This window comes from Malaya genurostris, unplaced genomic scaffold (assembly GCF_030247185.1).
Source record: "Malaya genurostris strain Urasoe2022 unplaced genomic scaffold, Malgen_1.1 HiC_scaffold_21, whole genome shotgun sequence".
NCBI classification, from domain to species: Eukaryota; Metazoa; Arthropoda; class Insecta; order Diptera; family Culicidae; genus Malaya; species Malaya genurostris.
Window position 1 is genome coordinate 1 of NW_026682651.1, and position 125,000 is coordinate 125,000.

The 125,000-nt window shown below is 37.9% G+C and overlaps 7 protein-coding genes across 13 annotated transcripts; 4 read left to right on the plus strand and 3 right to left on the minus strand.

The window, feature by feature from the left end:
- The first annotated feature begins 440 nt into the window (after positions 1-440).
- Positions 441-3,413, plus strand: LOC131439948 (ADAM 17-like protease). The gene is made up of 7 exons (XM_058611068.1): positions 441-634; positions 705-1,468; positions 1,528-1,722; positions 1,855-1,993; positions 2,092-2,997; positions 3,068-3,227; positions 3,286-3,413. The coding sequence occupies exons 1-7, from the start codon at positions 541-543 to the stop codon at positions 3,320-3,322; spliced, it is 2,295 nt and encodes a 764-aa protein (XP_058467051.1). The 5' UTR covers positions 441-540; the 3' UTR covers positions 3,323-3,413.
- A 10-nt stretch (positions 3,414-3,423) lies between these two features.
- Positions 3,424-5,151, minus strand: LOC131439949 (tRNA (guanine(10)-N2)-methyltransferase homolog). Its single transcript, XM_058611070.1, has 4 exons — positions 5,003-5,151; positions 4,086-4,947; positions 3,831-4,029; positions 3,424-3,769 (listed from the first exon to the last, which is right to left on the minus strand). Exons 1-4 carry the CDS (start codon positions 5,066-5,068, stop codon positions 3,424-3,426), a joined length of 1,473 nt encoding a protein of 490 aa, XP_058467053.1. The 5' UTR covers positions 5,069-5,151.
- A 19-nt stretch (positions 5,152-5,170) lies between these two features.
- On the minus strand, positions 5,171-5,936 carry LOC131439950 (trafficking protein particle complex subunit 6b-like). The gene is made up of 3 exons (XM_058611071.1): positions 5,708-5,936; positions 5,384-5,647; positions 5,171-5,325 (listed from the first exon to the last, which is right to left on the minus strand). Exons 1-3 carry the CDS (start codon positions 5,780-5,782, stop codon positions 5,200-5,202), a joined length of 465 nt encoding a protein of 154 aa, XP_058467054.1. The 5' UTR covers positions 5,783-5,936; the 3' UTR covers positions 5,171-5,199.
- Positions 5,937-9,719: 3,783 nt separating this feature from the next.
- On the minus strand, positions 9,720-13,147 carry LOC131439952 (uncharacterized). The gene is made up of 4 exons (XM_058611073.1): positions 10,765-13,147; positions 10,598-10,700; positions 10,261-10,526; positions 9,720-10,195 (listed from the first exon to the last, which is right to left on the minus strand). Exons 1-4 carry the CDS (start codon positions 13,050-13,052, stop codon positions 10,090-10,092), a joined length of 2,763 nt encoding a protein of 920 aa, XP_058467056.1. The 5' UTR covers positions 13,053-13,147; the 3' UTR covers positions 9,720-10,089.
- Positions 13,148-21,478: 8,331 nt separating this feature from the next.
- Positions 21,479-72,373, plus strand: LOC131439947 (sodium-independent sulfate anion transporter-like). Of its 7 annotated transcripts, XR_009231265.1 has the most exons (11): positions 21,479-21,601; positions 22,116-22,203; positions 66,587-66,780; positions 69,371-69,506; positions 69,643-69,751; positions 69,866-70,279; positions 70,331-70,685; positions 70,759-71,061; positions 71,128-71,273; positions 71,340-71,843; positions 71,900-72,373. XR_009231265.1 is itself a non-coding variant. In XM_058611062.1 (10 exons), the coding sequence occupies exons 3-10, from the start codon at positions 66,645-66,647 to the stop codon at positions 71,694-71,696; spliced, it is 1,956 nt and encodes a 651-aa protein (XP_058467045.1). In that variant the 5' UTR covers positions 21,479-21,601; positions 22,116-22,203; positions 66,587-66,644; the 3' UTR covers positions 71,697-72,373. The 7 variants fall into 7 exon arrangements, 6 of the variants coding, with proteins under 6 accessions (XP_058467045.1, XP_058467050.1, XP_058467047.1 ...); XM_058611062.1 differs by having other exon boundaries at positions 71,340-72,373; XM_058611064.1 differs by lacking the exon at positions 21,479-21,601 and adding an exon at positions 22,018-22,033 and having other exon boundaries at positions 71,340-72,373.
- Positions 72,374-77,106: 4,733 nt separating this feature from the next.
- On the plus strand, positions 77,107-77,919 carry LOC131439951 (60S ribosome subunit biogenesis protein NIP7 homolog). Its single transcript, XM_058611072.1, has 2 exons — positions 77,107-77,287; positions 77,369-77,919. The coding sequence occupies exons 1-2, from the start codon at positions 77,232-77,234 to the stop codon at positions 77,853-77,855; spliced, it is 543 nt and encodes a 180-aa protein (XP_058467055.1). The 5' UTR covers positions 77,107-77,231; the 3' UTR covers positions 77,856-77,919.
- A 415-nt stretch (positions 77,920-78,334) lies between these two features.
- On the plus strand, positions 78,335-94,282 carry LOC131439953 (peroxisomal carnitine O-octanoyltransferase-like). The gene is made up of 6 exons (XM_058611074.1): positions 78,335-78,517; positions 78,702-78,982; positions 91,924-92,217; positions 92,754-93,386; positions 93,444-93,871; positions 93,938-94,282. Exons 2-6 carry the CDS (start codon positions 78,731-78,733, stop codon positions 94,188-94,190), a joined length of 1,860 nt encoding a protein of 619 aa, XP_058467057.1. The 5' UTR covers positions 78,335-78,517; positions 78,702-78,730; the 3' UTR covers positions 94,191-94,282.
- Positions 94,283-125,000: the final 30,718 nt, after the last annotated feature.

Sequence of the window (125,000 nt, forward strand, 5' to 3'; positions counted from 1 at the left end):
TCCTTTGGTTAATCCAGAATCTATAGTAGATCGTATGCTGATTGGTGCAGGCAATGATTTACGAAACACTATAAAAAGTTTTGTATATGAAGCTGCTGAAATAGTCTTATGATAATGTCTGGTAGATAAAATACGGTAGGGGAATTCACGTTTTTGATTGGGTTGTGAAGTCCCCTACCAGACGTTATCAATCTATTGAAACGTCTGGTAGGGGAGTTCACACTTTAATTGCAATGCTTGCCGCATGTGGCGCTGCAAGCAGTTGGCTAAATAGTTCAGGTAGGTCGATTCTGAGGTAGGGCTTTTCACGCAAGTCACAAAACCGGCATGTAAAAATCAGCTGGTTTTGGCATTTGAAACAGCTGTTTCAATATTATAGTTACAGAGGCACCAGCGGTACGTATGTTTTTGCTCTTATTTTGACAGTTCTACAAATATTCATAGTCAGAAAAATTCGAGAAAAACAAAAATGGTGGCCGAGTGAAAAATATGGGTTTTCTCAGAAAAATATAGATTTTTGATAAGAAAAATTCACTAAAAATGAGTAAAATTAGTTTGAGTCGCTTTCCAACCGATCCTGTGGTCATAATTAGTATAATTTTGTCGGTTTTATGCTGGATACAGGCAACAAATGGTTAGTGAAAAAGTTTACCCCTATGTGTAGGCAAATCTAACCACGGTATCGATCTTTCCGAATATTTTAGCTCAGTTGCACAAAAATCTGCGGCACTACGAAACACTACATGTCGACGATCTGACACACCGGATCACGAAACGGGGAGCTAAACACAGCAGTCATCCATTCAATACCATCAAGGAAGTGGAGTTCCGAGCTCTAGGGCGTAATTTTCGATTGATTCTTCACCCGCACAAGGATGTGCTGCACAGCAATTTTCACGCATATTCGGTAGATGGCAGCGGTGCAGAGTCGGTGATACACCTGGATCGTGACAATTTTTTCAAGGGTCGAGTATTTGGAGAGACGAACTCACAGGTAAATGCTCACCTGGAGGACGGGCTACTGACGGCTTCAGTTGTACTGCCCGATGAAACGTACCACATTGAACCGTCGTGGAGACATTTGAACGATTTGAGTAACAGGCATATGATTGCCTACAAATCGTCCGACATCAAGTTCAGTTGGGACGATATAGATGCCGTTGATGGCGAAATGGGCGGGGTGCCGAAAACGTGCGGGTACGTGAAGGAAGGTCTAGAACTGGAGCAGGACGATGAAGATGGCGGCGGTACGGATGGGGATCGATCCGAGTCGGTGTTTGAAACACTGGTGCCATCAATGTGGACAGCAACCGAACCGACGAATGGAAAAGAGCTTCGACGGAAGCGTCAGGCCGATCAGTACGAGTATACGCCCACGAAAACACGATGCCCACTGCTGTTGGTAGCCGACTATAGGTTCTTTCAGGAAATGGGTGGCAGTAACACAAAAACCACTATAAATTATTTGGTAAGATGATTCTGAACATCTTTGGAATGCGTATTTGTTATGCTTCTAACTCACTTCAGATCAGTCTTATCGATCGAGTTCATAAGATATACAATGACACTATCTGGCAAGATCGTTCCGACCAGGAGGGCTTCAAAGGAATGGGATTTGTTATAAAGAAAATCGTGGTACATTCGGAACCCACCCGAGTGAGGGGAGGCGAAGCGCATTACAATATGGTTCGTGAAAAGTGGGATGTTCGCAATTTACTGGAGGTAAGATATTGCTTGTTGATCTATTCTATTTGATGCTCGATTCACGAAGAAAAATTTAAAACATAACTGTCCTTCGACACAAGTGAGCCTTCTAACGATAATTTCTCCCGCTCAAACATGCTGCCTGGAAAGGTATTCTCCCGAGAGTACAGTCACAAAGACTTTTGTCTCGCGCATCTTTTCACCGATCTTAAATTCGAGGGTGGTATTCTTGGGTTAGCCTATGTCGGGTCACCTCGACGCAACTCCGTCGGTGGTATCTGTACACCAGGTGCTTGTTTAATTTCTGCTGATTGAGGAAACGGAAACTCACTTGCCGAATAACACTTCATTTTTGTTTTGTTTCTTTCGTTGTTTTTTCCCCAACAGAGTACTTCAAAAACGGTTACACTCTATATTTGAACTCAGGATTGAGCAGTTCTCGGAACCACTACGGCCAACGAGTAATCACTCGTGAAGCGGATCTGGTGACGGCTCACGAGTTCGGCCATAACTGGGGATCCGAACATGATCCGGACATTCCCGAGTGTTCGCCGAGTGCCTCCCAAGGCGGTAGCTTCCTGATGTACACGTACTCCGTTAGTGGATATGATGTGAACAATAAAAAGTTTTCTCCATGTTCGCTGCGATCGATTCGCAAGGTTCTGCAGGCAAAATCGGGACGATGCTTTTCCGAACCGGAAGAATCTTTCTGCGGAAATCTGCGCGTTGAAGGTGACGAACAGTGCGATGCGGGTTTGCTGGGGACGGAAGATAATGACGCGTGCTGCGATAAAAACTGCAAACTTCGACGTAATCAAGGGGCGGTCTGCAGCGATAAGAATTCACCGTGCTGTCAGAATTGTCAGTATATGATGGCTGGAGTAAAGTGCCGAGAAGCTCAGTATGCCACGTGTGAGCAAGAGGCACGCTGCACCGGAAATCATGCGGATTGTCCCAAGAGCCCACCGATGGGTGACGGAACTATGTGCCAAGAGCGGGGACAATGTCGCAACGGGAAATGCGTTCCGTATTGTGAAACGCAAGGGCTGCAGAGCTGTATGTGTGACACCATGGCGGACGCTTGTAAGCGTTGCTGCCGGCAGAGTATCAACGAAACGTGCTTCCCGGTAGAACCTCCCGATGTGCTACCCGATGGAACGCCATGCATCCAAGGGTTTTGCAACAAGGGGATGTGCGAGAAAACAATTCAGGACGTGGTAGAACGTTTCTGGGATATAATAGAGGAAATCAATATCAACAAAGTGCTGCGGTTTCTACGAGATAACATAGTCAGTAAGTACTAATTGAGTCTAAAATCTAAACTTTGTTCAAGCAATGATGCTCAATTTAAAATCGTTTCCAGTGGCAGTCGTAATGCTGACAGCTTTGTTTTGGATTCCAGTAAGCTGTATAATATCTTATTTTGATCGCAAAAAACGAAAGGAAGATTGGAAAGAGTACGAATGGAGCCAAAAGCTAGATCTCATTCATCCTAGTGATCGTAGACGAGTGATTCATATAAGGTTCTGCTCATAAATGCTTCATAATTTGTGCCAAAATCAAGATTCGCTTTCTTTTCAGAGTTCCCCGACAAAAAATCACCGTTGCTCGAATGTAAACATTAAGTTGTTCCAATCGGAAATGATTCCATCACATACGCATCACTAATAAAAACGATCGAAACCAATTTTACTTCACGCAAAAAAAAACATGCGTAATTTATTTATCCGTATCTTCACCACTTCCCTGATTGATAAACTTCCACTTTCCGTCGACGTCAAGCGTCTTCCCTCGTTTGATAGCTTCCTCGCAACCCGCTTTCCGTAGTGCCAATCGACGTTCTTTTCGGGAGCCACTATTCTGTAAAACCATGCCCATGTACCGTTGCCGGAAGTTTTCCACCATGACCTGCGATAGCTCGTACGAAAGCATGTCTTCCTGGCGGTCGGAAATTTTCTCATACGTCAATAGCCGACGGGCACTGTAGACGGACAATGGTTGCTCCGAATTAGCTATCAGTTCCAAACATTTGTGTCGCGGTAGCATCTCCGGGGTGAAATCTTTTCTGGAATCGAAAATTAGAGCCATGTCTTTACAAATCATGATCAAATCGACTCGTTGCTTACCTCAATATCGGAAACCAGCATACCAATCGTCCTCCCATTTTAAGATATTGTGCAGAGAAATTAAGCAGATCCCTGTATAACTCGTCGAACTGATACGGGGACGTGGACGGATAGTGAACAACCCCTTCGTTCAAGCAGGTGGCTCGTCTCTGTGTTTTGAATTCGATGCGTTCAGTAGCTTCTCGAATGCCGTAAGGAGCTGAAAATTAAAAACAAAAAATTACACCAATCGCTGTTAGGCCTGCTAGTACTCACGATCCGTAATGATGCTATCAAACTTTAGCCGGTCGTTCCAAACACTCCTGGAGAAATCCGACACCAACACGTCAACATACAAACTCTCGCAACCATACTGCTTCAGATTGGCATAGATACTTTCGTCACTTGCCCGTACTTTTTGATTTGCCCGTGTTGGTTTCGACTTCCCGTGAACAGTCATATAGTCGATATCGGAACCTAAAACATAAGCTCCGAATTTTGCCGCTGCCACCAGTAACGAACCGGAACCGACAAACGGATCCAGTATCAAATCACCGGGTTTCACCAATCCTTGATTAGCCATCAGTAAGGACAACTGCGGATCCATTGATGTGTTCCCGATGAACTTACGTTTCTTCAACGAGATTTCATTTATAGTGTCCCGACTTCCATCTGCCACCCATTTGCCGAACAAAATATCGATCGGTTGGTCGGGTACACTCATCGGGTCAAGCCCCCAGAATTCAATGTACCAAAAGTGTACATCTGGTGTTCTAAGATTAACCGGTCCTTGCATCGGTAGGTAATGCATCGTTTCCATTTTAGCCACTTTTTCCGCTTGCGTAAAATGCTTATTGTAAGTCTCAACGGTTACCTTAAAACTACGATCTTTCTGAAACAGAGGTTTCAACGTCGTTCTGTTGTTTTCAATGTACATGTTTAGCTGATCGTGAAATGCGCTGAGAAGTGTGGAATGTGACCAGAGTTCGAATATGCACCGTAGCGACATTGAACGTGAAGCCAACTTTCTGGCAGTTTCATCATCAGGTAGTTCAACAATCCAAAACGGGTGATCACTTTTTTGTTCTGCGCCAGTTCGCATTTTCATGTTCCATAACCGCAACAAAGATGATATTTCCTGCATATAATTATGATTTACAAATAATTAATCCATGTTAATCAACAACACTTACAGCTTGCCGGAAATCTACATGCTCCTGAGCGAACCACAGGACATATTTCTTCCACTGAGAACACATTTTGCATAAAAATTAAATTAGACTAATTTTTGAGTGCACGCTCTGCGTTAGTTGTTTTGTTGTGACAGTTCTTTCTCAACAATGAAACGTCAAAATACACGGAGTCCAATATTGTATTTATTTTTCTTAATTCAAGCTCGATTAACTTGAATATGGAACTTACATGATGGCATGTTCTGCACTTCGGCCGTAACAGTGCTGTTGATCCCTAGATTTGCTAAGCCGCCTCGCACCAATCCGCAGGTGAATGCGACGAACTAGAAAACGTTTGTACCGTTACTCTTACAAGTTAGGGTAAAATCCAATCAAACTTACCTTCGGAGCATGTTCAAGATATTGTGAGTTAGCGGACAGCCGGGTCAGAAATCGAAAGGCATTGTCCTGTAGAACATACACTCCTTGATGATTGGTTCGCAGGTTATCAATTTGCTTCCGATAAATAGAGCTCCAAAAGTCGGTGCAAATGAATTTCATCGTATCTAGTTCGTCTTTGAATCGTGGCCATTCCCGGGTCAACCGTTCGATTATTCGATACCCAGTCGAATAGCCGATATATTCCAAAGCTGAAAGATCGTTTTCCTATGAATGCGAAAATATTCAGTTTAGAAAAAAAGCAACTGACATTTATTTTCAAAATACCTTATCATTTTCCTTCGTTAATGTATAATTCACAATTTCCGAATGTAAGTATTCGAATATAGCCTCCTCAGCCATTTTAACACTGATTAACTAGCAATTATTTGATTCACGGAAACTGTGCAGGACACGAATAAAATGTAAATTGTTTCGATTTTTAGCCAGAATTGTTTTAATCGTTGTATTTATCACATTCTTTTATTTCCTCCTTCGTATGACAGGGCAAAACCGCAAAACATATCGCCAGGGATGCCAAACACATTTGCAAAATATTATGAACGTATTCAAATGAAAAGGACTGAACAAAACCGATTTCAAATAGAGACCGAGAATTCCGAAGACGAAAATATAGAATCTGTTTGTTACAATTTGAGCTAATTTGGCAATTTGGTCTTCTTGCCACTATGCCTTGGGTCTCGATCTGTGAAACTTTAATGTCGTTTTTGTTTGATGCCAAACCTAACCCAGTTTCCACCTTAACTGCTGTCAAACCGTTTGTTTGAAGCTAGTTAGTTTCAATGATGTTGAACTAAAAATCGTGTCAGTTTCAAACCTGGTTTTCATATCAGGTTTGCTCAAATCCCAAAAAAACCAACACAGTTTCGTGAAAAGTGTTTGTTTGCTGAAACTATCCTGAGTCATTTTCAGTTTTCTCAAGTCAAGATTTTCCCTTAGGATGTTGATGTGGGAATCTATCATAATTCTTTTTTCTATTTTCTGTCCCCCTATGGTGATATTTCAATATATATTAAAATTCCACTAAGTGGACTAAGAAGGGTTTTTATAGACTAGCATCACTCTTCTCATACAAATAGGCAACGCAAATGTAAGCACTAGTTTGGAAAAATGATGCTGACTGTGTGACATAAACATATGGTCTCTGTCACCTGTCCATCAAAAAGTGACTGTTAAAGTCACTAACAGAAGAAGAAGAAGAAGTGTGACATAAACCATAAATCAAATAAACATAGATTTGCCACTGTACGGTGACACCGACGACACGACCTGCCACTCGTCTATCTAAACTGTATCGAAAATTTAACTACCCCTCAGTAACTGGTAATGTCAAAACGAAGTTGCTTGAAAATCTATTGAAACTGGCAACAAAAGTAGAAAACTGATGATTTTAGATAACAGTTACCATGGCTATGTAGGTTTTTTTTAATGGAACGGAATATATAAATAATCTCAAAACAAAAACAAATTGTTTCTGTGAACCAGAAGAAATGCGGCTTTCTGTGAATCAAAAAAAATAGGACCAGCTTAGCATTGAATTTCACCCAAAACACCCCGAAAAGGCTGACATATAGCAGCTATTTGACTAGATGTGCGTAGCGCATGGTGAACGGGCGGTAAAAAATATTACATTCGATCGGATTGCCATCGAGGCGCGGATTGATTAGAAAAAAGTTGCTAGCAGGGCATATTTGCTTGTACTAGCTATGAATCACCAATTTACCAAGGACATTAACTCTATTTTCCCTCCATTGCAGATCAAATACTTCGGTATAAATGAATCCGTTGGTCTTATTTCGCTTGCCGAGAAAAGCGAAGAAAATTCGTATGCGGAAAATCCCTATTCGAAACATCTGGTTATCGTGACTGATCGCGAATCACATCAGCTGATCATCGAGGCGCACGAGCTAATAAGTAGAGTTTGTGCGTTAACGTATTCAAACCGGGAACTCAAGCGGAGGTTCTGCTCCTGAAGGAAACACTTATTTAGGACTAAAAAGTCGAAATGATTGGACCTCCTATGTACGATGATACGGAACGTGATTTCGTGAATCATGCCGATCGATGCGTCAATCTCTTTTGAAGCTACTATCAAGCGTGTACCGGTCATAGTGGCCGTATTGTGGAGGATAGCGATTGTACACGTTCTACCTTGAATAACCGTCTAATCGGGACCTTCCCGAAATTGGAGCGCCATTCTACCGAACGAGAATGGGGGCACCTATGTTTGAATCAGGGCGCGGGTTGGCCTAGATACATTCTAGAATTCAATCCAGACCGTCGGGAACAAATTTATTTTTTATTTTTGTATCCGTATTCTACATCATTACCGTTAGAACATTAAAAAACGCTCGATCGATAAATTGTTTATATTTCTCGACCATGAATTTGATTTTTTAAGAAACCATTGCAGCTAGAACATGTTGACTTGTTAGCATTTCCATTGCGTACAATGGTAAGATGACCTTCTTTGGATTTCACAGTAGAAGTTACTGAAATATTCAACAAAATCTGTAAAAATGTGTACCATTCGCGTATCTTTTACGTTTTTTTTAAATTGTTTGTTTATTTACTTTGGAGCTCCTTGGTAACTAGTTCGTAGCAACCTAAACAGTGTTGCTCAAGAAGATTATTTTTATCATTATCAAGGGGTCGCTATATTTGCGGTAACTGGCGGTGAATCGTTAACAGACAATTTAATTGCCAATTTTTCTTCGGAGTGCCTGGTCGTGTCGTCGGTGACACTAACAGCACCTCTAGTGAGAAACGGGTGTACTTTTTTCCATTAGCTACTGTGGTTGTGTTAAATGCGCAGGCAACTTTATGCATGCATTTTAGGAGCATTTACGCACCCATTCTCCACCAGACGGCGCTTTTGGTGTCACGGGTTGCTCACCTACATTACTATTACACTGGGAAATCTATGTTTATTCGATTTATGCATAAACACTGAAGCATGCTTTTGTGAACTACTCGAATCAATCTGGATCAATTAGTGCCAAAATTAGTATCCGAAATTATTTAATAAAAGTATGAAATAATTCATGAGACTGTTATGAAAGAAGATGAAGGCATTATCACACCACTAAGTGAATTAAGAAGGGTTTTTATAAACTCTAGAAACTTATCAGTATGCTTCTTAGCAAAGCTAATTCGTTTAGCTTTATGTCGTTTTTGCTTGATGCCAAACCCAACCCAGTTTCCACCCTAACTGCTGTCAAACCGTTTGTTTGAAGCTAGTTTCGAACCTAGTTTTAACGTTGTTGAACTGAAAATCGAGTCAGTTGTTATATCAGGTTTGCTCTAACCCCCGTTGCTAAGTGCGAAATCAACACAGTTTCTTGAAAAGTGTTTGTTTGATGAAACTACATTGGGTCAGTTCCAGTTTTCTCAAGCGAAAACGACATTAGTATGTTACTGGCTTTCAGATACACAAAATAACTGCTTTCTAAATTACTGCGTTCTTCATTTCGATTCATTTCATTTCTTAATTTTTCATTTGCTTACTATTGGCCTTTCTGTTTCAACAGACTTCGCAGCCGATTCTTAGTGTACAAAATCATTGCATGGCTAGTACTATGGATCCTACTGACACTAAGAATCCTTCCAGGTCGGGGCTCTAACATACGACAACTGGCTTGTAAGACCAGCGTTCTATGCATTGACTCATCCAATTCAGTCGATAAAACAAAACCGCTTAGGTTCGGTTCGGCAGAAACCAAGAACAGTATTGTGTAGTGAACAATAGAACGATCTCGAAATAAGTGAAGCAAATGAACAAAAGCTGCATCTGTGATAGCCAACAATAAAACATCCTCAGCTGACAACATCAGCTTGCAACGCACCCATCGACTGGCATTTGCCGATGATAACGATGATTCCGCCAACAACACGTGACACCGAACCAATGGACGGAAGCGTGAATAGCGAACCACTGCACCTCCTTCTTTTCCAATGAAGAAGATGACAACTAGATCCAGCCATAAGAAAAACATTTTTTTCATTGTTAAACGGCCACGTAAAGCTTAAGCGCATATGAACCGAGATGAAAAATCTATGAATAAAAAAAATTCAAAACGGTACCAAGAACTTCGACAGAACCATTTCATATTTTCTTCCATTGAAATACGAGTGTCAGTCAGCAGGAATTTGGTTCACGGAAAATGCACTCAAAATTGTTCAACATGAAAGAAGTTCAGCAATTCGGTGAAGTGAATATGAAGCTTGAGGCACTTTCGGTATGATGTCTTGGAACAACATTTTAAAGGCATTTAAGGAATGAAGTAACGACAAACCAACTATCGCTATATTCGGCATTTATTATATTGTGTTCAATAGTGCACACAGCTGGCTGCAGGATTTAGTTTTTGACATTTGCTAATCAACGTTTAAAAGTCTAGAACTACAGTTATATAGGACCGTAAATGTACTCTGTTTGCTTCTTCAATACAGCTGAGTAGACCGAAGTGTCTACTCTTAACAAATGACGGACCTTGATCGATTTACTCGAAGATAAATGCTAACGCAAATTATCTCAGCTCAGCTAGTGATTTGCGACGAAAAACTACAAGCTAAATATAGGATAATAATCTCTACAGTCTACTACAAACTACTACTGCTAAGTGGAAAAGAAAGTCGTAGGCCATGCTTCAATTCCTACGGTGCCTTCGTCGGAAGTTGTTCTGCGTCTGCGGTTGCCCCTGTTGGTTCTGTCCACCGTAAATGTTGTTCAGAAAATCATCCAAGTTCGGTTCACTGCAATTATAATCATAATCGGTATGTTTTACCTTAACTCTCTAGCCAAAATAAACTCAACGCACCTTGAAGGAGGTTCCTTTCGAGCTCTTCCACCAGTGGTATCTCTGTCGCTCGTTTGCCCTTGTCCGCCGGGGGAAGGGCCCTGTTGCTGCTGTGAGTTTCCACCAAGCACTATTCGATACTGAACGATGTGTGAGTTGGGTTGCAGGTGAGACAATGCACCCTTCTGACAGTTGGCCCACTCCGTAATGTCGTACACGTTACCCTCCATCATGGCCAAGTATTTCCAGCGCATTCCGAACAGGCTTGTTTCGGCCCAGATATCACCCTAAGAGAACAGAAGATAACTTCAACTAACTCCGACATCCGGAGTGATATGGGTGAGATAACAAATCTTACCTCTCTGGCGGAATGACGAATTTTACAGGAGTTACATTCTCTGGCAGCATAGTGAGCTCGTCCGGTGGGTTTTCGAGGGTGTCTGAGGCAACAGCTGCTACATCTGTAATTGAAAAAATATCACGCCGATAAAAAAAACCAATGATCTATCGTAGCAAAACACGCACCTGATCGTGTTAGCAGCTTCTGAGATTTTTGTGTGCAGTTGAGTCAATAGATCATTTATTTCCGACCAGGCTTTTTCCGCGTTCAACGCTTCCGCCAGGCTTTGATCGTAGGCGTTACGATTCTCCGGTTCGCCAATCAGTTCAAACGATCTTTGCAACACCTTGAAAGCCTCTTCGGCACCCGGCTGTTTGTTCTTGTCCGGATGAACAAGCACGGCAATCTTTTTGTAATGCTTCCGTATCTGCTCCTGGGAACACTCGGGGCTCACACCGAGTATGCTGTATGCATCTTTACCTTTACAGTTCAATAAGGAAGACATGGCCTCATCCGCCGTCGATGGTAACCGTCCATTTTTGTAGTAATTTTGTCCACCTCCGGTCGTCGGATCGGTTGGAGTTGATCGTGCCTTACCACGCCAAAATGCCCAACTCGAATCCTTAGCGAACCGACTGTCGAATGATTTCCACACACCTTTAAACCACGCCCCTGGTCGATTTTGCTGCAACTCTTGTTTCACGCTAATGGCATAGTATTGGCAATGTTGATAACCGGCAACCAAATAATCCCAACAAAGTCTCAGACTTAGGTAAACCACGTCGCTTACCAAAGACCACAGCCAGAGCAAAGCTATTACGGTGTACTCAATCCAGGCATTGACAATCTTCTGAATAATCACGTACTTTTGATTTTTACGAGGTCGCTGTCCCCGCTTACTGTTCAGTGGTTGCTGATATACTTTGTCCTGTTTCGTACGAGTAGTACCAGAAGTTCGTCCAGTTCGCTTATGTGCACTGCGCGAACCGGAGATCTTTTCGATATGAGTATCCGCAGAATTGTTATTCTTTTTGACATTGTACATGTAAGTATGCTGAGCTTGCTGTTCCTGTTGGGCTCCGTCAGATTCATCGGAATCTTCTTCGTCGCCTTGGCCTTCGTTATCCTCATCTAGTTCAACTTGTTCTTCGTAATTTGATGTCTCCTTACAGGAAGTTACCTGCACATCCTGAATCGTATAGGAATCGTTGAAATTGCGCAAGCGATTCTTCTTCCCGGCAGAGTTGTTTCCTCCTTTTAGATTCTTACCGTTGGACTTATCCACTTTTTTACCTGCCTTATCGGAACCATTGGTTGTCACCGTTGGTTTCGAGCCACCGGAATTGTCCAAAGATTGTTGAACTCCCACGGATCCAACAGATTGTGTTCCTGATTTCTTTATTCCGGGGCCATTGTTTCGATCCATCTTCCGGTTGAATTTATCTTCTGGTGAATTGGCGGAAGACTGCGGTTTTTTGCCTGAACCCTTTTCCGATTTGTTCGCTTTGCCACCGGATGGGGTATGACCGTTATTTGCCGGAAATGTAGCGGCTTGTTTTGCATTGATACCACTATTGGTGGTACTGTTCGGTGACATAGCTGTCGTCGGCGAGGTTGACGGGGCCACGTTCTTGCTCAACACATCGGAATAAGACATTCGCATCGGTTTAACTTCAGCAACGATTCGTTGCTTTTTGTTGACATTCTGATTCAATTTAGCACTATTATCATCATTCAGCTGGTTATAATTAATGGCAGCATTAGTGGCAGCTACAGTAGCCGTAACTGGCTGCTGTTGTGGAAGATTCATAGAAGCATGCGTTACTTTCGGAGACACTTGCTGGTCCATAGAATGTGGTTGATTCACGGAAGATTGTTCGGCTTGCGGTACTGGAATTGGCTGTTGTTGGGCAGTGTATGGTGGAGTTTGAACATATGCTTCCGGAGATGATCTGGGTAAGCCATCGGTTAGGAGCGATGGTCCGTTTCCCCCAAAAGGTGAATATGTTCCCGAAATAGTTGGAGCCCAATTTCCGACCAGTTGATTGATAAGCATGCTAGTGTTGCTGACTGCGTTTTCGGGTGACCCACTAACAGCACTCGCTGTAGATGCTGCCACTTGTGATTGATGTTGTGGTGGTTGTTGCTGATGAAACAAGTACCCTAAACCAGGTGCAGAGCGCATGAAATTGTTATTGGAGAACAATTCGTATTCGTATTTTCCGGTAGGATTGTTCAAGTTGACATCTTCACTGGGTTGATGGTAAACCTTGATGAAGTTACCAAATCCATCGGCAAGCACAGTAAAATTATCCCCCGTAGGATGGTGGCTATAATTTGAACCTGCTTCGGTGGTCGGATGGAAATAGTTGGATGTGCCAGCAATTGAACTGTCCACTGTCGCATACTGTGGCTGTTGATTATGTCCCATTTCCCAAAATGCTTCATTCTGTTCGTTTCCAGTATTCTCCATTGTTTTTCGACTAGTGAAACTCGGGAAACTTTATTTTTTCAATTCCACAATCGAATTGATCTACACATCGCACACACCGTCAAATACCTTCTGACAGTAGAAGAGTTTTGATGTGGAACTTTTTCCAACTACGGTGAATTTGCCGACGAATGCTCTCGCCAACTAAAGCGCTCTCAGCAACCAAAAAGCTTTTCCGTAAAATTGAACTGCCACCTCAATATGCGACCAACCAACGACACACACATAGAAAAATTGTTGCTTGGAACTACAAAACCAAATATTTGATGAAATTCTTGATAAACAAATTCATAATAAATTCACCTGAAGAATCAATTTAAAATTATCTTAATATAAAGACAATACTTGTATGGTTCGATAAAACAAATCATAAGATATAAACTTACAGTGATTAATTACATAAACTTTCCCGTAGAAAAATAAACCATTGATTTTACAGTATAAACAATTTATTCACAATTTGATATATGGGTTATAATACATTTTATTGTATCTTGACAATAAATTTTTCATTTTCAACAATTCAATTTATTGTTTCTACAATTGCATTTATTGTTTCACAATTGAATTTATTGTACACGTGGTGTTTAAAACAATATGCAAACTATACATTTGATTGTTTTCCATGAGAACATGTATGCGAAAACTTTATGATTTCAATTGTTGCGATACTTAACAACCTATACATTCTATTGTAAAAAGCATGTTCACAGTTAATTGAATAGTGTACAATACATAAAAATATTTTTCAATGGTCAAAGCAAAATTGTGACAGGTTTTGTTACAGCAAATCGTACTGTTTTCTACAATATTTTTTATTCGGATTAGTTTTTGCCATATATTTTTGTTTGTTTTAAAGAATAAAACGATTACTTTCAAAACAAGAGTGGTTCCCATATTCTTCGATTCATATATTCATTAGCTGTCTACAGTTCTAGTTTTTAATCATCCAATCAACAGTATCCAATGATTCATGGTCCCAAGAGGCAAATCACTCAAAACTTCGTCTGAACGCATTCAAGACGGAATAGGGGTAGAGGTAGGAAAAGTTTAAAAGAAATTGTTTGAGATTAACAAGTGTAAGCAAGATTAGCTTACGATCGATTAGGCAGGAGTTCAGAAGTAAGTTTAGAAAAGTTGACAGATTAAAAAATTTCAAGACGGACAGGACTATTTCGGATTTTAAACTTTTCTGTATCTTTACACAAATAATATCAACAATAAAATGAGTCAAATTGTTTAATTATTCTGTTCGACTTCATTTGATATTCGGTAATCCTGCATGTTCATCCAAAAATAAAAACAAACCAAAAGCAAAACCTTCTGGCAGACACTGTCAGGCGTCTGAGGGGAAATCTGCCAGGCACATGCAAGCGGGTTAAGGTGGCAATCCAATTTTACGATAAAGCTTTTCGGTTAACATTAGTCGGTGAATTCACACGAGTTCGAATGTTTCAAGTTGTCAAAATAATCGATGAAGAAACAATAATTGAAGCTACCGAAAAGAGCAGGGTAAATTTAAAATCGATGAAAAAATGAAAGTTCTAAAGTACACAGTAAATGATCAGCCGTAATATTTTAGAACATCATTACTTGAGAGCAGAGATGCCAGATATTTTCATAGAAAATCTGTATTGCTTTGTATAAAAAATCTGTATTTATCTGTATTCACTAAAGGAAGGAGATTTCGGAAAAAAATGATGTTTAAAGATGTTATTCCATTAGATTATTGTTATAGAATGGTAGATGCAAGGAGCATTCTTTTATATCGTAAGTTCTTGTCGCACTGACAAGAACATTCAAGGACAAAATTTAATTGTTTTTGGTATCAACCACAATTGAATTGTAAATCCATATACTTTTTTCGTTTGAAAATGATGACTTGGAATTCAAACGCCTTATTACGCAACGTCAAATCAGATCATACAACCGACGACACGACCAGGCACTTCTAAGGACAATCAGAATAAAAAGTGATCGTGAGCGATATACCGTCAGTTACCAGAAATATTGCGACCCCTTGATAATGATAAAAATAATGTTCTTGAGCAACACTGTTTAAGTTGCTACAAACTAGTTACCTAGGAGTCCCACAATAAATAAACAAACCATTTGAAGAAGTTCTATAAATTTAAATTTTGTTTCATCAGCGCAAAATTTAATAAAAACTCATTAATTATTCTGAAGAAATACACAATTTAAGGACAATAAATCGACGAAGAATGCTATTGGCGGTATGAGAACAAATATTTCTACCGGAAAAGGAAATAGTATGAACGATTTGGAACAAATAAAGAAGTGGCGAATGAATAATGATTTGACGAACAATTGAAATCGTTTTACTTCAGTCATTAGTCATTAGAAAATAACAAATATAAATTTCGTATTTGTACCGATGACGTGCTTCTCTGGAAAGAATTAAAAAATAAAGCCAAACCTTGAAGTACTTTTGATTCGCTGTAAACGAATTTTCTTTGCATTTCGTAGAATAGTATTGATATACCGATTTTACGATACGCTTTATAATTTATGTGTACTAAATTTTGGTTATTGGACAGACGACTTCAAACTTCACCACATTTTAAGAACTTATTAACAAAGCAGATAGTCTTGATAAATCTAAGTCGTTAAAACGTGACCTGATACCGACAATACATTGAAACTATCCAATACAATAAATCTTGGCCACATACGGCAATCTGATTGCGCTGGGTTCAAAAGACATTTTTCGCATGTTCGAGCCCCAACCAGCGCTCAAGAAAGCCTTTATCTGATGAAACTGATCGATCTACGGCTCTAACAGGTGATGAAGCTGGAGAATTTGCAACTAATCCCTTCGAGGTAGTATTTGTTTACATTTCTCAAGTCTTCAATATGCAGTAACCAAGGTGATATAACTGTTATTCAAAATCAATAAATCATCATCTTGTGTTGCCAGTTTCAATAGTTTTCCCAACGTTTTCATTTTGACATTACCAGTTACTGAGGGGTAGTCAAATTTGCGATACAGTTTCGATAGACGAGTGGCAGGTCGTGTCGTCGATACAACTTTTCAGTCTGACAATAAAGTTTCATGACGCTGCACGAAAAAATTTTCATTTTAATATGGGAAATCAAACACGCTCAGACGGAAAAGTTTCATTATTTCTTTCTTACTTTTTGTGGTATCTGTATAAATCTGTATTTAATTTGAGAAATCTGTATAAAATCTGTACTCTGTATTAAATCTGTATGCGCATGTAAAAATCTGTATAATATAGATAAATCTGTATAAATGGCATCTCTGCTTGAGAGATCTCACCAAGTTTAATTCGAATTTATTTTTTTGCAAACCAGAATAATTTTGATGATTGAACTCTAGAGCTAAGGGAAAGAGAATTTCTAAACTATACGAAGATATTTTTCTGAAATCACAAGAAATGGGTTCAAGACCAAAAATTTCAACCTCAGAATTCATGAACAAAATTCGGGATATGAATTTTCGATCTGAATTCTGGAACTGAATATAAGATCTGAACTCAGAACCTGAAATTTTGAATTGACTTAGCTTTAGCCAGAAATCAATTTCATAAAATTTAGAATCAAATTCGAAACATGGATTCTAGAGTTAGATTTTGGAACTGAATTCAGTTCTTTTGCTACGGTTTGGAATTCAAGTAATACAGTTCTAGATGTAATACAGTTTTAGAACCAAATTCGCAACCTGTATCCTGAAACCGAGTTCAGTTCTATAATTCTAGAATTAAACTAATGACCTGATTTCATTATTTGGATTGCGAATCTGTCACAGAATTCGAATTTAGTTCTTAAGTCTAGTTACAGAATTAAAAAATCGAGTGAAATGATGGAAGAAAATGACTCAACAGTTGTGAATATTGAATAAATTCCACAAATCGGTTCTATTTAGAATCATTAAAATATTTCCAAAGGATTAGGCGAAGTTTACCTCTACTATCCAAATCTACAAAAAACTACTTGTTTCGTGTTATTAATTTGTATGATAGCATATACATACATCGTTACAATTCTGAAAGCGAAGAAATTAACGTTGCAAAATTCACACAATCTACTACCTAATACGAACGGTTATCTATATTTAAAAGTGTGTCAGCTTTATTCGTATTCACGTCCTCCTGCTATGTTTGTGACATTACCCACCCGCCTTTTTTAATGTTTCATTTTTTTAATGGCTAAACTCCTTGAAAATATTGCATTTCCATACTATAGAACCATTGAAAACGCATATGTTTTTATAAGAAAATTAAAATCCCTTTTTTCATTGAAACGAAAATATATTCAAAAGATTGCTGCTCTAAATATATGTTATGAACGGGTCTCTATCTATACAGAAAATTGAAATTATGAGTAATGAATCGGAAAAGAAAAACCCGATAACTAAATCGTTACATTTGTCACGTGAACAAAACTAAACTACCTTGCAAATTTTGTGTAATTGAAGAGAAGAGTACCAATTAGCAGTCGTATCGTTATCGTAAGAAGGCGGCAAGAAGAACAGAATGCTAATTCCTGTTTACATGGGGTAATAAAATTCACGGCAAACAGGTGAATCCGGTTCCGCTGCCTTTGGGTTATAAATTGTGATACGGAACGGTATTGCAATTTTAATCATTTTCGTCGTCGTTACCAGAAGTGTGAATGTAAATTGGAAATTATTAGATACGCTATTAAGCTGTCGCGTCCATTCGCTTCCGTTAAAGGTAATTGTTTCTAAAAATGTTCTAATTACTGTGCAATTTTCAGAATATGATGATTAGTATAGCTTCGAAGGCAATAGAATTATAGTGTGATATCGATCAAATCAGCTGTGCTGAATATTTTGTTCTATTCTTGAAACTAATCAATTCATACGTTTACGTGATAACGGTCAGCCATCTGTCAATATCCACATAGAGAAAAATTCCGGATTATTTTGAGTTCACTGAAAATTAATCGTAAAACGATTGATTATCGTTAAAATATTGACGCAAAAATATGAAGCAAAAAAATATAGTGGTGTGGATTGACTCATCCTCTAGTATTTGAATTTATCGTTTATCGATATGCCCAGAACGGTATTGTTTATTGCTCATGAAATAAATGTTTACGCTTACTAAAACTTCTTCTTTTACTAGTTCTGCATTTGAGTACTGAACTTCAAACAATGGATCTAAAATCTACTGCCACAATCACCGAAAGTTAAAGTAACTGGCGCAGAAACGTGAATTGGATTTGCGGTAATTTTGCTACACCAGTCAATGAAGCGTGAATAGAACAGCGAAAGAATGCACCATTCGAGCGTCGTCCGGCCGACTGTCTCAACAAACAGTGCGCGGATCGATTAGCTGCTATACACTCAAGCAAATTGAGTAGTAAAAATCATAAGGCAAATCTTATGATGCATCAAAAATCACCAAAATCATAATTTCATAAGATTAATATGAACAATATACCTCTGCAACATACATCTCATCTATCACTATAATAGTTTTCATACGAACAACATATGAACTCCACAATATATGAGAGAAGTTATGTTTGTTATAGAAATTTCGCACAATATTCCTAAAAAGTTCGTATGAATTTCATAAGGCGTTTTATTGGAATTCCAATTTTCGTGATTTCATAAGGCGGCCTTATGATTCGCTTACGATATTCTTGTGGCTAAAAACCATACGAAATCATTATGAAATTCCATATATTTTTTGCCTGAGTGTACGGAAACATTCTCCTGTAGCAGTAGTGTCGAACTACGTCAAAGACGGACATATAACAATGATTTTAAGCGGGTTATTTAGATTTATAGAAATGGAAAGGCGGTTAGACTATTGGCATTTCGTCTGTGTGACGCTTGAAGCGCGCAATAATTATGCTTATGGGGTGAGACCGACTAGTAAACGGACAAACAATAGTAAATTGCAATGGGATCGTTGTTCAATCAATCTGCTATCATCAGTGTATAATTACTTCTAAGAGTTTTTTTTTTTGCACTCGATTGATATATCATATTGAAAGACATAAGACCCTATTATAGATTATAGACACGGAAATGTGTTGTTCCTTTCCTTTGGGTATTTTAATGTTCTCAGCTGACTACACTGCAAACACACAGCAAAACCTTCATTTCTAGTGTTTCTGATCGAGAAATGCTCTATATGACACTGAGGATTTACGATTTGTGTTTAACTCCCTGTTTAGACGTAGAGTCTTCTTGAGCTAGTTTTAAATATGATCAGTATCTAACGGGGAAAGCTGGATTGGAAAGTTGACATGCAAAGCCCTCCAAGTCTATGACTCCAACGTGAGAAAAAAAAAATCAAAATGTGAAAATTATTTTATTTTGGTCCAATTTAGGTCCCACGTACAGTGTTGGTTAGGTCAATTTAACCGTGTCTCTTTTCGTATTCTGAAATAAATGATCCTTCAAATGCATATTTCATGTCGTATATAAAGAACGATATCTTCATTGTAGTTCCGGAACCGAAAGTAGTATCCACAACAAATTAAGAAATTCCGTATGAAACTGTAAGACTTTTCTTTTGAACCTATAAGTTTGTGAAAATCGATCCTTTTTTTGCAGTTTTCAATCACTATTTCCAATTCTTCCGAAACCGGATTCAGATAAACGGAATACCCGAAGTTGGTTCGCTTGCTACCAACAAATATGACCTACAAATTGGAACAGTTTTGAACGTAGTTAAACCTATACTTACTATCTCATGCTCTATTACGATTAAACCAATTAAACGAAATCTAACAAACGAAACGAACCTGCGTTTTTGTTATTTCTGCATATGTAAGTCAAGCTAAACAGCATAAAACAGGTAATAGGATTATTATTATTATTATTATTATTATTATTATTATTATTATTAAAATTATTATTATTATTATTGACATCACTACACAAAGTGTACGAAATAGAACAAAGCACGCCTTGTTCGTCTTATGTTTTCTTCTTCTTTCGGTGTTGTACATATTGTCACTCTATATGGCGATTTGAAAACTTTGACACTCATCGCCCTGTAACTGCGAAACCGGAAGTCGGATCCGGATGAAATTTCACAGTAGCTTTAAAGACAGTATAAACTTTAATTCAAATCAAGATTTGTGAAAATCGATTCAAGCATCGCAGAGAAATCGAAGTGAATTTAGTTTTAGGAGTTTTTCTTCTTCACTTTCGGTGCTCTCGAAACAGGGAAAGAGGGGACCAGTAGTGCCGAATTAAGTTTTCATGCCCACAAACTAACATGCTCTGCAAACTTGAAGAATGTATCAGACAGTTTTATGGGATTTGTACCAGTTTTTAACCATCGTTCGTGGAAAATACTAATAAAATTGGTACGACCTTTCATTTGAATCTTAGTTTGCGAGAATCGGTTGAGTTGTTCCAGAGATAATTGAGTGTAAACTTTTTCTCAAATTTTCACATATTACCATATAACTCCGGCACACACACACACACACACACACACACACACACACACACACACACACACACAAACACACACACGGACGGCCACACACACATACTTTTGCTCATTTGGTCGAGCTGAGTCGAATGGTATATGACACTCGGCCCTCCGGGCCTCGGTTAAAAAGTCGATTTTCACAGTGATTGCATAGCCTTTCTATATGAGAAAGACAAAAGGAGAAACTCTCATTTGCACTTAGGACCTTTGCTCGTGTTTGTTTTCAATTGTCTTGTCGAGTTTCGGCAAATGCTAACACATATTTAGAAATTTCGGCAAACGCATTTGCTGATTTCGGGATAATTGTTAATCACTGATGAGTTCAGCACAAAATGTTTGCAAAATTTCGACCAAAGATGCACTTTGCCGAAAAATCAGTAAATCTATTAATCTGAGAAAATATAATATTGATTACTGAGCAATCAGCAAAATTGTTCGTTATCGATCTGTCTCGGCATTTTACTATACCGAGTTAGAAAATTGTTTTTAGGTGTGTAGTTTCAGATCACATTCATACGCACAGCCAGTGCTCAATATTGTGAAACTTAGATTGGTAGAATTTTCAGAGATTGAGGGTTGTCTGTTTCGGAATGTTTTTTCGAATACAAAACTGAAGCACTAAATTAGCTATTAATCCAAATGAAAAATTAGTACTCTAATTTTCATTTACACAATCTTTGATATGTTCTAACAGTATCGGATCAATCGGCAGAGCCTCACTCGAAATGTTACGAATTGCAGTCGATCGTCGATAGGCCGGTGGAAAATTGATTACCGTCTGCATTGGTGCTACTGATGGCAGTGAGTGCCTAGAGAAGGGGAGGGGGGCCCAGGTGCGATGAAAATGGTTTGTTTACACACTTTGCTTTTACTGTTTCTAAGTGCCTGGACACGATCGTTAAGCTCGGCACGCGTTCAGCTGTTTTAGGTTTAGTTGTCTATGAGATCGCGATCGAGTTAGACGCATTTTAGCTGGTTCGTTATCCTAACTGTTAGGGTTTTGTTTATGAGCTACCCGTACCTGGAAGTGACGGTGGAACCTGTCGCCACCGTACAGTAACAGTAAGTGCTTGCTTTGCGTTCCATTGCAATCATTGCGAAACAAATTGCAGTTGAATTGGCGATTCAAAACGGAAGTGTAAACTCGCTGACTCAATTGGGAAAATCGAGGATTTCTGTGACTTGGACGGGTTTGTAGAGAACTAGCTGTGTCTAGTGTGTGTGTGTCTCTTTTCGCTCAGTGTGTCAACGGCTTTATTAATATATACCTGCTACGGGTTGTGATTCAAACGCGTCTCCGCAGACAGGACACATTGCGGTGAAACGATAATTGGATAATTAGTGAATTAGACATTACAGACATGTTTTAAATTTACTGAGTGGCAAATTTGCAATTTTATAGTGTAGCTTAGTAGCGTAATAGGATCTGCTAGGTTCGAAACAAAAAAATGGAATAGTTTATTCGTGTTCATCCTTTTCTTTTTGCTTCGCATTGTTAGTTTACGGTATTGTGCACCGAAAGATGTTGTGAATCATTGTTGTTTTTCTTCTTCTGTCTATTATTGCTGTAACTCAGGTGGCTGAGCCATTGTAAGGAAGCAGTGTCTGCTTTGACTGAAGTCGGCCTGTACGCATGCCATCAAGTCTAGACTAGCATCGAAGAGGTAAGTTTTCATTCGAATAATTTATTGAGGGAATTTAAAAGTAAAATGATAAATTTAATGATAATGCTTTTTTCGATTATTGCAAGGTGACATTGTATTAATTATTACACTTTTCTATCAATACTATTTGAAGAAAAACAGGAACTTCAAATCCGGTCAAACTATCTTGGAATAGGAGTATTTTTGAAAATGGAAATCCTTTTTTATCCATGTAGTGGTATAATGATGCCTTTCTCATATTACTTATATTTCCAAATATATCACTAGAAGATTCTGTCAAGAATTTTTTTTTCAATTTTGATATAAATAAGAAACTTAGTTTGGGTATGAACTAACTTAACCTTATCAATTTGTAAACAACTATGTGAGGTTGATAAAAAATGTTCTTTTTTAGGTGTCGTCGCACTAAATGACACTTTACCCTATAGATCTGGGACCGGAAGTCGGAACAGGATAAAAATAAACAGCAACATATGAGACTATAGCAACTTTTATTTGAGCCTAAATTTGTGAAAATCGATCAAATCATCTCTGAGAAAATTGAATGAGTCTCGTTTTAGAGTTTTTAATCACTATTTCCAGTACTTCTGGAACCTAGAACTGGAAACCAATATAGCCGAAATTGGTTAGTTTAGTAAGTAACTCATATTGCCTACTAATTGAATCAATTTTAAGCCAAACCTAGAAGAATTTTGTCGTGTTTTGTATCCTTGCTCTAAATGACGGTGTTCAATTTTAAACACACTTTACTCATGAAAGCACGATGAAATTCAATAGCAACCTATGGAACTATGAGATCTTTTATTTTATGAGTGACATTATTTGACACATACTCACATAGAGAAATTGATCAGCTCGATTAACTGTGTTGGATAGTAGGTACAAATTGAATAAAAGATTAAAGACAAATTTACATATTTTTCACCTGAAAACTATAGATTTAAATGTGGTAACACGCTATACGACAAAGCACGCTGCGAACGGAGCAAATACGGTGGTGTTGTCTTCTTCCGTGCCGCACGTACCGGCGCGTACCAGTTTTGCATCGTCATTTTGAATGACGATTTGAATATTTTGACACTCATCGCCCAATAGTTTCGGACCCGGAAGTCGGATCTGGATGAAATTGCACAGTATATTTTAACACAATGAGAGCTTTAATTTGAATCATGATTCGTGGAAACCATTGCTGAGAAATAGAAGTGAGTTCCATTTTTGGAGTCTTAGTTTGTGAAAACCAGCAAAGAAATATCCGAGAAAATTGTGTGCGCAGTTTTTCATAAATTTGCACATATTTCCTTGTAATTCCAGAACCAGAAGTCGGATCGAAATAAAAATAAGGAAAATTGTTTGGAGCCGTAAGACCTTTCATTTGAGTTTATGAAAATCGGTCGCGCCATCTATGAGAAACGTGTTTGTTTTCCTTTTTTGGTGCATATCACCTTGTAATTCCGGATCCGGAAGTCGGATCGGGATAAAATTTAATAGCAACCTGTGAAATATAATAGCAGTCTAAAACCTTTTATTTGAATCTGAGTTTGTGACAATTGGTTACGCCATCTCTGAGAAACGTGTGTGACTATTTTTTTCCCTTTTCTTGGTGCATATTACCCTGTAATTCCGTAACCGGAAGTCGGATCCAAATGAAACTCAGGAACTTTGTATAGGACTTTTCATTTGAAACATACACATACACACACAAACATTTTGTGATCTCGACGAACTGAGTCGATTGGTATATGACACTCGGTCCTCCGGGCCTCGGTTATAAAGTCGGTTTTCACAGAAATTGCATAGCTTTTCTATATGAAAAAGGCAAAATCTATCATCTGAAGAACATGTTGCAAACAATTTACACTGTAGGGGAAGGTGTTCGGTTACCGGCACCCCACCGTAACCTTTGACAGAAAGCAGATAGCGTCATTCCGACAAATGTCATGTATGTGTAATAGCAGCACGTTCTTTTTGTGCCGAATACCGAAGCAAACAGACGGTTGTATTTTTTTCTGCGTTCAAAACAAATTTTAATTGCATGAAAATCAACACAAAAGTTATTCTGACATTTATATATATATATATATATATATATATATATATATATATATATATATATATATATATATATATATATATATATATATATATATATATATATATATATATATATATATATAATATATATATAAAATGGATGGAAGTTTGTATGTTTGTGACGCCATAACATCGGAACTATTGAATGGTTTATCACCAAACTTGGCACAGATACTTAACGGATTGTACTTCTTGCTCTTCAGAGATGATTATAAGAATATTTTATGGGGGAGTGAGCATAGCAAGTGTCATCAACAGGGAAGGTTATTAAAAATTCATATAACTTCACTTTATACCATTCCTAAACATCTTTGTCGTGGTGACAAAATTCCACCTCAGGCCAGAACGGAGAGAGGGCTTCGTAGGAATAGAGACAATCGCTTCTTTGGGCACTATCCACGGTATATTTCCTTGTTTACCGTTCCAGAAGTAATGTCTTTCTCGTCCACAGCTGCATATTGCCTGCCAAACCAAAAATGTTTTTGGGAATCATGTCCTTTTTCTTCGTCCTGATATGCTCATCTACGCCGTTCCGTTGCATGACAGTGTAAAAAGACTTTCCGGAAAGCTGAATCGAGTATTCCAGCAAATATGTTCCATCGTTCATTATCATCTTCGTCGAATATTCGCAATAAAACATGCGAGCCCGGGTTCAAACTGTCACATTCTGTTCACCATTACGGTTCGGTACAATTATCGCCTTAAACGACTTCATACCTTGACGGTGCTTTGAAGTATGCAGAGAAGTTGAACACATTCTCATGTTTCTAGCCACAGTACGTATCTGATCTTTCTGATGATTTCTGAGATCTGTTTTTGATCCGCTCCCAGCATTAGGGACGTCGTCAAACGTGTATCGAAAGATTTAGGAACCAGAGATGCCAGATCTGCAGATATATAGACTGTCTGTCGGATATACAGACTTTTGCAATCCTGTCTGAAGATATTTGAAATTTTTACCTGGCATCTATGGTTAGGACAGTGCTTGCAGCAAAACTATTCTTTTTGGCCGGTTTTCTTTCTGACAGATCCGGATTTTCATTGCAACCGCACACAATTGCTCTTTTTTCGACGCTATTTTTGATCTAAAAGCTTGTAGTATCATCAAAAATTGATTTTACACAATGACCAGGCATACGTTCATCAGTCTTCGAAATTTTCCACGCGTTGATGAAGTATTTCTAGAGATATACGTATTTAGGGGTGTCCAGATTTCGCTTGCGATCCCGCTGCTGTGTTTCATCTGTTCATTTTATATTATTTCTCAAAGTTTCAAAGTCAATTTATTACGTATGAGAAGCTCTGTTTGCAGCAGGAATTGAAGGTTGCAAAAGGAAAGTTTTGGCGGGTCATTGCTAGTGGTATGGAACGGTTCGACAGCATTATGGGAATTGCAGGACCGGTAGACTGAGTGTGCAAGTGCAATCACGCAGAAGTGTGTGGAAACACCGCTCACTGGACCTGTTGGTGGCATGTCTTCGGGTAACCAGCTGATCAGGGCAGCCGATATCTTTCCTCGTTTATCATCGAGTTGCATAACGATGCCGATCGATTGCAGCTATCGTTAGTTACACACTAGCAGTTGAATTAAACGGATATCGTCATTTCAGCAGATGTGGTCATATATAATCATACGTTGAGAGCTACTAAACAGCATAGCTGAACAATTATTTTAAAGATGTATGTAAACTAATTAGAAATTTTCTTCGTTGTTATGCATTATAAATATCTTCATTCGTCAGAAGAATCTACACAATAAATCGAAATTATACACTTTTCCACAAATGTCAAAAATTGTTCTCCGTTCAACAGCAACGAAAATCGTATCTCCCAAAAAAACAACAAGCCCTCTGCTTTCAACGTCAGTGCGAAAGGCCTTAAACCAATTGTTATGTTTTTCAAATCTAAAAGTGTACACTTGACCTTGTCGGTACCGCATATGAACCTTGCGGTGTTAAAGAACTCTGAACTGCTTATACGAAGCCCGATAAACTTTCCTGCGGTAAATTGTCGAAACAAAAAACAGAGTTGCAGCGCGATTTTTTTTTGTTGCGACTTCTTCGGTCATCTCACGTGTAGAGATGTCGTAATATCGATCGATTAATCGAATAATCGAGTAAAGGCACAGTTAATCGAATGAAATTTAATCGACTGAATTCTTTCAGATAATCGCAGTAATCGATTAATTTCCTACGATTATTGGTTCGATTAGTATTGCGAATTTCAGCTTAGCATAGAATGCGACGGAATCGGAATCTTTTTTAGCGAACTATGCAGTTTTGCAGACTTTTTAGAGGTTTTCGAAGTTTTTTCAGACAGTATCTAATCTAGATCGATTAGAAAAAAATCGTCTGGTGAACCAAGGGCAATTACAGATTCAACATGAAATTTTCTTTTACGACAAGATATAATTATTTGTTCATTTGAAGCCTCAATGAGTATATGTATCTGTCAAAGATGACTTTAATTTTAAAGGAGATGATATACAATTTTTTATAGTAGTATATTTTTTTAGTTAAAATCGAAAGTGTTTCAAGTAAAGCAGTAGGTGAACACAAAGATTTCGATTAATACCAATTTAAAAATTATGCTTGTGACTTGGGGTCTCGAAGAGGATGAATTGATGCGAATGACAGGTTCGCTTCCTTTGCGGCATTCTGTCGCTTTTTGGCGCATCGCAGTCTTTGCTAACCGCCAGTGAAAATTACAATACAATAAAATGAAAGAAATGACTCCAGTTTCACTTATGTTCATTATAATCTTCTCAATTGTATTCCTCAAATTTGGTTTCGTTTCATTTTGTCAATGAGTTGAGAGGTTTTAATGGATGCCATGTGCACAGATTTTCATTGTACACAGTTATCAAAAACTGCACAAAATTCTGTTGATTTTGTCGTGAATACGACTTACTTTACTATGGGGTGCCTTTTCAAAATTTACCCTCTGAGAGAGTGATAAGTTTTTGATCGTGAATATCTCTTGTTGTATCTAATGAATCAACATAATTTTTGCTACATGCCATCGGAAATATGATCACAATTTTATGATAAAATTTTCAGTTGTGTGGCATAATCTCAAATAGTTCAAAATTCAACTTTTCTGAAATGTTTGGTATAAACGAGTATCAAAGAGGATAATTCATAAGGCGCGTTTCCTTTCTCGTATTTTTAAAGCTCATAGCTCAGTGATCTATGGAAGGATTTATATAATCTAACTACCAATAGAATCGAAATTTTTCAACTTAAACGTGTATAGCAGAAGTATTGAAGTATTTCAATAGTACACTGTTGAAAAACCCATGTCAACACCAGCCAATCAGAACGCGTTCTGAGGAAGAGAACAAAATATCTGCTGCTGTACAACAAATCGTTCAAGAAAAATGTTACGAAAAGTTGTGAATATCGTAGTGAGTTCCTCAATTTAGTCCTTCTGAATGCTAGAAACGAATCCCTACAGCATATTGATAGTTTCTTTCAATAAATTATGCAAATCCGAAATGAAATAATCGACATTAAAATTCTGTATGCGACTAATTTTATAGCCATTAGGACCGCCCATTAGTGAAAAAGCTACAAACGAAATCACATAAAAGGGAATCTCTTAACAAAATTTGAATCAGTTTGGATTCTATCGCCACTGCGAGCAGATGTATTTTGTGTCGTCTGCACAGCTAGTTTCGCTTTCGACAAGAGCGATTACGTCACAGCTGCCAGTCATTAGCATTGGAAAAAAAACAACGGTGGAGAGCATTACACAATATCAGCCGTTCTAATGACTCTAAAAGTTTTCTAAAGAACTATTAGGATTTGTTTTTCGCAAATCGAAGGTAATTATCCTCAGTTTAGTGCAAATCAAGAACAATTCGGTTAGATTTGTGCACTTTTCGCTGTGTGAAATTCACAGTATTCGAGATCAAGTGAAGCCTTCTTTGTTTTTGCGAAAAATGTGAAAAAGGGGAATATTTGCATAATTCATACAATTGATATTCGGAAGTGTTAAGGAACATGTCAGTTGTTTTCGTATTCACGACATCCAGTTATGTCGCTGACATTACCCACCCGCTTTTTTTTTTATTCTAATAGATAATCTCTGGTTCATCAAAAATATTTACACTGCTTTTCTATCAAAAATATTGACATTTCTTTATTTATATTACTAATCGCACAATATTTTTAATAAAATTTAACCAAAATTGTTTTGAATCTTTTACTTATAAATCGTCTGCTTAAAAATTTTAAACCTGAGATAATTCAAGTTTCCTGAATTGACATTCTGAAAGCTTTAGTTCCATGCTCTCAACTCTGTTTTTCTTAGTTTGTTCTTGTTTGAAAGAGCCATATTTTGATTAAAAGCTATTATATACATATTTACTAGTTTATATTACTAGTTTTTGAGTTTATATACCTCAAATTGATTTATTGATTTCTAGTAATCTTAGTGTGCGAGGACCGAGAGCTTAATTAAGTAATTTAAACTTCATTCAGAAAAAAACAGTATAATGAAAACGATGAAACGGTTAGTTGCTCATCAAACATCAAATCAATAGATTCAAACTCGAATGTTATTCCTTCAATCGAGGACATGGTGGCTCCAAACAAATTGTGATTATTACAAAAATATGTCGTGTTTGTTTTAAAGTCACTAAGCATCCTGCCACTTACTTGAAGATCTGTTATGTACTGGCTGAGTGTATATCATAACAGTAATCGAAGAAGAAATATTCTCCCTTTCGTTTGGTTGTTAAAAATATGCTCTATTTTGAATAATTCGCCTGCATTTCTTCAAAGAAAATTTTACCATGTGACTTAATGGTGTTTATAAAAACGAGACCAATATTTGATTCAAATTAGAATATCTATTCATTCTAATTACTAGGCATTTGTTTAATTTTTGTGCGTGAAATAAGTAAGTTGTTTCGAAAACAATCCGGCACCACTTGAAACAACAAATCGACTTAAACAAAATTGACAATCGAACGTAGAACTAATTTCACCAGACCCGCCATCTATGTTTCATTTTTTGAACCTTTCTTAAGATTGATTTTTTCTTATATAATTTCAATTATTTTGTAGAATTCTAGGACTTGTTATAAGAACTGTTTATTTTAAAATGTAAGAAAATTTATTTTCTTTCATTTCGTGTAATCATTTTTGTTTTTATAATATGATATGTTGATCAATATCGAGATCCGGAATTAGTTCTTAGTAAAATACTATTCCTCATCATAATATCGCATATTCGCTTAGGTTTGCGCATATGTGCGGTCTTTCAAGTAATATTTTATAATGTACGCAACGAATAAAATCATTCCAAGTTATCAACATAACCTTTTCTCGCATGCTAAGATCAGATCTGAAAATATGCCTGGTTTAAAACAGAATCTTGGGTGCTGCTACAATAACATAGGTAGAAATTGATTTTTCTCACACTAAAATTAACTTTTCGCTTGAAAAAATGACGTTGTATGTAAGTTATAAAGGATTTTACAAGTGAAAATTCGTTTTCCCTTGTATTTTGACAGCTAATATTGCAATCATCATCCTCGCACACGTACGCATCTAGCAGTGAAACACAACGTTAGATCGCCCATCAAATTTAGTCATGCTTAATCGCAAGCTAATCGATTAATCGAGTAATTCTGTACGATTAATCAAGCAAATCGATTAGTTTGAAAAGTTGTATTCGATTATTTACTAATCGAGTATTTCAAAAAAACGCGACATCCCTACTCACGTGAATGTGAATGGTTGCTTTGTTTTTTTCCCTGCTCCCAAAATCATTTTCGCATTCATGCATTCGTGGTCATTTTTTGTTGCACTAATTCCGTATCAGATTAGGTGGTTGTCGGCATAAAGTGACAGTTATTATAAATAAAAACAAATATTTTTTATCGCTGCTATAAAATAAATTCTGAACGTTCTATAAACCCGATTATTGAAACCGGTAAAATTAACAGCGAATTCAACGCAAGAAAACGAATGGAAACTGAACCATGTAAATAAAAGTTTCGCATCTCAGCTCAGCTTGCTAGGTGGTGCATAATCTGTGCGGCAATTTGACATTGACACTGTGCGCTGCATATGGATCTCGCTGTTCATTGTTATTGAATCATCATGAGGGTTAGCAGTTTTTGTTCAGGAAGAAATTTCACGGAAAAGTCTAGATAGTATCGTGAGGTTGTCTGATCGTACACTCAGGAAAAAAAGCTTCGCAAATTCAACCAACTTTTTCGGGTTCAAACTCAAAGAATATTTTTCGTTCAACAGTGGACAGATTTTGTTTTGATTCTACCACACACATATTCAGCACGGTGTTGTTGTTTTCAAATAAATTTGATTTTTCTGGGTGCATATACGGTATGGTTCCGAGTTGAATATCTACAAGTTAGGTACCGTAGATCGGTGAAGTTTTGGTTTAGTATTAAGACAACACGGAGAGTACAGCAGAAAGCCAGTGTACAACTCAGAGCCACCCCCATCGACGGTACCTTCGGAACCGAGCGCGGTTTGACGGTGTATCAATGTAAAGTAGCGTAAACACCGACAAAGGAGAAAAGTGTTAACGAAAGCAAAAACATCGCATTGAATATGTTCTTTCCAGCCGCTTTATTCGTGCAATTATACAATTTTATTGTTCGCTTCGATTGATGCTACTATACAACTAGCAAACCGACAGCCATAACAAGGTAAAAATTTAAAACAGAATATAATAACTACTCGTGATTGACTGTTTCTAATTAGTGAAGCTGGAAACAGTGATTTATTTTGATTCGCACTTGGTACAACTTGAAATAAATGGTTAAAAGTTCGAACTAACCAACAGTTCGGTTTTGGAAATGGTCATATAGCGTCCGCTCGCCATAACAAAAACCATTAGGAAATTGTTTAACAAACGACACACGTAGTAGATCAATTTCAGGTACAGTGAAGGTTACCCATTTGATTATTAGGAAAAAAAGGTCTACGAACCCTCTGCTGTTGAGCCACGTGCGCATTCAATTTAGGATTATTTTTTAAAGTTTGAAGCAGTATGGTATGTCCTCGTTAATTAATAGATCTACGTGACAAAGATAGTTTTTAGTTATCCACCGGATTGCTCGCAATCACATTCCTCGAATTAATATGCTTAGACTTTTCAGGACCATCAAATCAAACTAATGTTTGGGCCGTCCTACTGACAATTGTTTCCGATCACTGCTGGAAGCTTCGAGAAAATCAGTTGAAACATACACTAAATAGTGGGAACAAAGTTTCATGCAACCAGGGAGCTTTTGAACCAAAAATGGCCCATTTGTTTCAGTACGTTACGTCTTCAACTCGTTAGTTCATTAAGAATAAAGGCTTAGCGACTTGAAGCCCTACGTAAACGTAAAGAATCACTCTACTAGTGACATCCTACAACCAAATACCAGCAGAAAGTAAAATCGTAGATCTGGCAACGAGTTAAACAAAACCAAAATGCTGGCATCGCTTGCATTTGTATTTGTCGGCCACCTGTCACGACGCCATCTTGATGAGGTCTATATCAGAACTTCAAAATCAGTTGATTGAAACGTAGACATTTTTGGCTCGATTTTCTCACAAAAACTTGTCGGTTTAGCAGATAGTGTTTGTTTTTTTTTAATGTTATGGTTGTGTGATTTCCGTATCATGGATTTCCCGATCTGTAACTAGTTTTTTGAACTGTTTTGTTAAGTATGCATTTATAAAAAGCACGATCTCTAGATTACAGTATCACCATCCGTAAGTTGTTAATCATGTTCAATTGGACACTCATTATGCCTGTAGAGATATAAAACTAATGAATTGACTGGGCCATCAACGGTTTTATCTCGCCGTTGAGTTTAGCTAAGCTTTGATTTATGGATAATTGAAAGAAATAATTGAATGTATTGCTTCCACTCGGCGCACGATGTGTTGCCTTAATCGTTGTTTAAATAATAAATGATAATCATTCATTTTTATTCTTCTCCGTTTGATGGATACGTTATAGAATAACACACAGAGATACGGTACGTCACATGTGTGAACACTTACGTAGGTAGTTTGGGGATTTTTTCCTATGAAACATTATTCATGGGAAGCTAGAACCACCTACAAATAGACGCATTATTCAAATGTATTTTCATAATGAGACAGCGAGCAATTTATATTCGAAAATTGATAATAATGTAAGAAAGACAAATCTTTGTTTACAATTCACCCGTTTTTTGGATAACGGCTCATAAGCCATCTTCCAACATCCAATTTTGAAAGAAATTGCTCTATCGTTTACTGCTATGACTTACTCTCAGTTAAAACACGAGACTCAAATTCTTTGGTTCTCTTTGTTCAAACTCATTATTGAGAACAATGTACAAAACAAAAAGAATTGTTATTTCAGGTTATGTAACTTCCAAGCTTTGTGAAAAAATTATAGATGTGTTAAACGTGAAGTGCAATACTTTTCCACTTTTTACACAAATATCTTGTAATTTTACATGCATTTTCGTATACGGTATACAGTCTAGCTAATGTAATATACTTTATACTTTGTTTCGATGTAATATCGTGTGATTCATCAGCAATATTTCTCGAACACAAGGGAAAAGTCTAATTTTTTTACATCGATTAAAAATTACATCAAGGTTGCAACAATACTTTGTTGCTATGTAGTGATATTAGTTTAGTGCATGGAAATTATCAAACTTTGAACTGAATGTGAATGGTGTAAGAATAAATTCAGTGTTAAGTTTGTATATCTAACATAGTTCTATCACACCCGCAGAGCTGAGCTGAAGTAGATCGCCCATAATTGCACTTCGTGATTAACCGAATGAGTGGAAATGTACAATGAACCAAGAAAATGAAGCTTGGGAGAAGCAAATCATTTTCACTGTACATGCCCACTCACTCCTAACCTTTTATTACCAAAAGCTGTGCAACTAAGGGAAAGGAAGGAATGTTAGTCCGATACTCGTTGTTTCTAGAGACCGCGGGTACCACTGTATCTCCACGAGCATCATGGGATAGGAGATTTGTTAGTAGGGAGAGAAAGAGATCCGGATATGTTTTGGTAAACAATATGATCTCAACAAAACCTGATTTTCGATACTCCGGAGAAATATAATTAAAAGAAAAATATAAAAGGAACGATCATACCAGTATCCCTTTTCTCCTTTTCGCTCTGCTGTCAGCAACGCGAGATGAAACACGACCACCGAAAGAATAAAATAAAAACACTCGCTAATGGGTCCGCTGCAGACCAACCCTAGACCTTCAGTCTGAATGACACGATCGACTTGTAAACTTTCACACATTCCATAGAAATTCGACAACACCGACAATGACATGCAGACGGCGCTTCGATAGGTTAACAGGTTAACATCGTTAACCACAGGGCGGCAAATTCACAGTATCCGCTTATTGAGTATCTTTAGTTTCGCGAATCAATATTATTCAATAAATAGCACTCTCACTACTAAACATACACTTGCTACACCTACACTAATACTTTAAATAACTATTTCAACCTAATTTTTAACTATACGTATCAAACAACACATTAAAATTATACTTTTTTGAGAGCAGCACCAGGACACCGCTTCGCACTTCCAGTGATGCCAACTCTCATAACATAGTTCTATCATTCCTGCAGAGACTATTAACTATTTATTTTATTGAAAATTGGTTTAATATAGTAAATATTGTTGCTTGAAACTACAAAACATGATATTTGTTTTGCCTCAGTGAATTAGTTTGTTTCAATAAATATGTTGATAAAAATAACAAATATTTTACTTGTGCGTTCCTGTCAATTTCTTGACAACCAATTTCATAGTAAATTTAACTTGCAAAATTAATTTAAAATTAACAAACTTTGGATAAAGGTAATATTTCTAGTGCTTTGAACTTATAAACATTGACATTTGAAATAATAATTTATAATGATAAGTATTTATACTTACTCTGTTGTTCCTTCAAATCTAATATTTAATGTTTTTAAGAGTAAAATGTTTTTTTTTACAAAATAATTAAAAGGATTGTTTTTGATACATTTTTTCTTCGACGTAGAATGGTCGCATCAAGGAATCACAATCTTTTCAGCTTCAATGCTGCTCAATTCCAGGCATCGACCTTGTTATCATAAATTTACTAATCGGTTTACACACACTAAGTTCCAATTACGGAACTACGGTCCAAGAATTGATTTCATTATTTCTGTTCTCATATAAAACAAATAGATGGTTTTTTATATCATAGAAATAGTTATATTATCGAAATCGATAATACGTCATGATTAAATTCATGTGTCAAAACATTGACGTGAGCTACGTTTGCTTGTCTGTGCTGAAACTATGAACAAGTAATCGGTAACATATAGCGGAATACTGCAATCTGTAATTAGTAATGTATAATTATAAATGCGGTTCTATCGAACACTGCCACAGGGTTGTGCTTCGGTGCATTCGAAAGACATGTCAGTTAAAAGAAGCGTGTGGCACAACCTATCAGTTTTTGGTGTATACTTTTTGCACTGTGTTTGCAACGATGACAGTGTTATCGTAAAATTTACGTAACTAACTTCGAGACTAGCTAAAATAATATTCTGATATTTCGGTATAGCGCATTTTCGGCAAAATAGTTTGCTGAATTTGATGACAAATATGCCGAAATCGGCTAAAGCGTTTGCCATGATTTCGAACAAACGATTAGTGTCTACCGAAATTCGGTATGGTCATCTAACGTCACTGGTCGATTTTGTATCGCAACACGTCCTCAAACTTAACAAAAGTTCGGATAAAAGGGAATGATTTGGCTATCTGAAAGACAGGTTAAGAAAATTCAACATTCCATCGAACAAGTAAAATTGCAAACTGATTATATCTACATTCTAAAAAATTTTGATTTTTTCAGGTGACTTAATCCCGCATACGATGTAATTCATAAAGACCTAATTTGTCAAATGACGGAAAATTTTATTTGTAATGACTTAATGTTAGATGAGCTTGAATTTTACTGGTTTCGACTGTAACTTGCCTTCTGCTAGCAAACTGTGGCTCAGTCGATTAACAGACGTACTTGCGATCCAATGATTCTCGGTTCAAGTCGCGGTGGTTGCTATCAGTATTCTTTTTTTTTATTTCAATAAATTTCATGTCATGGAGTCTTAGACACAATATTAAATGGTTTTCGACGTAAATTTGCGTGAACTGCGACGCTCCATTTATGTGCTTCTAATAAGATGTAAAATCACAGGGTTTTTTAAAGTATGTACTTATTTCTAGACAGAGTCTCGAGAAACACTCGAACCAATTTTGATTTACAATGAGGGTTAATCAAACTTTCCCAATGAGCGTTAATCAAACGCTTCCCTTTCGAACTGTGTACGTAACTGAAGTGAGTTCCTTTCTGGAGTTTTTGACCAGTTAATAGTACTTCCAGACTCGGGAACTAGGAACCGGTATGACCAAGGTTTATTTTGTTTGATCAGCAACTAACATAATCAACAAATTCGAACAGTTGGCATTGGCTCAAATTTAAGCAGAATTTTTTGCTTTTGACATTGTCGCTCTAAATAACAGTTTGAAATTTCACTCCGTATTTCCGGAGCCGGATGAAATTCAATAGCAGTCTGTGGGATCGTAAGAATTTTGATTTGAACTTTAGCATGTGAAATCTCTGAGAAAATAAAATGAGTTCATTGTTGGAGTTTTTGACAACTACTTTCGGAACCGGGATCTTGAAGTTGATATATTCGAAATTGGCCATCAAGCGATAAGACGTACACATTGTTAAAATTATCGCCATGCGTAGAAATACCACAGACTAACAGACAGGACACTCAAATTAGATTCTTTTAACGGTAACGGTTAACGGTCATTTCGAATATTCCTTTATTTGGGACAGTACTCACATGTGTCATGATGGCGCCACGTTACCCTATCAAAAACATCCTGTCTCTCATCTAGACTGTGTTTATTTTTTTCATTTACCAACAGAGTTGCCATTCATACAGAATTACCTGTAATGTATTGATTTGTATACGTCCATGCGAATTTCATGCAGGATACAGATTTAATACATATTGCCAAAACTATATACATAATTGTGCCTACTTCTCATCCTCCAACGCAATATAAAATCGAACTCGTTTTGTTACAATATTTACTTGCTTCTGGTCTGCCGCCACTTAATTTTGGGTGAAAACTACCAACACAATAAAAAAAAGTCTAGATGAACAACGTTGAGTCAAATAAATGGTTACCTTACAACATCGCAAAAAAGTTAAATATATTATCAATGTAATCCAATAATTTATTGTGACGATTCATTTTCAAATATTTTGATGAAATCAGGCATCCCTGCAAGCAGCTGATCGGTGTTGACAAACGAGGGGAAACCAACTAGTAAAAAAAATTGTCCATAACACAAGGGGTGTACAGATAGCAAATAGTTCGCGCAGTACAATATAGGTGGAACTAGTGCATCACGAAAAATTATTTTTATAAGAATTTACTCATACTGTCATGTCTGTTAGTCTGTGGAAATACGCTCTTGAATTATTTTTTGTATATCACCCTTTCAGTCCAGAACCCTGTAGTTTCCGAATCAGTAGTCCTATTCGGAGAAAATTCAACAGCCTTCTACGGGTAAGCCTAAATTCATTTTCCTTCCATTTCATTTGAGCCCAAATTTTTGAAAATCGACTCATCCATCCCCAAAAAACTGAGTGACATTATTTGTCACATCACACACACACAAACAGAGAGGCTTTTTATGGTGTGACATACGTGGTTGAAAATACCGGTTTTTAATTCTTCCTAATTCTGAAGATCGCGTACATCCGAGAATTCTCTGGAAAAAAGTAATCAGTATATAAACGCGGGATGGCGGTTTAAGGCATACGGCGCTGGTCTTACAAGCCATTTGTCATATGTTCGAGCCCCAACCTGGAAGGATTCATAGTGTCAGTAGAAACAAGGTACTAGCCTGTTGAAACAGAAAGGCCAAATTCCACAAAAGGAATGTAACGCCAAGACTTTGCTATATGATCGCGGGACTGGTGACTTCTGTTTAACTTTTGAGTGCGATATGTACTATATTCAACAAATTGACATACTGTTGTAATACCTGTGGAAGTTCTTGTCCGTCCAAAACCTCCTTGGAATATAAGCCATGAGATCTACTCATGGTATCACAATTAGTTAATTGGATCGTTGTAATGAGTTATGAGGTAATGCTTGTTAATCAAAAAACTACTTGGAGTATAGGCCTTAATATCTACCAGCGTAACCAGGTGAACAATCAAGATCCTTGTACACGGTTCACGTTCGTGATACAACCAACAAATCATTCGCTTATTGTGAATATTCTAGGTCATCCAAAAACTACCTGGAGTTCAGGCCTTAAAATCTACCAGCGTAACAGACCGCAATAACGAACGTATTGATCACGATCTATACTCGTGATTTCACTTACAATTACGAGGTTTATTGTAGATGCTCTGGGTAACCCAAAAAATACCTGGAGCCCAGTCTTTAAGATATATCAGCACAAGGAACTGCGACTTTTTTAACTTTTTGTCCTCGGCACATACACGTGATACCACATGCAAGTAATGGGCCTATTGAGAATGAACTACGCCATCCAATAACTACCTGAAATTTAGACCGTAAGATCTACCAGAATAATTAGAAGCATTAGAAAACTTAATATTCACACTCCATACTCGTGGTTCACTGAAGTCCTTGGATGACTGAAAATATTCCTGAAACAGATCAGAATGGACAAGTAAGCAATATGTAGCTCCGTGACTATGAACAGCATTGAAAAGATATTAATAAACTGCTGATTAATCGTGAAGATCTTACGACCTGTTTTCATTTTTCTAAAAATATGAACAGCTAACAAAAAATAGACATTGCCCGTTGTAGTTCTTGCTGTGACACAGTGCAGTCTCTAAGGACAAAATTCCAAGTAGTTCTTGAATCTTGGAATATCTCTTACTGATTTCCTTAGTTGCAGAATATATTCAGATGGTTCTAGAAGCTTTTACTTATGACCGTAGTATGCGCTATTTATGCTAAAAACGAATGAAATTGAAAAAAACATTTTACGCGAAAAATTTGAAATAACATGATGTTGTATTAAATTTACGCGAAATCTAATTTACGCACCCTCGACTTTGGGCGTAAATTGAGGGTCCAATGTATCATACCTTTCTGGTAACAAGGAAAAACAAAAAAAAAATAAATAAAACATGCATCCTCGTGCGAGACGAACATTTTACTGACGTCATGTTTTCAGCAGATTATCACGTGCGTTTGAACTGGACCGGCAAGTATTTTCCGCCTCGTACCGGATAATTCTTCGGAGGACAGGTTAATAAAAGTAGGCGTGAGACAAAGCCCCATCACACACGATCGTCCAACCGGTCTCGATGATTGTAAACAAAAACCGCCGTTTCTTTTTGCCGTATTCGCGCAACTTCTCTGTCATCCGAAACTGGTTATGGTTCAATCTCTCATGCAGCTCCTTGAGACGTCTCGACGCGCGATGATGCCGCCGCATCAATGAATTAATCAGTGAGAGTAGCTCTCGCTTCGGTTCGTCACGTGACGGGGGCTTATTTTGTTTTTCTTCGATTCCGTTACGTTTCTGGTTCTTGCTCTCGGGGAGTCCTGTAATCCGGTTCAAGCAACCCTGTTTCGTTGTATCTACCCACGCAGGGTTGTAAAGTCCTTTTCGGTTTGGCTTACAAACGATTGAAATATGACATTCCATACAGAATGCCACTAATCACATTGCGAAAATGTCATTTCGATTCCAATTACCGAAGCTCTGCAATAAATTGAATTTGAAGTTAATAAATTTTCTGCTAGAGAAACATCCTTTCGGTTCTTTGTCACGTGTGCAATCTACGATCCGTTGTTTCGGCGAGACGAGCGGAAACCGTAAAGTTGTACTGGCTGAAGGTTCTTCCGGATGCTTTCGGCTATCTCATGACTGCGTCTGACTGATCGGTTTAGCCGTTAGCCGCCGGGCAGCGATAAACTTCCGATCCGATCGGTATACATTATATTTTAGCACATTTTACCCGATTTGCATGTCTTTACTGTTTTCAACATCGAAGCGGAACGTATAACGGTCGTGCGTTGTTACGGTGCTACCCAAAATGGTGACATCTGATATGGCCGCGCTATGATCGCGATAGTGAGCTAGTTACGGAGCAATAAAATGTGATAAATATTCTAGCATATCGACAATCCGAATCGGTAAAGCATTTGTCGGAGGGATGCTCGGAATGTTAATCAAGTTACGATTGAGTTGTTTGACCCCTGAGTGGTTTGAACCGAAGTACACTACGATGAACGGTGCCCGATGCCTTATCGACAATAGCGAACTTACTATTTTTGCGCAACTACCGTCTGACCTTTGATGTAACCGGTTGCACCGGTACGCGATGCGTTGCAGGCGTTGTTGATCAAAACACACGTGGATGGTGCGTTTGAAATAGGTTTATGTTTACAGTGCGTAGCAATAAATGTGCAGTAGAAAAACATACACGGCTGTCAGCCGCACGGAAGCGTTCGATGGGTATTACCGACTAAGTAGGCGCATATTTGTGTTCGGTTGATTGGTGATAGATACGATGAAGTGGTTGAAAAAATAACTGTTTATCTGGAGTGACTGTTAGGAGCCCTCAGCCTGCTGCTATGTCATTGAAAAGTCCAAATGAATTACATTGCATACGAACAATTTGAATACTTTTCCAGTGACGAATGGGCTATAAAAACGGAAACAATCGAGCTGATGGTAGCAGTGTTTGAAATATTCAACTAAGCAAAGAAGTAGGCTGTCGGAAGCTTCGTAGCGTTGTATAAAAAAAACAACATGTTACAAAAACATTGAGTGATAATCGCACTTTGCACTCCCAAGTGAGATTAGGGATGATGAGATTAAAACAAATAAAAAAATTTTACAAAAAAGCATCGACCGTCTCACTTGCCTCAAATGGGGGTTTGTACATTTCGTTTAATGTAACATCTATAGGGGCTGGGGTCCACTAGGACATTGATTGTACCTATTAGCTCTCTCCGGACAGTACCAGCCTAGATGCCGTGTGGAATCCGGCGGAAAAAAATGAACCAAGAATAGATCCACTGGGTTCCTGCTTCCATGTCGTAAAAGGCGACAATTGCAGGAGTTTCTTTTTCCTTTCAGTTATCAGATATTTTCAATGTTTCACTTCTGATTACTCTATTTTACTAAATTATCTCTTCATTCAACCTATCAATTTCCGTCTAGCTTCGAAGAAAAGTTTTATTTGGAATGTTTTCTTGATTGTCTTTCAGGATTATAAATTGAATGATAAAAATCAACTTTTGCCAACGCCGTTGATATTACAAAGTTAATAACATAGATAACATATATCGGTATATTGAATACATAATAAAAACACATGATATCAATATTTTTCTCGGTAGCCGGCTGCCCAGATCAACCAATATAACCAATTAATAATTTTAATAAATAATTGAAATAATAATGTGGAAATAATAAAGAATCTAGACGCGCGTGAAATCTGTTGACCTTTATTTGGTGATTTAAAATGATTTTATAACAACTGTTTAGAATATGTCAATGCAATGAATCAACTATTTTATCTAAATCCTATTCACTCGTTTATTTTGTATCACGTAATTTCATTTATAAAGAGCTGTGAAATTTCGAAATCGAGCTGTGAATCAAGACTTGCCGGGACTTCAATATAGGATGTTGCTGAAACGTTAACTCGGGAGGTCAGTGAGTTTAGTGGTGCATCCGAGCATCTTGAAACCGGAACATACTGAGTCGCGCGCAAATAGTGCCAATACTGAAATTTTTACTAACAAATATCCTTCTCCCGTGACACTTGTGGAGTGCGCAGTAGTATATACGGCCTCTAGTAACAACAAGTGTTGGACTAACATCCCTCTCCATTCCTTAGACGATCTACGTTCGGGCCTGGCCGGCGCCGGTACTGTTCAATGAATTCTGGGATTACCAGAAGATGTACATTGAAGGATGATTTACCAGTCCCAGGTCGGATCATCTAGAAATTTCCTGTACAATTTCAGCTAATCCCGATCAGTAACGGAGTAGCAACCAGGGGTGGTCGCTCAAGCTCAAGCTCAAGCTTCGTTTAATGTAGCATCTATATTTACAGATGTGCCCGGTGTCTATGTGTCTATTCGGTGATCGATTTTACGGGGCTTCGTTCAATACCCTAAATTTAGATAAAGTAAAGCCACCTAGTTTCCATTAGAACCTCGTGAAAATATACTGAAATGTGAGTTATATCTACACAACAGTTAGTTACATTTACTCAATTGTTGAGCTGTCATGACCAGTGTTGGGAAAATCATGATCAGATAAAGTTCATTTCACTATCACTCGTGAAAAACTCAGTTCAAAAGATTTTCTAAAAAAAACTCAATGACTGAAACAAATCAGTTACGATATTTTCATTCATGATAAAAGCATTCACAAAATTCGGAACCTCGAAGTTCACAAGTGATTTTTTGTGTTAACGAAACTTGAGGACGAATTTTCACCCAAAGAAATATCGCTAAAGAGATAATCGAAAAGAAGAAGAGTCTTCGATGATACTTCGATGAACAAACATATTTTTGCCACATTTCAAATAGTGATTATAGCGATGAAAGGCTGTTTCCATTCCAGCTAGCTGATTACACTGCACTATTTAGATTAAACCCAATAAAACGCTATTTAGTATGAATTTGATTCATAGAAGTAACAGGAGCGTAGCATTGTCAGCAGGTCTCAAAAACACAGTAGGCGCAGTATTTGAGTGGCGCGTTTGAATTGGCATAGCGGTAGTCTGCGCTCTTGTTACTTCTACGTACGTTATTCAAGCTAAATGGTTGCATAACATGCTGTGTGATTGTTTTATTAATGTTTTCATTATAATTACAACTATTGTTAATTACAGCACTTGCTGCTTTCATTAATGATGTAGTGCCGAATAAATTTCAAATACAAATATTAATTCACTTATTAACCACCCTACGCACACTGAACATTTTCAGAAAGGTTAAGTTTTTTTTCATCGACGAATTTATTTATAATGTATTCTGCAAATGGTAGAGATACAACGGCTATTGAAATTCATTTCCCAAAAACCCTCTGTTCGAGAATCATATCAGATATATTCAATGTACGAACTATTTTCTTGAATATCATCGAGGAATGCAAAATCAGATTCAGTGAGAATCGCGTTGTCAAAAAATCAGTACTGAATTTTTCTCCGTTCTTCGAATTTAATAAAAGATTCAATGCTAGCTTTCAAACGAGAACTGAAATTCATTGGGTTTCCAATTAATGTATTAAATGTAGAGTAAATTTATGCTGAATTTTTTGCTTCAAATATGTGCATGAGTTGTAATGTTGATGTAAGTTTAAAAAATACAACTACAATGAACATGTTTCTTTGAAATCAAGCGTTAAACCGATGTTTTGCAGACTAGAGGAGATATCAATTATGTGATAATTGATTCTTCAGGCATTTAAAATACCGAGCATTGAGGTCGTTTCCTTTGTATCCAGGGCCGGCTCAAGGTTCATTTTTGATGTATGAAAATATAGTTGTAAATCATCTGCAATCGAAACCTAATTGATCGTCGTTCAAAGAGTTTTATTTCATAAAAATGATCCTTTACGGTTTGAAATTGACGTTTACTTTCACGCGATAGAATTTTCGTTTGCCAAAATCGCACATTTAACTTTCCACAAGTTACGAATCATAAAGCCATGAAACACTTTCTCCTGGAAATCTACTACCACAAAAAGTTGGGTTGTCGTGATTATGCTGCATGATTCCACTATTTTCAGAAGTGTAACCGAAGTCATTGTGTTGTACGATTCATAAATCGTTGAAGCGGAACATGAACGGGTCCAAAGTTTTACTGGATTACTTACTGTGAATGATCGCTATCTACTACGAAAATATTTTAAACGATTGTCCTCCACGGAACGATTTGTTGAGTGTTTCATACAGTGTCAATAAATCTTGCAAAAGATACATATGGGATGAAAATATATGCACGATTTTGAAACCAGAAGTCGATCAAAAGTTTTGATGTATTAAATGTGTTAGTAACATAAAATTACAATCGGGGTTTTGCGGTGTCAGAAGGTAAACGAAAGTTTAGACTTAAGGAACTATGCGAACTGCTGAAATCCGGCATTGCGAGAGTTTCAATAAATGACATACGTGCCATGTGTAGCGCTGTAGATTGATTTATATTATTATGTTTGGTGCTAAATTTAGCATGTCCTGAAGTAATTATCATGTAAAATTAGAGTTATTTACATTGTTTACCGTCAATCGAAACTGTTCTTCTGCGCATTTAAACTGCTATTGAATCTATTTGTAGATATTATTCTCAAATTAGATCGGTGCAAATTTACATGCCACACAATTTTGTTTACTAATTTGGAAAATCATGCATCATTGGTTTATTTGAATTGTTTGTTTTGAAGTCTGAACGAGTTTGGGAAAAAACGTTGGTTGTCGTCCATTGAAGTTGAATTGTTTTGGAACAGTTAGACATCACGTAATAAATTAATATTTTTACGAATGATTTTGAAGGTGAGCATAGGGTTTATTTACCACTTGAGTTATATGCATTAACACGAGACAATGAGCTTACTGGTTTAGAGCTCCACCGGAAGTACAAATAAACTGTGTTTGAAAAGTTTAAAGTTGCGCAGCTGATGATTCCTTGTTCCAGTTCTCTCATAGGTCCGTTGATTTCTGTTCACATTAGATTTTTTATCGTTACGTCACAAATGAACAAACATTCATCCTTGACAGTTCAGCGATACTGTTCCCAAACAAGCTTAAACAAAAATCGAAGAACACGTCTTAAGCAATCATTTTTACACTTTTCAACTAGTCACTTTTATTTAATAAATCTCAAAAACAAACCGTATCAAATCGTAAACAAATGTTTTAAAACTCTATTTAGGCGATATGGACCGTAGATGGTCTCATCCAAATTGTTAACAGACAAACAAAAATATATCTGTTTACAAACAGTACCGCTGGACTGTCAAAATGTGTTCATTCGATTGAGGTTAGCAGTGACGGTAAAAAACCTAATATAGATCTATCCACATACGAAATTAAAATGTGTGCAAGCCGAAGTCAAAGTTTATTGGGGATTTAATCTTACACTGAGGTAAAAACATTGTTGACTCATTACCATACACTGCGGAAAAAGCATATAGAGTTTCGTAAACTATGAACTTATGAACCAAGTAGAAGACAGTTTCATTACGTGTTAAAGATTTTCACAAACGGTTTTATGCCTTTTTTAACTGTTCTCTAGGCATTGCAGTATATGTTTATGCATATATGTCTTCAATAATTGGTACGATGCGACTAGACAAAATTCACTGGGTATTTGCGACATACTCACTCTAGCACGCATCACATAACGGCTGAAAAGAGCCACACCAACACATTTACACGTGGATTGGACAATAGGGGTTCCTTGTAGATTTTGAGCTCTCGACAAACTCGCATCTTCAGTCTTTTCACCTGCTTTGGAACCGGACCGCTCCGGATTTTAATGATGATTGAGCACATGTTTTCTTCTTTCATGTTCCGATATTTTTGAACGCGCTCGACTACTATGATCAAACTTACACCGGTTGTTCTCTATGTAGAAATGCAAACAAATCACTGTCAAAAATTTTAAATTCCCTGCACTAGAGGCATCTGTGCAAAGGGCGCCTGGCAGAACTTCGGAATCTAACTTTGGAGCAAATTCTGCAGCTGCAAGATTCATATGGGTGATCTATAATATAACTGAAACTGAAACAAACGTATCCCCAGCAAGCTGTTTTAGTTTTATTTATTCGAACAGTTTGTTCTACTGTACAATTTAAAACTGGTATACGCTGCCGTTTTATTTTTTCTATATTTGAAACACTGATAAAACGTTGCTGGGGCTGCCAGTTTATTTTGTTATAATTTCTAGATTTAAATTTTGAAACTGAAATAAATTATGCATCTAGAACTATAACCACAGACTAACAGACATGACAGTATGAGTAAATTCTTATAAAAATAATTTTTCGTGATGAACTAGTTCCACCTATATTGTACTGCGCGAACTATTTACTATCGGTACACCCCTTGTGTAACGTAAAAGTTTTTTTTACTATATGGTTTCCCCTCGTTTGTCAACACCGATCAGCTGCTTGCAGGGATGCCTGATTTCATCAAAATATTTGATAATGAATCGTCACAATAAATTATTGGATTACGTTGATAATATATTTAACTATTCTAGCGATGTTGGAAGGTAAACATTTATTTTTCTCAACGTTGTTCATCTAGACTATTTTTTATTGTGTTGGTAATTTTCTCCCGAAATTAGATGGCGGCAGACCAGAAGTAAGTAAATATTGTAACAAAATGGGTTCGATTTTGTATTGCGTTGGAGGATTAGAAGTAGGCACAATTCTGTATATAGTTTTGGCAATATGTATTAAATCTGTATCTTGCATGATATTTGCATGGAGGTATACAAATCAATACATTACAGATAAATCTGTATGAATGGCAACTCGGTTGGTAAATGAAAAAAATAAACACAGTCTAGACGACAGACAGGATGTTTTTGATAGGGTAACGTGGCGCCATCATGACATATGCGAGTACTGTCCCAACTAAAGGAATATTCGAAATGACCGTTTATATGGTTAAAGAATCTAATTTGAGTGTCCTGTCTGTTAGTCTGTGCTATAACACTCCTGAACATGCCCTTACACATTTGAAGTGAGGTTACATGCTCATATATTTTCACTCAAATTTTTATCGTTTTAGACACTGATGCATTAGGTAGTGAATCAAAATGTCTGTGATATCTGATAAATGTAGAATTTCGCCTTGTTTTGTCAACACACCGGATGTTAAAACCATTATAGGTGCAATACGATCTACTAGGGAACAAAGTAGAACACACTTCTACAGTTCCCTTCTAGCAATTTAAGCACCTTTTTTCTATATCTTTGTTTACTATTTTAATAGCAGCTGTCAGTTTTGAATAGTCATAACTGTGTAGGCGTCTTCAGGTGTCATGCCTTCTATTATTCGAATATTTTGCCATTTATTAGGGTTATAAATCATTTGCGATCATGATGATGGAACTTCCGAGTAGTGCCAAGGTTGAGTGTCGGGAAACAATAGAACGAGTTTGATTACGTAGTAGTACTTTGGAGTAACTGAAGCGATCATTGACTGAGCCATGTGAGATCGACTGATTTCACTCTTAGCGGTAATTTACTTGATTCACGTTAGAAGGAAATGAGATTTAATCGGTGTTTGATTCTGAATAGTGTTTTGCTCACTATTACGACAACGACAGACTATTAATAGTAATCGAAAACTGAGATTAGAACTGATCTTGGTTGTCCGATTTGGCTTAATTTAGTTAATGAATTAAGTTCAGATTTGACTGCTATCAGTGGTTTGTTTGTATTAGACTGTTTATCGTCACTGCTAACCTCAATCGGATGAACACATTTTGACAGATCAGTAGTATTGTTTGTAAATAGAGTTTTTTTTGTTTGTCTGTTGACAGATGGATTAAAAACATTTGGTTAGCGATTCGATTCGGTTTGTTTTAAGATTTTTATTTAATAAAAGTGACTAGTCGCGAAGTGTAAAGATGATTGTTTAAGATGTGTTCCTCGAATTTTTTAAGCCTATTTGTAAACAGCACCGTTGGGCTGTCAGGGATGAATGCTTGTTCATTTGTGACGTCACGATAAAAAAAATCTTACGACGAGTTTTAACGCCACAAATGAGCTCGGGTTCATCCATTCTTGAAAGTTTAGTAGGACTGTTTACATGGATTTTGCTTTCGAATTAAGTTTTCTCACGAGGATATGAACAACCCATTGAACAGCTAAAAACATCAAAGTTGGCTGCGACGATAAAAAACCTAATTAATAAACACATGTATACAAACTACCAATAGTTGTCAAACGATCTCGTTGTTATCATACGTGTTTGTGTAAAACCAATTTGATGTCACTCACTGGTTTGGTCACAATTTCTATTTCAGATGTTTAAGTTGTAACATGAACAATGTAAAACTACTCACATTTTTTAAATGATTTTCAACCCACACTGAGAAAAAGTGAACATTATACTCGACATATTCAAATGATTGGTCGTTTACACTTTTTAAATTTAGTGAACTACGGAGTAGATATATGTCATTTTTCGTTAAGTTAAGGGTTTGAAAACACGTACAAATACATGATTTTTTCTAAGTGTAAATCAAATTACTTTCGTGGGTGAAAGCCTGTTAAAATTGCCGGCTTAACCGCCTTCAATGTCAATCTTTACACCACTGTACAGTTCACGTGAGTCGTTTGTATGATAATCGGCCAAGACAGACAGAGAGTGAGCCTTAATTGATACGTACAATACGCAAAGCACGTGATGATGGCTATCTCCATTAAACAAACATATTGAGTTTACGACGGAGGAAAGCAAAAGAGCCAAGTACACGAGCACCTACTGGAAGCCGGTTTTTTTTCTGCAACATGGGGAAATGGAAATTTAGCGGAACTGAATGGACAGCAGAGATGCCAGGTAAAAATTTCAAATGTCTGCAGACAGGGTCTGTAAATCTGAAAAAAAATCTGCAGTCAGCAAGTATGGCTTGCTGGCAGCAATTTCTCTATAAAGTATGACATGCAAAACTGACTTGGCGAGCAAAAAAAAAAAAAAGGTCGCGGAAATTTCAAATTTTTCTGTAAATATAGATGAAAGTCAGCGAGAATTTCAAAAGTCTGTAAAAATCTGCGAGAATTTCAAAAGTCTGCACAACAAAAAATGTCTGCAGCACTATACCCCAAATCTGCAGATTTACAGACAAATCTGCAGACCTGGCATCTCTGATGGACAGTTGGTATACAAGCTGACGATGAATCACGGTGGTGCCAGATCGTCGCAATGCCGGTTTTGTGCAGTTCAAGAGCTGTCAGATGCGCTCAGCTGCAGTATAAACGGAACGCAGGCAGCCTCTCGTCTAGATGAGCTGCGCAGTTTTGATAGAGATAATTGATAATTACATTGATTTTTTTAATTCATTATATTCAGGCAGTACACAATCAAATCGATTGTGGCTGGGATTTGCATTTTTTTCTGAATTGTTGTATTGTAATTTTTATAGATTTTATTTGAGGAATCAATTTGTAGCGAATTTGTTCGGTTAAAACATTTGGAATTGGTGGCAAAAATTGAAAACCAAACACTTTCAGTTGGTAATGTTATCCCTCTAAGTCGGATAGGGATAACATAATTCCATGGTTCGTAAGACTTCGTTACTCGATAATAGAAAAAATATGCATTGAGCACTTCATGTACCTAAGAATTTCTAGTTATATTTGTTTCAATTATAGAGGCTTTAACCTCAAGATCATTCGGTTCTCCGGGCCAGAAAAGCTTTCCGTTCCCGATTTTCTAGTTTTGTTCTACCGCCTTATGTTGATCATGTTTATTTAGCAAACTATTATATGTTCTAAGTTCTAGTGTAAGGTATACTTTGAATTTAAAGTTTTAAATGCTTCATAACCCAGTAATTTTGAACCTGTAGTTCAATCAAAACTTTAATGGTTTTGACCACTATTTTAGGTACTTTCGGAACTGGAATAGCAAGTTCATTTGGCAATTACTAACAAGAGCTACAAATTGGAATGGTTTTTCAAAGAATGAGAAATTACAGTTCAGTTTCTATGAACTTATTGCTTTTTACATCGTTGTTTTACACACGTTCATGAAACCGGAGTTCTTCCTACGACTCTAGAACCGGGAATCGCTCATAATAATCTAAGTGAGAGTTGGTCATTTCGACGGACCCCTTTAGCCGAAAGTCGTTTAGCCGAATGCCATTTCGTTGAATGGGTGATTTCACCGGATGAGTTATTCTACCGAAAGGATTTTTTTGTAAGTAGTCACAGAGACAGCAGTCCCTTACTACAGTTCTACACTGGACCCGTGATAAAATTTACTTCTATGGGATTCTATTTTAAATCAACACACAGACGTTCCTACGCTATGATGCCCACTTGGTCACTGTTTTAAGTTAAAATAATTCGAAAAAATGCTCCTAATTTCATCTTACTCTTGAAGTCAATCCATCGAACACAGACAACAGATTTCAATCTAACTAATGGTTTGCATATATGAGATGTTTAATGGAGGTGAGATAAACGGAGTACCGTCACCCTACTTTCGTTGATCGTTAGTCCTGAGCTGAAACGGTGGCCTTTATTACTGTTCTTGCATTTACTTCCTCTTACATTTCACACACACACACATCATATCACTCATCAGGTTCCAAACGACACATCCTCAAAAAATAAACTAGATGAACATCGTTTGACAGCTATCAGTGATTTGCTCACATATTCAGTCTATATTATTTTATCCTTTTTTACAATATTCCATCTCATTCCACAATATTCTATGGTACACAAACCATCAATACACGTCAAAGATGGACTTGATTTACCGTTCACCGCGTGAAAGCCAATTTCCACTTCATACTGGTAATAAGGGCCGGAAGTATGAATATGAAACATTAAACAGAGCTAAGTCCGTGTCCGAGTAGGTACGAGGAAAAAGTGTCGCAAAATTTTTCCTGGTCGATAGCAAATGCTTTCATGCTTAGTAGTTGAAGTTGACTAGTTATTTCCTGGAATTCCATTCTGAGTATTATGAATGAATCTGTAAAACATTTCAGATGAACGTTTTTAGGCCAACAAATTGAGCGTCCTTTTTATCATTTCAATTCCAATACGATATTAAGGGGCGGGTAGAGTCTAACACATTTGAAAAATAATTTATTTTTAATTTATATTTTCTTATAGTAAAACATTTCAAAAATATTCTGTGAAATTTTCAAGCCTTTCGGAACAAAACTCAACAAGTCATAAAGGCCCATAACTTTGCTTATCTCATACTGCGAAGAAGTAAGACCTCGGTGCACCGGTCCAAGATTTCTGCTTCGATTGACTTAACAACTTGACAAAACATTCTTGAAATGTTTCATTATAACAAATTATATTAGAGAAAATATGATTTTTTGAAAATGTTAGACCCTATGGGCTACCTTGAGTAACAAATTGTTTCCATTGATTTTATAGACAAAAAACTTTAAACGCGATTTTATCGTAAGCAGGTTTTGAATGTCCGTGTCCATCGTCATTCAAAAATTACTGCACCATTTTTTTTTTCAAATTTTCCTACATATATAAAACTAGACCCCAACGTTTCCCTTTTCGTTGTTTGTTACTTTGGGGAGGTTTAACAGCTACAAAATGGCGGATTTTTCTTGTGAAAAATCGTAATTTTCACTTTGAACAAGCACCCAAAGTTATAAAATTAAAATAAAATCAAACATAAACGTTGAGGTCTAGTCTACTCTAACTATGCTGCTTTGATTTGTTGCCTTCTGATTAGTCTGCGCTGAGATACAGTGGACACCGCAAATCATGATTTTCATAAAGCGTTCTTAAAAATACCTCTTCACCTACTTGTTTCTCAATATTTTTCCACGAAAAAATTACAAAATGTTGTTCGAATGATTGTTTATTTTGTTGAACGATAGTTCTGAAAAAAAAAATCGAAAATGGATTTTTTTTATCATTTATACCCTACCTCTCCTTAAGACACCTGTACGATTCGGCGAAATGACCGTTATCCATTTCGGAACCGGATGTCAGATCTAAATAAACTTCTAAAGCGTTGTATGGGATCAAGATCTGTCATAATAAACTAAGTTTGTGCAAATCGGTTCAGCTGTCTCCTTACACATCAAGTATACATTTTTACTATTTTTTCCTAAAATCAGTTTTCACAATAATTCCAAAGACAATTCAAAAATTCAACCCCGCCATGTACGGTAAAATCGGAAGTCTATCCGAGCCCGAAAGCAAATCAACAAAAAGCAGTAGAAACTAGAGGCCACATGTTTCATGAACAAGTAGTGGTCATTTGAATCTTGCTTTGTGAAAATCTGTTCAGCCATCTCTGTGAAAAGAGTACATTTGCTCAGTTCGTCGAGCTGAATCGAATAGTATATGACACTCGGCCCTCCGGACATCGGTCTCTATACGAAAAAGGTAAAAAGGTAAAAACGTGCAGAACAACTAAATTTTAAGGATTCAATAAGTTTCGATAAGTATCATAATTTGCAGTTTTTATCATTCGTTACAGTTTTACCGGTTTGAAATGAACTCATTCCAAAGCCGTCCGATTGTGACTAATCTCTATCTATCACAGATCAACCTCGTGGAACTCGGAAATTTATCCCAGGCAATCCTGTTTACCCAATGGTGGGAAAAATTACCTACATTATAGTTCACTGGGCGTGTCGCGTTAAATTCAATTAAATTGTGTGCATTGGAGCAAGCTGTAATCTCCTAGATTGCGCGCTTAAATTGAGCAAGATCCTGCTTGTCTGTCTATCTCAAATTGTTCGACCCTGTTCTGTAAGACCTACGGGTTCGCTATCAGCTATCCCGGGTCTACTATTTTTTTTATTGACTAATCCGTTTAGCCGCTGGTCAGTTACCAACACTTAGCGTGTTGGCAGGCAAGAATGATTATCATTTCGATTATTATTCTAAACTGATTCTGATTAATAGATCCAGTTTCAGGGTTGCGTTCGGGAGAGTCACGCTAGGGCGGTTTCACGCTCGGTTGTGAGCCCTATTTACAATAAAAGTACACTTGGAATTGTACCGAAAGGGATTCAGGAATAGTTAGAGTTATGATTCAGGAAGTAGGATTACTGCACCTATATCCATCTTATTAGCTAGATCCATAGAAACAAAATGAATAGTATTCGTACTTCGGAAAACCGATATAACTCTAGCTAACCATGCATAAAGAAGCTGAGACGAATATACGTTCGGTAACCTACATAATGATGGATCTTGCTTCGAAAACGACATAAATAATTACAACACTGATTTAATTACTCCATTGTTTTTGAAATTTGCTTATCAATAAAACAACAATCAACAAATTCCTACAATATATGAAAAATCTCTTTCGCTCGTGAACAAAACATTCAATAAATCTCTCACCTAATCACTGTAACACATTCAAGAAAAAAAACCATTTCTCATATATCTCAACCTAACACTGGCAAGTACTCTTGCATTAATCGATGACAAGTCACGATCACGTCCGGTTTGACAACTCGTCTCCGATTAGCATGAAATGTGTAGCAGTTATGCCGTTCTGTATGATCCGGCGAATGTATTTGAAACGGCACCGCTGTCGGTTGATAATTAATTGCGAGAACTGGATGCTGACAAAATAAACTTGTAACAGTATCAATCATAGGACATTAACCAGCAGTCGCTTGATTGACTCTGTTTGAATAAACGTGCGAAGCACTTAAGCGGTTTTACACGTGTCCGGAATAAAATTACTTGGCGTGACATAGCTTGAACGACTCGAAGAGGAAAAATCAGAAAGAAAAATGTTCTTTTTCAATGAGTAACGAAAACAGACAAATTCGAATCAACAGAAAACTGTATTTGTGTTCTTCGAAGGGCTTCAACAGTCTTTGGTGTGAAAACTGTGGCGAGACTTCGAACGGCCTACTCTTTTTTATTGAAAAATAAAATGTGTTCGCTTGAAGCCGACTCGGTTCCGACACTAATTGCTGTCAAATCCATACATTTGACAGCATTTAGAGTCGAAACTGGGTTCGGTTTAGCTTCAAGCGAAAACAACATTCGATTAGATAAATACGTGTTTTATCAGATTTATCAGATCCATGTAAACAACCATAATCGTGTTTTTCGTTACTCTGTTCCCGACATAATAATTTCATTGGTATATATATATATATATATATATATATAGAGAGAGAGAGAGAGAGAGAGAGAGAGAGTTTGTATAGTATAAAAGGAACCGGTATAAATAATGAAGTCTGGTTTTATCAATGTCATGTCACTAACCTGAAACCGAACGATATGTGGATAAAACTGCTTACTTCGGGATTGGTTTTCCATGACTAATATCAATACAAACATTCAGCTGACAATTATGCTGAATTCCTTCAATTGTCACTTGTTGCTTACCGTCATCGCCTGTATTTGAAGAATAATATGCGTACGGCTGTTGTGTATGCCTATTTGGTAGAAAATGTTTCAGTATAAAGCTTTATTTTCCCCGAAACTGGTTTGGATATTTCATAATATGGTAAACACTGAAGTTTATTTAGCAAAACCGAATACAATACTAGATAACTTCCATATTTCAAAACACATTTGAATGAAAACTGTCAAATTTGTGTAAACAAATCTGTTGACACGTCACGAAAGTAGTACGCGTATAGCAATTATTATCTGTTCTACTACAATATCAGATGGTCCCGTGTAGAAGCCCATGTTATTTGTTTTCAGTGAAAATCTCACTCAAACTGATCCAGATTGTACTACCGGTAATGTTATTGTTGTAGTTTGTAGAGCTGTGAGTTTTGGAAGCAGATTACGGTGTTAGTTGTTTGTTTTGTGACAATTGACGGGATTTATCTGATTGTATCGGTAGTTCACCTTCGGTTAGCTGTTGTTTACGCTTTCATTCAAGGTTGTATTTTTGCTGAATGCTTTGATCACTTGCTTTTCAATTGAGAATATTGACCCTAAATTCAATACTGTTTTGATAGATTTACAAATATGACATACTGAAGAATTCGTTTTCTTTCAATTTCATTGCGCTAATTCGTACAATATCATTATTTTTGCGTTATATTTTGGTTTGCCTTTGCCAAAATTTGGGGTTTCACGCGGTAGATGAATTGCCGAATTTTCGTCGCTTTGGAAAATAATCTGCATTAATACATAGCAACCGTTATTTAGGAAATAACTTTCTTTGACAATTTATCGATTATCTATATTGTTTAATAGTATGATTCAAGCGAACGTATATTTACCATTGTAAGAACACACTGACATTTGCTTACTCATTTTTCACCCTACGAAACTTTTAGTGTCACTGATTGGCACATTGTCGCAAAGCTGATTTACCGGTAGCGACATCTGCCAATGAAAAATGGAACCAAGAAAAGGAGGATTCTTTCGGAAATTTTCATATCGGCAGTAGTGATTTGTAGCATTTTTATTGTTTATTCAAGAGTACAAATAGATATCAGCAATAAAAGTACACTCGGAGTAGAAGAAAATCGATTTCAAAGTGATTACTACTACTTCTTTTAGTGTAAACTATGGTTAAACATGGAAAATCTTCAGAAATGTGAAATTGGCTAAGTTTAGGTTTTTTCGGATCAATATTTTTTTAAACAGAAACCAGTGTAATGTAGATTACTCGAGTATGTACTAGAATGTATAGCGATCGAGTACTATTTAGTTTGGATACTTTATTTGTTATTTCCAGGCTTTTGAAAAATGGTATCAAACCAAGTTTAATGCTCTATTCTGAATAAACGGTAGATTTCGCACAATGAACTGAGATCAACAGTATCACCTCAGAGTAAAAACTTTTTATTCAACGTCATTGGCACAATGACGCTAAAATTAAATGTAGCGGCGCTGTTTGGTTAGAGATGATGCTTTCAGTAAGAGCTATATGAATTCCGGCCAGAGTCTGGCAACAATGCAACAACCGCTTCCGGCAGAGAATATCGTCTAGCGGTTATAAACGGTTCTGTTTCTGCCGAATTCTCGCCATACAAGACTGACCGTTTTGAATCGGTTGTACATTTTTAACGCGTTGGTTTTACCCCAATAATAAGTTCATATCTGTATAAAATGTTCAAAGCGACTTATGTAACAATGAGAGATTCTGTTTGTTTACTTTCTCTTTTGATTATTACGGCACTCTTAGCAATTTTTCTCTTCAATTATTTACCGATAATAATAACTAAAGCTATCATCTTTTAATCTGTTCTGGAGAAATTACCGAAAAAAGCAGGAATATTTCGCAATAATCGAAAAAGAAAGTAAACAAAGAGAATCTCTCATTGTTACATACGTCGTTTTGAACATTTTATTCAGATATGAAGAGCAATAAGTTATAGTTAAGTTTCTTTTTATATGTACGTGCAGAATTGACGAATATCAAATGAATTCGAACAAAAAAGAAGAAGGAAAAGCTATATAAGCAAGATACGTACGGCGAGAGAATGACACAAATTCGCCTGGAACACTTTGACAGCAACCGGAATGCAGACAGGCAATCGGTTACCATAGTTCCTCACAAGCGGGCGCCTCACCTCACCTCATTTTCGCTATCCCACATTATCAGATCCGAATGAATTCTGCATCAATCCTGAATCGGCGAGAAATTTTCATTCGAAATTCCATGTGGAAATCATAATGAATTCCGACTCCAGTGCAACAACCGATTCCGCATGAATTTCGCCTCCAACCGGTTGGTTCGAAAATCTATCGGAATTGATTGAGAAGATGCGGAATGAAATGTCAATTCGTTTTCTTCTTATTCTTTCCCGATTTTTTTGGTTTTCGCTCTGATTTTCAGTTAATTTTTAAATAAAAAAATAAATATAACTGATATATTTAAATTTAAATCCTCAAGTTTTTCGGATATAAAGATCTAGTAAATAACCAGTTCTCTTAGAATTTTAGCATAAATTGTTGAAATTCGCTGGAAATGAACAAAAAGTCCTAGTTTGGTCAGCACCATCCATTCCTCTAGCTGGAGTGTAATAAAATTACGTAAGTCGCCTAACTTTTACACTAACACATTCATAAATTGAACTAAAACTCAACGACATTTATAATGTAACTGTCAATCGAGTTGATCGAGCATCCAACTCAGGCGAAATCTCTAGCACTGAATCGATCGCGTACTGGAAAATCGAGCAGTCGAGTAAGAATCCATTACTCATTCCATTATTTCGATCATGTGGGATGCTTCTGTTCAACACACTTAGAACAAATCAAGTAAATTTATGTCTTCAAAGACCGACATATTTGAGCGCAAAAAGAACTTATTTTTAAAGTTGGTTTAGCTTATGACTAAATTATTGTGATATTGTTTTGAGTGTTCAAACATGTAATTTTACTTGAATGCGCGAAAGACAAAGCCCGCTTGTGAGGACCGTCTTCTGGCAACCGTCAGAAGGCAGGCTGCATTCCGGCTGCTGTCAACATTGTCCAGGCGAAATTACGTCATTACCTCGCCGCACGTGTCTTGTTTATTTCTCTTTTATTTCTTTTTTCTTTTTTTATTCGACTTCATTTGATATTGTCTTTCATATGTACTTTTTATTGAAAAAAAAAACAAGACGCTAAAAATGTAGAACCGATTCAAAACGATTCTGCCAATCTTGTATGGCAAGAATCCGACAGAAACAGAACCGATAATAACCGTTAGGCGAAATTCTCTGCCGGAAACGGTTGTTGCATTGTTGCCAGACTTTTGCCGGAATTCTGGAAGAACTCCGGCGAAAACGGCTGGCAAACATACCCAGTCGTCTGGGGAGAAATCTGCCCGCCGCGTACAAGTGGAAGTATGTTTGTCTAAGATTCTCGTAAAATCCAGTCATTCGGCAAAAAACAGAGAACGGAAGAACTTGGCAAACTACGTTTTCATAAGATCTACACTCTTAGAAAAAATGAAATTAACGCTTGACGTAAATTCAAGTATGCTGTAATTTCTTCGTTGATGGCACAATATTACATCCATTAACATGTAAAAATGAATTTTGCGTCTGTATCGGTGTAAGCTTCAGCTAAATGAACTTGGAAGCTAATGTTGTGAACCGCGACGCTCCTTTTATGTGCATCTATAAAGATGTTCATTTTTCTAAATGTGTATCATATCTGCACACCTAGAAAAATGACTCATTTTCACAGTAGATCTAAAACATATTTAATGCATTAAGACATACTTTTGAGTGCTGAAACTGTATAATTACACGGTTGCTTGTAGGACGGGGTGTGTTTGACACATATTCAAATCATTCTTGTAAAACTCAGTCATTTTACGAATTACGTCCTAATTGACTGAATCATATGTGGATTTGCGTCCTGTACGTACGTATCCGAAAACACGCTCCCGGCTATGAAAACGTACTTTCCGATGAAAGCCTGAAAAATTTTAATTTTGCTAGATAAAAATATATCAACTGAAATATAAGACATTGTTTCTGATGCTGCTAATAAACATTACTTTATTCAAGTAGTTCTCGGAAAAGTCTCGGAGCTTGTTGATTGAAGGTTGAAATTCCAAATTTGCTCGGTTTTGATTTTACGATTTGAAAACTGCTTTTGTGCAACTCGTCATGTGGTGATAATTCTCATAATTTTATGAAATAAATTACTTTTCACTAAAAAACAGTTATTAAGTTTACAGGATGTTTTCACATGCAAGAATATCGAACAGCCAAATCAAATCCTAGTTTGCGTTATGAGGAACTGGATATACATAACTTTTTGTACTACCTGATAAATGAATAAGAAATACAAACAGTAATTTAGTAGCTATCAAAATAATCAAGAAACACGTTGTGATCGACTCTTGAAATTTTCTAATGAAAAATAAACTGGAACAACGTCTAAAACTAGTGCGCAATATTTAATTAGATTAACTTGAATTCTAAACTTTTTCTAACTTAATATCTACAATATCGATTGTTTTCCAATTCAACCGAATCCAGTGATTAACGTACATTGCATGTGAAATTATCATACAATATTGGAGGAACGCGTCGACTCCGGGTGTCTGGTTGTTTTGGAAACAAAAGAATTAAAGGCTCGATAAACAATCTGATTATAATGTACTCGATCTTAATCACACTTGAGCTACTTTTAATATTCAGTGCGATTGATCACGGCGGTTCCTATTTAGTTTTATCAAAGCATGTTCGAATAATTAGCCATCTATTGTGTTTTTTCACGAACCATCTTTATCAGCACAATCGAAGTAAGTACGAATCGTATAATTATGTAACCTGCATTTGATAGTGCATTTCGCAGTGCGTGCTTAAACTAATTAGCATACAACGGTGAATTTTTTTTTTCTCTCTAGAAACTGATAAAAGTGACCATTTCGTGTGGAGTCAATCGTTTGCGTGATAGAAGTAAACAACTATGCCAGCGTGCCAGCTCTCTTCAGTCATTGAATCACTGTGCACCTGCATCCTTGGGCACCACTCGAAACATATCTTCTGAATCTGAATCTTCGAACGTGTTTAATCAAAATTAGAAATTCAGACATGGACGACAGTATCTTCAGTGTGAGACAAGGAAGTTGGTCGATCCCATTGGCACTCCAGCAATACTTCATATGCTTTACCATGTGAGACACAGATATATGTTCCACATATCGGCGCCATTGGTGCGACTTTGGGATTGTCGCACGTTTCGGAATATGATATCATTGGCACACACGTGGAGGTCGGAACTATTCAATCAGCTGTAAACTGAACGCTGGAACGGTTTCCTTACATACCGTCACGTTTGGTGAGATTAGTCGGGTAATAGATAGAGATTTGTTATGTGCTGGGTACCTGTCCCGAAATCGGTGTTTTTTTGCAGGATGATCCTTTTCAATACTACGATGTGATAATTCTCAATGTAACAGATTTTTTCGCACATTTGTGACAATATGCCGAATTCAGTGGAATTCAGTCATCATCATCGTTCGTCTAGAAATATCCAAAACTAGGTGTGATAGTCGTTTGTTTGACATTTTTGAAAATAGATTATGTGCTACTTGACAGGTTGCTATGCCTCGTTTGGAAGCAAATAATTTTGTGCTAACAAAAATCGCTCCAATTGACATATGGAATGTGCTGAAATTAGCGAGTGATCGTTATGCTGACTCAGGAAATAACTGGCGTGTTTGGTATTTTTGTATTTTCAAGGTTGGCAACCAATTAGTTTTCTATTTGAACGGAATAATAAAAGAGCTGATGCGCAGTATATCATATTTGTGTTGACAATTTAAAAAGCACAGGAAAAGTTAATCGAATGTACGTATGATCGTCGAGGGACTTTCAAAGTCCGGGTTTTAAGATACAAACTTCTTACAGGCAATACCGAATCGGTGTTGTGGAGAAATCTAATAAAAGATACTGAATAAATATTTAATTAACAATATCTTTGGCTAAAAACATACGAAAATGACGAAAAAAAATGTCACTCTCAGTTGCGCTTACAAATTATAAGAACGAGATCCATGTCTAGTCAACGACATAAGCAGAACAGTAGTTTCAAAATTGTGGTCATTCTTTCATTTGCCCTTTAAATCATTTTCGGTTTCCTGTGAAAATCCCATAGTATGCAGCGACGATATTCAACCGAAGCTTTGAGAATCAATAAAAAACAATTCACAATGACTTTTACCTGTTGGTGTTTGAATTTGTAGTAGTTTTGGTGTAATTACTTCGATTTATTATATTTTAGACACTCAATAGCTAAACGTCACAGATTCATAATATATCGACGAAAGAATGAGAATTGAAATTGTACTGATTCTCCCTGAAGACGTTTGTTTGGTTTCGTCTTGTCATAGAGGAACGAATAATTTAATAGTGATACTCTCTGTTTTTTGCAATGACAGACGAAAATTCTTCGTCTCTCTTCGTTTGTTTTGGATGCGGTCATTTACGAATGAGACAGCAAAAAACGAATATGAGGTTGATGGATTGGACTCTTGTGTGACAATTTTAGGCTCTGGTTTTGAGAGCCACAATGAGTTTGATTATGATTGTGTTCACGTATAAGCTTTGCTGACGTGGGCTGGATGCAGGGTTGCCAAATTTAAATCTGCATTTTTCAGAAGAAAAATCTGTAAATCTGTATCGGGAGCTCAAAAACCTGTATTGAAAATCTGTATATAGAAGTGATAAGAAATCGAAGCACAATGGAATGAAAAGTCTTTAGAACCCAAATTTAAAGAAACCAAAACTCTTCTTAGTCTGAATTTTATGATGTTTTAGTTAAAAAAATGCTGGAAGTTGTTTTTGCGTTTGAGCCTCTCGAAATAAATGCAATTGGCAATCTTTCTTCTTTACTACCTTACGTTATGTCCGAGGCCATCATCTTTCCATTTTATCAGAAGCAATTTTTGAAAGCATACTCAATTACGCTACACTAGTTGTAACAAAAAGTAAGAATAAACAAATCTTTATGAGCAGATATAACATCTGTGTTTACTGCCCTTAACATACTCTTTTACATAAGTTTTATCCTCTTTTTAGAATTAACACACAATCAGGATAATGTTTTCACTTTGAAAAATAAAATCAATACCATTATTTAATACATTTTAACACGATCATTATACAATTTTTAATCCACGCTATCGAAAATCTGTTCAAATCTGTATTTTTTGCCAAAAATCTGTAATCGGCATATACAGAATCTTGGTCACAAATTTATCTGAAAAATCTGTAAAATGCAGATTAATCTGTATATGTGGCAACCCTCCTGGATGACAGGGGAACAGAGATGCCAGATCTGCAGATTTATCTGTAAATCTGCAGATTTCGTATATAGGGTAACAGAGGTATTTTGGCCCACTTTGGATTGATTTTATTTTGGCCCACTTTGTAAAAATATCCACCAAATGTTGTGATATCTTTGAAAAACCCTTCCGCAATAGGTTATTTAATGTGATGAGCTTCAAATGGATGCAACATGGGTTACTTAACATCGATTAAATCCATAAAGCTGGTTAGGTGGGCCAATATATATGAAGTTGCCAAAATACCTCTGTTACCCTAGTGCTGCAGACATTTTTTGTTGTGCAGACTTTTGAAAAACGAGTTTTTCGAAGACTTTCGTCAATATTGACAGACTTTTCGAATTTTTACCTGCCATCTCTACAGGGGAAAGTAGTGAGGGCGCAGACAGATACCGTTTTCGTTTTTGAACCTAGACGCGGGCGACTCTGACTCCGAGTAAAACGAACACGTGGTACGCGCCCTAAACAACAACTCATGAAAAAAGAAACGCTAAACAAGCTTGCATGGATGCGTGGTGCGACCCGAGAAAATTTTCAGAGCGAAACTACGCGATTGGAGTCCGATCTAGAGCAACCGCAGGTTGCTAAAACAAACACATCAAAAGTTGTTTGGGCGACTCTGGGTCAGCTTTCGGGCTGCTCTGATCAATAAACGAAAACGATATGAGCTAACTGCAAAATAGCTGCTCGAAATGAAAAAAAAAACATGTATATGCTTATCACTGCTAACGAGCAACAAAGAACAGAGAGAAAATATGAAAATGAATGAAACAGCGAAAAATGGAAAATTTTCGAAAAAGCTAATAAATAAGTATAGAAAATGTTAGCAGAATTTAGCTCATTGCCAAACATTTGTTTATTTATCATTTATTTATTTTATTATAAGGACAATGCTCATCTGAAAGCAGACCTGTATGAACTAAACTAACCAAGTAACACATCTATTTGAAAATAAAACCTGTTTTAATCTACCTACTGCTATGATGATACCTTTCTCATATTACTAATGTTTTCAGAAGTATGATTAGAAAATTCTGTTCATTGGAGCTTGAAAACAAACGAAAAAATCATTTGATTTTTTGTCCAACAACCTTTTTAATTTGTAAACTATGTTCAGTCAAATTTAGAAGATTTTTCCGTTATTCGTATAGTCACTTTTAAACGACGTTTCAAAAGTGTAAGCCTTAATCGCCTGGAAACTCCGGAACCGGGAGTCGGGTTCGGTTATAATTCACGAGATTTGTACATGATCAGAGTACCTTTCAGCCATCTCTGAGAAATCTTAGTGCGTTCCGTTTGGGAATACTGGACCTCTATTTCCGGTACTTCCAAAACCGGTATTCTTCGGATATTTGCCAACAAAACACTATAAAAATTTATGAACAGTTTTCAAGGAAATTTCAGATCTTTACATGGTCATTTATGAAATAACACCCTTAAAATCATAATCTTCACACTAGTTAACCTGTTATTTCGGAACCGCACGGATAACAATGGTCTCATGAAAAGACATGTTTCACGATTTCCATGATTTCCATGATCATGGTACCAAAAATGGATTTTTATTCGTGCGGAAATCGGTTCAAGATGAAATTCAGGTATTTTAATTGCAATTTATTACCTTTTATTTAAATCTATGTTCGTGACAATTGATCAGGAAAGATATTGCAAAGATTTTTGTTTTTTTGCAAATACCACCCTGCAGTTCCTGAACCAGAAGATGGATTCAAATGAAATTGAGGGACTTTGTATTAGAGCATATGACCATTCATTTGAATCTATCAAGTTTGTAGAAATCGCTTCAACCATCACTGAGAAAGTGCGGATATAATTAAATATTTTTCGCACATCGAAATCTGTAATTCAAAAAAAAATCAGAAACTTTGTATGGGGCAACGAGACTTTTATTAATATCAAGCTAATGACGAAACATTTCGCAATATAGAGAACCATTTATTTTCTTACACACCATTTATTAATCATATCATGTGCAAAGCATTAGCTATATCACTGTTTGTAGAACACAAGAAATTCATGAAAATAAACACCTCAAATTTAGAAGATTTTTCCGTTATTCGTATAGTCACTTTTAAACGACGTTTCAAAAGTGTAAGCCTTCATCGCCTGGAAACTCCGGAACCGGGAGTCGGGTCCGGTTATACTTCACGAGATTTGTACATGATCAGAGTACCTTTCAGCCATCTCTGAGAAATCTTAGTGCGTTCCGTTTGGGAATACTGGACCTCTATTACCGGTACTTCCAAAACCGGTATAATTAAAGTGAGATTCTTCGGATATTTGCAAACAAAACACTATAAAAATTTATGAACAGTTTTCAAGGAAATTGCAGCTCTTTACATGGTCATTTATGAAATAACACCCTTAAAATCATAAAATTAGTATAAAAACTGTTGATATTTAGTGGAAATCACGCTACGTTTATATGAATTGCACTTAAAAACGATCAGATCAATCGTTACCTCTAGATTCTATATGTATTTCATGTGAATGTCACATTGTTTTCCACATAGAATTTAATCGAGACACAGTTGACCGAATTAAGTGTTTTGCACATACATTTGTGTTGTACTCATTTCCACTAGAAAATGAAGTGTTTAACACATGTTATTCGATTTAATAGCAAAACACATCATATCCAGAGGAAAAACACATCAAAGCTAAGTGAAAAATAATATAATCTCGCATCTTAGTGAATTTGTATATGAAATCTTGAAACAAATCGCTTTGGTTATGTATTGATATGAAAAAGCATATTAAATTGAGGTGGTGTTTAATCGAATCGATCGTGCAAATTTTTATCAGTGTACGAAATATGAAATATCAGCTGTTTATCACAGAAGCGCGAATCTCACAAAGTAAACAAATCGAGTTTCTCTTTCGTATGAATAAATACTCTAAAATCCTACAAAATTTGCTAAAAATTCGGATTCCACGAAAATCTCAACCTTTGTAATACAAAGAACTATGAAGGTCGAAACTGTCATTCCATTTGTTTATGTAAGTTTCGCCCTCCATGTTTCATGCCAACAAACAGGGCGATACTTCACTTGTTAGAAAGGAAGGGTGAAACCATTTATTTTCGTTATTTTAGATGGTTTCTGAACTTTTTGCTATAGGAAAAAGTAATTAAGACGACAAAACTACCCGCAGATTTGCCTTAGTCGCAGAAATCAGCCAATTTCACAAAAAATATTTCATAATTCACACAGGGAACATAATAGTAAACAAATCGGAAAAGGGCGAAACTATTTTTATGATGATTAATTCAGTGGATATTGAGGAAAAGTGGAAAAAATTGCATACCTTTTGAATATTGTAGGTTTATCTGGTTCATCGACTCATCAAAGCTGAGGATTTTTTATTGCATTTTGTCACACAGTGCGTCATGTGTGTGGTGCTAACAAGTTGATGATTTAGAGATGAGCAAACCAACAAGAGGCTTCGACACAGACCAACAGATGATGGCCTTCAATGAAGCGAAAATGCGCTGCGACGTGAACAAAAGACTTGAGCTGAAACTGAACTAATCTAAGAATGCAATATACACCCAGTTCCTTCCTGAGCATGAGCCTTTTTTGAGGACTTTCCTTTTAGTACGGGTCACAACGATTCCAACATTTGGAAATAACAAAGACGAAAATAAGACTGAAAAATCTCTCAACGATGTTTATAAAAGCTTCCAAGTGTCACTGGATTGTAATTAGAGAAATAGAACATCAGCACAAGATCCAGTAACAGCAAAACTTGACATTATTACCATTGAAAATATGAAGATAATCCGACTCTTGTTTACTCTGAAGGATCTTGAGCAGTGTCATATATGAAGAAACACAAAAAAGTAGAAAAACTGTTTCTAGAATAATCGAAAAAATGGAAGAAAATAAAAGAGACAGAAGAAATTATTGAAAATTCCCAGTTTCATGAGAAATTCTACTTAGTGAAATTCTTATACCACCGATGGTTAATCATTTTAATAGAATTAACTCGCTATCGACAGCTTCTTAATCGACTTGTTTATTGATCACCCGACTGAAACGTGTTCTGTGTGGGATTCCAGTGTAATATTGCACGTGATTCGAAGCAAACGAGGTGACTTTCGAGGGAGAGAAAAAATACCATTCAACAAAAACCGGGCCGGTATCGGGGAGGAATCCCCATCTAAACTAGCATTACCAGATGTTACCGATCCGTCCGGCTGCCGTACAGGTCAACTAAGATAGATCGGATTATTTCGCCGTCGAACGCTTACGGAAATTCCGATCGCTGGAAAGTGCCAAACAAACAAAGTGATACTGTGTGAAGATCGGTCGGTAGTCGCCACGATCGCTACCGGTGGGGGAAAACAGAATTCCACCTCGCATTCGTACTGTATTTACATATTCTGCAATTTTCTGTGGGTGGCGGATTGAGACGTTGATGTTGTTCATTGTGTTGTTCCCGGGCGGCTGTTACAATTGATTTCATAGGTGGGAAACATGGCTGATACGGCTCAGTCATCGATCGGCCGGCATCGAAGCAAGTCGTGATCAGCTTACCAGGGGGATTGTGTGAGTGGACTTTGTTAGGAAATACTGCATTTGTGAAGTGTTCAAAGGGTACTTCGGGCGGTGTGTTTTGGATAAATTGACAAATATACAGTTGATAAAAAAACGGTTTCGAAGGTAATAAATCTTTAATAGTGTTTAATGTGACTTAGAAATTTAGGAGTTATTATAATTTACCCAGCATTATGAAGTGAATTAGAATCGAAATTCTAATAATTCTAATCTTCTCTGATGAATCAATGAACTCATTTTTGATTTAATACTTGATTGTAATAATGAACCTTCGATCTAATGTTCAAATTGAAAAAGAAATTTAAAAAAAACGATATAAATTTGCTACACGTTGAAAACAAGAAGCTCACTACTGACACCTACTCGACTGATCACTTCGATCTTTAAAAACGTTTTACTTTGTGGCGAAATGATAACAAATCACTGATTATTTACTTGTGAATTGTAATAAAACAAAGCATAAACTTGTGGCTACAGCAAAAGCAAAAAAAAAAATTGGCGTGATGTGAACGCGGCTCTCAAAACAGTGTTGATCGCGGCGACATCTGCAAGTACTCGCCTCACTGATCGTTTAAATTTGTGCAAACAACTCATGCGAACCTGTATATATGTTATTTGTGCTCTAACCTCAAAAACTGCAACTTTCTTTCTTTCATTGCACTTACAAAAAACTGTTCGTTTCGAGTTTCATAGTGCGGTCCCAGGTTTGTATTGGTACAATAGCCCTATCTGTGATAATTTCTGTCTGCCACAGGCTTCTAATATTAATCATCTAATTGAAGCTGATTTATGAACACAAAAAAGACACTAAATAGTCACAAATCATTCTTCAAACAAAAATGATCAATCTTCATAAACGAACTAAACGGTAGATTGTTTGCAAAAAGCGTTTTGACAATTCAGGTAATATTCCGAATGTGGTTGTCATGAGGGTGTGAACTATCAGTTAAACGCGAATAACAACACCATCAATTATCATCATCTTGTCGATGGTTCGCGCCATTACTGAATGGATTGTTAGCTTTCACGTTGCATTTTAATTACAAACAATCTCCATATGAATAATCCGTTACAACGATATAAATAGAATCATTTTTTAGAATACATTAAGAATATACATTCAATCATTTTTAATGTTGTACATTTTTTTTTGTTGTCACTTTCAGAACATTTATTTGGACTGAGCGAGTCAGTTGAAACCACGGTGGCAGAACAACGGCAACTATGACACAAACAATGGGAACGACAATCAGTCCGGACGGATCTTACGTCAATGAGGCGATGAACTGTTCAAGCCTAAACATATCAATGTCGGCCGGGGAGCCACATGGTGGTTTAACGGGTTCGAATGAGTTTATCTGTAAGTATTTTGAACTTTTGTATGTTTTCCTGTTATTTATTCAACATAACGTAAAACCAATATGATAGATAGATCCATTTAATTAACATTCAATATCAACGGATGTTTGTGAAAGTTGGTTTTTGTCGTGAATACGACTTACTTCACTATGAGCCGGTTTTTTCAAAATTTCCGTGTATAAGAATGTGTAGAATTAAATCACGAATATCTCTTGTTGTATTTAACGCAGCAACATATTTTTTCTCCATTCTATCGGGAATAGTATCAGCAATTTATGATAAAATTTTCAGTAGTATAAAATAACCACAACTAACTTAAAATTGAACTTTTCTTTTTTTTTGTGGAGAGTCTTTCACGGAAGATAGCTGACTGACAGTGAATTTGTAGGTTTCAATGCCATCAACACCCGAGAGAAATGTTCTGAAATCTTTCGTTCAGCACAGTGCGTTCGAGATAATTTCAATTTGAAATATTCGCATATGCCTGCATCTGATTTTGGTTAAAGTTATGGAAAAAGAGCTGAATCTTTTCCTGGAGTTGTTGCTTCGGAGGATGAAATTGTTAGTATAAATGGGAGCAATACGTTTAATTCCTTTAAACTGGCAAGAAAGAGCAATAAATGAAACCTGTACATTTTTTAATTACTAAAACGTGATTTTTAATACATGGGACAGATATGCGAGTACTGTCCATATGGGAAAAACACGACTTGATATTTTTTTCAAATTTTACTGAACAAACGTCAAAATAGACGTTATCCGTCGAGCTAACTCATAAATGGTCAGGACCCATATTGGACTGATATGCGAGTATGGGCGATAGGTGTCAAAAGCGGCTTATGGAAGTTTGTAATTGCGATATGTAGTTTTAATTGAGTCTACAACTCAGAAACTTCTTGTTTCAATGAACAAATCCTCGATTTCCGTAAATGTTTCAAAAAAGGCTTATAATACAGTGTCATGACAAGATTTTTTTTCAAGTCAAGATTTATTGTAGAACAACAAATTCTTGGGAAGCAAACCCAATACCCGTACGCAATCGTCGTTCTGCATTATTTCGTTGGTCATGGAAAATATCAATTCCATACGCTTCGATAAGGGTAAAGTTTAACATTTCTGTTTCCAAAACTGTCCCGCTTGTGAGAAATTCTGGCAGCCGACAGAAGCCTGGCAAGACTCCGGCAGTTGTCAAAATTTTGCAGGCGAAATTGCGTTATTCTCTCGCCACGTGTCGTCTAGCAAGATCACTCTCCGTTCTTTTTCTGTTCGACTTCATTTGATATTCGTCAATCCTGCATGTACATCCAAAATAAATAAAACGAGTTTGGGACCAGGTGAATGAAATGAAAATACTGGCATATCCCCGCTTGCATGTACCTGGTAGATTCTCCTTCAGACGCCTGGCAATAATTCCTAATGAAAAAACTTCAACCAAATGCCCAAAAAATGAAAAACCAGTCTTGTATGGCAAAAATCCGACAGAAACAGAACCGTTGATAACCGCTAGGTGAAATTCTCTGCCGGAAACGGTTGTTGCATTGTTGCCAGACTCTTGCCGGAGTTCTGCCAGCACTCCGACAAAACCTTCTGGCAAACGCTGCCAGGCGTCCGGGCGGAAATCTGCAAGGCACATGCAAGCGGGCGCAGTACTCGAGGTATTCAGACCAGCCCGGTGACAACAAAAATGCGCTCTAGCCAGTGCTATCGTTGCCAACATCTCGGGCATTTGGGGCATTCAAAGCCAACAGTCAGTGAGCGCGAAGAAAACAATATGGACAAAAATACAACACATCATCGATTGTGAAAGTCAGTATTACAATTTGGCACCGGACATTTCATAACGATATCACAATTATAATCAAACATATAAAAATCAATTTGGTTTCAATAAATCACAGATATTTACCATCAATATACTTTTATTTATGTTAACATACTTCTGATTCAGACACAACAGAAGTCAGAATGGACGCTAAATTTCTACGGTATGTTATATCAAGGTTTGCATTTCATCTGGTATGAGTATGGAATCATTCGTGTTATTTTTTTGCAAAGCTGCTGTACAAAGTTTTGTTAATAAACTGAAATTTTGACTCAAACTATTTTTTTCTGTGTTGCAAATCTACAGTTAATTATGTTGTAATTATAAAGGGTGATTTTTTTGCTGGTATCTTATTGGCAACACTGTATTTGACAAATCACGCTTGAATCGTGTTTTGTGTCACTGACAAACTTGTTCAGTTTGGTCTATAATTTATTCATGAATGGGTGCTGGCAAAGTTGCAGGAAGATCCGCTTTTTTATCTAAAAATTGTGTTCAACGACGAAGCTTATTTCTGGTTGAATGAATACGTCAACAAGCAAAATTGCCGCTTCTGTAGTGAAGATCAACCAGAGGCATTGCAAGAGCTACCAATGCATCCCAAAAAAGTCACTGTTGGCCGCGACCTGTTGATCGCTCTATCGATTCCAATAAAGGTTTTATTAGTTTTCTCATTTTTTTTTAAATCAAATCCTATACCTCCTAAAAAATCACCCTTTAGTTAGAAACTGGATATAGAATTAGTCTGATCCTAATGTCATTTTCCCAGTGTCATCGAGTGGAAAGAAAATCACATCAGAAAGCCGCGTACAGGAGGTCAATCAATGGTGCCAGCGAAAAGTCAAAAGTGCCTGCACTAGGAAGATGATGTACAAACGATTGCCCATACTACGGTGGCTGCCAAAGTAAGTAAGGCTTCTGGTTGTTGATAAGAGTGCCGCACATTCCCCCCCACCCCACACACAGCATCATTACACAACATTTGCGGTTTTACGGTTCGTTTAAAATGTAAACGTTTTTCTTGTTTTTCTGCCTAAACAGCTACAACTCAACCGACGCGATTGGGGATTTAGTGGCGGGAATAACCGTCGGCCTCACAGTAATTCCTCAAGCGCTCGCCTATTCTGGTATTGCCGGTCTTCCAGTCGCCGTAAGTGTATAGTTGGATTTATTATCATGATTGTGGAATTTTTTTTTTCGCAATGACAAGTTCTTGATGAGTCACGAGGTAGACTTTCATTTCGAACATATATTTTTTTTCTAGTACGGACTTTATGGCTCCTTTCTCGGAAGTATCGTCTACATTTTTCTCGGTAGTTGTAAAGATGTACCGATGGGCCCAACTGCCATTGCATCTTTGCTAACATATCAAACTGCACGGGGAAATGTGCCCAAGGCAATCCTTCTATGCTTCCTGACCGGGATCGTTGAGCTGCTAATGGGTTTATTTGGACTGGGATTTCTGGTTGACTTCGTGTCTGGTCCAGTGTCGTCCGGTTTCACATCGGCCGTATCACTGATCATTGTGACGTCTCAAATTAAGGATGTTCTGGGAATCACCGCAAGAGGAAGCACCTTCTTGGAAATCTGGCAGTCGATTTTCGCAGATATCCATAACATTCGTGCTTGGGATACGGTTTTGGGAATCACGTGCATCGCAGTGTTACTGATCATGAGGGTAAGTCGATGAATGCAAAAGTAGAATTACAATAACACACTTGTCCGTTAGATTGTAGCAGGTCTCAAGGTGGGCCCCGAAGAGGAAGAACTTAAGTCGAAGAAGCACCGTTACGTTAACAAATTCATGTGGCTCATTGGAACCTCTCGGAATGCTATTCTTGTGATAGTATGCGGAGCTATCGGATATGTGTTTCAGTCATCGGCTACCGCGCCCTTTAAACTGATTGGGGAAATTCCTCCGGGAATGCCATCATTTGAACCACCATCGTTCTCACTGACTGCTAACCAATCCTCCAACGGACGGGAGGAATCTTTTTCGGAGGTTGTATCAAGTTTGGGATCCGGATTGATAGTTATCCCACTTATTGCTCTAATGGAAAATATTGCCATCTGCAAAGCATTTTGTAAGTGAATTCTAGATGTGTAACTACAAGGAGGAAGCTTTCACTAATTTCGTTTTTTTTTCTCGATATACAGCTAACGGAAAACCAGTGGATGCCACACAGGAACTGATCGCCATCGGTGTTGCGAATATTGCCAATTCTTTCGTGCAAGGCTTCCCCGGAACTGGTTCCCTCAGCCGGAGTGCCGTCAACAATGCATCGGGAGTGCGAACACCCCTAGGGAATATTTACACCGGTGCCCTTGTGGTACTTTCGTTGTTATTTTTCACTCCATACTTCTCATATATTCCGAAAGCAACGCTTGCTGCCATCATCATAGCAGCCGTGGTTTTCATGGTGGAAGTCAAAGTCGTTAAACCCATGTGGCGAACCAAAAGTTAGTATTATTTTGCAGTAAAATAATAAAATACATGCATACTGTAAGCATTTTGTCCGTTACTAGAGAGCGATTTGATACCCGGCTTGGGGACATTCATTGCCTGCCTTGCCCTGCCACTGGAGATTGGTATTCTTCTCGGGGTAGGACTCAACGTCGTGTTCATATTATACCATGCTGCAAGACCAAAGATTTCCGTTGAACGGCTAACGGTAGGTTTATATTAGATAGATTACTGATGTTTCCCCCCTACTATTACCTGTTTCGTTTCCTCACAGAGTCCGGCCGGTGCAGAGTACCTGATTATTACTCCAGATCGGTGTCTGATTTTCCCTTCGGTAGATTACGTTCGTAATCTGGTGACCAAACATTCCATTCGTCAATCGCTGCCGGTGGTGATCGACTGTTCGCACGTGTACGGTGCTGACTTTACGGCCGCGACGGTCATAGACAGTATTACGCAGGACTTTGTCAAACGTGATCAGCCGCTGTTCTTCTACAATCTCAAACCAAGTGTTTGTGCCGTATTCGAAGGACTTTCGCCTGCCGACTTCGTGGTTTACTATAGAGAGGAAGATTTGGACCAACTAATGAAGGAACGGGCTTACACGCCCAAACAGGTTCTTAGTGCATGAGCGTTGAGCGGCAATTTGACTTACTTATTAACAGCAGTATTAGAGACAGAACGTTTAATGACAGTCGTTGGTGACTTTCTACATCCGACAGTATGCAGTAGATGGTCTCAATAATGATGTCCGACCTCGACACCTGCTAAACAACAAGTAACAGCGGAAGAGGACTCCTTGCATTCCTATTTAATTCGTAATTTTATTTATAGCCGAATGACAACGAAACATATATATTAGAAGCTGTGTATTTATTTACCTTCGATTGTTCTTCACTGCGGTTTACCGGATTCATGTCTAAAGTGAACTTGAAGTTAATGATCAGTGAAATGTTACCACTATAATGTATATCAGGATGATTTTAAAGCATTCAGTTGTGTACTTACTGTTAGAAAAACTTGAAATCACAAAGCGTAAGAGAAAATTTTAGGACGTTATTGTATAGCAAAAATTCTGTACTGGAAATATAATGAACCCGCACAAGTAATGTATAATATCTTCGAAATTGTATTGTTTTATAGATCAGGATGTTTTAGGCCATATCTAATAGTAATTCAGGTTTCAATTTTGTGAGTCCGGATATCAGATTTGTGTATAAACTGTACTTTATGACCTCGATATTATAAATCTTGTATGTTTTGTATAGTGAGAAAAGAAAATGCTGTGATAAGGTGGATCTTTATCAATAAATTGAAGAAAAAATAACGGGTTGTGTTGTACTTCTATTTTAATTAAATTTCAAAATTTTGAAATTGCACTTTTCAGTACTATTCTAAACATTTGATCCTTTTCTTTTGTCGTGAATACGACTTGCTTTACTATGGGGTGCCTTTTTAAAATTTGCCCTCTGAGAGAGTGATAAGTTTTTGATCGTGAATATCTCTTGTTGTATCTAACGAATCAAGATAATTTTTGCTACATGCCATCGGGAATATGATCACAATTTTATGATAAAATTTTTAGTTGTGTGACATAATCTCAAATAATTCAAAATTAAACTTTTCTGAAATGTTTGGTATAAACGAGTATCAAAGAGGATAATTCATAAAGCGCGTTTGCTTTTCTCGTATGTTTAAAGTTCATAGCTCAGTGATCTGTGAAAGGATTTATATAATCTAACTACCAATAGAATCGAAATTTTTCAACTTAAACGTGTATAGAAAAAGCATTGAAGTATTTCAATTGTACACTATTGAAAAACCTGTCTCATTTGACCCATGTCAACAACAGCCAATAAGAACGCGTTCTGAGGAAGAGAACAAAATATCTGTTTCTGTACAACAAATGTTGAATGAAAAATGTTCCGAAAAGTGGTGAATATCGTAGTGAGTTCCTCAATTTGGTACTTCTGAATGCTAGAAACGAATCCCTACATTGATAGTTGATTTCAATAAATTATGCAAATCCGAAATGAAATAATCAACATTAAAATTCTGAATGCGGCTATTCTTATAGCCGTTAGGACCGCCCATTAGTGAAAAAGCTGCAAACGAAATCAGGTAAAAACAAGCCTCTCAACAAAAATTGAATCAGTTTGGATTCTATCGCCACTGCGAGCAGATGTGTTTTGTGTCGTCTGCACAACTAGTTTCGCTTTCGACAAGAGCGATTAGGTCACAGCTGCCAGTCATTAGCATTGGTGAAAAAACAACGGTGGAGAGCATTACACAGAATCAGCCGTTCTAATGGCTCTAAAAGTTTTCTAAAGAACTATTAGGATTTGTTGTTCGTAAATCGAAAGGAAATATCCTCAGTTTAGTGCAAATCAAGAACAGTTTAATTAGTTTTTTGCACGTTTCGCTGTATGAAATTCACAGTAATCGAGATCAAGTGAAGCCTTCTTTGTTTTTTTGCGAAAAATGTTCCAGAGTTTAATCGACGACACGACCTGCCACTCGCTTTAAAAACTGTATCGTAAATTTAACTACCCCTCAGTAACTCGTAATGTCAAATGAGATCCTACGAAATATATATGGAATTGGCAACCCAGGTTGATAAACTGTTGTTTTTAGAAAACGGTTACCATATCCTTGGTTACGTTTGTTGTTCAATTGAAAAATGTAAATAGAACAAAACGAACCAATATGTAATAAGTATTTCAGCACGCTTCTATCGTAGGTCGCAAAGGAAGAAGATGCGATTTCAAGTATAAATGTCTTATAGGTATAGTTGAAATGGTTAGCTCATATAACGCCTAACGATTTTTTAGAGTTTTCAAATTTGTGTGCAATTGCTGATCATCCTTATTCTACATAAAGACGTATTGGTTTAGGTTTTGCCCTCAAATGTTGATGAGAATTCGGCTAACTTCAATTCAAATGCTTAAGAATCTAAGTGAATGATGAACCAGTGGACGGCCTTTAAGATAGTAAAAGCAACAAAAGGAGATAAACAATAAGTTGAAACAATGTAAATAAAAAAATGTTGAAGCCATCCGAAACCAGCCATTGAGATCACTAAGCTCGAAGATGATAAATTTGATCAGCATCAAACGGAGAAAACAGATTTTAAAAATGACATGCAAATGCAACTATAGGATAACCCAAGACTAAAACAAATCATCGAAATTGATACTATCGAATATGGATAACGATTCGATAAAATATTAATAACAACTTGTAGGAGAAAATAAGAGGAAAAAAACGATTAAGACAACTTATGGCGTTTTCGTTTTTAATTTGCACTACACCGGTGCAGTGCTACACTGAGGCATGAATAAACGAACAAAAATTACGAAAACATAAACAGTAACCATTGACTACAATAAACGATTCTATTGCACAGAGCTACACCAATCTTTTAATGAGTGCTACACCACCCAGTAAATCCGAACATCGGACGCATCGTGCAAGAAAGCTTTTGATTGCGTTTCGAGCTTGCATAGTGTATCGGTAGAACAAAAGAGTGAAGATATACCAAAGCAGAGAGCGGATGTCTGATTACTCAGGTGATGAGATATATCGGGGTTGGATTTCCAACCTCGAACATAGGGTCAGAGTTTTTCTGGCCCTAAGAGGCGAATGACCTAAAGGTTAAAGCCTCTATGATCGAAACAAAAGAATGTTTAACACTCTTTCACACCCTATCGGGAAGATGTCGGCTCGAAAATGCCTTGTTTGATATTCCTTCGCTCTGTTTCTCTAGCGATGCATAATGTAAACATAAAGCTTTTTTTATGTCGACGCGGTTGATGTAAATGGTGCAGAATTGTCCGATGACGGGCCGATTGAAGCGCTACGATCGGCCCTATATCGTGCTCAATCGGTCCGATAATCGGACCGATGATCGGACTTATGCGGGTCTACAAATTTCACTGGGCAGTGGTATCGGTGCAGAAAAAGTGTAGCACTGGTGTAGTGCAATTGGTAAAAACGAACGGTTTCAGTGCAGCTTTCGCTACACCAGTGTAGTGCAATTTAAAAACGAAAACGACATTAGGTAAACTTCACTAAGATAGATTCTTAGTGATGAAGTATTTATTAATATAACAAGGTCTTTCTTATATCATCTGTATATTCCTACAAATAATTTTCATACTCCTTCTTGTCTTCGTATAATAGCTTGACAGCGGTCTAAAAGTTTCGCGAGTCATACTTAAGATAATCCATACGTATTTTAACAAATTTACATTCAGAACATTCAGGAACAGGATGTCAAGCGAAATGCCCTACCGATGGCGATTGCTGCAATAATTGAGAAAGAAATGAAACAGGCATTTTGCCGCGGTCGCTCGTATCATGGTAGGATCGATAATTACCTTGTGTCGTTCCACACATTTTTTTCATTTCTCACCAGGAAACAACTATCAAGTTGATAACTTCGCCAAGTATTCGAACAGATTAATAGTAGAACCAACTCCTGGACAATACAATTTGAAAAGCTTACCAAATTAAAGAACTTGCTGGCTCTTCGAAAACATATGCTGTTACCCACCTTCTTGTTAAACTCAAATACGTTGGAATTGTTACAAACCTTCCGGTTTCGTTTTCGCTCGTAAAGAAATATGCTAGAAGCAGAGAATTATAAGTCTGTTGCGAAAAATATCTAAGAAATCCTTCAAACTTCCCAGAAGTAATCTTGAGATATCCTAATTTAGACGAACTTTTTCAATTTGTTTGTTTATTTATATTGCTGGGGTACCTCGGTAACTATTTATTAGCAACCAAAACAGTGTTACTTAAGAATTTTATTTATATCAATAATAAGGGGTCACTATATTTGTGGTAACTGGTGGTAAATCACTCACGGACACTTTTTATTCCGATTTTTATTCGGAGTGCCTGGTCGTGTCGTCGGTTTAATGTTGAAGAGAATTACGCGACCCTTATGAATGCTAGAAACGAATCCCTACAGCATATTGATAGTTTCTATCAATAAATTATGCAAATCCGAAATGAAATAATAGACATTAAAGTTCTGCGCAGTAAATTCGAACATCGGACGCATCGTGCACGAAAGCTTTTGATTGCGTTTCGAGCTTACATAGTGTATCGGTAGAACAAAAGAGTGAAGATATACCAAAGCAGAGAGCGGATATCCAATACTCAGGTGATGAGATATATCGGGGTTGGATTTCCAACCTCAAACATAGGGCCAGAGTTTTTCTGGCCCTAAGAGGCGAATGACCTAAAGGTTAAAGCCTCCATGATCGAGACAAAAGAATGTTTAACACTCTTGCACACCCTATCGGGGAGACGTCGGCTCGAAAATGCCTTGTTTGATATTCCTTCGCTCTGTTTCTCTAGCGATACATAATGTAAACATAAAGCTTTTTTAGGTCGACGCGATTGGTGCAAATGGTGCAGAATTGTCCGATGACGGGCCGATCGAAGCGCTACAATCGGCCCTATATCGTGCTCAATCGGTCCGATAATCGGCCCGATGATCGGACCGATGCGGGTCGACAACATCCACCGGGAATGGATGCACTCTCATGTCATTTCCAGTAGGGTACACAATTTGATTTTCCACAGACAATCACATTCCGGCTACAACGAAAGTAATGGCTCAATAAAACATTGAATATTTGAGGGAATATATCAGACCGTAATTCAATAAATTTCATGCAGTAGATTAGCGTTGCGAGAATCTTTATCCCGTAAGAGTGCTCTGCGGGATTTCTTGGCCCGAACATTAATCGTCGAACATTGAAGCAATTTGTTTTTGATATCGCAAAACATATCGCCATATTCGGATTTAATTTGTTTGTTGCAACTGATTCCACATATGAACACATGCAATTTATCTCATCGCTAATCGCACATTGATTTTTAGTACAAATAAAAATGGTTGAAATAACCCAGATTTAGTATACTTTCACTCGTTTGTTTTCAGCGTGTAATCTTTCACATTCACAACACTCCTGCGCATATTTTTCTTTCAGTTGTATTAGTGTGCTCTACAGCTGTCAAATGTGCGGCAAAAAAAGAATAACGAGAACAACGTGCACAGTTGTTTAATAATATTATTGTCGCATGCTGGAATAACATGGTATAATAATTTCTAATCAAATTCTTGGTTCAAATATAGGAGCAATTGTAAAGAATGAGACGTTTATCGGAGGAGAAAACGAAGATTCTTTTCGAAAAACTATCGAAATAGTAAGGATCTGAGGTCACATTCAGTGCCTCAACCAACCGTTAGGTAAATGAATTTTTTTAACTGTTTCATTATTTTTCTAGCATTGGTTCGAATGTAAAACTTCTGATTGACCGTGCTGATGGAACGTACTGCTTCCGGGAGATGAATTCACGGGTGTACTACATGTCGGAAAAAATACTAAAACTGGCGGAATGTCTGAAACAGAATGAACTGGTCTCGGTGGGGACGTGCTTCGGGAAGTTCACAAAGGGTAACAAATTTATTCTGCACATCACGGCGTTAAATTTCCTCGCACCGTACGCCCAGTACAAGATTTGGGTTAAGCCGTCGGCAGAACAGCAGTTCCTGTACGGTAATCACATTACGAAGTCCGGGTTCGGGCGAATCACAGAGAACACACCCATGTACCAGGGGGTAATCGTAATGTCCATGAACGACACACCGCTCGGGTTCGGTGTGGCAGCAAAATCGACAGCCGATTGTAAGCTCGCGGACCCGCTGGTGACGGTTTGCTTCCATCAAGCGGATGTCGGGGAGTACATTCGATCGGAGGATACTTTAATATAGTTGTTGGTAAATGATTCTAATTGTAAGAACACTATTCTTTTTGTAATTACAGATAATGTATAATAAGCGCTTTTGCACTATTTGGTTTTTATTCTATTTGATCAAACTTTGATAAGAGATATCACAAACACATTTATTAACCTGACATTTTGATATCATTTTCTGCAGTTCATTTCTGAGGACAGAAAAGTGCATTAAGTGGAACAAGTAATGCATCGTGAAATCAGTTTGAGAGGCACGTTCTTGTTCGAATTGCTGTTTTAAAAAAATGATCGGAACGAGCCCTGCTTCGCACGGCAAATTGGTTCTGTGAATGTTTTTATTGATGTATGAGCAAAACAAAGACAAACGAGTAGATATATTTTCAATTGAATCAATAAAAATGCACTCATACACTGCTTCAAAGTAGTATTAGTGCAAACTTTCAGTGTTTACTACAATACTATATCTACAACCAGTTTGTTTTTTTTGGTCATAACCTATCTCATTGTGTTTTTCAACCAGTCAGTAATCATCTATCTTACTTGATGGGCGTTTGTCAATTATTGCTACCAAGTCAAAGAATCGCACTGAAATTACTTTCAGTTTTTGTTAATGGTGTAATTCTTAAGCAAGCACCCATATCATCATTGAGAAGGGCCTGAAAGTCATTCCTTAATAAGGTAAAATCCATAGTCATCGAAATTGTATTTTAAACGCAAACAGAGGCGTAATTACGCACGAAGTTTTTATCGGCCAGAGTTCAAATTCGACTGCGGTCACGGGAAACAAGTACAGCTACTGTAGTTTGTGTGCAGACAGTTCATAGGTATTCTACCTGTTGATGAAAGTGTATTTTTATCGCAGAACCAGACATACCACAGTCAATAGTCAAGATGAACCGCGATACGATCTTTCATCTGCCGGAGGGCAGCAAGGAGACAACATTCTGCTACGATGAATCGTTACCTGCGTTGCCACTGCCGAAACTGGAACATACACTCAAAAGATACTACGAATCCCTGAAGCCATTCGGAACGCCCGAAGAACTGAAAAATTCCAAAAATGTCATCGAACACTTCCGCACTGGAATAGGGGCCAAACTACATGCAATGTTGGAACAGAAAGCAAAAACCGAAAAGAACTGGGTGAGTGACCTGTACTATGATAATATGAAAATACGTAAAGTCGGTGAGCCGTGCATACTTTTAGGCGATTTATTTCAGATAATTTTTATTCTGCATTTCCAAATGTTCCCTGAGTTCGTTTTTCAACTTAAAAATATAGTCGATCGGTTTTTTGGACTTAGGAGCTATTATGAATGATTGTAACTCTTTTCGTAACGTGCTTGGGAAAATGTTTAAATATTGGTCCATGGGGATTGATTTCAAATGCCAACTTTTGTCTGGGCCGTTTTGCTTTGAGAAATATCTTCGAATTTGATCTCGTAACTGATCGTTAGCTTCGGGCATTTGACCATGTAGTTTTGCTAGTCTAATTATTTCTTCTATTTCCGTTCTTAGCTGTGATGGGAAATTTGACAAAAAATGTTCAATGATGGCTTCCTCCGGTAAAGTGTACTGATTGCGGACTTGTTCCATTAGTGCATGAATCTTTCGTCTAAGCTTTGGTGACAACTGAGCTAAGCCACCGTGTTGGAATAACTCCTCCAGTATCTCACGCTTAAGAGTAATCGGAAGCATTTGCTGCAATCGTTCAGGACTGATCGGGTGTGGTCGATTGGGGCTGTGAGTAGACGATTCCGTGCTGGTTCGATCTAACAGACTAACGGCTAGGGCTTGCCTCAACGCACTTTTCGCCTTTTCCAGTTTGTTTGCGGGAAACTGTTCCAGAAACCGCTTGATTGCGTTTTTACTGGGAAAAACGTGTCTCATCGTTTTTACATTGCTCTGAATTTTGCTGCTCAAATCGTCCGATAAACCGAAGTCTCCAATGAGTGTTTCTATTTCCGCCAGCAGTTGCTGATAGTTTTGGTCGTCCATTTCTGACAATTCTGTTTCATAAACAACACTCACCAAAATTGCGACGAACAATACTGCAGCGTTTCTCATTTTGACTAATAAAATGTTCATTTCTCAACGCACGAAGTCGGTAGGGTGTTTTATCTATCAGCTTTTGATATCTTAATAGAGCAATGTTCGACATTGATCATTGATAATTTCTACATTGATACGCTGCAAAATTGAATCTAGTCTGAAATGTCTTCTGACTGGGTTCGAAAAGTCTGTAAACTGTAAAAAAAACCTGTTTCAATCTATCTAGTTAAACAAGAAAGTTTATTTAATAACACTTTGAATGACTTGACTTGCAATTTTGCGGTTGGGTCCTGTCACAGACATAACTGGAGGACTTGAATACTATTAAAACTAGAATGCTTCCTTCATACTTCTGAATATATAAAGTCGAGGAAAACTTCGCATAATCCGTTGGGAATATTTTAATGGTTCTAAAAAGAACCGACTTTCGGAATTTATCCGATGTTTACAACTGTTGAGTTTTTGCCATCATTCATTTATGTACACCAGAACCAAAATTCTGAACCAGGATTCAGGAAATAGAACTGAATTCAAGAACTTAAATTCAGGTTCGGAATCCAGATCAAGGATTCAGTTCATGAATTTAGCTCTAGAATTTTTCCAAAATCCAAGTTCGGAATTTAGGAATTGAATTTTGAAACCGAATCCAGGAATTAGGTTTAGGCTCGGAGTTCAGATCTAAAATTTAGTTCCAGAATCCAGATCTAGAAGCAACGTTGCCAGGTATACCGATTTATCGATATTTATACAGATATTTGACCTCTATACCATCAAACAGATATGTACTCCCAAAATACCGATAATTCACGGATCGTACAGATAAATACCGATTTTCGTTGATAGCATAGATAGACAGGCGAAAAGGTTGCTACGAGCAAGGATGGCTTTTATCGTATCAAAGAACGTTCACTGGCAACTCTTCACACGATTGAATCAGTGCCATCAAAGAGAAACGGAAATCATCGCAACAACAAAAACCCGACATGGGTTTAACATAGAATCGACACCAGTGCGAGAGCGAATTTCTCTCGATGACATTTCTGAGAATCAAAGGTTAGCACGCTGCTGTGGGGATCCTCTCTGAAGCAACAAACGGTCACTTATTCTTGTTTCGCGATCCGATTCTATACAGACAGTTGACAATTGCGATAGAATCATTTTTCTATTACCGCTTATTCTAACTATGTGCATAAAACCTTTGTATAAGTTGTGTCTATGAAAATGTCTGTGAATGCTCCACACAAGGGTTTTGAAATATTGCAACCTAGTATGAGAATCATCAAGTTGAATCATCGATTCGATTTTCTGCGATAATTGTCAACTTGCGATTCTCTTTCGGGAAATTACACACAGCAGCGATCATTATCAGACTGTAATTTTTTTAAAGGCGTGAAATACTCAGAGTATGAAGTGGAGCGTATAAATGTAGCAAAATTCTCTCACGGTTCATGAATTGATAGACTCGAGTTCTTGTAGCATCTTCTATCGGATTGAAAATGTTGCATACAATATAGATAGCAATATAGCAGCTTCTGTCAAATTTTCGGCAATCACCAACACTGGCTACGAGACCTTTTTTTTTTTATTTCTTTGCTGTGTCACTAACGTGACAGGCTAAGGCCAGTGATGGCCCATCTTGCCCGTGTATTGTTAGATTATTATTTTATTTTATGATTTAATTTCGATTGTGGTTTTATTCACATGTGTTTTTCAATTTTCATTTTTATAGGTTATATTTCCATTGTGGTTTTAATTTCGATTCTTTTATTTATTTCGATTGTAATGTCTTTTACAGTGACCTCCGATGATAGTTTCGCGGCCTCGCAACACTGATTCACTCTAGAACGCAAAAAATCGCGAAAAATACACAAAATTTCATCGCACTTGTGCGAAACAACATCCTCGCACGTTGAGATTTTTTTTTTGTTCGCCAAAATGAGCTTTGGTGACATTTCCGTGAACTTATGTTGACGAGATTCTGATACCGATATGGTACAGATAGATTTTTGCGCCGAATACAGATTTTTGGAAAAATTACCTGGCAACGCTGCCCAGAAGATCGATAGTGAAAAATGTAGCTCAAGAGACAGTTTAATTGATTCCAACATCACGCGTCTCCATCCGAGAGTCAATACTTGCAATTACAATGACTTAATTTATTGCGTTACCTAGAAAAACATGAAAAGTTGATTTTCGAAAAAAAATTGACGGGATTGACAATTTTCGCGTCCGAAGAGCACGCCTGCTGCGATCATAATTTTTCGAATTTATTCCATTTGATAGGTCGTTTGCTCGTGCACGCTCTTTGAACATAACTCATGGTTTAAGTTGCGATTACTCAAATTCATAAACTGGAACAATATGTCAAAATTTGAGTAAAGTAAACTCGTTGCCATGAGTTCTCTCGCATTTATTCATACATTAGAGCAAGCGTGAGTTTTTGAACATTTGAGTGAAAAAAATACTTCTTGCAGTTCAGAGCGTTTTCATTCTCGGAATTTTCTTATCGAAATAAAGAATGCAATAATACGTCGTTTTCCATTGCCGTTTCTAGATCCGGGTTTGAAAACATGAATCAACGTCAATCATCGATGTTTTGTGGTTTCAATTATGCTAAGTGAAAAGTCCAACATAAGGATATCAAAATAATTCAAAATTTGGCTCCAACACGTTCAAAAGGAAACGGTTTTGAATCACTATTTTGCGCATTCAAAAGAAAGAAGAATAACTTTGTATATGAAAATAACGAAGAAAAGTTTCTTCATTTTGAGAGCAAAAAACTCAAATTTTGAGTTCAACTTACTCAAATTTTGAACAAAACTGTTTGATAAATCAGCAAATTTACAGACAAATCTTGTTGGAGTGAAATCTTTGCACGAAAACCGTATTGGTACGGAACTCAGAATGGACATTTCGCAAGATTGTAGTCAGCATATGTTGAATATGCCGTACCAACATTGATAGCCACTCGTCACAATGGACAATGATTTTTACATTTACTGAGCTGTTGGATACAGAAAAAGCCCTTTCATGATTCACTCCTCTCGACCACACCACATATCAACGCAGATAAACGAAATTATGCCCATTCATCTCTGCCAGTTATTTCCCAGTCGATTGGGATTGTGTCAATTCAATAGATATCACCGTGATAAGGAATCAACTAACTATAAATTAGAATACCCATATTCAAAATCGTTAGTCAGTTGCCACCCTTCAGTAGCGGGATGAAGTTGCACGTAGTTCTTGTACTGAGCCTGTTGGCAATTGCCAGCGGTTATCCGTCTCCGAACGTGATCAGAAAATTCCCCATCATCGGAATACGGTCCGTGTCGCAGGAGACGCTGGATCAGATTTTCGACAGCTTCGTCACTGTCTACCGAACAATTGTCGAAACCTATCCGGCCGAGCTGGTGCAGGATATGGTTCACGAAATTCTGGCCAATGATGGAGCGTTCAACTTTTCACCCGAGTTACATGCCGAGCTCGAACAGAAACGTGTTGAACTAGGGGTCAATTTGAAAACTGCAATGCAAGAGATCATCATCGGAGGAGAGGAATTCCCGGATTTTGTCGTGGAAAAGATTCAAATCTACGTAGATTATGCCGTCGAATCTATGTTGGACGTGACGCCGTACGATCTGATGGAAGACATTGTTCAGGAAGTACTCAATAATGACGGATCGTTTGAGTTCAGTACGGATTTATGGAATCGAATTGATGCTGCCAAAGAATCCTACAAGGAAACATCCAAACGGCTTCTGGACTACGAATTTGAAGTTTTTGAAGAGCTGATTGAAATCGATGAACAATTCTGGCTCAGGTTGTACGAGGCTTCCGACATTATGGTGGAGCGTACCTTCGATGCTATTCCATGGGAACTAATGGAAGATCTTTTATATTTCATTCTCCGCAATGACGGGTCTATCGATTTCACGGCTGATCTGTGGGAGCGTATCGATGAGACCAGAGAGATTCTTCGTGAGAAGCTTCGGGACGCTCTGGACACGATAGACGATTTGTTAAATGAACCAGCGAAGCATGTGGTGCCAAAATCTGCCCGAGTTGTTTCGGATGAGGTGATGGAAATCATTTATGGAACTGTTGTTACGGTTGTTCGTACTGCTGAGGAAGTTTTCGGTCCACAGCTGGTACAAGAAGTTGTGAGCCAAATCCTAGCTAACGATGGAAGCTTTGACTTCTCACCGGAACTAGTCGACGAATTGGAAGCCTCCGTTGAACATTATCGCGTTGAACTGAAACAGAAACTCTTGGAACTAACACTAAACAGCCCGGCCACACCGGAGCTAGATGAAGAGGGCATTGAAGCAGTACAGAAATATTTCAACTATGCTGTGGATCTGTTGATTTCTCTATTTCCAACTGAACTGGTAGAAGAGATCGTGAAAGAAGTTTTGCTTAATGAAGGATCTTTCGTTTTTTCGCCTGAGCTAGAAGCGTTGATCGCCGACAGCTTACAGAAGACCAAAATCGGATTCAACGGTTTGTTTGATTATGAATTTGAGATCTTCCCAGAACTGGCGGAATTGTCCGATGAAATGATTGCACAAATCCACAAAGCCATCGATTATATCGTCGATGGATCCTACGTCATCTTCCCGTGGGAACTGTTGGAGGAAATGCTGTACGAAGTACTGTCCAACGGCGGTGTCGTCGATTTCTCTCCTGAACTGTCGGACAAGATTCAATCGACGCTGATTGAGTTGGGTGTCGCGCTGCGCGAACTGATGGATGCGGCTACCGACTTGGTTACTGGCCCGTGAAGAAATGATCGAAAATCAAATCATCTTTGTTTGAAGTAGTAAGATTGATCTGTATTTCGAATTAAGATTGTTAAAATATACCTTGTCCAGTGAGATAAAAATTAAGCTAGTTCTTTACTACCTCCATCTGGGCCGTCGTTTTACAAGGTCACTGCAGACGGTTGTTTGGTTCTCGAGAGTAGGATGCGGAGGTCGGTACAGTGTTCCCACTTTGGAACATAGCTTCCAGTTCAATGGAGGAGCCTTGAAAATCCGAAACCAATGTTCCGCATCGCACTACTCATCTAGTTTCCGTCGACGGATTTAGTCTTCCAACTCCACCTCATCCACCCATCGTATACGGAACAGATACAATTTTTGTAATCTGTAGGCCCCTTCAAAGTCTAAAGTAGTAGAGTACGAGTAGCAGATGAAACACGCATCTGCCAAGAATACGAATGCCAAGCAGCAGAACTAAATATGAGGACTCCCCGGTTTTCTGTTTACTGAAGCCTTTTACTGAGTGTTCAACAAAAATAAAAACGACAGTTTTTACTGTATTCCTCCACATTCCTCCATTCGATTCGGCGATCTCGGCGGCGATTTTGCTTTTTTTTGGTTCACTGGCACCTAAATCCGATACAACTGGTACTGGTGGACCTTGCATACTCTGATCGAGTCTTGACATCCTCTTTGCTCTTCACAGAAACATTCTTGGTCTTACAGAAATTGTGACAGGTAGGAATTTACTTCTCTGTACACTCCTGCTGTAGCCACCTCGCATCTCGTTCCATCATTAAGAAGATTGGGTGACTTGAGATTTCGTGGCATCCAGATGTTGCAATTGTGATATGCTGGGCGTGTTCACCGATTTGGGTATCACATCAATATTCGATGATTGTCAGCCGCAGCAGTACCTTTTTGGGGAACTTCATCTCGGAGCTCACTTCCTTCTTGCGGGAAGTAAAATACGAAGTGTCCTGGCAGGTCTAGTCGTGCATCACCACCGCCAGGTCACGATTCGCCGGGAAAATCGAGTTGATCATCTTATTCAACCGCTGCGGCTGCGTCATTGCCTGCAGCTCCGAAACCAGTGAAAGCGACTACCGTTTCCTGACATATATGTTCATGTTCGCCTGGTTGTACCGAACTTCCACTCCAAGTGCACGTCGCGATGTAGCCACTTTTCCCTCATTCTTCCTCTACAGCTTCCTTTGGAGCTTCTTGTCGCTCGGGATCTTCGGCCGTTCGAAATCGGACTTTCTTCCGATGGTCTTATTGTTGTCTAATAGTGCCTAGATGTTGTAGATGCCGCAACGGGTGTTTTCGGCGTCCAAGTCCATTTTTGACGCGGCTAAGTGCCGTTCTTTGAACGCGCACAATTCTGAGCGGAGTTGCTTCACTGCTTTTACCATCACGGTTAGAGTTCGACTGAGAGAGCTGTCAAATTTTATGATGTAACTATGATTGATGCTGCATGGGTAGTTTCGTGCCAGTGATACCCATGAAAAATCGGCATATCTTAAATGCGTTAATTGTTTATATTTGATTTTCTAGATGTATTGAATACCTGCATTTATTTTGAATCATAGTCACCAGCATGGAGTGTGGGCTTCGTTCTGTCAACGCAGAAACTGCCCAGCGGGACACACTGCCTTCCTCAAATATGATTCGAACAACGCAAAGTCATCGGAAAAATCACGTTTTAGTACGAAAAAGTGAGTTTCGCTTCAAAAAAGAACGATTGCGTCATTCAGCTGCTGGTCGTTTGCACTGGACAAAAATAAAACGGAAAGTGGACAACGATGGAGAACATTATACGAAATCAGCCGTTCTAATGACTCTGAATGTTATATACAGAACTATTAAGATTACTTCGTAGCAAATCGAATGTAAAAACAATCAGTTTAGTGAATATTTTGATTAGCTTTGTGCATTTTTCGAAGTGGGAACTTCGCACCAAACGAGCGCAAATAAAGCTAGCATTTGACTCTTCCGAAAGCCGGAAATAAATTTCGTACAGCATTTTGATATTTTCTTTCACTGAAACATTGAGATGTATGAAATATTGAAATACATGAGCGATTGTACGACTTGTGTTACTATTATATTTATGTAATGATTTCTTCTAGGTCAAGGCTTAAACTTACAAATGAATTGGAATGACTGGAATACAAACGTAATCATCCGTAACCAAATAACCCTTTCCAGGATTTTGACCTGCACCTGGTCGAACAGTAAGTCCAGAACTTGGTACAGTTCCTGGACCTGGAACTTCCAGGTTCAGGATTTGAAACTTCGAGGTTCATGATCTGGATTAGTTAATCGATAGGTCCAATGGTAACTCTGGATCAGAAACCAGAACTCGATTGTAATATGTTAAGCCGAAGTCCTGAATTTGAATTTGAACTGGAAGATATACCGGACCCGGTAATATGAGAACTTCAGGTTCTAGGTCAGATGTAGGGATGGATTCTGAAGATGAATTTTGGATCTGATGCTGGGTAAGAATTACTCTTAGATTCTGGATTTAGATACCGAATCTGGATTCTGGACTTGAATTTTTTGGAACTGTAATGTGTACTTGGACCTGGATTCAATGTTTGAACCTAAATCTTGGAGATGAATTTTGGATCACGGTTCTAGACCAGGAACTAGACCTGAATTGTGGATCTGAACCTGAGTTCTACACCTGACTTTTGGAACTAGGACCGAGACCAGGATTCTGAACCTAATCTCTGTACAAGAATTCTAGATTTGGAACTGTATTCTACTCTTGGATTTTGCTTCAGAACCTGGAATCTTGGCCTAGATTCAGGACTTGCATTTTGTACCTGGATTTTGAATCTAGATATATGAAATGGAATTTGTACCTGGACCTAGGTACCGAGGCAGGATTCTGGATTTGAATTTTAATTTGGATTTTGTACTGGAATTCTGGAGCTGAAATCTTAACACGTTTTTGGATTTAGGGCCTGAACCTAGACTCTGATCCTGAACCCTGGATTCTGGAGTTAAATTTTGAACCATGATTCTAGACCAGGTTTGAAATATTGAACCTGGACATGAATTCATGAACTGCACGTCAGTTCTATATCTACCCTGTTTGGTTATCGAGAGTTCACCGATAGGATGCTAAGGTCGGTACAGTGATCCTACGTTGGAACAGAACTTCAATCCTTATTGAAAATCCTTGAAAATCCGAGACCAATATTTCGCCTCGCACTGCTCATCGGATGTAGTCTACATAGATATGTTTTAGTAAGCAAATAGCCGAAAATTCTTCCTTCCAACTCCTCGTTGGATTCTGGAATTGAGTACTGCATCAGGATTCTGGACTTGAAGCTTTGCTCCAGAACCAAGATTTTGGACTTATATCCAGGACCTGTATTTTGAATCTGGAATCTGGGACTGAAATATGTACCTGGATCTGGTTCCAGGACCTGAACCAAGACCTGATTACTAAACCATGATTCTGAACCAGGATCCAAGTTTTGTACCTAGACTTGAATTATGGACCAGCACCTGAACCCTACACCCGGATCCTGGAAACAAGTTCCGGATCTGAATTCTCGTCCTGGATGGAGCAGTATTCAACTGCTGAGTTTTGCTTCTAAACCTGGATTTGGATTCTAAAATTGGGTTCTGAAACTGGATCCAGCCGCTAGACCGTCCGAAATGGGGTGCGTTCGTTAAAACATCCTGCACAGGCTAGAATGGTTGAAAATAGATCAAATTTTCGCCTGTTATATGAACAAGTAAGACACGCTGGAGTGATATAAGCATGGATCACTACCTCGTTCGATCCGTAAATGTTTCTCTTTGATTTTTACTAATTCCAAAAATTTTAGAAAACCGGAACCCGGAAGTTAATGTACAGAAGTACATAACAAAAGATTTGTTTCCTTCTTTCGAGAAACGAGATTCTTCTGTTATGTTTTTGTGGGTTTTGACATCTTACCATTACGGGAGACTGTCATGGAGTGGTATGCCTCTAACAACATCCCAGTTGGACAAGGTCATGAACACTTAGAACATAAAAAAAACATTACGAAACACAGTTGTCAGTGAGACGCAGTTCAACGCAAACTGGTTTCCTGCGGATAGAAAAAAGACGGGTGGGTAATGTCAGAGACATAACTGGATGACGTGAATACAAATAAAACTGACATGCTTTTCCCGACTTCGGAATATTGTTCTGCAGTTTGAGCAAATTCTATACCTATTTATTACATAGAAGGTAACAAAACATAATAGAAATACATTTATGTCGTATTTTTTCAAGAATGTCTAATAATTGCTTTTTTTCATTATACTTCAACTAAAATGATTCTGTCGACCGACTTATAACATGGAAATAAAAATCAAATGAAACCAAATATTTTCAACAAAAAATATTCCGTATTTTGGGATTGTACGGGTACCATTTCGGAAATGTCAAAACATATATTTTTGGGAAATGTCAAATATATTTACTTATATCGAAAAGCTCATTACAATGATTTTGATCTGTACCAAAGAATAAACAGTTCCGCTATAGGCGAGAAATTTTGGTTATACATTAAATGACTAAAATGACCGTCTTAAACAACATGCACACATATGTCTCCCTTACATTAGTCAATTGAAAACACTTATGGTTTATAAACAACACTAGCTATGGACATGTAATCCCACTGCAATCAACCACTGAAAATACTCCGTATTTCTATATGTCAATTCGGCATGATACGCTTTGTGCGATGATTCGTTCAATTCATGTGGTTGAAAATTTACGAACCTTATTTTGGTACTAAATTTCACCCTAATGCTTGTTCATATCAAACATTTTAGAAACCTAAAGTTTTGAGTTATTTGTGATTGTCTTATACTACTGAAAATTTTATCATAAATTGCTGAACATATCGACCGTCCCACGATCGTCCCTAACTGCAAATGACAGTTTCTCTTTGTTAACCTTTTCTTTCACGATTTCCCGAACTGATTTTATATTTGATGATATACTCTTCGCAAAACTTTCACGGTCAAACTACAAGCTTTCGATTTATATTGGAAACTTTAAAGAATTTGCAATAATTTCTCCGTAATAATCAAAAGAGAAAGTAAACAAAGAGAGGCTCTCATTTGCTGTTAGGCCCTTTTGTCGTGGGACTATCGATATTTTCGAAGATACGGAGAATAAATTATGTTGCTGCCTTAAATACAACAAGAGATATTCATGACTAAGTTCTACCCATTCTTTTGCAGGGTAAATTTTGAAAAGGAGCCCCATAGTAAAGTAAGTCGTATTCACGATAAAATGACAAAGTAGGCTGTTCAAATTGTGATGAAAGGAGTAAGAAAAAAATCACTGGTAACTCGCAATCACCGGATTGGGCACTTATTATTAGTGTTTATTTTTGCCTTTCTCATATAGAAAGGCTATGCAGTCACTGTGAAAACCGACTTTTTAACCGACTTTTACCATTCGACTCACCTCGACGAACTGAGCAAATGTCTGTGTGTGTATGTATGTAAGAAAAATATGCACTCACTTTTTTCAGAGATGGCTTAACCGATTTTCACGAACTAAGATTCAACTAAAAGGACTTGTGATCCCATAGCCTGCTATTTCATTTGAAACCGATTTCCGGTTTCATTTGGAACCGATTTCCGGTTCCGGAGTTACATGGTAATATGTGAAACTTAAAGAAAAAGTTTTCTCTCAATTTTCACAAACTAGGATTCAAATGAAAGGTCTTATAGTTTATCCGGATCTGACTTCCCGTTCCGGAATTATAGTGGGATTAGCACAAATTTTCGATTTCATGAGTATTTTTTCACAAGCGATGGCGAAACGAGGTGCACATCTTTATAAAACTTACTGGTAAATTCATCTAGTTGGCAGACCTTGTTAGTTGGTGGATATAAAATTCTACTTTGGGACTACTAATGCCCGGTTTCCGCTTTCGAACGCATTGGTGATAGTGAAGAAAAACTCCAAAAACGGTTAAACAGATTTTCACAAATCATGATTCAAATTAAAGCTCTCATTGTCTTAAAACATACTGTCCAATTTCATCCAGATCCGACTTCCGGTTCCGAAGTTATAGGGCAATGAGTTTCAAAGCTTTCAAACTGTCACACAAAATGATGCAAAATCCTGTACGCATCGGTACGTGTTGGTACGGAAGAAGAAGAAAACGCACCCGCCTAGCACACAGCGTGCTTTGTTCAATTTTGTATAGCGTGCAGGTTTGCCACATTTAAACCTATATATTAACCTAACATCACTGTTTACAAATTGAAAAGGTGATGGAAGTGCATGCCGAAGAAAGTTTTTGATTTTATTCAAGTTTGAAAAAAAGAAACTTGACAGAATCTCCTGAAAATATAAGTACTAAGAGAAGGACATCATTACACCACTAGGTGGATTAAAACAGGTTTCCTGACACGTAACGCTTTTTGAGAGACCTATGTGTTTAATTTTCGGACTTCCATCATTTGACAGATAATTTTTATGGCAGTATTTGTTAAGGTAAGTTGAAACCAAATCATTTTTAACATTTACTGGCGTAGATGTCGATTTGTGCGTAGATTTTCTTCCGTAACCTTGAGAACCTGTGAAATCCACATTTTTATTAAAACACAGTTTTTCACTGATTGTTGGATTTATTGTTCTCTATTGACCTTTTCCGACCTGTGGCCTTCGATTCATCAATGACTGCAGTTTTTCCCACAGCTCCGGTTGACCGGACAGCAGTCCGAATAGTTCTTTTACGATTTCGTTGATGTCGTCTTCCGAAAGTGGTCCCGTCTTGGGAGGATCAATAACTGGAGGTTTCGGTTCGTGGGCTACGTGTTCCAGCTGAGGTTGGTTCAGGTTTATCTCACCAATCAGTGCATGAAGTCGATCCCAGATGTTCTTCACATCCGCTACGGTGATGACACTCGTTGATGCATTTTCGAATTCTTGTTTCACTTCGTTCCGAATATTTGCGTTTACTTCAACGTTTACGCTGACCACGTCTCCGGATGTGTTGCCGGTTATGTTTATAGATCCAATCGGCGAGCCCCGGACAATGCCGAGTAGGGTTACTAGCAACACTGCAATCACTGTAGACTTCATAACTCCGCGTAGTTCGTCGAATATCTGCGTGAGCCAATGGCACTTTCCTCATTTAAATACAATTGAACTCTCATCCAATCGAACTTGATCCAAACTGTTTGTCCGAAAGACAATGTCCATCAGTTCGAGATTGATTACATTGTTGAAATTTCTGATTTCAGGTCGCCAAATGGTGGGAAGATTATGCTTATCTAACGTTGCGTATGCCGCTGATGCCCTATTGTATGATGGCGCAACCGCTTCTATTCGAAACGGTCGGCTTGGAGAACATACCGGACAACTTTCTGAAGGGCGCAGCCATCTGCTGTACTGTCAATTTGCGCTTCTGGACCATGCTGCGGAAGGAAACCCTCAGACCGGTTGCTAGTGCTGATAAGAGAATCATATTTTCGTCCGATCTCTACAGAAAACTATTCAACACCTGTCGAATCCCTGGGCTTGAATTTGATAAAATTGTTACACTGAAAATAATTTGCACGCTAACATCATGTGCAAAGCATTCGATGTATCACTGCTTGTAGAACACATGAAATTTATGAAAATAAACACTTAACTCATAAAATGAGTGTAAAAACTGTTGATATTTAGTGGAAATCATGTTACGTTCTTATGAAACGCACTTAAAAACGATCAGATATATCGTTACCTCTGGATTCTATATGCATTTCATGTGAATGTCACATAGTTTTCCACATAGATTTCAATTGAAACAGAGTTGACCGATTCAAGTGTTTTGCACATACATTTGTGCTATACTCATTCCCACTAGAAAATGAAGTGTTTAACACATGTAGTTCGATTCAATAGCAAAACACATCACATCCAAAGGAAAAACACATCAAAGTTATGTGAAAAATAATCTAATCTCGCATCTTAGTGAATTGGCACATGAAATCTTGAAACAAATCGCTTTGGTTATGTATTAATATGAAATAGCATATTATATTGAAGTGATGTTTACATATGGATCGATCGTGCAAATTTTTGTCAGTGTAGTTACTTCAAGACTGAAGCGGAGGGACCTTGCCCTTCACACTTGCTAGTCATTTACAAGGGTAGAATATTTAAAATAGAAGGACTCGATGAGAATGGTGAGGTGTACAGTGCACAGGACTTTCTGCTATATTTTCAACAAATTCAGTCCAGAGTGGACCGAGAGATCACCGAATATCCCAGAGTTGCATTGTTAACTCACGACGACCGAACTACCTGGGCTCGGAACAGGAACCATCTGATGGAATTATCACAGAACAATAGAGATGCACTGCGAGATATTGAAAGTGCCGTATCTTTGTTTTCGTTGGACACAAACTGCCCCCGAGATTACTCGGACCTGGCGATACGGTCACTCATCGGTGACCTGCATTCCAAATGGGGCGATAAAAGTTGTGCAACTGTGTTCTTCCCGAACGGGAAGTTAGGTTGCTTGGGTGAACATTCTTGTTACGACGGTTCGATTTCGATGTCAGTGAGTACCTACGCCATGCTGACACTGGTGGAGGAAGGAATTCCCGATTGGACCATACCACCGAAGAAGCTGACGAAACCGGTTGAATTGATACTGGATGTTGATGAGGAAATGCGGATGGAAATCGATCGAATGCAAACAATGGTGGATTCGACGGTTAGTGCTTCTTTTAGAGTAATCCGATTTTTTTTCACATTCTTGTTTTCATTGTAGCAAAATTTCGTTACGGTATCTGTCGATCAGTTCCGAACCTACGGCAAGGACTACATGAAATCGAAAAAGATTCATCCTGACTCCTGGGTACAGACTGCTTTAATATTGGCGTATTATCGTTTGCATGGCGCTTTTCCACCGACCTATGAGACGGCAATGATGCGACAATTTTATAAGGGCCGAACTGAGACTTGCCGATCGTGTAGTAAGGAAACGGTCAATTTTATAAACGCTATGGAAGATTCGCGGGAAGCAATCACCACTAAAGCTAGTTTATTTCGAGTGGCGGCGAATCGCCAGAATGAATTGATGAACGAAGCCCGAAAGGGAAACGAGTTCGACAGGCATCTTTTCGGTCTATGGTGCATGGCTTATGACGAGGGACTACCGGTTCCGGAATTGTATGATGACCCATTGTACAGTAAAAGGTGAGATAATTTGAGGAAGATTTTCTTTTATTTTAACGGAGTAATATAGATTAATTTATCTTCCAGTGGTGGTGGGGGTAACTTCATCCTGTCTACTAGCACCCTGGGATTTACGATCAATTGTGGCTTCGTTGCCCCAATGTGTACGGATGGGTATGGTTGCTTCTACTCGATATTATCCGATACACTGTGGTGTATGTTTTCGGCGTACAAAGACTCGGATGTCACTAGTAGTCACAAACTGCTGGCTGCTTTCTACCAGGCTATGGAAGATATTAAATGTGTAATGGATGAGGAGGGGGCAGGAACGAAGCTTTAGACTCACTTAGCACAATTTTTTTTATACGCGATGAACAAGTTTTACGGTTCTAGGTTGTTTTTACTGTTGTTGTTGGTTTTTTCAATAAATTGGTGCAATGCTGATCAATTCTCATTGTTTTATATACGGGTATGTTTTTCTTCCAAGTAGTAAAATTTTTCGTTGTATGCCAATTGTCTTTTTTTCAAATCATTTCTAAAAAAAACAATGTGTTGTTAATTGCTATTGGTGTAAGCTTCCTTTTTCATATTAAGATTAAAATAAGCATAATGTCGGTCACATATCACCATGCGTGAAATGGAAATATTCTTAACAGCAAACGAACAATGCTTGGTATTCAAACGTCATTATTGTGTACCGAGTTGCTCGTCGAGAATTGAATTCTCCTCTACACAGAACAAAAAGGAAACGAACACAATATGAAATTATGAAAAACTCCTAGAGCTAAACCTACACACAAAAGTAATGAAAGAATTTCACGCTTGCTCTGTACCGCATGGCTTTAGTTTGAGATGCCAACATCGAGGTAAAAAGCAGCGTTGAAGAACAAAGCAGCTCTTTTCAGGGCGAGTATTGATGGTCACAAGGGTTGAATTTACAATTCAGCTTGTTATAAATCAATTGATGTTTTGTTATTGACGGTGATAGGTACCTGTTTTTTTCTGCCGATGATAAATAAGGGTTGCTTAGGAAATATTGATACCATTCCAACTCCAACTGATCTTCTCAACAGCATAACAAAAGGAGAGAAAAGGATGATTCTTCACCTACTTTCCGGAAGGACGACAACTCATCTTTCTTCTCCATAGGCGTCACGGAGTATCAATATCAAATTCGATATTGCCCCTTTCAAAGTACTCCCCATCGACAGCAACGCACTTGTGCCATTTTTTATATTCATATTTATTTTCGGTATGGCTATCAGCGCCATCTGCAATTCCTCTGAATTCCTCTGTTACTGAATAATATTCGTTTTGTTTTTAGCCAAATGTTCACGGGTAACGATGACATTGTGTGACGGTCTTGATGACATCTACAAATCGGGTCTTTTTCGGCGAATTGCTTCACGCAAACGTCTCATAACTCCTCTGTCATCTCTCAGCATCACTGAGCGAGTTGAGTAACTGGGTAACCATTTGTGTAGGAAAAACATCGTCTCAACATCGTAGTGTCAAGCAATCAGCAGATGAGCGCACGTCAAATATTAGAACCCACCGAGAGACGATTAGTGACTTGTGATTTGATGTGTTTGTGCATCAACACATTGAATCAGATTCTTATGACACTGTCTCGCTTGTATTACTCATCCACCAGAGTTGCCATGGGCGGCCAACGTTCGAATCGATGTCATTTCAATCCAATTCTCAACACATGTTCTCGTATGCTGCACATCGTATTGAGTTCAGTAGCCAGTTGTGTATCGTATACATCACGCTACGGTTCGACTTTTGTTTTCGCACATTAATCCTCTTACTCGTTTTGAGTACCAGCAAAAACAAAACCGAAAATCTGGGTTGTGTTGGCAGCTCTGTGGTTTAAACATATCCTCACCGGTTTAGCTCAGTACGGTGATGCCAAACTCAGTATTCACTGTTTAAAACTAGGAACGAGAGTTAGATAAAGACTGTCCCAGAAAGTATGGACGCACTTTGATTTCGCTGTAAATAATTCACAAGTGTTAGATATTCAAATTTTATTCGATATACTGATAATATTAGACTACAACAACAGAATATTATTCTCAACATTTGCTACATAGCCATTGTAGACTAGCTGGTGCACATTCTTGCGAATGTTCCTCATTAAATTCCGTACAGACTTCTTGGCGACAAGTTTTGGCACTTTTTTCCAATCTTTTTCCAACTGTTGAATGGTTTCGGCTGCCGAGACATGTTCCCTAAGATGTGCCTTCGTTAATGCCCAAAATTTCACAATTGGTCGGAGTTGTGGGCAATTTGGTGGATTCATGTCTTTTGGGACGAAAGTGACATTTTTGGTAGTATACCATTCTATTGTTGATTTCGAGTAGTGGCAAGAAGCAAGATCTGGCCAGAACACAACAGGATCCTTCTGGCTTCGGATCATGGGTAGAAGTCGTTTTTGTAAACACTCATTGATGTATATATCGCTGTTCATTGAAACAGTGGTGATGAAGGGTTTCGAAATCTTACCGCAGCTACAAATTGCTTGCCAGACCATAGCTTCCTTACCAAATTTTTCGACTTCAATCGATGTCTCGGACTGGTTTCACACTTGCCCTTCCCGCACCGTATAATATTGTGGTCCCGGCAAGGATTTGTAATCGAGTTTCACGTGGGTTTCGTCGTCCATGATTATGCAGTTCAAATTTCCAGCAAGAATTGTATTGTACAGCTTTCGAATCCTCGGCCTGTTCGATGCTTCTTGTTTCGGACTACGTTTTGGTTGTTTCTGCTTCTTATAGGTTCGAAGATTCAAACGTTCTTTGGCACGAAGAACATTTGATTTTGAAGTGCTTACTTTTTTGGCCACATCCCGAACTGAAGCCTCCTTCTTTTGCTCGAACGTGTATACGTTTATTCAACTGAGGGTTAGCAGGACCTTTCTCCGACCCGTTTCTTGGTTTATTCTCAAAGGTGTTATCCTCACCGAACTTCCTGATTGCATTTCGTACGGCTTTTTCGCTTACTCCTTCCATTTTTGCTATCTTTCTCAGTGATAGTCTGCGTTCTGTGCACCATACTTTCTGGGACAGTCTTTACTATGATATCAAAACTGAGAACCATCAATATAATCATCATTTGATGTCAGCGATGCTCTGTATAGGCACAGACTAACAGACATGACAGTATGAGTAAATTCTTATAAAAATAACTTTTCGTGATGCACTACTTCCACCTATATTGTACTGCGCGAACTATTTACTATCTGTACACCCCTTGTGTTATGTAAAAGTCTTTTTACTAGTTGGTTTCCCTTCGTTTGTCAACACCGATCAGCGGCTTGCAGGGATGCCTGATTTCATCAAAATATTTGAAAATGAATCGTCTGCATGAATTGAAAAAACTCATCTTACTAAACGCATCAATATCAACGATTTCTGAAACGTTCGAGATTTAGAACTGGAGATGGAGTCTGGTTTGAACCTAAATTACAGATCTTCAGAATTGTGTTCCAAAAATATTTAGAAAAAAAATGGCAAAATTCAGATTCAGAATTCAGGTCCAGAATTGAGTTCAAAAGTTCAGGATAAGAACCCAGATCAAATCAAGCTCTAGAATTCATCGTCAGTTCCAGTATTCTATGCCTAAATTCTGGTTCTAGATTTGGGAAGCAAAGCCTTGGCATTACATTCCTTTTGTGCAATTTGGCCTTTTTGTTTCAACAGACTTTGCAGCCGATTCATAGCGTACAGGATCATTGCATGGCTAGTTCTACAATCCTACTGACAGACACAAAGAATCTTTCTAGGTCGGGTCTCGAACATAAGACCCATTGGCTTGTAAGACCAGCGCTCTATGCATTGAACCGCCAACCCGGGCTTTGGGAACTAGACCTTAATATTAATGGAATAAATATTAACCTATGCCTTTATTTACATTAACAGGAGTTTTTATTTCGGCTTAATTACTTGAGCACGAACATGAATAATGCGTAGTTACTCTTTTCTTGAATGAGAAAGGTTTTTATTTTTATTCAGAGAAGATCAATGAGCAAACTTCTTCTCTGTATGTGTATGGCACTTTCAGATATGTTCAGTTCAGTTTGTTGTAATTTTTCTTTGAATATTGATTTCTTTTATTGTTAGTTTTCATACAGATTGCGTTGCCTTTGTTTAAGCAAACAGTTGAAAAACTTAAATTTCACTGATCTCTCCTCGTCTGTCATTATCAATTTTCTATTATGTAATTTCGTTCAACCTTTGTCGTGCAATGATAATGTATCTTTAACAGGAGCTTGTCGAAAGATGCCTGCATTAGTTATTTGAATGGGACTGACGAGAAGAATCTTATCTTAAGCGACAGGTGAATGTCATCTAGACGACAATAATATAAGAATTCGATTTCATTTGAGCGATCTCGTTGTTTCAGCAGACATTTACTTCGTTAAATGTACAGTTTACACCCGCTTTTCGAAACTAAAACCAATGGTTTCACGAGACAATGGATTGGTTAATGCGTTACGAGAGCCTGGTCAAAAATACGTTTTATATAAAAATTGTCTCAATGTTGATCTCAATTAAAGTTTGGTAAATAATATCTTTTTATATTATTTTCCCATTCGATACGATTTTATGTTGCAATTGGATGAATTTTACAAGCTCCGACTATAGTTTGAAAGGTAGTAAGAGATGTGTTTATTGTTTTTCATGGTTTTCTTCATACACGGAAAAATCCGCAATTGCAAAGCAAATAAAAAGTTGGTTATTTTTCTGAATTTAGCTGATTAAAATTGGGTAAACTCATCGATTATTGTTTCATTTTAAACTGTTTTTTTTTGTTTTTTTTATGTTGGCAGCTTAGCAATGACATACACACCAATCGAACAATGGCACACTCCCAGCAGTTACTTCCTTTGTGAAAGGTAACAAAGTTATTTGATTTCGAAATTTTCATGAATTAAAAGTAGAAAATAGGTCAGTTGTTTAAACAATTTATTTATCATCGAACATGAACGAGTATCTTCGTAATGTATCACGATGTAATGTTATTAAATGCGATTTTTATTTGAATCAATGAAATTTCAGCCTTTGGAAAGCAGTAAAATTCGCTGTTTGAATGACTTGATTTGGCCCCAGCACTACTCTCGCTGACAATGTAATATTGCTATTTTGTGATCTAGGAGTTCTACAGAAAAGAATTGTGAAAATAATTAACTTCAAAAAATCAAAAAAATTTACATTGAAATAGTGACAAAAGCAAATCTGGTTTGATACAGCAAACATTGCTGCCTGAAACTACAAAACAAGATAATTAATTTTTCTCAGTTGATTAGTTAGATTCAAGCGCCATTTAGATAAAATTAACAAATATTTTACTTTAAATTCACGTTAAATGGATGCGTTAATAAGCAAAATTGTCGGTTCTATGCCACTGAAAACCGACAATCTATTCGACCAAAAAGTTACAGTTTGATGTGATGTTTGTGCGGATATGGTGATTGGTCCCTATTTTATTTCCAAGACGATGATGGAGCAACGAAGACCCTTAATGGCGATCGTTATCGAACCATATTAAATGATTTTGTAATGCTCATTGTTCGTGAAAATGGTTTGAATGGCTATTGGTTTCAACAGGACGGTGCAACGCGCCATACAGCTCGAGTAACAATCGATTTGTTACCACCATTGTTCCTCGAGCGAGTCATATCGAATAACGGTGATTTTGACTGTCTCACGAGATCACGCTGATAAGCCAAGAATGATATCTTAACTCAAAGACAACATACGACTTGAAATCGCCGTCATATCGATCGATACATTGGGCAAAACAATGAAAAACACCGAAAACAGGGCATATTTTGTTCAGAAACAAATGTTTCCACTTTAAATGGCTCACCCAGTAATTAACAAGGTAATTTTTGATACTACTCTTATTTCGATTCATATTCGTCTCTAAATTCTAAGAAACCAAGTTTTCGTTCGAGCCTTGAAATTTTTCAAGACATTGAACCAATTTTTTTCTTGATACAAAGGTATAGTAGGATAAAATCAACATAAACATTGCCGATAATATTGATATTGAAGGGAGAAATTTGTTAAACACGATAATATTCTAGCTTGAAATGAACATGAATCAAATTTAAAAATCTACTAACTGTTTGATTATTTTAAACATACAGTTTTGTATAAGAACGAATAAATTTCTGAAGAATTTTCCCCCCACTGAAAGGGTGGGGGGGGGGAATTCTTCAGAAATTATTGGATAATATCCAATATAGATGTTTTGAATGCATCTAAACTGCTTCAATCCTCAATAAACGTTGACCATACAATATATATTTGGCGTGGGGAAATAAGACGAAGTCATTGAGGCTTAAAATAGGGGCTATTCGAAGTTTCGAGCCTTCGAAAAGTCATTGGTTTATCGCGATGGTTAATAACTCTCTTAGAAAAAAAAGTCCAACGGTGGTCCTTCATTGGTCCAATACGATGGATCATTGGTCCAATGAAAGTCCCGTTGGACTAGTTTTACTGCGAAATTTCTGAAGTTTTTTCCACTTATTTGTTTAAACTAACACTACATACCTGCACAATACTTCTACTTCACGTAGAATAACAACAAATTTTCTTTCTATGTAAAGGTAACACTTAATTTTCACACTATTTTTGCAAGAGAAAAAACAACAACACACCGTTCCAGCAAATTGAACGAATATTTCGTTCAATATGTCGTTCAACAAGCCAACAAAATTGAACGGCCTGCTGAGAGGGAATTCTAAGCCGTACTAATTCAGCAAAAAAAAAGTTGTATATGGGTGATGGGTGATATAACTAAAACTGAAACAAACGTATCCCCAGCTAGCCGTACCAGTTTTATTTATTCGAACAGTTCTACTGTCAAATTTAAAACTGGTATACGATGCCGTTCTATTTTTTTGTATATTTGAAATACGACCAAAACGCTGCTGGGGCTGCCAGTTTCTTTTGTTATAAATTCTAGAATTAAACTTTAAAACATGCCCTCAGCAATCGGTTTCAGTTCTATTTATTCGAACAGCTCTACTGTCAAATGTTAAGCTGGTATACGCTGCCGTTATGTATTTTACTCTGGAGTGTTCTAGTTCTAGATGCATATTTTATGTCAGCTTTGAATTTTAATCCGGAAATTATAACAAGAAAAACTGGCAGCCCTAGATATGAACACTGCTTAGCACAGCGAAATAGAAACAAAGAAGCAAAAAAAATTTGCTTCAAGCCAGTTGTATGCAGATGACAATCGTGTCACCGTGGGTGAAAAGAATATAATGTCAGAGGAACTGTTCGCGTAAATAAAACTAAAATAATTTAATGTGGAATCATTTGCTTCATTTTCAGTTCTATTATAGATCTCCCATTTAAAACCTTCCAGATGCTGAATCTGCCCTAAGAGCGTACTCTGGAGCGTTCTAGTTCTAAATCCATAATTTATGTCAGTTTCAAAATCTGGAAATTATAACAAAAGAACTGGCAGCCCAAATTTCAAATGTATTTATATAGATCGACAGCGTATACCAGTTTAAAATTTGACAGTAGTACTGTTTGATCGGGTTGACGGTTCAAAGTAGAGATGGGCAAAACAGTTCATTTCAAAGAACCGTTCAGTGATGCAGAGTTCTATTAAAAGAACTAGTTCTCGAGAGCTGTTCGATCGTTCTTTTCATGGTTAATTTGCCTATTGAATGACTAACCGAGATCTCAATTAGAACTGAGGTTTCGTAGATTCAAAAAGGATTGCGCGAGCAAAAAAAAAAACAAAAAAATGTCGTGCACGACTTTGAACTGAAGAACTATCGTTCTTAAAAAAAGAACTATTGATCATTCATTCTTTCAAAAGAACTAGTTCTTTTGAACCGTTCGCGAACGAATTGCCCATCTCTAGTTCAAAGCATAGGATGCTGGTCTTACAAGCCAGTTTTCATATAATCGAGCCCGACCTGGAAAGGACTCATAGTGTCAGTAGGATCGTAGCACTAGCCATGCAATGATTCTGAACGCTAAGAATCGGATTCGAATTCTGTTGAAACAGAAAGGATAAATTCCACAAAAAGAATGTAACGCCATGACCTTGCTATTACTGTTTGAATGAATAACCCCAAACTTCCTGTTCCTGAACAGCCACTAATTCGACCTCAACCACATGAAATGCTCGGTTTCGTTCCAGAATGATAACATAACAGATCGGCTGAAAAGTTCGTATCGTTTCTATGAGAGGGTGCCACTAGAATTAAATCCATACCATATTCAGTTAGTACCAACCTTCAAAAGATACGTGTATAAATTTGACAGCTGTCTGATTATTAGTTTGTGAGATATTGCATTTTGAGTGAAGCTACTTTTGTTATTGTGAAGAATATGGAAAAAAAGAAATTTCGTGTGTTGATGAAACACTACTTTTTGATGAAAAAAAGTGCCGCCGATACCAAAAAATGGCTTGATGAGTGTTATCCAGACTCTGCACCGGGCGAAGCAACAATTCGTAAGTGGTTTGCAAAATTTCGTACTGGTCATATGAGCACCGAAGACGATGAACGCAGTGGACGTCCAAAAGAGGCTGTTACCGATGAAAACGTGAAAAAAATCCACAAAATTATTTTCAATGACCGTAAAGTGAAGTTTTTTTTTTTTATTCAATAATGTAATATAATTTAAGGCACACTGCTTAAGCTCTAAGATGCCAAGGGTATTTTCTAATCTTAATTAACGACTAACTTAAAACTATAATAGTATCATTAGACTATGTCATCTCGGGTTCTCGTAAATCGTAATGGCGATCGGCAGTGGTCGATGAATTGAGTGTTGCATGAGTCTTCCAGATGGCGTTGGTCCGTGTGGGTCCGCGGGAAACACCCCCAGGCTACGAGGGCCCGGCGGGTGGCCCGCATGCTGGTTTTCGACTGAAGCGGTCTTCCGTGGGTGGTGATAATGATATTGCCGAAGAAAATAAAAGAGAAGTAAATATTGTGGAAAACGTGGTAAAAAAGGGGATGTGGAAACAAAATATCTGAAAACGACAGAGATCTAATTAGTTGCCATCGAGATGGTGAAGAGACAGGGAAGGGGGAACGAAAAAGTTAGTGACAAAAAAAAGATCTTGTTAGTTCCAATGAAGATGGTGGACAGGGACGGGGATCGAGAGAAACGGGCGGATGTTAGTGTCGAACCTGTAGGTGGAGATTATACTTTCTGAGCGAGGAATAACACATTATACTGGTATGTCAATGTGTTTAAGGTACTGGTATATGAGAAGCATATAAAAACTATCCCGACTCGCCAACACATCCCGAACCGGAACCTCAGGCGGTCTACCTCGGGCCCTAAGGGATTCCAGTAGTTTCGACCTGGCGTCACGATACTCTACGCACGACCACACGACATGCTCGATGTCCTGATAACCGTCGCCACAGGTGCAGAGACCGCTCTCCGCGAGCCCAACACGCCGGAGATGTGCGTTGAAAGTGCAGTGATTTGACATGAGCCGCGACATAACACGAATGAAATCGCGACTCACGTTCATCCCCCTGAACCAAGGTTTCGACGATACCCTAGGGATAATGGAATGTAGCCATCGTCCCAGTTCGCCATTGCTCCATGAAGTTTGCCAACTTTCGAGAATTTTCTGACGAGAGATTCTGAAAAATTCATTGAAGCATATTGGTCTTTAATAAATATCACCTTCTAATGCGCCCACCTTAGCCAATGAGTCTGCCTTTTCATTGCCTGGAATGGAACAATGCGAAGGGACCCAGACTAACGATATTGAATAAGACCGTTCAGATAAAGTTCTCAAGTGTTCCCGTATTTTCCCCAGGAAATATGGGGGATACTTTCCTGGCTTCATTGCCCGGAGAGCTTCTATTGAGCTTAGACTGTCCGTGACAATGAAGTAATGGTCTTTGGGCAAGGTTTCAATGATCTCGAGGGTGTACTGAATAGCAGCTAATTCTGCGACGTAAACTGAAGCCGGATCACTGAGTTTGTAAGAAGCGGTGATGTTTTGATTGAAGATGCCGAAGCCTGTGGACCTGTTGATGTTCGATCCGTCAGTGTAAAACACCTTTTCACAGTTGACTGTTCTGAATTTATTATAAAAAATATTTGGGGCCACTTGAGGGCGCACGTGATCCGGAATTCCACTAATCTCTTCTCTCATGGAATGTCGAAAAACACAGTAGAATCAAAAGTATCCAAGAAATTATCACGGTTGGAAACAAACGAAGAAGGATTAATATTCTGAGCCATGTAATCAAAATACAAGGACATAAAACGGGTCTGAGAATTGAGCTCGACAAGCCTTTCGAAGTTTTCAATCACCATCGGATTCAAGATATCGCATCGGATTAGCAATCGATATGAGAGATCCCAGAATCGATTTTTCAATGGTAAGACGCCCGCGAGCACTTCGAGACTCATCGTATGAGTCGACTGCATGCAACCTAAGGCAATACGAAAACAACGATACTGAATTCTTTCCAGTTTAATGAAATGGGTGTTCGCGGCGGATCGGAAGCAGAAGCATCCATATTCCATTACGGACAATATCGTTGTTTGGTAAAGCCTGATCAGGTCTCCTGGGTGGGCACCCCACCAAGTTCCGGTTATTGTGCGAAGAAAATTGATTCTCTGCTGGCATTTTTGTTTCAGATACCGTAAAGTGAAGTTGATCGAGATAGCTGACACCCTAAAGATATATAATATGGACGAAACATGGCTCCATCACTTCACTCCGGAGTCCAATCGACAGTCAGCTGAGTGGACTGCACGCGATGAACCGAACCCAAAGCGTGGAATGACTCAACAATCGGCCGGTAAGGGCGTCTGTATTTTGGGATTCGCATGGTATAATTTTCATCGACTACCTTGAAAAGGGAAAAACCATCAACAGTGACTATTATATAGCGTTATTAGAGCGTTTGAAGGACGAAATTTAAAAAAAACGGCCTCATTTGAAGAAGAAAAAAGTTTTGTTTCATCAAGACAATGCACCGTGTCACAAGTCGATGAAAACCATGCTGAAATTGAACGAATTGGGCTTCGAATTGCTCCCTCACCACCGTATTCTCCAGATTTGGCCCCCAGTGACTTTTTCCTATTCTCAGACCTCAAGAGAATGCTCGCTGGTAAAAAATTTTAGAAGCAATGAAGAGGTAATCGCTGAAACTGAGGCCTATTTTGAGGCAAAGAACAAATCGTACTACAAAATTGGTATCGAAAAGTTGGAAGATCGCTATAATCGCTGTATCGCCTCTGATGGCAATTATGTTGAATAATAAAAACGAATTTTGGCAAAAAAATGTGTGTTTCTATTAAACGATACGAACTTTTCACCCGAACTGTTAGTTCTCTTGTTTATTACAGAAAACTTCCAAGTCGCATTTATTCCCTCGTCATTTGAATTACATGTGGATTCAATCGGAATAAAGATAAACTTTATCCACTTGCGCTATTTACATACACTAATAAAAAAGAAATTGGCCCAATGGGAATGCAGCACCCAAAATAGTGTTCGTTGAGTTGCTCGTTCAAAATTTGACACACAATTATATTTGTTATTTGTATTAATTGTTTAGTTTAAAGTTTCAAGTTTTCCGAGTAATACGACTAATTCGTGGATATTTAGTTTTATGCCGTGAATGAAAGATACACAATCTTCGTTGCGTTGTGGCGGTTTCTGTTCTGTAAAGTACTTAGATCTCTTCACCCAAATTTTAGGATGGATTGACATCTTTGAGAGCAAATCTCGATCAAATGTATAAAAATAAAAAAATATATGGCAATGATAACTAAAAGCATCGCATCATCCATAATTAGCTAGAATGATTTTTCTTTCTAACCTTATACCCTTGTTATATTGCAGCAGCTACGCGCATGGACATAAAAAATGGCTTCATCCCGGACTCAGTGTCTTTGTGGTCACGCTACTGGGGTTGGCCGGTAAATCTCAGTCGAAGTCGCTATATCTGATAAGCTGAAGCGGCGAGGATTAATATAAAATAATTATCGCTGGTGACTCAGAATCAGTTCAATTTTGCGCCGCCAACCTGCAACATGAAATTGGTATACACTTTTTTTCTTGCCCTGAGCGGTATTTTGCTACTTGCAGACGCGAGTCCTCTTCCGCAAACGGAACAACTATCCGATTTTGGCCAAAAATTGGGTGTGAGGATTTCCAACGTCATCAAGGGTGACAAAGGCTGGGATGGACTGACGGAAGCAATCAAGGGTTTGTCGTGGAAGAAAAACGGCGAAAAAGTGCCATTTTTCAGCTCGGAACAATTCCAGCACATCGTCGAAATGATCAAAAAATCCCAACAGCCACCTTCTGTTGACGGCAACGGATCGCCTTCGGCTAACGTACCTGTCGCCGTTCCCTATGCGGTGGACATCGGAAACAGTGTGGACTAATGGGAGCTTGTCTGTGTTCCGTGAATAATTCACTATCAGTGCGGTTCTATGTTACCGAAACATTCCCCGAAAAATTTAATTATTTGTAAACACATAAATTTGATTGAATTATGATAATGGAAAATAATGGATACTTTTTAATTAAACCGTATGTTTCATTGAAGCGATTTTCGTAGTTTGGGTTCGAGCGTGGATAGGACATAAAATTTACTCCTCCCTTTCATTGACCTACGAAAAGAGCGTGAGGTTCAAAGGTCATTTTTGGAAAATGTACTGCACAGCGACTGTGGAGTGGATATTTGCATGGAGGTGAATTCTCCGTGTTATTCTACACAACATAAAAGGCGAATAATTTACTCGTTCCGTTACATGCTTTTTAACGTATGTTGTCATGTATACAGTAATTAGTTCTTAGGAAATGCTATTTGCAGAATCGCATCAAATTATGCCACCGAATAATCGGATGATTTCAACTGAAACCTATTTTTTGATACGTTATTTTCATTATGTAGTAGTGCATAGTTGAAACTATGTTGAATAAGCTTGTACAATCAAATTTGACGTTCAACAATCGAGTCAATTAATATCACGTTTGCTATCTTATTCACCGCTACTCAGTTACGCTAATGAGTTTATACATCTCTTCACGTTTCGTCTTAGACTCGTCAGTACAGGGCAGTTCAAATTGAACTGCTTAGTGCAAACTTAAACAATTCAACTTGAGCCGCTAAGCAGTTTCTACTGAAAAATAGTGCTTCTTTCGAATTGGTCAAGATGATCACTCAGTAATGTCGTTTTCGCTTGAGAAAACTGAAACTGACCTAGGGTAGTTTCATCAAACAAACACTTTTCACGAAACTGTGTTGATTTCGCACTTAGCAACGAGGGTTTGAGCAAATCTGATATATAAACCAGAATCGAAACTGACTCGATTTTCAGTTCAACAACGTCAAAACTAGGTTCGAAACTGGCTTCAAACGAACGGTTTGACAGCAGTTAGAGTGGAAACTGGGTTAGATTTGGCATAAAGCGAAAACGACATAAATTCGAACATCGGCCAAGCTTACGATTGCGTTTCGAACAAGATTGACGTTTACGCTGTGTATGGATAGCAGAGTTGCCAATGTACCAGATTTATCTGACAAACTTCAGATTCAAATGATCGTAATCGCTGTGTAGGAGCTCAAGTTGTTATGCACGAGCTCCTAATGTACCGAACAATGGTACGTAGTTTATCTGTACACAGATTTTGCCGGACATAGCGAGATAGCGTTATGGTGATTGTTTTGACATATCCCATGTATTTAGAAAAATTTTTGACGAATTTTTCAATTTACTTGAGTTTGAAAGAATGCAGATGGCAAAACCTTACAAATATGGGTAAGAAAAACGATTATTCACGTGTTGTCATCAAACGCATATGATTTCAAATTGTCATATACTCTTGACAATCTCGAATGAGATTTGAAATTTTCAGTTCACATACAGATTTGATTTAGATGATAAAACATGAGTAAATAGACTAGTCTTAAAACTTTTTATCATAATTTATCATTTAATCTCAAAATCCAACGGAAAAAAACAACGAATATCCCAGATATGAAAACAGTACCCAACCTCACTTCTTCGAATTTGGTATTTCGTGTTACGATTTCTCCATAAATATCAATCAAACATACCACCGAAAGTTACTGAATCATTAATGATCGATTTTTTTACCAAATTTTCACACGTTTTTGTATGTTAGTATTCGATTCATAGGAAAAAAGTACAGGTGTGTAATGTCAGAGACATAACTGGATGTCGTGAATACGAATAAAACTGGCACTCTTTCTTTATACTTCCGAAAATCAATTAGTTGATCGATTGTGTTAATTGTGCAAGTTTTGCCCTTTTGCACTACTAGAATTTGAAACGATACACCCAAACTACAATACAGATTAATTACATCAAACATTCTGACACACAAATATTACAAAATAACCAGTATAGTCTTTATGATAAAATATTGGTGGTTTTGGAAAGAACCTCTTATGAAGGCGTGCGTGAAGGACCAAATTGTATAATTTTCTAAGATATTAAACACTGGATGTAAACGATTTTGAGCACTGGAGCGAATTTAGAACTGTGAAAATTGCAAAAAAAAACTGAACATATTATCTTAGATTTACTGCACTGCTAATTTTAATTTTTGATTTACAAAGAAGCAATCTTTATAGTTCTTTAGGTAACATTTAAAGCCATTAGAAAGGCTGATTTTGCATTATGTTCCACATTGTTGTCCATTTCCCGTTGTATGCAAACGACCACCAACAGGATGATGTAATCGATCTTCTTCGAAGGGAAACTGACTCTGCGACCTAAGCGTTTGAGGCTTTATACCACACAAATGGTCTGCTTTCATTGACGACTGCTCCACCTGACGGCTGAAGTCCAAATGAAAGCACGACCTAAGCGTTTGAGGCTTTATGCCACGCAAAAGGTCTGCTTTCATCGACGACTGCTCCATCTGACGATTGAAGTCCAAATGAAAGCATGACCTAAGCGTTTGAGGCTTTATACCACACAAATGGTCTGCTTTCATTGACGACTGCTCCACCTGACGGCTGAAGTCCAAATGAGAGTTGCGACCTGAGCGTTTGAGGTTTTTAACCACGCAGAAGGTGCACTCTCCGAAGCTGGTAGTCCCACGACGTCTGCTTCCGTCCAAGGCACAAGAAGAAATGATCGATTTTTGCATTTTTTTTTTTTTTTTTTTTTTTGCATAAATATCTGTTTATTAATCTTATTTTTGTGTATTACATCAACATTTTACAGTACAAGTGTTTTGACCCTTTGGCCTTTCATCTTTGTTGTTCATACGATTCGTTATTAATATTAGGTGTTTTAGTTACTCTTGTTTTACATACTAATGTTTAATCATAATATTTATTTTAATTATTAATAAAATATCTACCTACTTATAACTATCCCTAACCTAATACGTACAAATTTTGAATTATTTGTATTTCAGAGATTGAGCACCTCTCTTCAAATTTCGTGCAGTATTGTTCGAATTTTTGTTCTAGTATATCCAGGGAGGCCATCTCATGTACTTCACTAGTCCTTGTCCAAGGGGGTAGATTTAGAATCATCTTTAAGATCTTACTTTGAATGCGCTGGAGCCTAAGTTTGTGTGTTCGTGCACAGCCCCGCCAAACAGGGACTGCGTATTCAATTGCGGGGTAGATGATTTGTTTATAGACAGCCATCTGATTCTTCAGGCATAGTTTAGATGTTCTACAAATCAGCGGATACAGAGACCTAATGAGTATGCTGCATTTTTGAACGATTTTGTCAACATGTGACCTGAATATCAGATGTCTGTCAAAGGTGAGTCCTAGATAGATAACTTCATCGGACCATTGAATGACCTCATCACCGAATCGTATTCTGCATTCGTCTGATGGAACAAGTTTTGGAGATCTTGAATGTGGAAACAAGATGACCTGAGTTTTTACTGCATTGATCACAATTTTCCAGCTTGTAAAATATTCAGTTAGAGCGTCCAGACCTGTCTGTAGTTTATTCTTAAGAGCATTAATGACACGACCTTTGTAAAGAATGGCAGTATCATCAGCAAATTGTGACAGAACACCACCACCCGGAAGAGGTGGGATGTCTGATGTAAAAATGTTGTATAGGATGGGACCTAGGATACTTCCTTGGGGTACACCAGCAGGAATAGTAAATCTTTCTGAAAGTGCATTATTCAGAGAAACCTGGAATGCTCTATCTGCAAGATAATTTTTGATAATTTTAATAAGATACATGGGAAAATTATACCTATGCAATTTAAACACCAGGCCATCGTGCCACACATTATCGAATGCCTTTTCAATATCCAATATTGCCATGGCAGTCGTTTTGGACATTGATTTGTTTTGCTGGATGACGTTGTTAACCCTTGTGAGCTGGTGGATGGTGGATCTTCCTTTCCGGAACCCAAACTGTTCTTCCAGAAATATATCCTGTTCATCTTCGAAAGCAAGAATTCGCCTTTGTATTGACTTTTCAAACAGCTTGGATAGGGCAGAGAGTAAGCTGATGGGCCGATAGCTCTTGGAAAAGGAAGGATCTTTCCCCGGTTTCAAAACTGGGATAACTTTAGCTAACTTCTACATTGAAGGGAAGTAACCAAGCTCCCAGCATCTGTTAAAAAGTTTAGCTAAGAAGACAAATGAGCGAATACTCAAATGTTTCAGCTCTATGTTGAATGTGTTGTCGAAACCGGGGGCCTTCATATTTTTGGATTTTTTCACAAAAGCCATCAGCTCATTCGCAGTGACTCTACTTTCCTCAGGAACCAAGTTGTCTGATTGGTCAACCTCAGCTACGCTATCAGCAACGTCTCTTTCATATGGACTAACAATGTTGAGTCCTAAATTGTGAGAACACACAAACTGCTGGCCTAGCGCATTTGCCTTCTCTACTGGTGTGATTAAAGGTATTCCTTCAGCTGCGTCCTGGGGTGACATCAGAGGAGGAATAGGCTTCGGTTTTTTCTTAAGCACCTTCGTTAAGGACCAGAAGGGCTTTGAATGTGGGAGAATTACTCGAAGCTTTTGCTGGAAGTTCCTGTTGCGAAGCTCAGATATCCTTTCCTGGATTATCCTAGTTAAGTTGTTATAAGTAGTCTTCCTATCTAGAATGCCAGTTCGTTGATACTGCCTCCGGTAGATATTCCGAAGTCGGATGAGTTTCTTGGTGACACTGTCGATTTGAAGAGAGGAACTCGGTATATGTTGTACTGGAACCGTCCTATCACGAGCGACTGTGATTGAATGCTGAAAGGAAGATAGGGCTGCATCGATTTCCATCGGGGAATCAAGTGGCAGATCGATATTAATAAGTTGGTCGGCGATTTGTTGAAATTGAACCCAATCGGTGCGATAATAGTTCCTCCGAGGTTGAATAGGCACTGTTTCTGGTGAAGATCCCAACGTCAATATTACTGGAAAGTGATCAGAAGAGAGCTCGTTGAAGACAACCGGATAGCTGTCTATGGCGATGTTGCTGATGAATATATCCAAAATGGAATGAACTCCCGATCTGGAAAGTCGCGTTGGTTGATCCGGAGCGAAGATGTTGTATTGTCCAGCTTCGTAATCTTCAGCAAGTACGAATCCGTTTCGATTCTGTCTTCTGTTTCCCCACAGCTCATGCCGTGCGTTCAGGTCCCCAGCAATGATGAATTTGTTCTGTCGTGGAGTGAGCATAGCCAGATCTCGCTTCAATGATGCACACGTACCATCTCGAAGATTGGTTTGTTTGGGGCAGTACGCTGCAATGATGATGATGGGTCCCATCGTCGTTGTAATCTCAATTCCGATGGCTTCTATGAGTTGCAATTTAAAGGCTGACAGAAGCCTGTGCTGAATGGATCGTTTAACGGCAATGGCAACTCCCCCTCCTCTGGTAGTTGTCCTGTCGAGCCTGTGAATCCTGTAATTGGAAATAAAAATAGAAATTTCAGGTTTAAGATGAGTTTCAGTTAAAATAGCAATATCGGCATTCTTCTCTTGAAGAAAGTCGGACAATTCAGCAGTTTTGCTCCTGAGTGAGCAAGCATTCCAATTTACTATAACCAACTCATTATATTGCATATTCGATGATGAATTTGCCTAAGGCGTTGATTTGATCTAACCGCGTTCTGCAGTTTCGGAGTTTTGTTGTCATTGTTTCAAAAATGACGATCAGTTGTTCAGCAGAGAATAAATCACCAGAGTCATCCTTTGCTTGTGGTTGATTATTGCCCCATCCAGGAGGGATTCTTGAGGAAGATTCTTTTTGAGATCCAGCGGCTGAAGTCTTTGGATTGCTGCGAGGAAGTGGCGGCAAATTCGGAATATCCCTCTTCGGTGGGAGCCGTGGGAAATTAATTTCATCCTTCTGTGGAACATTCTTGCGCGTTGATTGTTTACGGGATGCCTGTTGTCGAATTTTTGTGAACTCAGCACGTTTGGGACACGATTTGCTAGTAGATGGATGGTCGCCATCACAGTTCACACATTTTACAGCGATGTCATCTAGTAGGCAATCGTTGGTATTGTGTGGTTCGGCACATTTCCCGCACCGACTTTTCATGTGGCAATTCCTCGCTCCATGGCCGTAGTTCAAACAGTTCGTGCACTGTGTGACATCCCGATGTACCGGTTTATACTTTTGCCATTCGATGATTATGTGAAATAACGATTTAATCGTTTTCAGTTGACTCATGGTGATGGAGCCCTTCTCCAGATGAATCAGGTACAGTTGATCTCTAAACTTTTTGTCCGTATTATGTCGCTTCATTTTGAACACCATCAAAGGCTTTAGTCCAGCCTCCGACAGTGCCTGCTTTAGTTCGGCTTCCATCATGTCGGGTAGTCCTCGAAGTACAACCTTCATAGGTTTGTTGGCGGCAATATCGTGTGTGAAGTATTCCGCTTTTGTCTGCTTCAGATAACATTCCACTCCTTTGTAGTGGTTCAAAGCCGGAACAGTTATTTTGTAGCCTTCAGTACATAAACGGATTGTTGCCTGTAGTCCTTTGCTGATCAGTGTGTTGAAATCCGAGCGTAGAGTTGGTGGGAAGCCCTTCAGGTAGAAAGGCGGCATTTTTTCCTTCTTCGACAGTTCCTCTTCGACATCAACTGGCAGATCAGCATATTGGTTTTTACTCAGCAAACGATCGTTTACCTGTACATCACTTGGCTTCAGACGCTTAGCATCCTTTGGATCCTTCTCGGATCTATGGCGGTTTTTACCCATAGCTTGGGTAGGTAGACAACTGCGAATAAAAAATAAACAAAATCGAAATTAGTCGTAGTAGGTTCTTCGTCTATCCACATCGAGTGTTAGATGACGAATGATCGATTTTTGACTACGGTTCCCCTTTTATACGCAGCCAGTTGAAAATATGTGCCTGACTACCTCAAAGTCGTCGTCCTTGCGCGAAAAAGCCAAGCAAAAGTAAAGAGTTTTCCGCGTTGTTTTCAAAGTTTGAGAAAACTTAATTTTTGAGTTGTTTGTGGTTATCTCACACTGTTCAAAATATTATCCTCAATTCCTGATCATATTTTTGATGAAATGGTGAAAGAATTATGTTGCTGCCTTTAATACAAGTCGAGATATTCACGATTAAGTTCTGCCCATTCTTCCATATGGCTAATTTTGAAAAGGCACCCCATAGTAAAGTAAGTCGTATTCACGACAAAAAATAAAAACCCTGCATTTTGTTCGAATCTTCAAGCAAAATCTGAAAATTATCACCATCGCTTAGTTCAAAGCTCGCCACTCGGGCAGCGCAGCGATCGCAAAAGAGTTGGTTGGATTCTTCAAGTGAAAATTTAGTTGTGGGATATGTCAAAACAATCACCATAACGCTATCTCGTGGTGACCACGCTGTTTGGATTGTTCAATTACTATCGCGACCGGCCGCTTGTCACGACTCCATCTTGATGAGATCCAAATCGGAACTTCAAAATCAGCTGATTGAAACTTAAACAAACAATCCGTATTGCAATTGCTTTACGGTTTACCTCGTTTAGTGCACGAAAATTAGTGAATTTTGGGTCGACTCTCTCACAATAACTTGACGGTTTAGTTAAAATACAGCAGACATTGGTTTGGAACATCAAGTGCAGGTAATTTTCACAATTTGAGAATCGCGATGATTATCAAAACATCGCAGTGTTTGGGGCTCGAAACGCGAGGGGCTCAACGTAATTGGTGTACTTTCAAATGGTTGGTGCTCACATACCGGTGTCAGATGACTGATCGCGACGACGTCGGCCCGATAAGGTGGACGCATTTTTTCATGCTGACGCGGTTGATGCAAATGGCGCGGAGCGCTATGGCCCGATATCGGATCAATATGGCTCAACAAAATTCACTGGGTCGACAGACATACACGGAACCGCAAAACAACCTATTTTTAAGTAGATTCCACTCAATTAGCGGGTTCCGTTTAGCGTATTGTCGCAAAACTGAAATGTAGAGGCACTGCTTGTTTAGAGATGACACTTTCAGCAAGAGCTGTCAAATCGGTAGGAAAATATCTAATTACTCCACATTTTCAACGATTACTTATGAAAACGGGAAAATTTATTTGCAAAAACATAGTAGAAGTTGAAGAAAAAGTTTTTACTCTGAGGCGGTAATGTTGATCTTATTTCATTGTGCGAAATCTACCGTTTATTCAGAATAGATCATTAAACTTGGTTTGATACCATTTTTCAAATGCCTGGAAATAACAAATAAAGTATCCGATATAAACAGTACTCGATCGCTATACATTCTAGTACTCGAGAAATCAACATTACACTGGTTTCTGTTTAAAAAAATGTTGATCCGAAAAAACCTAACCTTACCCCATTTCACACATTTCTGAAGATTTTCCATGTTTAATCGTAGTTTACTCTAAAACAAGTAGTAGTAATAACTTTGAAATCGAATTTCTTCTACTCCGAGTGTACTTTTATTGCTGATATCTATTTGTACTCTTGAATGAACGATAAAAATGTTGCAAATCACTACTACCGATATGAAAATTTCCGAAAGAATCCTCCTTTTGCTGGTTCCATGTTTCATTGGCAGGTGTCGCTACCGGTAAATCAGCTTTGCGACAATGTGCCATTCAATAACCTGATTTTAGGTAAAGCGTAGTTTAGGGCTCTAGGTAGTTTCCGTAAGGCACTATTGTATTTTGGCAGGAAATCGTGCGTACTTTGGACTCAGAGAAACCCTTCGATCGAGAAAAGTACGCCACCGCACAAAATTGACCATCTACAAAACGCTCATTAGACCGGTTGTTCTCTATGGCCATGAGACCTGGACTATGTTGGCAGAGGACCATCGCGCCCTCAGTGTTTTTGAAAGAAAGGTACTGAGAACCATCTATGGCGGAGTGCAGATGGATGACGGAACGTGGAGACGGTGTATGAATCACGGCCCAGTGAAAATGGTTCTTGAATCTAATCCGACTGGTACAAGAAGAAGAGTAGCGCAGTGAGCAAGGCGGATCGACCAAGTGGAGGGTGATCTCAGAAGGATCCGTGCATTGAGTGGCTGGCGACGAGCAGCCATGGACCGAGTTATGTGGAGACGTATTCTTGATACAGCAAAGGACACCCCAGGCCTATAGCTGTTAGGTAAGGTAGGTAAGGTAAGATAACAGGTATAAAAGTCAGAACAACATTTTTCAAAATACTGTGGAAATTTAGAATTTACTATACGCTGGAAACAAGTAGCTCACTGCTGCCACCTACTCGACTATTCGATTCGATCTCTCAAAACGTTTAACTGCGTTCCGAAACGATGACAAACGATCTCCTACCTGTTATAGATATATACCAACTACAACACTTTGAACACTTCTCACGCGATTTCTCTAAGTTTAAAACACAATTAATTTCCATGTCGTTTGAATCACACGTAAATTCAATCGGAATAAAACAAAAATAAACTTGTGATTTTAACCAGCAGCAGAACAAAAATTCAGCGTGATGTGAATTTAGCACCCAAAAAAGTGTCGATCGCTGATTGAGAAAATTTTACACACAGTTCATATATCTGTTTTCTGTGATTTAATACAGTTTCTAAGATGATGAACTTTCATCATATCATAGATCATGATACGGCAGGGCAGGGTTCTTTCAAACTCGTCATCAGAAATCACTGCATGGTACTTTGAATTCAATATACTTTAATACCTTCCTGCTCGAACCGAGGCTAAACTCACGGTTTCCAGCCCATATGTTTTGCGGTGTAGCCGAGTAACGCGACTCGTACGTCACTCATGGTAATCCCATAATTCCCAAAGTCGTTGAGTGCTACCACCAGCACGTTTATGAATTCCAACGTCACGTTCGAGTTCACCGTGCCGTTGATGTTGATCGTGATGTTGATGAGATCACCTACCGTGCTTTCGCTGATGCTGATCGGTCCACTCACTGAACTCGGCAGTCCCTGACCAACGTCTCGTCCGAAGCCTAACAGAGTGCGATTGAGCAGGTTGTTCACCGGAAGTGGGTCGGCTCGTAGGGTCTCAATTGCAACTAACAGTACCACAATGGTTGCGAAATAGGTAACTGATTTGAACATTCTTCGGGATTTTGGTAAGGTACCGATGACTGACCGTTAGGTTTACTTTTGGGCTACTGAGCTGATGGATAGAAAAGTTCACCCATGTGATAACGGTCTTCTTATCACTGCCCAAAACGTCCGGACTTAATTTCACGATAGTGTGTTTCGATTGTCAATTAGTCATAGATTAGTGAATGTGAGTCAGTCATTGATTTTTCCCCAACAAATCAATACCAGATAAAAACCCTAATAGTAAATCTCCAGAATGTATTCCGAATAAAATACGAGTGGGTGAAAAAATGATAATTCAGAATTCAATGTGAAATTCAGCGTGAAATCCGGATCAGTACGGACTCCAGTGCAACATCAGATTTGAATTCGATATTCGTATATTTGTCAAAATTAAGTGAGCTAAAGCGAACTGCATTCGTCTTCGAATTTGAACATATTTGTGCTAATTTTTAGTTGAATTCGGAATAAATTTTTTATATTTTTTTTATTATAGAGGTGTCATTTAATGTCATTCGCTTCTTCGAACCAGAAAAACTTTCTGACCCATCACGCTATACCCGTCCCCAAAAAAAAATGTTTTATATTACCATGTATATAAAATTCAATCTTCAATTTCTTCGGATATATAGAACTAGTAAATGATCAGTTTTTTCTAGAATTGCAGCATAAACTGCTGAACTTAGCTGGAAACCAACAAAAAGACCTACACACCTAAATTTTTTGCTGAATCTCGGCGAAATAATTGCCGAGATTTGCACAGCCGAAGGGCTCGGTTACCGTCTCGGTAAAATGTATAATGCCTGAGAATATCGACAATCCTGAACTGTCAATTATTGCCGAACTTGTCAGTAGCAATTTTACTGTTAGTTCGGTAAAAGCGATCGGGATCGAATCATGGATTACCGAGTCATCAGTAATCGAGAGTAGAAAGGATTTTTCTTTATTATTGTACCAGAAACTGGGGCCAAATCACGAAATCCAAGTTTGGGGAAGGAATGTTTTTTTCATGCTTCCTTTAATTTAAAAAAAAACAAATCCCGAAAAGAAATATCACAGATAAAAACATTTGTTTCTAGTGCTCACCCTACCTGTAAATAAACAAATATTCAAAAGTATATATAAAAAGAACCTTTTGATTCCAATTAGCTTTTCACGTAACTAAAATTTCTTTCATTCGCCAAATTCGTAAACATTTTTTAGCTCCTTGAGAAATAGCGACGTTCGGTGCTGTATAAAATCGATAGGTGACATTAGAGGACAAGTGTCACGACGAATTTCAGTTAAACCTAACGCACTGTTTGAAATCTCGGCAAACGGATTTGCTGTTTTCGGTATATTTGTTGTTTGCGGACAAGTTCAGCAACATATTATGCCAAACTTCGGTAATAAAATGCGCTTTACCAAGATATCAGAACTTTACAATAACGAGTTTCAGCAATTAGCATTCGCATGCTGAATTAGCATTCAATTTTACTGAACAATCAGCAAAATTTCGTGTTGCCGATCTAATTCGGCATTTCGTTATGCCGAGCTCGAGAATAGGTTTTAAGTGTGTACACACATAAAACCAATTCTCGAGCTTGGCATTTCAATATTCGTTTAGTTAATTTACTGATTTTATCGATAAACAGTTCGGCTGAAAAGTTCGTATCGTTTAATAGAAACACACATTTTTTGCCAAAATTCGTTTTTTTTTATTCAACATAATTGCCATCAGAGGCGATACAGCGATTATAGCGATCTTCCAACTTTTCGATACCATTTTTGTAGTACGATTTGTCCTTTGCCTCAAAATAGGCCTCAGTTTAAGCGATTACCTGTTCATTGCTTCTAAATTTTTCACCAGCGAGCATTCTCTTGAGGTCTGAGAACAGGAAAAAGTTACTGGGGGCCAAATCTGGAGAATACGGTGGATGAGGGAGCAATTTGAAGCCCAATTCGTTCGATTTCAGCATGGTTTTCATCGACTTGTGACACGGTGCATTGTCTTGATGAAACAAAACTTTTTTCTTCTTCAAATGAGGCCGTTTTTTTGAAATTTCGTCCTTCAAACGCTCTAATAACGCTATATAATAGTCACTGTTGATGGTTTTTCCCTTTTCAAGGTAGCCGATGAAAATTATACCATGCGAATCCCAAAATACAGACGCCATAACCTTACCGACCGATTGTTGAGTCATTCCACGCTTTGGGTTCGGTTCATCGCGTGCAGTCCACTCAGCTGACTGTCGATTGGACTCCGGAGTGAAGTGATGGAGCCATGTTTCATCCATTGTTATATATCGACGAAAAAAATCGGTTTTATTTCGATATAACAGCTCCAAACACTGCTCAGATTCATCAATTCGTTGTTGTTTTTGATCGATTGTGAGCTCACGCGGCACCCATTTTGCACAAAGCTTTCTCATATCCAAATATTCGTGAATAATATGTCCAACACGTTCCTTTGATATCTTTAGGGTGTCAGCTATCTCGATCAACTTCACTTTACGGTCATTGAAAATCATTTTGTGGATTTTTTTCACGTTTTCATCGGTAACAGCCTCTTTTAAACGTCCACTGCGTTCATCGTCTTCGGTGCTCATATGGCCAGTACGAAATTTTGCAAACCACTTACGAATTGTTGCTTCGCCCGGTGCAGAGTTGTTGCTTCGCCCGGGGCGGCACTTCTTTTTCATCAAAAAGTAGTGTTTCATCAACACACGAAATTCCTTTTTTTCCATTTTTGTTCACAATAACAAAAGTAGCTTCACTCAAAATGCAATATCTCACAAACTAATAATCAGACAGCTGTCAAATTTATACACGTATCTTTTGAAGGTTGGTACTAACTGAAAATGGTATGCATTTAATTCTAGTGGCGCCCTCTCATAGAAACGATACGAACTTTTCAGCCGATCTGTTATATCTTTTTGCCTAGATTTTGAAAAATGTTGCTGAACTCAACAGTATTTAACAATTATACCGAGATCAGCAAATGCGTTTGCCGAAATTTCAGAATATGTATGAGCTTCAACCGAAATCCGGCAAAACAACTGTCATTCAACTGGCAATTTTCGCTAATCAAATTTTCAAGTGATTGCATAAACTTTCTATATGAGAAAGGCAATAAGTGTACTTTCATAGCAAATCATCGTTATCATGATTTTGTAAAAAATCTAACAAGTAGGTACAAATTGAATAAAAGATTTGCATATTTACATATTTTCCACCTGAAAAATATTGATTTAAACGTAGCAACCCTGCACGGTATAGGAAATTGAACAAAGCACGCTGCGAACGGAGCAAAGCCGCACGTACCGACACGTATCAGTTTTGCATCGTCATTTTGAATGACGATTTGAATGTTTTGATACACATTACGCTATAGTTTCGGAACCGGAAGTCGGATCTGGATAAAATTTCACAGTATCGTTTAATACAATGAGAGCTTTAATTGGAATTATGATTTGAGAAAATCGGATTAACCGTTGCTGAGAAATCGAAGTGAGTTTCATTTCTGGAGATTTTCTTCACCCTAACTGGGTTTTTACTAATCTCACTGTAATACCAGAACCGGATGTCGCATTTGGATAAACTTTTCGAGGGCTTTTTGCAGAATTTCACACGCACATATTGCCTTGTAATTCCGGAACCGGAAGTTGGATCGGGATAAAATTCAATAGCGATATATGGGACTATAAGACCGTTCATTTGAAACTGAGTTTGTGAAAATTGGTTCAGCCATCTCTGAGAAAATCGAGTGATATTATTTGTCACATACACACATACATACACACACAGACATTTGCTCAGTTCGTCGAGCTGAGACGAATGGTATATGACATTCGGCCCTTCGGGCCTCGGTTTAAAAGTCGGTTTTCACAGTGTTTGTAAAGCCTTTCTCTATGAGAAAGGCAAAAAGTTCAGCAATTGATTCGATTTTGGTCACTCAAAACCTGACAATTTTAGATTGAAAGTTAGCTCAACACATATTTTTTATGAAATTACGTTAAAGAAAGAAATCAAAAGTCGATTAAAGAAAGAAACGAAGACATTTAGGGTTAATTAGGCCGAATTGATAGCAAATGAATTTTCAGTTGTCTTATTTGACTACAAAGCATGAAAGTAATAAGTTTAAGAGGTAAAGGGTTTTTACCCACTAATTTATGCTAGGTGCACATTCATTTGAAAGTAGTATTAGTGTTTCGAGATGTTAACGAGGTCGGAAGCAACCCGCGCTTGTGGAGTGTTCGGGCAACCGACAGATGCCTCGCTGCATTCCGGCTGCTGTCAAAATTGGCCAGGCGAAATTGCGTCAATCTTTCACCGGACGTGTCTTCCTATTGCTAATACGCTCTTCTTCGACTTCATTCGGTATTCGTTAATCCTTCATGTACATACAAATATATATATATATATATATATATATATATATATATATATATATATATATATATATATATATATATATATATATATATATATATATATATATATATATATATATATATATATATATATATATATATATATATATATATATATATATATATAGACTTTGAGACTTAGAGAATTTGAGATTTCGAAAATCCGTTTAGAAAAAAAAAAAGAAAAAAAGAAAAAATTTATGCCAAATGTCTTAGAAATACATGAAATATCATGATATGGTGTAATCTAAAGAAAAAATAGTGGAAAAAAAGACTTGCACTTAGAGAATTTAAGACTGCGTAACTGCGGAAATCCGCGTAGGAAAAAAAAACCGCGCAATTTAAGAAAGAAATATTTTTGGTGTTGAAAAGTTTAGAAATTGCATGAAACATCCAAATCAGATGAGAATTTGAGACCGCGTAACTTCAGAAATCCGTGTTGAAAGAACCACTTTAACAAAAAAATTTGACGTCAAAAGACTTAAAAATGCATGAAACTTTGAAATCTGGTGTACTCTCATTGATCATGTGGACGTAATGGGAGGAAGCATCAGGGTATCGGACGAATTGATGACTGGACGAGGAATTGTGGATAGCCAGCTGAAGCCACTTGAAGGAAATTTGTTTTGTTCTGAAGGTTAGAAATGAGTCTGACACGTCCTTCTCAAACAAACCATCAGGCGGGTTCAAGCACTTATAGCGATATGCTTCTTCCATGCAGTGGATATAATGGCTAGAAGAGCATCTTGTATTCCCACCGAACACGAGTAAGTGACTCCGCTTACAGATCCGCCCAACCCTTTTTGTTCGCTTTTCGCTAACAGCTATAGTAAAAAGGTGAATTGATGAATCATATCGAGGCTACATCAATAATGGAATAATCAAAAATCAATAATCATAATAATCATAATGAAGTAAAATGGGGGTACGGAGTCATCTTATTTGCTGAGTAAAAACTAATATCTGTTAAATGGAAGCAAAATTATTTTTTTAAATATATTTCAGCCTTTAGTTTCTATTGCCCATCAAACTCTGGGCAAACTGTTCGGCATGATCACGCCAGATCTGCTCTTTCTGTTCCTTGGTGAGATTGGCCGTCGATGCTTGCTCCTTGATCTGTTTGATGGCACTAACAATTTCATCCACGTCACGAATTGCTGTTCCTGCAGTCGTAGTTTGTGTTGTGGGATTTGTTACAATAGGAGTTGTTACAATAGTAGTTGTACCAATAGTAGTTGTACCAATAGTAGTTGGCCCATCATTAATATCAGTAGTGGTAGCAGGGGTAGTTGTGCTTCCTGTTATGTCGTCAGTGGTGGAAGATGTTGGGGTCCATGTGGGCCATGTTGACGGTAGTTCTATATCACCCGATTTCAGTAATATCGCGATGATGACACTTATAATGTTCGCATTGATTTCACTCTTGATGTCGGCTTGAACGTTCACTCCTACGTTGACAATATCTCCGATGTTATTATCATTGATCGAGATCGGTCCGCAGGCAACTCCGCTGAGGGCAACGAGGGCGGCAATAAATATCCCTTTCATTTTGCGCGATGTTTCCTTTGTCACGAAGTTGTTTGAAGTCTGAATCCGAAGCGTTTACACGACTAGCTTCCACTTTGGTGAGTGAATGAGGACTCGAAACATTTCCGTATATATAAGCGAAATGCTTCGCTGATAACGATCGAGTGGATTTCTAATTGATAAAATTATTCATTATGTTTCGTAATAAGATAAGGGAAGCAGCGATTTATTGTTCGACATGTTTTATGGATTGTAAATCCTGCAGACTTAAAACAAACTCAGACGACCAACGCTTTAGATCTATATATGGCGCATGCGTTGAACGCGTACTAGGAGAACTAGCATTACTCATCATAAACAGAGGGCCGGAGAGAAGTTTTTTGGAAGACTACCGGCGAAATTTGAATCCTAATTGAACTAGTTTCGAGATTTCGGACGACGGCTTAATATAACTATTCAGATGGATGGTTGACGGTTGACGACCCTGAACAACAAGAAGCTCCAAAGGAAGCTGAATAGTAAGACCAAGGGAAAAGTGCACATTTTCTCATAGATTTGTACATTTTACCTTGTAGTTTCGGAACCGAAAGCCGCATAAAGATAGAAATTCAATAGCAGTTTATGGGATCATAAGACCTTTTATTTGAATCTGAGTTTGTAAAAATCGGTTCAGCCATCTCTGATAAAATTGAGTGACATTAATGGTTCCATACATACACGAACACACACAGGAATTCATGCCTGTTGAAATTTCACCGCACTGGTCATAAGACAGGAATACTTATACCTATGATTTTCAATGTAATTCTAACTTGTACATCAATATTTTAATTTTCGAACTAAAAAGCTTTCGAATTATTTCACAAAAATTCAATGAATTATTGTTGAAATGGATAGAATTCTTCCGAAGAGATCTGCGTAAGTGCAACTGCTTACGGGTCTGCCTTTTTGGACTGCAAATCAGTAACACGGTAGCATGACATCTTCTATATCGGTGACCTCGAGATATTGTATTTGGTACCGCATGATTTGAGCAAATTTGAAATGGTTTTAAATTGTAATGTCTTATGAGCAGTGCGGTAAAACTTCATTTCAATCGAATTTTTTTTTATGGAAATGAACTTTATAGCCGTTGACAGTCAGCATTTCCCTTCTCATTCATTTCACTTTTGTTGCCGAAACTCTTGGAATTCAATGTCAATTGAATAACCCTACCCAGTCACTTGAGGTTTTGCTTGCTCAGTTTGTAGTGCCAAGTAGTCTACCTGTTTCATTGCCTTCCTTGTCTTCACTGCGGGTTGTGAGCAAGTGCTAATGAAGAGGCTTGGGCATCAACTCGATAACACAAAACTCTCTCCGACCATAATGATAAATAGAGGGTGGCGGTTCTCATTGAAGTTTTCAATTATCACCAGCAAGTTCGACTGTTTGAAATGTACTGAGATGTATTTCGAAATATTAAAAATGAAAACTGATAGAGGGAACAATTAATTTATGTTTATTTTGTAATTGATTTCTCTGTTATCATGACTGGTTTACCTTTCATCCATTAATATGAACCAATTCGAATATTTACATGGACCTCACTTGAAGGCCGCTCTCTCATTCAATTGTAAGAGATATATTGTTACTTCAAGACTGGCTGTTGTTAAACTGAGCTTCGGTAAGCACGCTTGTATCTAGAGGGGGGCCCGAGGAGCCCTGACCCCTCCCGAAATCAAAACCAGAAACAAGCAAAAAAATTGATGAATAATATGGGACCGTTGATTATACAGATTACAGCGTGCGATGGTGGTTTTAAGAGTTTCATGATGGTCGAAGTTCCATTGCCACTGACAGTTTCAAAAGTTACATGAAATGAAGATTGAAACCGAAACAAAATAAACGACAGGAACAATAATACATTAAATTGAACTGGATCACTTGAATGAAGAAAGATATCCTGTCGCTGCATCCCGCACATACTTATTTAGGACTAAAAAGACGAACGCAAGCGCACTTCGAATACATGTTTGACTGGATCCATTATTATTCGCCAGAGAAAAGAATGATTACCTAATAATGGACTGATATCGGCTCGAGTGCTTCCAAGAGACACGATCAACTCAAAAGAGACTCAATGGGTCAGAAAGATGCAGATTTTTTTGCCTCAAGAAACATTATTGAACTAGTACGTATTTTTGATAATGGAGTTACAATTTGGGCTCATGTTCACATTGACCATGGCTGCATCGTCTTCAATTGTCACGTTACGCGAATCGCCGGTCACTCATCAACTCACCGACTCTGCTAAAAAGATGAGTATTTCTGAGAAGTCTTAGAAGTTATTAAAGAAACAAACGTGCGTAACTGGTTGAGATTTTGAGCACTCAAAATTCTGTATTTCTGGAACCTGAAGCCGGATGAAAGCTTCCATTTGAATCTATTATATCATTTGTAAAAATCGGTCTAGTCATCTTAGGTAAATCTAGATAAATTTTGTTTTGGTATTTTTGACCGCTACTTCCAGAACCGAAAACCGGAGACCGGAAAAACCAAATTTGTATAGAAAATCAACTAACAAGATCTTGAAATTGAAACAGTTATGAATCAAGTGAAGAAGACTTTTCTATTATTGTTGCATCGTTACCTCTAATGACGATTGGAAATTTTCAACAAATATCACCCTGTTTT

Coding starts and splice junctions, on each gene's coding strand:
- LOC131439948 (XM_058611068.1), top strand. CDS start 541: ATGAGTAAAATTAGTTTGAGTCGCTTTCCAACCGATCCTGTGGTCATA. Junction 1,469..1,527: donor AAACCACTATAAATTATTTG/GTAAGATGATTC, acceptor AACTCACTTCAG/ATCAGTCTTATCGATCGAGT. Junction 3,228..3,285: donor AGACGAGTGATTCATATAAG/GTTCTGCTCATA, acceptor CTTTCTTTTCAG/AGTTCCCCGACAAAAAATCA.
- LOC131439949 (XM_058611070.1), bottom strand. CDS start 5,068: ATGTGTTCTCAGTGGAAGAAATATGTCCTGTGGTTCGCTCAGGAGCAT. Junction 4,948..5,002: donor ATGTAGATTTCCGGCAAGCT/GTAAGTGTTGTT, acceptor AATTATATGCAG/GAAATATCATCTTTGTTGCG. Junction 4,030..4,085: donor TGATAGCATCATTACGGATC/GTGAGTACTAGC, acceptor TTTAATTTTCAG/CTCCTTACGGCATTCGAGAA.
- LOC131439950 (XM_058611071.1), bottom strand. CDS start 5,782: ATGGCTGAGGAGGCTATATTCGAATACTTACATTCGGAAATTGTGAAT. Junction 5,648..5,707: donor TAACGAAGGAAAATGATAAG/GTATTTTGAAAA, acceptor TCGCATTCATAG/GAAAACGATCTTTCAGCTTT. Junction 5,326..5,383: donor ATCTTGAACATGCTCCGAAG/GTAAGTTTGATT, acceptor AACGTTTTCTAG/TTCGTCGCATTCACCTGCGG.
- LOC131439952 (XM_058611073.1), bottom strand. CDS start 13,052: ATGGAGAATACTGGAAACGAACAGAATGAAGCATTTTGGGAAATGGGA. Junction 10,527..10,597: donor TTCGTCATTCCGCCAGAGAG/GTAAGATTTGTT, acceptor CTGTTCTCTTAG/GGTGATATCTGGGCCGAAAC. Junction 10,196..10,260: donor CGAAAGGAACCTCCTTCAAG/GTGCGTTGAGTT, acceptor TTATAATTGCAG/TGAACCGAACTTGGATGATT.
- LOC131439947 (XM_058611062.1), top strand. CDS start 66,645: ATGACACAAACAATGGGAACGACAATCAGTCCGGACGGATCTTACGTC. Junction 70,280..70,330: donor CAGTGTTACTGATCATGAGG/GTAAGTCGATGA, acceptor CTTGTCCGTTAG/ATTGTAGCAGGTCTCAAGGT. Junction 71,062..71,127: donor ACCCATGTGGCGAACCAAAA/GTTAGTATTATT, acceptor GTCCGTTACTAG/AGAGCGATTTGATACCCGGC.
- LOC131439951 (XM_058611072.1), top strand. CDS start 77,232: ATGAGACGTTTATCGGAGGAGAAAACGAAGATTCTTTTCGAAAAACTA. Junction 77,288..77,368: donor TTCGAAAAACTATCGAAATA/GTAAGGATCTGA, acceptor TTATTTTTCTAG/CATTGGTTCGAATGTAAAAC.
- LOC131439953 (XM_058611074.1), top strand. CDS start 78,731: ATGAACCGCGATACGATCTTTCATCTGCCGGAGGGCAGCAAGGAGACA. Junction 92,218..92,753: donor GGCTTGAATTTGATAAAATT/GTTACACTGAAA, acceptor AATTTTTGTCAG/TGTAGTTACTTCAAGACTGA. Junction 93,387..93,443: donor AAACAATGGTGGATTCGACG/GTTAGTGCTTCT, acceptor TTTTCATTGTAG/CAAAATTTCGTTACGGTATC.